At 44.6% G+C, this 144,179-nt stretch overlaps 4 protein-coding genes and 1 long non-coding RNA gene across 5 annotated transcripts in view; 3 read left to right on the top strand and 2 right to left on the bottom strand.

The window, feature by feature from the left end:
* LOC125522993 (aldehyde dehydrogenase family 2 member C4-like) overlaps window positions 1-310 on the bottom strand; it is a 5,675-nt gene extending 5,365 nt beyond the window's left edge. Inside the window, exon 1 of the mRNA XM_048688030.2 lies at window positions 1-310. This exon is cut by the window's left edge and continues 91 nt beyond it. Within this exon, the coding sequence (XP_048543987.2) occupies window positions 1-264 (264 nt within the window). The 5' untranslated portion in view covers window positions 265-310.
* A 90,925-nt stretch (window positions 311-91,235) lies between these two features.
* LOC147960407 (uncharacterized) lies at window positions 91,236-91,595 on the top strand. Its single transcript, XM_087533333.1, has one exon. The coding sequence runs from the start codon at window positions 91,236-91,238 to the stop codon at window positions 91,593-91,595; it is 360 nt and encodes a 119-aa protein (XP_087389459.1).
* Window positions 91,596-100,527: 8,932 nt separating this feature from the next.
* LOC147960406 (uncharacterized) lies at window positions 100,528-101,907 on the top strand. Its single transcript, XM_087533332.1, has 2 exons — window positions 100,528-100,869; window positions 100,924-101,907. Exons 1-2 carry the CDS (start codon window positions 100,528-100,530, stop codon window positions 101,905-101,907), a joined length of 1,326 nt encoding a protein of 441 aa, XP_087389458.1.
* A 14,255-nt stretch (window positions 101,908-116,162) lies between these two features.
* Window positions 116,163-119,641, top strand: LOC147960405 (uncharacterized). The gene is made up of 3 exons (XR_015611742.1): window positions 116,163-116,591; window positions 117,661-117,738; window positions 119,353-119,641. It is a non-coding gene; the product is annotated as an uncharacterized LOC147960405 (long non-coding RNA).
* A 2,545-nt stretch (window positions 119,642-122,186) lies between these two features.
* On the bottom strand, window positions 122,187-129,713 carry LOC125521145 (aldehyde dehydrogenase family 2 member C4). The gene is made up of 9 exons (XM_048686192.2): window positions 129,429-129,713; window positions 124,305-124,447; window positions 123,827-124,210; window positions 123,658-123,747; window positions 123,400-123,573; window positions 123,183-123,320; window positions 122,956-123,093; window positions 122,792-122,853; window positions 122,187-122,704 (listed from the first exon to the last, which is right to left on the bottom strand). The coding sequence occupies exons 1-9, from the start codon at window positions 129,553-129,555 to the stop codon at window positions 122,431-122,433; spliced, it is 1,530 nt and encodes a 509-aa protein (XP_048542149.2). The 5' UTR covers window positions 129,556-129,713; the 3' UTR covers window positions 122,187-122,430.
* Window positions 129,714-144,179: the final 14,466 nt, after the last annotated feature.

Below are 144,179 nucleotides of genomic sequence, written 5' to 3'. Positions count from 1 at the left end.
GCCGTTCTCCGCGGCGCGCGCCTTGCCCCCGTCGCCATTGCGCTCGCTCGCCATGGCCTCTTGCTCTCTTCTCCCAGACCGGTGTCGGCTCTCGCGGAGTGTGATGTACTCCTGTGTGTGGATGTGTGGAGAGTGGAGAGTGGAGTGAGGACAACAGGACGGGGTTCGTGTTTTAATGTTGCGGCTTGGCTGTGACCTGCCCGTTTTGTTAGCTTGTGGGGCGGTGGAGCCGTGGAGGGGTCTCCCGCACGGCGGCCACGCCATCCGCGCGTGTCGAAAAAATTATGCCGGGCCGACACACGTCTCAACTGTTAACGTCTGTAATAATAACCTTCCCGTCACCGCATCTAAATGTGTTTTAATTATTACACATCTAATCTAACTGATTTAATCAAACATAGAGATGAAAAAAGATGTGTTTAGGGCACATCTAGATGTGCTCTAATTATTGCACATCTAAGTGGATGAATCAAGCATAAAGAGAAAAAGAAAAAAGAAAAGAAAATATCCACACGAATCTCAACATAAGATCAATGACATAGGACTTAGATGTGCAATACTTATTGCACATCTAGATGTGCTTTAGCAAAACTGATAAAAAAATAAAAAGTAAAAAGTCACACGAATCTCTGCGTAAGATCAATGACATGTAATTTAGATGTGCGATACTTATGGCATATTTAGATGTGCTTTAGCAAAACTGATATGTTATGTCACGGTAGTTGTTCCTTCACAGTTTTATTTTTGAAACAAGACAAAAGATTTACCATTTCATTGATTAAGAAGGAAGTTTCAAACGAAAGTTGTAAAGCGGCAAAAATGAAAAATCAATAAAAGGTCTACTCTTGCAGCATGACAACACTCATGTGCTTCACACCGGCCACCACCCAAAGAGACACCTCCACTTTGATCTACTGATTAGAACCGTGAAAGGGATGGTCGTGTTTCTAATACCCTGGCATTACACTCCGCCCATATCTCCAATGAGATGAGCATCATCAGGAAGGCCAGCGACTTAGGGGATCCGAGGCGAATCTGAAGATTGTTGTTCCACCATGCTCTCATGGAAGCCATTGTGTGCATGGCCGACGTAGATATGTGATGCATACCAAGCCACAGAAGAATATGGCTCCAAATGTGGGTGGTGTAGCGGCATTGGAAAAGGAGATAAGTGGCTGCTACTTGTGAGCTGCGTTGAGATTTTCTCGAAAAGAAGAGGATGATGCAGTGCAGCAGAGATAAGTATTCACTCAGTTAAGAACCAAGGTTATCAATCCAGTAGGACAACCACGCGAAACCTCGTTTTTGGGGAAAAACTTATAATCTACTCAGCTTCAATTATGGCAGTACAACGAACACCAGAAATAATAAAAAAATACATCGAGATACACAAAAGAGCAAATACTCGCACCCAATGTGATCAAGGGGTTGTCAATCCCCTCGACGGTTATTTGTAAGGATCAAATCTGGTAGTGATTGATAGATAAATAAAAACACAAAAAATGGTAAATAAATTGTGGCAAAGTATTTTTGGATTTTATATATAATAAAAATCGATCTGGGGCCATAGTTTTCACTACAAACTTCTCTCTCGAACAAAAAGCATACGGTGGGTAACCAAATACCGTTGGGCAATTGATAGAAAAGTGCATAGTTATGACGATTTTTTTGACTAACAGTTATGAAGATATTTAAGGCAATGATCATGTATATAGGCATCACATCCGACATAAGTAGAATGATTCCTGCCGGCATCTACTGCTATATCTCCACCCATCGACCGCTATCCAGCATGCATCTAGAGTATTAAATTCATGAAAAACAGAGTAACACCTTAAGCAAAGTGACATGATGTAGACAAAGTAAATCCAACCAATATGAGTAAACCCCGTCGTTTTCCCCTTAATGGAAACAATAGTGTTACGTGTCTTATCCCCTTCTATCACTGAGATATAGAGCACCGCAAGATTGAACCCATTACAAAGCACCTCTCCCATTGCAAGCTAAATCACTCTAATTAGCCAAACCAAATGGATAGATCGGAGAGAAATACAAAGCTATAATAATCATACATAAAATAATTCAAAGAAGACTCGATTAATATTCATGAATAATCTGATCATAAACCCACAATTCATCGAATCCCAACAAACACACCGCAAAAGAAGATTACATCAAATAGATCTCCAAGAACATCGAGGAGAACATTGTATTGAAGATCAAAAAGAGAGAAGAAGCCATCTAGCTACTAGCTATGGACCCATAGGTTTGTGGTAAACTACTCACTCATCATCGGAAAGGCATCAAGGTTGATGTATAATCCCTCCATGACCGATTCCCCCTCCGGCAAGGTGCCAAAAAAGGCCTCCAGATGAGACCGTCGAAGAATAGAAACTTGCAGCGGCAAAAAAAGTATTTTTGGTGGCTATCTACTGGTTTCCCGATTTTAGAGAATTTATAGAGGTGGAATTAGGTCAAACGGAGCCACGAGGGGCCCACAAGGCATCAAGGTGTGTCGTGTTTCCTTGTCGTCTCCTTGTTTTCCTTCGGGTCTCCTCCCGAAACTTATAGGGTCTCTCTTGTCCAGAAAAATATCGTCAAAAAGTTTCGTAGCGTTTGGACTTTGTTTGGTACTGATTTCCTGGAAAGCCAAAAACAGGCAAAAAAACAGCAACTGACACTTGACACTAGGTTAATATGTTACTCCTAAAAATAATATATAATTGCATATAAAACATCCAAGATTGATACTATAATAGCATGGAAAAATCAATCATGTCTTTCAAAACATCTGAGACATCAATACTTAGGCATACCAACAAACAATCATGTCTTTCAAAATAAAAATGTTGAAGAACGCTATCCCTACAAAATCATATAGTCTTATCATGCTCCATCTTCTTAACACAAAGTATAAATCATGCACTACCCCAGTGTCAGCCAAGCAATTAGTTCATGCTTTTTAACGTGCTTCAGCTTTTTCAACCCCCATGCAGTACATGAGCACAAACCATGGATATAGCACTACAAGTGGAATAGAATACTATGGTAGAGATTAATATGGGGAAGACAAAAAAGGAGAAGGGCTCACATCGACACGTCTAATCAACGGCCTATGGAGATGCCCATCAATTGATGTCAATGCGAGGAGTAGGGATTACCATGCAATGGATGCACTAAGAGCTACTTGAAAGTGCAACTATCCCTGTGTGGTTTTGGTAATTCCTAACAACATATAGCTCATTGAGCTAACATTATTCCAAGATTAATATTTCAGGAAAAGCTCAATGAATGGCATGGCATGGATGAGGAAAGTGGATCCCTCAAAATTCTAAGGACAAAAAGTTTGGCTCAAGCTTCAATATTAAGACTCTACATTTTATATTTTAGAGATCCAAGATCACATTGAGTCTATAGGAAAAGCCAATACTATCAAGGAGGGTTGAGGTGTTGCTTAATGGCTTGCTTGCTCAAAGTGCTTAGTGATATGCTCCAAAATCCTCAACTACCTTCCCACATCCACATATGACCTAAACCAAAAGTCAAACTCGGTCCCACCGAGATGAGCGATCGGTCCCACCGAGACTGCAATGTAAACTCTCTGTTTCCCTTCTGTAACATTTCGGTCTCACCGAGATGAGCGAATCGGTCCCACCGAGTTTACCTGACCAACTCTCTGGTTAGCTTATTACCAAAATCGGTCCCACCGAGTTTGTGTAATCGGTCACACCGAGATTACGTTATGCCCTAACCCTAACCATATCGGTCCTACCGAGTTGCATCTCAGTCCCACCGAAAATCCTAACGGTCACTAGGTTTGCTGAATCAGTCCGACCGAGTTTAACCATTCGGTCCCACCGAGTTTGGCAAATTGTGTGTAACGGTTAGATTTTGTGTGGAGGCTATATATACCCCTCCGCCCACTCTTCATTCGTGAAGAGAGCCATCAGAACATACCTACACTTCCAATACACATTTTCTGAGAGAGAACCAGCTATACTTGTGTTGAGGTCAAGATATTCCATTCCAACCATATGAATCTTGATCTCTAGCCTTCCCCAAGCTACTTTCCACTCAAATCTTCTTTCCACCAAATCCAAATCCTGTGAGAGAGAGTTGAGTGTTGGGGAGACTATCATTTGAAGCACAAGAGCAAGGAGTTCATCATCAACACACCATTTGTTACTTTTTGGAGAGTGGTGTCTCCTAGATTGGCTAGGTGTCACTTGGGAGCCTCCGACAAGATTGTGGAGTTGAACCAAGGAGTTTGTAAGGGCAAGGAGATTGCCTACTTTGTGAAGATCTACCGCTAGTGAGGCAAGTCCTTCGTGGGCGACGGCCGTGATGGAATAGACAAGGTTGCTTCTTCGTGGACCCTTCATGGATGGAGCCCTCCGTGGACTCGCGCAACCGTTACCCTCCGTGGGTTGAAGTCTCCATCAACGTGGATGTACGATAGCACCACCTATCGGAACCACGAAAAAAACATCCGTGTCTCCAATTGCGTTTGAATCCTCCAAACCCTTCCCTTTATATTCTTGCAAGTTGCATGCTTGCTTGAATTGTGTGGAGATTGCTTGACTTGTGCTAAGATAGCTAAAATCTGCGAAGAACTAAAATTGGGAAAAGGCTAGATTTTTATTTGGTCAAGTAGTCTAATCACCCCCCCTCTAGACATACTTTCGATCCTACAAGTGGTATCAGAGCTTTGGTCTCCATTTGCTTTGATTTCCATAGCTTTTGGCAGTCATAGCCTTGGTTTCACAACCTAGGAGAGTATGGCGTCTAGCGAGGGAAATTATCACCGTAGAGGTCCTTACTTTGATGGTACTAATTTTGCTAGTTGGAAGAATAAGATGAAAATGCATATTCTTGGACATAACCCCGCCGTTTGGGCTATTGTGTGTATTGGCTTGCAAGGTGAATTCTTTGACGGGAAAGAACCGAACCGTGAAGCCACCGCGGAAGAGTTGAAAATGCTGCAATACAACGCTCAAGCTTGTGATATCCTCTTCAACGGATTGTGCCCCGAAGAATTCAACAAAATCAGCCGTCTTGAGAATGCAAAGGAAATTTGGAATACTTTGATTGATATGCACGAAGGTACCGACTCCGTCAAGGAATCCAAATTGGATGTGCTTCAAAGTCAACTTGACAAGTTCAAAATGAAGGATGGTGAAGGTGTTGCTGAAATGTACTCTAGGCTTGCTCTTATCACAAATGAGATTGCCGGCTTAGGGAGTGAAGAGATGACCGATAGATTCATCATCAAGAAGATCCTAAGAGCCTTGGATGGAAAATATGATACCGTGTGCACATTGATCCAAATGATGCCCAATTACAAAGATCTCAAGCCAACGGAAGTCATCGGAAGAATTGTTGCTCATGAGATGTCACTCAAGGATAAAGAGGAACTTCACAACAAATCAAGTGGTGCTTACAAAGCCTCATGTGAAGCCCCCACATCATCGAGTGAGAAACAAACCTTCAATGAAGAATTGAGCTTAATGGTGAAGAACTTCAACAAGTTCTACAAGAGTAGAAGCAAAGAGAGAAGCTCCAAGTCAAGGTCCTACAATGACAAAAGATCTTCTAGTCGAGAGCGAAACTGCTACAATTATGGAAGGCCTGGACACTATTCCAATGAGTGTATGCCCCCCTACAAGAGAAGAGAATATTCTCCCAAGAGAAGAAGTAGAAGAGAAGAATCACCATCTAGAGAAATAAGGAGTAGAGATGATCGTTATGAACGAAGACCCTCACGGAGAAGCAAGGATTCGGAAAGAAAGGACAAGTCATCAAGGAGCTACACAAAACGAAGACATCAAGCTCATGTTGGTGAATGGGTATCCGGCTCCGACTCCGACAACCACTCCGAGAGAAGCTATCACTCCGACTCCGAATATACTCAAGATGAAGGTGTTGCCGGTCTAGCACTTGTGACAACCAACTCCTATGACATATTTGACTCACCAAATGAAGGAGTTGGAACATGACTTGTTAGGTCCAAATGCCCAAAGGTATCACACCCCGAGTATGTTGATTTCAATAGTGATGAAGATGACTTGTTAGGTGATGATGATTTACTTGTTGACAACTCTAGTGATGAATACTGTGATGAAACGTCAATTAATCATGCTAATCAAGATAGAACGAATGACAATGATAAGGAGAAGATTGAGTCTCTAACTAAAGAACTAAACACTCTTAAGTTAGCTCATGAAACTATCTTAGGAGATCATCGAGAACTTTTAAGGACTCATGAGAAATTACGCTTTGAAAAGCTCAACCTTGAGCAAGAGCATGAGTTCTTAAAAGCCATCAATGATGATCTTCGCAAGAAAAGTTCTTCTTACATTGCCAAGCGTTTACTCTTATCCACTTACATGCCTCAAGTCAAGTTTAGTAACAAGAACAAGAAAGATTCTTCCTCTAGTAGTAACAATAATCATGCTAAATCAAATATTGTTGGTTCTAGTAGTTCTCTTGATTCCACTAATGATTCTCTTAGCCAAGTTACACTTGAGCAAGAAAATAGCTTATTGAAGGGAATTATAGAGAAAGGTGTTTACAAGAGCCTTGCCGGAAGTAAGCAATTCGAGGAAATTGTACGCAAGCAAGGAAGGCACCGGAAGAATCAAGGCGTTGGTTTTGAACGAAAGTTCAATGCCAATGGAGTTGAGTGGGAAGAAGATCAATACCCCAAGACGAAGTTTGTTCCTCAACAAGAGAAGTATGATCCTACTTCTTTCAAAGGGACACAAGCTCAAGATGATCTTCCACCACAAGACCACAAGCAAAAAGGCAAGGACAAGCTCCAAGAGGAAATTGATGCATTTGAAGAAGCTCCTAAGGCCTTGGTCAAGTGGGTTCCCAAGACTACTTCAAGTTCCACTTCATCAAGTACAACTACAACACCGAGGATTCCCATCAAGATGGTGTGGATCCCGAAGAAGAACTAGAGAGTTCTTGAGGGTGACTCCGCCAACATACTTCACTCTTATCATCTTGGCAAGAACAATTGCAATCAACTTCCACATCTTGCACTAGTTCAAGGAGTCACAAACCCTCTTGTTGGTAATACAAGGGACAAGGTAACCTAAAAGCTTTCATAGACATCATCTTGTGTGTGCATCACTCTATGTCAATGGATATCCTTGTTTGTTCCTTGTGGGACTAACCCGTGTAGGTATTGAAAGTGCAACTCACTCAAATGGATAGCTCCAAATGATCTACATCAACATTGAGCATCCACATCTTCAACATCTACATGAAGTCATCATCGACAAAACCCAGGGTTAGTTCATCCCTCTTAGGGGGGATCTCACATCTAGGGGGAGCTTTACTCTAAGAATTGAGCTAAAGCAACTCTAATGGTGTGAACACAACAATGCTTTATGTAAAAGTGGTAACCCCACTTGTGCTTAAACGATGAGTATGACCTATGATCAAATGTTCTCATTTGACTCCTAAGTCAATATACTCATATATAGATGACCTAGTCATCGCAAATTGTTTGATAGATGCTATAATTGGTTGTGCATGCTTTACCACATATCTCAATTGCCATTTTATTGTGTGAGCATGTTGATTGCATATTTCACTCATTCGAGGACATCCACTTGTTGTTTTGATTGATTGTTTTGATGGGGAATGTAGTAATTTCAAAAAAATCCTATGCACACGCAAGATCATGGTGATGCATAGCAACGAGAGGGGAGAGTGTTGTCTACGTACCCTCGTAGACCGGCAATGGAAGTGTTGACACAACGTAGAGGAAGTAGTCGTACGTCTTCCCGATCCGACCGATCCAAGTACCGAACGTACGACACCTCCGAGTTCTGCACACGTTCAACTCGGTGACGTCCCTCGAGTTCCGATCTAGCAAAACGTTGAGGGAGAGTTTCGTCAGCACGACGGCGTGATGACGGTGATGATGTTCTACCGACGCAGGGCTTCGCCTAAGCACCGCTACGATATGACCGAGGTGAATATGGTGGAAGGGGGCACCGCACACGGCTAAGGAACAATCACGAGGATCAACTTGTGTGTCATGGGGTGCCCCCTTGCCTCAGTATATAAAGGAGGGAGAGGGGGAGGTGCGGACGGCCCTATGGGTGCGCCTGGAGGAGTCCTACTCCAATCGGGAGTAGGACTCCCCCCTCTTGCCTTGTTGGAAAAGGAAGGAGGAAGGGAGAAAGAGGAAAGGGGGGTGCCGCCCCCCCTTCCTTGTCCTATTCGGACTAGGGGGAGGGGGCACGTGGCCTGCCCTGGCCGGCCCTCCTCTTCTCCCTTATGGCCCATGTAGGCCCAATAACCCCCCCCCGGGGGGGGGGGGGGCTTCCGGTAACCCCCCGGTACTCTGGTAAAATCCCGATTTCACCCAGAACGTTTCTGATATCCAAATATAGGCTTCCAATATATCAATATTTATGTGTCGACCATTTCGAGACTCCTCGTCATGTCCGTGATCACATCCGGGACTCCAAACAACCTTCGGTACATCAATACACAAAAACCCTAATTACGATCATCACCGAACTTTAAGCGTGCGGACCCTACGGGTTCGAGAACTACGTAGACATGACCGAGACGCATCTCCGGTCAATAACAAATAGCGGAACCTGGATGCTCATATTGGCTCCTACATATTCTACGAAGATCTTTATCGGTCAGACCGCATAACAACATACATTGTTCCCTTTGTCACCGGTATGTTACTTGCCCGAGATTCGATCGTCGGTATCTCAATACCTAGTTCAATCTCGTTACCGGCAAGTCTCTTTACTCGTTCCGTAATACATCATCCTGCAACTAACTTATTAGTTGCAATGCTTGCAAGGCTCGAGTGATGTGCATTACCGAGAGGGCCCAAAGATACCTCTCCGACAATCGGAGTGACAAATCCTAATCTCGAAATACGCCAACCCAACAAGTACCTTCGGAGACACCTGTAGAGCACCTTTATAATCACCCAGTTACATTGTGACGTTTGGTAGCACACAAAGTGTTCCTCCGGTAAACGAGAGTTGCATAATCTCATAGTCATAGGAACATGTATAAGTTATGAAGAAAGCAATAGCAACAAACTAAACGATCAAGTGCTAAGCTAATGGAATGGGTCAAGTCAATCACATCATTCTCCTAATGATGTGATCATGTTAATCAAATGACAACTCATGTCTATGGTTAGGAAACATAACCATCTTTGATTAACGAGCTAGTCAAGTAGAGGCATACTAGTGACTCTCTGTTTTTGTCTATGTATTCACACATGTATTATGTTTCCGGTTAATACAATTCTAGCATGAATAATAAACATTTATCATGATATAAGGAAGTAAATAATAACTTTATTATTGCCTCTAGGGCATATTTCCTTCTGTCTCCCACTTGCACTAGAGTCAATAATCTAGATTACATAGTAATGATTCTAACACCCATGGAGCCTTGATGCTGATCATGTTTTGCTCGTGGAAGAGGCTTAGTCAGCGGGTCTGCAACATTCAGATCCGTATGTATCTTGCAAATTTATATGTCTCCCACTTGGACTAAATCCCGAATGGAATTGAAGCATCTCTTGATGTGTTTGGTTCTCTTGTAAAATCTGGATTCCTTCGCCAAGGCAATTGCACCAGTATTGTCACAAAAGATTTTCATTGGACCCGATGCACTAGGTATGACACCTAGATCGGTTATGAACTCCTTCATCCAGACTCCTTCATTTGCTGCTTCCAAAGCAGCTATGTACTCCGCTTCACATGTAGATCCTGCCACGACGCCTTGTTTAGAACTGCACCAACTAACAGCTCCACCGTTCAGTAAAAACACGTATCCGGTTTGCGATTTAGAATCGTCCGGATCAGTGTCAAAGCTTGCATCAACGTAACCATTTACGATGAGCTCTTTGTCACCTCCATATATGAGAAACATATCCTTAGTCCTTTTCAGGTATTTCAGGATGTTCTTGACCGATGTCCAGTGATCCACTCCTGGATTACTTTGGTACCTCCCTGCTAGACTTATATCAAGGCACACATCAGGTCTGGTACACAGCATTGCATACATGATAGAGCCTATGGCTGAAGCATAGGGAACATCTTTCATTTTCTCTCTATCTTCTGCGGTGGTCGGACATTGAGTCTTACTCAACTTCACACCTTGTAACACAGGCAAGAACCCTTATTTGCTTGATCCATTTTGAACTTCTTCAAAACCTTGTCAAGGTATGTGCTTTGTGAAAGTCCAATTAAGCGTCTTGATCTATCTCTATAGATCTTAATGCCCAATATGTAAGCAGCTTCATCGAGTCAAGTATCCCTTTATGCTATCCAGAAATTCTATATTATTTCCAATCAATAATATGTCATCCACATATAATATCAGAAATGCTACAGAGCTCCCACTCACTTTCTTGTAAATACAGGCTTCTCCAAAAGTCTGTACAAAACCAAATGCTTTGATCACACTATCAAAGCGTTTATTCCAACTCCGAGAGGCTTGCACCAGTTCATAAATGGATCGCTGGAGCTTGCACACTTTGTTAGCTCCCTTTGGATCGACAAAACCTTCTGGTTGCATCATATACAACTCTTCTTCCAGAAATCCATTCAAGAATGCAGTTTTGACATCCATTTGCCAAATTTCATAATCATAAAATGCGGCAATTGCTAACATGATTCGGACAGACTTAAGCATCGCTACGGGTGAGAAGGTCTCATCGTAGTCAATCCCTTGAACTTGTCGAAAACCTTTTGCAACAAGTCGAGCTTTGTAGACAGTAACATTACCGTCAGCGTCAGTCTTCTTCTTGAAGATCCATTTATTCTCAATTGCTTGCTGATCAACGGGCAAGTCAACCAAAGTCCACACTTTGTTCTCATACATGGATCCCATCTCATATTTCATGGCTTCTAGCCATTTTGTGGAATCTGGGCTCACCATCGCTTCTTCATAGTTCGTAGGTTCATCATGATCTAGTAGCATGACTTCCAGAACAGGATTACCGTACCACTCTAGTGCGGATCTTACTCTGGTTAATCTACGAGGTTCGGTAGTAACTTGATCTGAAGTTTCATGATCATTATCATTAGCTTCATCACTAATTGGTGTAGGTGTCACAGAAACTGGTTTCTGTGATGTACTACTTTCCAATAAGGGAGCAAGTACAGTTACCTCATCAAGTTCTACTTTTCTCCCACTCACTTCTTTCGAGAGAAACTCCTTCTCCAGAAAGGATCCATTCTCAGCAATTAATAACTTGCCTTCGGATCTGTGATAGAAAGTGTACCCAACAGTCTCCTTTGGGTATCCTATGAAGACACATTTCTCCGATTTGGGTTCGAGCTTATCAGGTTGAAGCTTTTTCACATAAGCATCGCAGCCCCAAACTTTCAAAAACGACAACTTTGGTTTCTTGCCAAACCACAGTTCATAAGGCGTCATCTCAACGGATTTCGATGGTGTCCTATTTAACGTGAATGCAGCCGTATCTAAAGCATAACCCCAAAACGATAACGGTAAATCAGTAAGAGACATCATAGATCGCACCATATCTAATAAAGTACGATTACGACGTTCGGACACACCATTACGCCGCGGTGTTCCGGGTGGCGTGAGTTGTGAAACTATTCCGCATTGTTTCAAATGTAGACCAAACTCGTAACTCAAATATTCTCCTCCACGATCAGATCGTAGAAACTTTATTTTCTTGTTACGATGATTTTCAGCTTCACTCTGAAATTGTTTGAACTTTTCAAATGTTTCAGACTTATGTTTCATTAAGTAGATATACCCATATCTGCTTAAATCATCTGTGAAGGTGAGAAAATAACGATATCCGCCATGAGCCTCAACATTCATTGGACCACATACATCTGTATGTATGATTTCCAACAAATCCCTTGCTCTCTCCATATTACCGGAGAACTGCATTTTAGTTATCTTACCCATGAGGCACGGTTCGCAAGTACCAAGTGATTCATAATCAAGTAGTTCCAAAAGTCCATCAGTATGGAGTTTCTTCATGCGCTTTACACCAATATGACCTAAATGGCAGTGCCACAAATAAGTTGCACTATCATTATCAACTCTGCATCTTTTGATTTCAACATTATGAATATGTGTATCACTACTATCGAGATTCATCAAAAATAGACCACTCTTCAAGGGTGCATGACCATAAAAGATATTACTCATATAAATAGAACAACCATTATTCTCTGATTTAAATGAATAACCGTCTCGCATCAAACAAGATCCAGATATAATGTTCATGCTCAACGCGGGCACCAAATAACAATTATTTAGGTCTAATACTAATCCCGAAGGTAGATGTAGAGGTAGCGTGCTGACCGCGATCATATCGACTTTGGAACCATTTCCCACGCGCATCATCACCTCGTCCTTAGCCAATCTTCGCTTAATCCGTAGCCCCTGTTTCGAGTTGCAAATGTTAGCAACAGAACCAGTACCAAATACCCAGGTGCTACTATGAGCATTAGTAAGGTACACATCAATAACATGTATATCACATATACCTTTGTTCACTTTGCCATCCTTCTTATCCGCCAAATACTTGGGGCAGTTCCGCTTCCAGTGACTAGTCTGCTTGTAGTAGAAGCACTCAGTCTCAGGCTTAGGTCCAGACTTGGGTTTCTTCTCCTGAGCAGCAACTTGTTTGCTATTCTTCTTGAAGTTCCCTTTCTTCTTCCCTTTGCCCTTTTTCTTGAAACTGGTGGTCTTATTGACCATCAACACTTGATGCTCCTTCTTGATTTCTACCTCCGCGGCTTTTAGCATCGCGAAGAGCTCAGGAATAGTTTTATTCATCCCTTGCATATTATAGTTCATCACGAAGCTTTTGTAGCTTGGTGGCAGTGATTGAAGAACTCTGTCAATGACACTATCAATAGGAAGATTAACCCCCAGTTGAGTCAATTTATTATGATACCCAGACATTTTGAGTATATGTTCACTGACAGAACTATTCTCCTCCATCTTGCAGCTATAGAACGTATTGGAGACTTCATATCTCTCAATCCGGGCATTTGCTTGAAATATTAACTTCAACTCCTGGAACATCTCATATGCTCCATGACGTTCAAAACGTCGTTGAAGACCCGGTTCTAAGCCGTAAAGCATGGCACACTGAACTATCAAGTAGTCATCAACGTTGCTCTGCCAGACGTTCATAACATCTGGTGTCGCTCCTGCAGCAGGCTTGGCACTTAGCGGTGCTTCTAGGACGTAATTCTTCTGTGCATCAATGAGGATAATCCTCAAGTTACGGACCCAGTCCGTGTAATTGCTACCATCATCTTTCAACTTTGCTTTCTCAAGGAACGCATTAAAATTCAACGGAAAAACAACACGAGCCATCTATCTACAATCAAACATAGACAAGCAAGATACTATTAGGTACTAAGTTCATGATAAATTTAAGTTCAATTAATCATATTACTTAAGAACTCCCACTTAGAAAGATATCCCTCTAATCCTCTAAGTGATCACATGATCCAAATCAACTAAACCATGTCCGATGATCACGTGAGATGGAGTAGTATCAATGGTGAACATCAATGTGTTGATCATATCTACTATATGATTCACGCTCGACCTTTCGGTCTCCGTGTTCTGAGGCCATATCTGTTATATGCTAGGCTCGTCAAGTTAAACCTGAGTATTCCGCGTGTGCAATTGTTTTGCACCCGTTGTATTTGAACGTAGAGCCTATCACACCCGATCATCACGTGGTGTCTCAGCACAAAGAACTTTCGCAACGGTGCATACTCAGGGAGAACACTTATACTTTGATAATTTAGTGGGGATCATCTTATAATGCTACCATCAATCAAAGCAAGATAAGATGCATAAAAGATAAACATCACATGCAATCAATATAAGTGATATGATATGGCCATCATCATCTTGTGCTTGTGATCTCCATCTCCTGAAGAACCTTCATGATCACCATCGTCACCGGCGCGGCACCTTGATCACCATCGTAGCATCATTGTCGTCTCGCCAATCTTATGCTTCCACGACTATCACTACCGCTTGGTGATAAAGTAAAGCATTACAGCGCAATTGCATTGCATACAACAAAGCGACAACCATATGGCTCCTGCTAGTTGCTGATAACTCGGTTACAAAACATGATCATCTCATAAAATAAAATTTAGCATCATGTCTTGACCATATCACATCACAACATGCCCTGCAAAAACAAGTTAGACATCCTCTACTTTGTTGTTGCAAGTTTTACGTGGCTGCTACGGGCTTAGCAAGAACCGTTCTTACCTACGCATCAAAACCACAATGATAGTTTGTCAATTTGGTGCTATTTTAACCTTCGCAAGGACCGGGCGTAGCCACACTTGGTTCAACTAAAGTTGGAGAAACTGACACCCGCCAACCACCTGTGTGCAAAGCACGTCGGTAGAACCAGTCTCGCGTAAGCATACGCGTAATGTCGGTCCGGGCCGCTTCATCCAACAATACCGCCGAACCAAAGTATGACATGCTGGTAAGCAGTATGACTTATATCGCCCACAACTCACTTGTGTTCTACTCGTGCACAACATCAACGCATAAAACCTAGGCTCGGATGCCACTGATGGGGAACGTAGTAATTTCAAAAAAATTCCTACGCACACGCAAGATCATGGTGATGCATAGCAACGAGAGGGGAGAGTGTTGTCTACGTACCCTCGTAGACCGGCAACAGAAGTGTTGACACAATGTAGAGGAAGTAGTCGTACGTCTTCCCGATCCGACCGATCCAAGTACCGAACGTACGACACCTCCGAGTTCTGCACACGTTCAACTCGGTGACGTCCCTCGAGTTCCGATCCAGCAAAATGTTGAGGGAGAGTTTCGTCAGCACGACGGCGTGATGACGGTGATGATGTTCTACCGACGCAGGGCTTCGCCTAAGCACTGCTACGATATGACCGATGTGAATATGGTGGAAGGGGGCACCACACACGGCTAAGGAACGATCACGAGGATCAACTTGTGTGTCATGGGGTGCCCCCTTGCCTCAGTATATAAAGGAGGGAGAGGGGGAGGTTCGGCCGGCCCTATGGGTGCGCCTGGAGGAGTCCTACTCCAACCGGGAGTAGGACTCCCCCCTCTTGCCTTGTTGGAAAAGGAAGGAGGAAGGGAGAAAGAGGGAAGGGGGGCGCCCCCCCTTCCTTGTCCTATTCGGACTAGGGGGAGGGGGCGCGCGGCCTGCCCTGGCCGGCCCTCCTCTTCTCCCTTATGGCCCATGTAGGCCCAATAACCCCCCCCCCCCCCGGGGGGGGGGGGGTTCCGGTAACCCCCTGGTACTCTGGTGAAATCCCGATTTCACCCAGAACGTTTCCGATATCGAAATATATGCTTCCAATATATCAATATTTATGTCTCGACCATTTCGAGACTCCTCGTCATGTCCGTGATCACATCCGGGACTCCGAACAACCTTCGGTACATCAAAACACAAAAACCCTAATTACGATCGTCACCGAACTTTAAGCGTGCGGACCCTACGGGTTCGAGAACTATGTAGACATGACCGAGACACGTCTCCGGTCAATAACCAATAGCGGAACCTGGATGCTCATATTGGCTCCTACATATTCTACGAAGATCTTTATCGGTCAGACCGCATAACAACATATGTTGTTCCCTTTGTCATCGGTATGTTACTTGCCCAAGATTCGATTGTCGGTATCTCAATACCTAGTTCAATCTCGTTACCGGCAAGTCTCTTTACTCGTTCCGTAATACATCATCCAGCAACTAAGTTATTAGTTGCAATGCTTGCAAGGCTTGAGTGATGTGCATTACCGAGAGGTCCCAAAGATACCTCTCCGACAATCGGAGTGACAAATCCTAATCTCGAAATACGCCAACCCAACAAGTACCTTCGGAGACACCTGTAGAGCACCTTTATAATCACCCAGTTATGTTGTGACGTTTGGTAGCACACAAAGTGTTCCTCCGGTAAACGGGAGTTGCATAATCTCATAGTCATAGGAACATGTATAAGTTATGAAGAAAGCAATAGCAACAAACTAAACGATCAAGTGCTAAGCTAACGGAATGGGTCAAGTCAATCACATCATTCTCCTAATGATGTGATCCCATTAATCAAATGACAACTCATTTCTATGGTTAGGAAACATAACCATCTTTGATTAACGAGCTAGTCAAGTAGAGGCATACTAGTGACTCTCTGTTTTTGTCTATGTATTCACACATGTATTATGTTTCCGGTTAATACAATTCTAACATGAATAATAAACATTTATCATGATATAAGGAAATAAATAATAACTTTATTATTGCCTCTAGGGCATATTTCCTTCATGTTTTTCTTTTCTTTTGCCAAGTGGATGGACAAGAATGCCTAAGAACTCTCTCTAGCTATCTATGCTTTTCTCGTCTCAAACTCTATTCATGCTACATCACAAAATTTGATCAAGTCAGATTCGAACCACTCTGTGTCAGGAGCACTCGGAGTCCTCGATTCGTCATAGACTTAAACTTCCAAAACTCCTTTGTGCTTTTCGGTCAGACCGATTCCTCCATTTCGGTCATACCGAGATCACTAAGTCGATCTAGGTTTTCAATCTCGGTGCAACAGATTTGAACCTTTCGGTCACACCGAGTTTCAGTAACTGCTTGCAGTTATGAATCTCGGTGCCACCGAGTTGTTCCACTCGGTCACACTGACAGGGTCGGGCTATATATACTCACGGGCAAAATTTTGGAAATTTCTCCGAAACCCCTTCGCCCACGCATAGCTCGCTCTGCCTCCTGGGTCTCCGGATCGTCCTCCTCGTCGCCAGCCGCCTCCTATCGCTGGTCTCTGCCGCCGTCAACGGAATTCTTCCCCTCCGTTGCCGCCGTAGCGAGTTCATCGCCGAACTAGGGTATGGACTCGATCACAGTGCTATCCCCATCGGATTCCTAGCGCATTGTGTTCATTATGATTCTTACCATGATTGAAACGCTTCTATCCAGTCAAAACACTCCGTAGATTAGAGTTGAATTGAAAATTTAGGGTTAGGTTTCCGCCGAAACCATCTCAGACCATCCGAGTTGTGGAACTCGGTACCACCGATTCGGCTCAGGCCATTGCACATGTAATTTTCGGTCTGACCGAGAATTGCAAATCTGTGTGACCAAGTTCAGAACTTTGTGAAACCCTAGCAGTCTCGGTGCCACCGAACTGTGACTCGGTCTGACCGAGTTCACTAGTTTAGGTTCCAACAGCTGCTTCGGTATCACCGAGTTTACAAATCAGTTGATCCGAAATGCTTTCTATGGAAAACTAAAACTAAGTTTTGACTCATTGTTTTGCAAAAACCTCTGCATTTTGTGATGCTCATCCACTCTATCTCATCTATATCTATTCACAGGGTCTGCTGTCAGTGTTTGCAATATGTCTGATCAGAGTGACAGCTAGAACAGGTCAGAGGAGCAGGTTCACCTGAGTGAGGGCACTAGTCCCTCTAGCAGTTCAGATGATGGTAGCAGGAGCACTCCCAGCAACTTGTCCAAAGCTTCCTCCAGAATAAGGAAGAAGAAAACTTCAGAGTCTGAGGATGAAGACTATGTGGCAGTTGAGGATGAGGCCACTTCCAAGAAGAAAGTGGTTAAGAAGGAATATAGCACTGCTGCTGCCACCAAGCCAGGCATGAAGCAAAAGGTTCCTGCAAAGAGAATTCCAATGTCTAAGGCTAGAGCATCTACTCAAGTCCCTTTGGGATCTGAACCCAAACAGGCTGCTGCAGAAGGGAAGAAGAGCAAGGAGAGGATCAAAAAGACCACTGCTAGAGTGCTTGGGAGATCCTCAATCATGAGAGATTCTGAAGAGTAAGAGGAAGAAGAGGTTGTTGCACTAGCACCTAAGGCCCAGAAGCTTATGGGTGATGCTATCAGGACAGGGGCTGCTTCATCAAAGCCCAAAGAAGCACCCAAAGCAGCCTCCAAGCCCAAGAGTGCACCTAAGAGGAATACCAGGAGTATACCAGCTGCTGAGAAGAACAATGCCCCAGTGCCTGAAGTTGCTGATGATGAAGATGATGAAGGACAAGTCCTGAGGAAGCTCAAACCCAAGATTCCAGACCACAATGATGCTCATCCTGTGGCTGAGAACATGAAGATCAGGAGAGACTCAGGACTGAGGAAATGGAGAGAGACAGACCCATATGCTACAAGAAGAAGAACTGTTGTTGATTATAGGTTCCACATAAAGGAACAGCAAGATTTCTATAAGACAGTGCTGCTGGACAAGAAGCCTATAGTGTGTGAAATGAGGTGGGTCGACTGGAAGTATATCAAGGAAAATGAGGAACACTATCCTGGTGTGTTTGACAGCTTCAGTGCTTGTGGAGTTGCAGACTTTGTTGGGCAGAAGCTCACAAAGTGGAATGAGGAACTCATAATGCAATTCTACTCCACATCACACTTCTATCCAGATGGCAAGATCGTATGGATGTCTGAAGGTACAAGGTACCACTCAACTATTGAGGAATGGGCAAATCTGATCAATGCTCCTAAGGAAGAACAAGATGACTTGGATGTCTATGCCAAGAAGAAGATGGATCACAACTCTATGGCAAACATGTACAAGGAGATTCCTGAAGATAATCTTGAGACTCACCAGTTTGGGTCAGTAAAACACTTGCTGTCAGGGCTGCCTACAATCAATTGGATCCTTAGGCACACTCTCTTGCCCAAGTCTGGTGATCACAGAATGATCAGAGGCCATGCAATTAACTTGCTACATATATTTGATGTGCCACAGAAGTTCAAGGTCATGAGCCTTATAGTTGAGACTATCAAGAGGACTGCAGCAGACCAGAAAAGAAGTTGTGGATATGCCCCACAAATCCAGGAGTTGATAAACTCAAAGATGGGCACAGGCACATACCTATTGGATAAGGAACACTTTCCTATCTACCCAGACTTCAAGGATAATCAAGTTGTGATGAATGAGAATGAACCATCATCAGTACAAGCTCAAGAGAAGAAGGAGAAAGCAAAGAAAGAGAAGGCTGCCAAGATGCCAACTCAAGAGGAGGCATCTGAGTACTTTTTGAAAAGCAAGCAGGACCAACTTGGTTATTTGATAGCATCAACTCTGAGGATTGAGAAGGGATTGGCCACCCTAAATCAAAACCAGGAGAGCCTGGAAAGAATTATGGAACAAAAATTCTATGATTTAGATGTCAAATTAACTGAGATTCAGTCAGTTGCGGAGCAGCTACAGGATGACATGCAGGAGAGGAAGGGCAGAACAACCACTGATGCATTTGCCAGCGTGCCTAGAGCTCAGAGATCAACTACAGTGCCAGTAACAGACACCAGAGCCACTTCATCTGCACCAGCTACAGCTTCAGTGCCACCAGCTCCAGCACCTACCCCAACAGCTCCATCTACTTCGACTGAAGCCTTCGTTCTTGGAGTTCTCCGGACACCACCACCTGAAGACCAAGCCTGAGAGATGTTTTAGTGCTATGCATTTTCTATGAACTTTTTGGTAACTTGTTGCCAAAGGGGGAGAAAAATGTATAGATCATAGGCTTCGAGAGAGAGAGAGAGAGTTTGCTTTTGTTCTCTCTTGTCTTCTTGGTTGAACTTTGGTTGCTTTTGATTGCTTGAGATACTATGCTATTATTTGTGAGACATTGATGATCATGTGGTTGATCATAAGCTACACTTATGCTTGTTAGATGATATTATCTTACTTATCCTTATATGATCATTCACTTTGCTTGGTGATGAGTGCATATATTTAATTCTTATCATTTTGAGCGCTCCACCAAGATGTATGTGACATGGAAGAGTAACCCATGATCCTAACTCATTGTGCATTTGCAGTCCAAAGCAAATCTTAAGATATGCACAAATTTAGGGGGAGCTCTTGCTTTTCACATACTTCTCAAAGCGACAATATCTTTCACTCTTATTATCATTTGTCAAAGCTTTGATCTATATGTTGTCATCAATTACCAAAACGGGGGAGATTGAAAGTGCAACTATCCCTAGGTGGTTTTGGTAATTCCTAACAACATATAGCTCATTGAGCTAACATTATTCCAAGATTAATATTTCAGGAAAAGCTCAATGAATGGCATGGCATGGATGAGGAAAGTGGATCCCTCAAAATTCTAAGGACAAAAAGTTTGGCTCAAGCTTCAAGATCAAGACTCTACATTTTATATTTTAGTGATCCAAGATCACATTGAGTCTATAGGAAAAGCCAATACTATCAAGGAGGGATGAGGTGTTGCTTAATGGCTTGCTTGCTCAAAGTGCTTAGTGATATGCTCCAAAATTCTCAACTACCTTCCCACATCCACATATGACCTAAACCAAAAGTCAAACTCGGCCCCACCGATTCTTTCTATCCGGCGCCACCGAGTTTCAAATGTCATAGCCACTGCCACAAACCCTAGGTAAATCGGTCTCACCGATAGGGATCTCGGTCTCACCGAGATGGGATTGTAATCTCTCTATTTCCCTTTGTAACATTTCGGTCTTACCGAGATGAGCGATCGGTCCCACCGAGATTGCAATGTAAACTCTCTGTTTCCCTTTTGTAACATTTCGGTCTCACCGAGATGAGCGAATCGGTCCCACCGAGTTTACCTGACCAACTCTCTGGTTAGCTTATTACAAAAATCGGTCCCACCGAGTTTGTGTAATCGGTCACACCGAGATTATGTTATGCCCTAACCCTAACCATATCGGTCCTACCGAGTTGCATCCCAGTCCCACCGAAAATCCTAACGGTCACTAGGTTTGCTGAATCAGTCCGACCGAGTTTAACCATTCGGTCCCACCGAGTTTGGCAAATTGTGTGTAACGGTTAGATTTTGTGTGGAGTCTATATATACCCCTCCACCCACTCTTCATTCGTGAAGAGAGCCATCAGAACATACCTACACTTCCAATACACATTTTCTGAGAGAGAACCACCTACACTTGTGTTGAGGTCAAGATATTCCATTCCAACCATATGAATCTTGATCTCTAGCCTTCCCCAAGTTGCTTTCCACTCAAATCTTCTTTCCACCAAATCCAAATCCTGTGAGAGAGAGTTGAGTGTTGGGGAGACTATCATTTGAAGCACAAGAGCAAGGAGTTCATCATCAACACACCATTTGTTACTTCTTGGAGAGTGGTGTCTCCTAGATTGGCTAGGTGTCACTTGGGAGCCTCCGACAAGATTGTGGAGTTGAACCAAGGAGTTTGTAAGGGCAAGGAGATTGCCTACTTCGTGAAGATCTACCGCTAGTGAGGCAAGTCCTTCGTGGGCGACGGCCGTGATGGAATAGACAAGGTTGCTTCTTCGTGGACCCTTCGTGGGTGGAGCCCTCTGTGGACTCGCACAACCGTTACCCTCAGTGGGTTGAAGTCTCCATCAACGTGGATGTACGATAGCACCACCTATCGGAACCACAACAAAAACATCCGTGTCTCCAATTGCGTTTGAATACTCCAAACCCTTCCCTTTACATTCTTGCAAGCTGCATGCTTTACTTTCTGCTGCTCATAAACTCTTTTGCATGCTTGCTTGAATTGTGTGGAGATTGCTTGACTTGTGCTAAGATAGCTAAAATCTTCCAAGAACTAAAATTGGGAAATGGCTAGATTTTTATTTGGTCAAGTAGTCTAATCACCCCCCTCTAGACATACTTTCGATCCTACACTACTCCCTCTGTTCCAAAATAGATGACTCAACTTTGTACTAACTTTATATAAAGTTAGTACAAAGTTGAGTCGTCTATTTTGCAACGGAGGGAGTATAAGTGTACGAAAGCTTAAACTGAAAACTAAGTTGGTGGGCATCCAACTTGCTTGCTCTAGAAGACCTCGGGCATTTGAGGAAGCCCATCATCGGAATATACAAGCCAAGTTCTATAATGAAAATATTGAAGGAAATATGCCCTATAGGCAATAATAAAGTTGTTATTTATATTTCCTTATATCATGATAAATGTTTATTATTCTTGCTAGAATGGTATTAACCAGAAACTTAGTACATGTGTGAATACATAGACAAACAGATCCCTAGTATGCCTCTACTTGACTAGCTCGTTAATCAAAGATGGTTAAGTTTCCTGCTCATAGACATGTGTTGTCATTTGATCAACGGGATCACATCATTAGAGAATGATGTGATGGACAAGACCCATCTGTTAGCTCAGCATTATGATCATTTAGTTTTATTGCTATTGCTTTCTTCATGACTTGTACATATTCCTCTAACTATAAGATTATGCAACTCTCGAATGCTGGAGGAACACTTTGTGTGCTATCAAACGTCACAACGTAACTGGGTGATTATAAAGATGCTCTACAGGTGTCTCCGATGGTGTTTGTTGAGTTGGCATAGATCAAAATTAGGATTTGTCACTCCGAGTATCGGAGAGGTATCTATGGGCCCTCTCGGTAATGCACATCACTATAAGCCTTATAAGAAACGTGACTAATGAGTTAGTTACAGGATGATGCATTACGAAACGAGTAAAGAGACTTGCCAGTAACGAGATTGAACTAGGTATGATGATACCAACGATCGAATCTCGGGAAAGTAACATACCGATGAAAAAGGGAATGACGTATGTTGTTATGCGGTTTGACCGATAAAGATCTTCGTAGAATATGTAGGAGCCAATATGAGCATCTAGGTTCTGCTATTGGTTATTGATCGGAGATGTGTCTCGGTCATGTCTACATAGTTCTCGAACCAATAGGGTCCGCACGCTTAATGTTTGATGATGATTTGTATTATGAGTTATGTGATTTGATGACCGAAGTTTGTTCGGAGTCTCGGATGAGATCACGGACATGATGAGGAGTCTCTAAATGGTCAAGAGGTAAAGATTGATATATTGGAAGGTTATATACGGACATCGGAATGGTTCCTATAAGGTTCAGGGATTTTTCGTAGTATCGTGAGGTTACCGGAACCCACCGGGAAAGTTATTGGGCCTAATGGGCCATAGTGGAGGGGAAGAGGCAGGCCACAGGAGGTGGGGCGCGCCCCCCTTGCCCCAATCCGAATTGGACAAGGGGAGGGGCGCGACCCCCCTCTTTCCTTCTCCCTCACCCTCTTTTCCCCTTTCCCCCTCTCCGTTGGAAGGAAAGGGGGGCAAATCCTACTAGGTTTGGAGTCCTAGTAGGACTCCCCCCTTGGCGCACCTCTCCCTTGGCCGGCATCCTCCCCCCTCCTTTATATACGTGGGCAGGGGCACCCCAAAGAACACTAGACAATCTCTTAGCCGTGTGTGGTGCCCACCTCCACAGCTTAACACCTCGGTCATATCGTCGTAGTGCTTAGGCGAAGCCCTACGCCGGTGACTTCATCATCACCGTCGCCATGCCGTCGTGCTGGCAGAAATCTCCCTCGACCCTCTACTTGATCAAGAGCTCGAGGGACGTCATCATGCTGAACGTGTGCTAAACACGGAGGTGCCGTACGTTCGGTACTTGGATCTGTTGGATCATGAAGACGTTCGACTACATCAACCGCATTACTAAAAACTTCCGCTTTCGGTCTACGAGGGTACATGGACACACACTATAGGAATCAGGAACTTTGCCGTCTACCATGGCGGACGGCAAAGGCACGCCTGGCGGACGGCAAGATGGCAAAAGGTCTGACTGAACGAGCTACGGCAAAGGCATCTTTACCGTCTACTGGCGGACGACAAATATGAAATGGTCGATGCCGTCCGCCAGCAGACGACAAAGGACCTGGACAGCAGACGTGTGAGCTACAGGCCATTAGTTTGTTAAAAGCGTGCTTTGCCGTCCGCCGGCGGACGGCAAAGACCTATGCATATTTGCCGTTGGCTGGCGGGCAACAAAGACCTTTGAATATGTGCCGTCCGCCAGCGGATGGCATAGCGGTCCACATGGCAGCACCTGGGGGGCTGGCCTATTTGATTTCTTTGTCGTCCGCTGGCTGATGGCGAAGATGCAATGGTCTTTGTTGTCTACCGGCGGACGGCAAAGCATCCAAATAGGCCAGCCTACTGCCCCAGGTTGCACAGGTAGCTGACACGTGGCATACTTGCCATCTGCTGGTTGATGGGAAAGCTCTTTGTCATCTGCCAGCAGATGGCAAAGAGCCTGTATAGCCCCTGTTTTTCTGTTTTTTTCTTAAATTCATTCAATTTCACATATATATATATATACACACATAGGAAAATACTTTCGACAAGCATACCAACACATATACATACCAAATCATATCCAACACATATACATAGAAAATCAAAAGTCCATATGCAACATATATAGCTAGCCAACATATCCAACAAGAAGCATACAATGGTTTCATCCATACATACATATATAGGTAGCAAGTTTCACATTGTTCATCCTACAAAATCAAAACAAGAAGGAAGCATAAAGAGAAGAGTAGACTCCATCAATGCAAGCTTCCTCATCTAAAGCAAATCTACAAATTAGGAAAGAAGAAAGTTAGAAGAAGAAGAAGAAGACTAGTTAGAAGAAGAAGAAGAAGAAGAAGATTTTTTTTCTTCTCTTTCTTTTTCTCCTCCTCTCCTCTTCTTTATCTTCTTCTTATTCTAACTAACGTAGGAAAATGACATTTTATTTCTAAGCTAGGTAAAAATGCAAAGTGTAGGTCATTTTAGAGCTAAGCTAGGTAAATAGGTCATTTTGGAGCTTAGTAAGGTTATTATGTCATTTTCGAGGAAAATAAGCTAAGTCTATATCATTTTGGAGGTAACAAAGATTATCATGTCATTTTTGACCTAAGTATGCTAAGTATGTCATAAATGAACTGAAGAAGCTAAGTATAGCTCATTTTTATCTAACTTAGATAATTATGCCATTTAGGAGGAAAATAAGCTAAGTATCCATTTGTAAAGCAAAACACTAAAGAAAACTTACCCTCATCACAACAAATGTGATGAAGATCGCAACTAAGGTAACAATTGATCCAACGGCATAATGATACCAAGCCTCATTATCAATGGCATATTTTCTAATCTTCTTAAGCTTTAGGCGCATTGCATCCATCTTCAAGTGCATTGCATTCATCTCCATCTTGTGATCATCGACGACATCGGCAACATACAACTCCAATGTCATCTTCTCTTTTTCAATTCTTTTAATTTTTTCTTTCAAATACTCATTTCATTTTTCAACTAAATTTAACTTCTCGACAAGAGGGTCGGTTTCAAATTCCGGTTTACATAACTCCTAGATTAAAATATCTCTATGTCAACTTGATGGCCATAATTGTCATAAGTGCGAAATGCAACAAATAGTTATGAAAGAGAATTTACCACATCTGAATCATAAAGCGGGCGAGGGCCGATGGGGACGGACATCAAGACCATGTCACTATGTATAACAAACAATCATACAAAGTAAGAAAATTATACATACCAACTATATAAATCATACAATCATATAAATAACTGTATAAATCAAGTACAACATAAAAATTTGAATACCTAATAATAATCTGGATCGTCGGGTTCAATAAATGCTCTGGGATCAATAAATGCATCATCATCATCACTATCGGTAGTGACGTGCTCATCATCATCATTAATAAATGCATCATCATGTGGAAGGCCACCTTTACGTAATCGGTCAAGCATTGACAGGTCATCCGCAGCAGTAACCTCTTCTAGTTCAGGCTCTTCTTGTTCCGGCTCAGGGGTGAAGTCGGGTTTACTGTCGCTATCTACTTCAATGTTCTGGGTAGAGCGGTTCTTGAAATGTTTTTTGGAAAGACGTGTTTCTTGGAAGAATTCTCCTTCATATGTGTATGGGTTAATGTGAGGTTCATAATCCTCTTCATTGGGGGGAGGTGGTCTAACACGTGGCAACACTTCATAAACGACATCCCAACCATTGAGATTTGGATCACTTTGATAGGCCCACGGTAGATAGAAAACTTGGGTTGCCTATTGAGCCATAATATAGACATCAAGAACATCCAAATGGGTGCTTTGTTTGATTTCCACTAGCTCTAAGTGTTCATGAGTCCTTCTAGTCTCCTTCGGCTGGAACCAATAACATTTGAAGACTACGACGTTTGGTGGGTTTGCACCATATAATTGAAGTTCATAAATTGCTTCAACTCTTCCATAATACTTGGTATCTCCTTCGCCGATAGCAGAGACACAACAATTTGTAGACTTTCGGTCGACCATAGATAGCTCTTTGCCATAGGTACGAAAGCGATACCCGTTGATGTCGTATCTGTTAAATGAACGGACCTTAAAGTCAAAACCATTAGCGACTTGTCTCAATTCGGCGTCCATTAACTCTGAATTAGCCTACAAGTTTAATACGAAAGGGATTGTTGCATTAGCCACAAATTAGATGAAGAAATGAAATGGTCTAATGGAAATTACCGTTTGTTTGAACCAAGAGATGAAACCGGGATAGCCGCCTCCATGCTTTGCCAGAAGCTCATACTCTTCGACGAAATCCTTTTGGATCACCGCTCCATACGAGAATTTGGCGACGTATCGACTATATCATATTTATCCGGGAATAAGAGCAGTTCAAAGGAATTAGAAGTTGTGAAACAATGTATCGAGAACTTACTCGATGTACGACCACACTTCTGTTTGGTTGGTGAAGATATAAAACGAAATGATCTGTCATTCTTCGAAATCCAACGTTATGGAATTAGAAGCACCGGCTAGTGCGAGATCCCCTTTGAATAGGCTAAGGTTGGATCCACCCTTGTTAGGTTCATCGACATTGTACCGAGGCTTTGGATTATAATGACAATTTTTGGCTTCGTAATGTGCTTTCACAAAGTTTGCCGCCTCCTCAGTAATGAATGCCTCATCCATCGATGCTTCAATTCTACGTTTATTTTTACATTTTGCTCGTAGCGTCTTCTGCATCCTCTCAGTGGCGTAGCACCAATGATTTTGCACGCCCCCCCAAACTTGCCTTGGTTGGGAGATGCAAAAATCAAGTGCTGCATTGGATTAAAGAAGCCCGGCGAAAAGATCTTCTCTAACTTGCAGATCAACTCCTGCGCCAACTCTTCCATTTCTTCTAGTAGGCTAGGTGATGGTTCTTTTGCACAAAGAACATGGAAGAAATAGCTCAGCTCTGCCAGTACTAGCCATTCATCCTCACGGATGAAGCCATGCAACATCACTGGCATTACCCACTCAATCCATATGTGCCAATCATGACTGTTGAGACCAAATACTTCAATTTATCAAGACTCGCTCCCCTCTTTAGATTCGCTGCATACCCATCGGGGAACATCAACTGTTGTTGCACCCACAAGATAATTTCCCTCGTAGTTGGCCTTCCAAGATTGAACCATGCCTTTGCTTCGTCCAGTTCTGCTTTCCTTTCGGTTATTTCATGTTTTGTAACGGCCTATCACATAGCGCCTCCAGATCGACTCTAGCCTTAGTATTATCCTTTGACTTCTCATCTATGCCGAACAATGTACCCAAAAGTGCCTCGACGATATTCTTCTCAATGTGCATCACGTCGATATTGTGTGGGCAAAGGAGGTCTTTGAAGTAAGGCAGATCCCACAAGCATGTCTTGTGAGTCCAGGTGTGTTTCGAATTATACCCCTTGAAATACCCTAGACGCGCTGGATCTGGCTCGAGAGCATTTAACTGATCTAGCTAGGGTCTCTTGGCCTGTCAACGCAGGTGGTGCAGAGTTTTTGACAACTCTACCTCTGATGAAGTTCTTCTTGTCTTTCCTGAACTTATGGCGAGTATCCAAGAACTGTCTATGCATGTCGAAGCAAGAATACTTGCGACCGGCCTGAAGTCAACAAAACTCAAGAGCTCCCTTGCATGTGGGGCACGGGAACCTTCCATGCACACACCAGCCAACGAATAGCGCATACGCCGGCAAGTCATGCGTCGAGTACATGTACCAGACACACATTATGAAGTTCCGTTTGCTAAAGGAGTCGTATGTCTTGAACCCATTATCCCAGGCTTCTTACAGTTCGTCCTTCAGTGGCTGCATTTAACATGTGAATTGGTTTCAACTTTAACATGAGAAGTTTTATAGGAAAGAATTGTTGTTATGATGCTAGGAAAAGTGATTGAAATTTTCATTGATCATTTACACTTCATAAATTATTTCTTTTATCATTTACCTACTCGAGGACGTGTAGAAATTAAGCTTGGGGATGCTGATACGTCTCCAACGTATCTATAATTTATGAAGTATTAATGCTAATATATTATCATTCTTGGATGTTTTCCAATCATTTATAGCCACTTTATATCATTTTTTGGGACTAACCTATTGACCCAGTGCCTAGTGCCAGTTCCTGTTTTTTGCTTGTTTATTACATCGCAGGAAATCAATATCAAATGGAGTCCAAACACCGCGAAACTTTTTGTGGGGTTTTTATGGACCAGAAGACATCCAATGGGCCAGAGCAGCACCTGGGGGTGCCCCAAGGGGGGCACAACCAACCAGGGAGCGCCTGGTGGCCCAGGCGCGCCCAGGTGGGTTGTGCCCACCTCGGTGGCCTCCCGTACCCCCTCTTCGCCCTATAAATCTTCAAATATTCCAAAAACCCTTGGGGTAACCCTAGATGAGAAGTTCCACCGCCGCAAGCCTCTATAGCCACTGAAAACCAATCTAGACCCGGTTCCGGCACTCCGCAAGAGGGGGAAATCATCACTGGTGGCCATCTTCATCATCCCGGCGACCACCACGATGAGGAGGGACTAGTCCACCCTCGGGGCTGAGGGTTTGTACGAGTAGCTATGTGTTTAATCTCTCTCTCCATCTCTTTCTCGTGTTCTTGGGATGTCACGGTCTTGATGTATCACGGGCTTTGTTAATATAGTCGGATCATATCGTGTTTTCCCCTCTCTATCTTGTTGTGATGAATTGAGTTTTTCCGTTTGAGATTTCGTTGTTATTGATACTTTATGGATTTGAGAGCACTTGATATATGTTTTGCATATGAATATTCGTGGTGACAATGGGGTATCATATTGATTCACTTGATATGGGTTTTGGTACTCAACTAGCGGACTCCCGCGGTGACATTGGGGTAATGTGTGCATAGGGGTTGATGCACGTTCTCGTCTTTTGTTGCTCCGGAGCCGTGGAGGGGTCTCCCGCACGACGGCCATGCCATCTGCGCGTGTCGAAAAAATTATGCCCGGCCGACACACGTCTCAACTGTTAACGTCTGTAATAATAACAACCCCATCACCCGCATCTAATCTAAGTGATTTAATCAAACATATAGATGAAAAAAGTAAAAAGTAAAAAAATCACACAAATCTCTGCGTAAGATCAATGACATGTAATTTAGATGTGCGATACTTATAACATATTTAGATGTGCTTTAGCAAAACTGATATGTTATGTCACGGTGGTTTTTCCTTTCACGGTTTTGTTTTTGAAACAAGACAAAAGATTTGCCATTCATTGTTTCAGACAAAAGCCACAAAGCAGCAATGAAAAATCAATAATAGGTCTACTCTTGCAGCATTACAACACTCATATGCTTCGCAATGGCCACCGTCCAAAGAGACACCTCCGCTTTGATCTACTGATCAGAACCGTGGATGGGATGTCCGTGTTTCAAAAGACCCTGGCATTACACTCTGCCAATATCTCCCTTGAGATGAGCATCATCAGGGAGGCCGGCGCCTTAGGGGATCCAAGGTGAATCTGAAGGTTGCCGTTCCGCCATGCTCTCACGGAAGCCATTGTGTGCCTAGCCGTCGTAGATATGTGACCATGGAAGATTATGGCTCCAAATAAGGGTGGTGTAGCGGCATTGGAAAAGGAGATGGGCGGCCGAATCTTGGTATTGCTTGCAAGGAGGGCAGAAGCCACAGTTTGGCGAGCCGCGACGTATCAGTCGATCTGATGTACAAATCCTGTTTTGAAGGAAAAGTCACGCAAAGAACTTGCACCGTGGCGGGCCCAAACATTCCACACTGAGTGAACGAGATCCGACGAAGTGAGTCCCTCAAACTGAGCCTTGTAGGTTGAGGAATTAGAGTACACCCCATCCTTGGTGAACTTCCAGATGATGGAATCTTCTATGTCATCAATCAAAGAGATCATGGAAATCTTCTCCCAGAGGTTAGAAGACTGACGGACATGGCCAAGCGACAAGCCATTGGAGGTGTCGATGAGAGAAATCCAGCTGTTGTTGGTAAGGGCTTGCTGGATGGAGGAATTCTTCCTGTGGGAAATGGCAAAGGTGCTCGGTGCTAAGTAATGGGGGCACAAGCCGTGTAGCCATGGCGAGTTCCAGAACCTGACTATGCGCCCGTTTCCCACAGTGCCTGTTGTAGCAGCCACAAAAAAATCCGGTCATCTCCGGTGCATGGAGATCCCATGCCTATCCAAGGCTTGCTTTTGTCCACCCATTCGAACCAAACGGAGAGCCTTAGATAATTTGTCTAGATTGAGCACGCCTAGGCCATAAAATTGTTTAGGCTTGCAGATGAGATCCCAATTGATCTTGCATTTTCCTCCCGAAACTTTGTCCATACCCGCCCAATGGTAAGCACACCGGAGGCTGTCAATTGCATTTAGGACCTCCACGTGGATGTCGAAAGCATGAGATGATAAATCACAATGGCCATGAGGACCGCTTTAATGAGAACCACACACCCAACACTGCCAGCGTGTCTTCCCTGCCAAGGGGGAGCTTGCCAGTGACCTTGTCAATGGTTTTTTCTTTGTTTCATAGTGATAGATTTACAATCAAGAGGCAAAAATTTCTCGGTACATGGTGGTCCTCTCTGTAGTCATATAACAATGCTACACTCAGTACGACTATGCATCACTAATCGATCTGCTTGCGATATTGTTCCTTATAGGCTTATGTGGAATAAACTCTCTATTTTTCGTGAATGGTCTGATCTCTCTGCTAGGTGACCATAAGCAAAGGGAGACAAGCCATCACTAGATAAAATCGCGAGCACTTCAGAGGTGTCTCGCTGGACAAGGACCATGCCATTTTAATGCTAGATGGCTAAAGCCATACCCTGCATCATTGCATGGATCTCTGCTTCTAATGCATAGATAAGGCCCTACTTGACTATCTCCAGACCATCCTCACCCCCTCCACACCGATAAGGCATCGTCGAAAAAACCCATACCTGTAGCTAGAACTTAGCATGTTAGAGTCTAGCACACAAACCCTTGGCCAATAGTGCTTGGTTAAAAACTCTCATATCTTTTGAACCCATGTTGTCATTCGATTTTGGTAAGCCTCAATTTGTCCCATCTAAGCCACACCATTTTTTCTCCACGCCCCACCAGTACTTCCGCAGTAAATGTGTTAAACCATCACAAAAAGATGCAAGTAGATAGAACACACTCATTACGCAAGTGGCAATAGCTTAAGCAATAGACTTCATTAGAAACTCCTTACTGTCTGTTGACCTATATTGTTCACTCTAGTCAACTAACCTTTTGCTTAAGATTGCTTGCAAGGTCTCAAACGTACCCTTATCCATTCTCACTTCGGGCACCGGAAGGCCAAAATATCTGGGTTCAAACACTTTTCCCAAAACACTCTTGACTTCCTCGGTCACCCCTCCAAGCAATTGCTTGAAAAAAGGATGAAACGCTTTGAAGGGTTTATAAGTTGACCCATAATGCATGGAAAATAAGATGCCCCCTATCCAGTTTATTATGGTAGCCCAACCTAAAATTTTATTCTATAAGTAGGTGAATTGTTCTAAAAATATACAAAATTCCCATGCGTGCAAAGGGGACAAAAAATGTTTTGAGGTAATCACCATATTTTATCAGCCATTTTATTGCTAATATGACTACATACTAAAAATGGCAATTGAATCAATACTTATTGACTTACAAAAAGTATGCTTTATTTGGTAAGCCAATAAGACGTGGGCTAGTTGAGGAGGACGGTGTTTCGGTGCACAAGGGCATATGCTCTCGTGGATAAATGGTAAAAAATGTAAAAATAGATGAACAAATTTTCTAGGTGTCTGCAAAATTTTGTGGCGATATGACATTAGAGGAGCTTTGGACAAAAAAAGTCAGAGTTTTGAGAAAGGTTCAAAAAATTCAAGATAGAACTATTGATTTTGTTTTTCTTTTTGCTCCCAGGTCGCGCAATGTCATATTGTCATGAAATTTTTCACGCACATAGGAAACCTGTTCGTTTTTATGCCAAAACGTCATATTTGTTTGATTTTCTTGTTATTTTATTTGAATTTACTGTCCACCTAAGAGCAGATGAAGTCGTGATCATTGTTGGGGAACATAGTATTTCAAAAATTTGCATGCGATCATGCAAGATCTATCTAGGAGAAGCATAGCAATGAGCGGGGAGAGTGTGTCCACGTACCCTCGTAGACCGAAAGCGGAAGCGTTAAGTAACGTGGTTGATGTAGTCGAGCGTCTTCGCGATCCAATCAATCAAGTACCGAACGCACGACACCTCCGCGATCTGCACACGTTCAGCTCGGTGACATCCCTCGAACTCTAGATCCAGCTGAGGCCGAGGGAGAGTTTCGTCATCATGACGGCGTGTTGATGATGATGATAAAGTTACCGATGCAGGGCTTCGCCTAAGCACTACGACAATATGACCGAGGTGGAAATCTGTGGAGGGGGGCACCGCACATGGCTAAGAAATCAACTTGTGTGTCTATGGGGTGCCCCCTCCCCCGTATATAAAGGAGTTGAGGAGGGGGCCGGACGGCCTCATGGGGTGCGCCCCAAGGGGGGAATCCTACTCCTACTAGGAGTAGGTTCCCCCTTTCCTAGTCCAACTAGGAGGAGGAAGGAAGGGGAAGAATAGAAGAAGGAAAGGGGGGCCGGCCCCCCTCCCCAATTCGGATTGGGATTGGGGGGCCCCTCCTCTTGGTCGCCTCCTCTCTCTTCCACTAAAGTCCATGAAGGCCCATTAACCCCCCTGGGGGTTCTGGTAACCCCCCGATACTCCGGAAAATGCTCGAACCTATCCGAAACCTTTCCGGTGTCCAAACATAACCTTCCAATATATCAATCTTCATGTTTCGACCATTTCAAGACTCCTCGTCATGTCCGTGATCACATCGGAGACTCCAAACAACCTTAGGTACATCAAATCACATAACTCACAATACATATCGTCATCGAATGTTAAGTGTGCGGACCCTACAGGTTCGAGAACTATGTATACATGACCGAGACTCATCTCCGGTCAATAACCAATAGCGGAACCTGGATGCTCATATTGGTTCCTACATATTCGACGAAGATCTTTATCGGTCAAACCGCATAACAACATACGTTATTACCTTTGTCATCGGTATGTTACTTGCCCGAGATTCGATCGTAGGTATCATCATACCTAGTTCAATCTCGTTATCGGCAAGTCTCTTTACTCGTTCCGTAATGCAACATCCCGCACCTAACTCATTAGTCACATTGCTTGCAAGTCTTATAGTGATGTGCATTACCGAGAGGGCCCGGAGATACCTCTGCGACAATCGGAGTGACAAATCCTAATCTCGATCTATGCCAACTCAACAAACACCATTGGAGACACCTGTAGAGCATCTTTATAATCACCTAGGTACGTTGTGACGTTTGATAGCACACTAAGTTCTCCTTCGGTATTCGGGAGTTGCATAATCTCATAGTCATAGGAACATGTATAAGTTATGGAGAAAGCAATAGCAATAAACTAAACGATCATAGTGCTTAAGCTAACGGATGGGTCATGTCAATCACATCATTCTCTAATGATGTGATCCCGTTCATCAAATGACAACTCATGTCTATGGTTAGGAAACTTAACCATCTTTGATTAACGAGCTAGTCAATGTAGAGGCATACTAGTGACACTCTGTTTGTTTATGTATTCACACATGTACTAAGTTTTCGGTTAATACAATTCTAGCATGAATAATAAACATTTATCATGATATAAGGAAATATAAATAACAACTTTATTGTTGCCTCTAGGGCATATTTCCTCAGTCTCCCACTTGCACTAGAGTCGGTAATCTAGATTACATTGTAATGATTCTAATACCCATGGAGTCTTGGTGTTGATCATGTTTTGATCGTGCTAGAGGCTTAGTCAATGGGTCTGCAACATTCAGATCCTTATGTATCTTGCAAATCTCTATGTCTCCCTCCTTGACTTGATCGCAGATGGAATTGAAGTGTCTCTTGATGTGCTTGGTTCTCTTGTGAAATCTGGATTCCTTTATCAAGGCAATTGCACCAGTATTGTCACAAAAAGATTTTCATTGGACCTGATGCACTAGGTATGACACCTAGATCGGATATGAAATCCTTCATCCAGACTCCTTCATTTGCTGCTTCCGAAGCAGCTATGTACTCCGCTTCACACGTAGATACCTCCATGACGCTTTGCTTAGAACTGCACCAACTGACAGCTCCATCATTCAATAAAAATACGTATCCGGTTTGTGACTTAGAGTCATCCGGATCAGTGTCAAAGCTTGCATCGACGTAACCATTTACGACAAGCTCTTTGTCACCTCAATAAACGAGAAACTTATTGATGACCCACAAGTATAGGGGATCTATCGTATTCCTTTCGATAAGTAAGAGTGTCGAACCCAACAAGGAGCAGAAGGAAATGATAAACAGTTTTCAGCAAGGTATTCTCTGCAAGTACTGAAATAAGTGGTAACAGATAGTTTTGTGATGAGATAATTTGTAACAAGCAACAAATAACAAAAGTAAATAAAGTGCAGCAAGGTGGCCCAATCCTTTTTGTAGCAAAGGACAAGCCTGGACAAACTCTTATATAAGGAAAAGCGCTCCCGAGGACACATGGGAATATCGTCAAGCTAGTTTTCATCACGTTCATATGATTCGCGTTCGGTACTTTGATAATTTGACATGTGGGTGGACCGGTGCTTGGGTGCTGTTCTTACTTGAACAAGCATCCCACTTATGATTAACCTCTATTGCAAGCATCCGCAACTACAACAAAAGTATTAAAGTAAACCTAACCATAGCATGAAACATATGGATCCAAATCAGCCCCTTACGAAGCAACGCATAAACTAGGGTTTAAGCTTCTGTCACTCTAGCAACCCATCATCTACTTATTACTTCCCAATGCCTTCCTCTAGGCCCAAATACTGGTGAAGTGTCATGTAGTCGACGTTCACATAACACCACTAGAGGCTAGACAACATACATCTCATCAAAATATCGAACGAATGCCAAATTCACATGACTACTAATAGCAAGACTTCTCCCTTGTCCTCAGGAACAAACGTAACTACTCATAAAGCATAAACATGTTCATAATCAGAGGGGTATTAATATGCATATAGGATCTGAACATATGATCTTCAACCAATTAAACCAACTAGCATCAACTACAAGCAATAATTAACACTACTAGCAACCTACTAGCACCAATCCCGGACTTGGAGACAAGAATTGGATACAAGAGATGAACTAGGGTTTTGAGATGAGATGGTGTTGATGAAGATGTTGATGGAGATTGCCCTCTCCCGATGAGAGGAGCGTTGGTGATGACGATGGCGATGATTTCCCCCTCCGGGAGGGAGGTTTCCCCGGCAGAACAGCTCTGCCGGAGCTCTAGATTGGATCCGCCAAGGTTCCGCCTCGTGGTGGCGGAGTTTCATCCCGAAAGGTTGCTTGCTATTGTTTTCTCGACGAAAGACTTCATATAGGAGAAGATGGTCATCGGAGAGCCACCAGGGGGCCCACGAGGTAGGGGGTGCGCCCTAGGGGGGCTCCCCCCACCCTTGTGAGAAGGGTGTGGGCCCCCTGGTCTTCATCTTTGGCGAGGATTTTTCATTATTTATTATAAGGTGTTCCGTGGAGTTTCAGGACTTTTGGAGTTGTGCAGAATAGGTCTCTAATATTTGCTCCTTTTCCAGCCCAGAATTCCAGCTGCCGGCATTCTCCCTCATTATGTAAACCTTGTAAAATAAGAGAGAATAGCCATAAGTATTGTGACATAATGTGAAATAACAGCCCATAATGTAATAAATATTGATATAAAAGCATGATGCAAAATGGACATATCAAATTCCCCAAGCTTAGACGTTGCTTGTCCTCAAGCGAAAAGCCGAAATCAAAAAATATGTCCACATGTTTAGAGATGAAGGTGTCGATAAAAATAAAATAAGGACATGAGGGCATCATGATCATTCTTATAACAGCAGCTTATATAATTTTTGTCATATGATATCTAATGCTATAGTAATAATTCAATCACAATATCAAGTATGAATTGTAAACTTCATTGAAAACGAACAAACTACAATCTCGGTCATTGAAGCAATTGCAATTTATCATAACATAGAAAAGAGTCAATGTATAAGAGCTTGTCAACAAGTCCACATACTCAACTATCATATAATCTTTCACATTTGCTGACACTCACGTAATACTTATGGGTGTGGAGTTCTAATCGGACACAGAGAAAGATAGGGGCTTATAGTATTGCCTCCCAACGTTTTACCTCAAGGGTAATGTCAACAGTAATAGTTCATGAAAACCCACATCCAATTAGCCATATATACCGGGATCTTTCCAACATATTGTGCTTGCCAAAGGGTAAAATGTAAAAAAGGAAAGGTGAAGATCACCATGACTCTTGCATAAGGTAGAAGATAATGATAAAAGATAGGCCCTTCGCAGAGGGAAGCAGAGGTTGTCATGCGCTTTTATGGTTGGATGCACAAAATCTTAATGCGAAAGAACGTCACTTTATATTGCCCCTTGTGATATGAACCTTTATTATGTAGTCCGTTGCTTTTATTACTTCCACATCACAAGATCGTATAAAGCTTATTTCTCCCACACCAATCAATCAGACATATTTAGAGAGCAATTTTTATTGCTTTGCACCGATGACAACTTACTTGAAGGATCTTACTCAATCCATAGGTAGGTATGGTGGACTCTCATGGCAAAACTGGTTTAAGGGTATTTGGAAGCACAAGTAGTATCTCTACTTGGTGCTGAGAATTTGGCTAGCATGAGGGGGAAAGGCAAGCTCAACATGTTGGAGGATCCAAGACAATATAATTTATCTCAAATGTAAGAAAACATAACCCATTACGTTGTCTTCCTTGTCCAATGTCAACTCTTTAGCATGTCATATTTTAATGAGTGCTCACAATCATAAAATTTGTCCAAGATAGTATATCTATATGTGAGGACCTCTCTTTCTTTATTACTTCCTATTAATTGAAACGATGACCAAAACTATGCTTGTCAACTCTCAACAACTTTTACTCATCATACTTTTTCTATGTGAGCTCATTACTCTCCATGAGATCCATATGGTCTCTTTGTTTCTTTTTATTTCTTTCTCTTTTCTTTTATTCACTTAGGATCATGGCAAAATAATCAAGCCCTTGACTCAACACTAATATTTATTATATAGCTCACGGACTCGATTACATAGAAGGATAATAAGGCAAAACTCACAACTATATCATGCCATAAACTTTATTCTACTAGATCAAAATACTACTAATAAGATCGAACTAAGGAAAACGGTAAAGATAAAAGTGATGGTGATACGATATCGGGGCACTCCCCCAAGCTTGGCTGTTGCCAAGGGGTGTGCCCATACCCATGTTATTATATCTCCTTGGTTGGTGAAGAAGGTGGAGGTGTTGTTGATGATGGATAGTCGCACATCGAGCGTAGAAGGTCTTCTAACTTGCGGATAATGCCCTTGAGTGGGATGATATGCTCCTTCAACAAAATATTTTCACGTGTGAGATACTTATTTTGTATACGAGCCAACTAAATCATCTTGAAAGCTTTGATTTCTGTAGGGGTAAGATGATTATGATCCAGTTGAAGGGTGTCTTCTATTGCTGGAACTTGGTCCTCCACGGCCTTCTTGATCCCTTCATCCTTGTTGATCTCCATAGGTTCTTCTCTCTTCAGCTCTATCTTCATTAGCTAAGCATCGTTGCCCTCATGGTTGGAGGAGGAGGGAGACGACATAGTGCCTGGCCTTGACAACCATGACAGAAAACAGCTCGAAACAAAGACAGGAGATTTTTGCGTGATACGGGAGTCAAAACCTTTGGGAGAATATATAGTGAATTTTTACCGACCAAAATACATATCGTGCAAGAAAACGGAGTCTGGAAGGCACACGAGGTAGGGGGCGCGCCCAGGGGGTAGGGAGCGCCCTCCACCCTCGTGAGGCCCTCGTGTCCTTCCCGGACTGGTACTTAATTTTCCATTTTTCTAAATATTCCAAAATGGAGAAATATTGCCTTAAAAATTGTTTTGGAGTCGGTTTACTTACCGTACCACATACCTATTCCTTTTCGGAGTCTGAAACGTTCTGGAAAGTGTCCCTTATGTATTCCTTCGGGGTTACGGTTTCAATAATATTGGTTTCAACATTTATGGGATTACCGGAGATATAATGTTTGATTCTTTGACCGTTTACCACCTTAGGATTTGTGCCTTCGAAGTTGTTGATTTTTATGGAACCGGAACGATAGACCTCCTCGATAACATAGGGGCCTTCCCATTTAGAGAGAAGTTTCCCTGCAAAAAATCTTAAACGAGAGTTGTATAGCAATACATAATCACCTACATTAAACTCACGCTTTTGTATCCTTTTGTCATGCCATCTTTTAACCTTTTCTTTAAACAACTTGGCATTTTCATAAGCTTGGGTTCTCCATTCATCAAGTGAGCTAATATCAAATAACCTCTTTTCACCGGCAAGTTTGAAATCATAGTTGAGCTCTTTAATAGCCCAATATGCCTTATGTTCTAGTTCGAGAGGTAAGTGACATGCTTTTCCATATACCATTTTATACGGAGACATACCCATAGGATTTTTATATGCATTTCTATAGGCCCATAATGCATCATCAAGTTTCTTGGACCAATTCTTTCTAGACCTATCGACAGTCTTTTGCAAAATTAATTTGACTTCTCTATTACTCAATTCTACTTGACCACTAGACTGTGGGTGATACGGAGATGCAATTCTATGATTGACGTCATATTTAGCAAGCATTTTATGGAAAGCACCATGAATAAAATGTGAACCACCATCAGTCATTAAATATCTAGGGACTCCAAACCTCGGAAAAATAACTTCTTTAAGCATTTTAATAGAAGTGTTATGATCAGCACTACTAGTTGGAATAGCTTCTACCCACTTAGTAATGTAATCAACAGCAACTAAAATATGTGTATATCCATTAGAGGCAGGAAAAGGTCCCATATAATCAAAGCCCCAAACATCAAAGGGTTCAATAACAAGTGAATAGTTCATAGGCATTTCTTGACGTTGATACGTCTCCAATGTATCTATAATTTTTGATTGCTCCATGCTATATTATCTACTGTTTTGGACTATATTGGGCTTTATTTTCCACTTTTATATTATTTTTGGGACTAACCTATTAACTGGAGGCCCAGCCCAAAATTGCTGTTTTTTGACTATTTCAATGTTTCGGATAAACAGAATATCAAACGGAGTCCAAACGGAATAAAATCTTCGGAAACGTGATTTTCTCACTGAACGTGATCCAGGAGACTTGGACCCTACTGCAAGGGATCAAAGAGGTGGTCACGAGGGTGGGGGGCACGCCCCCCTAGGGCGCTCCCCCTGCCTCGTGGGCCCCTCGGTGCTCCACCGACATACTCCTTCCTCCTATATATACACACGTACCCCCAAATGATTAGAACGGGAGCCAAAAACCTAATTCCACCACCGGAACTTTCTGTATCCACGAGATCCCATCTTGGGGCCTGTTCCGGAGCTCCGCCGGAAGAGGGCCGTCATCATGGAGGGCTTCTATATCATCCTAGCCCCTCTGATGAAGTGTGAGTAGTTTACCTCAGACCTTCGGGTCCATAGTTAGTAGCTAGATGGTTTCTTCTCTCTCTTTGAATCTCAATACAAAGTTCTCCCCCTCTCTTGTGGATATCTATTCGATGTAATCTTCTTTTTGCTGTGTGTTTGTTGAGACCGATGAATTGTGAGTTCATGATCAAGTCTATCTATGAATATTATTTGAATCTTCTATGAATTCTTTTATGCATGATTGGTTATCTTTGCAAGTCTCTTCGAATTATCCGTTTGGTTTGGCCAACTAGATTGGTAGTTCTTGCCATGGGAGAAGTGCTTAGCTTTGGGTTTGATCTTGCAGTGTCCTTACCCAATGACAGAAGGGGCAGAAAGGCAAGTATTGTATCGTTGCCATCGAGGATAACAAGATGGGGTTTATTTCATATTGCATGAATTTATCTCTCTACATCATGTCATCTTGCTTAAGGCGTTACTCTATTTTTAACTTAATACTCTAGATGCATGTTGGATAGCGGTCGATGAGTGGAGTAATAGTAGTAGATGCAGAATCGTTTCGATCTACTTGTCACGGACGTGATGCCTATATACATGATCATGCCTAGATATTCTCATAATTACGCACAATTCTATCAATTGCTCAACAGTAATTTGTTCACCCACCGTAGAATACTTATGCTCTTGAGAGAAGCCACTAGTGAAACCTATGGCCCCCGGGTCTATTCTCATCATATCAATCTCCATCACTTTTATATTGCTTTGCTATTTACTTTGCCTTTACTTTTTAATTTGCATCTTTATATCAAAAATACCAAAAATATTCTATCTATCAGATCTCACTCTCGTAAGTGACCGTGAAGGGATTGACAACCCCTAATCACGTTGGTTGCGAGTAGCTATCGCTTTGTGCAGGTACGAGGGACTTGAGTGTGGGCTCCTACTGGATTGATACCTTGGTTCTCAAAAACTGAGGGAAATACTTACGCTACTCTACTGCATCATCCCTTCCTCTTCGGTGAAAACCAACGCAAGCTCAAGACATAGCAAGAAGGATTTCCGGCGCCGTTGCCGGGGAGTCTATGCAAAAAGTCAATATACCAAGTACCCATCACAATCCCTATCTCTCGCATTACATTATTTGCCATTTGCCTCTCGTTTTCCTTTCCCCCCAATTCACCATTGCCATTTTATTCGCCCTCTCTCTCTATCCTCCCTCTCTGTTTGCGTCTTTTGTCCGCTTGCTTTTTGTTTGCCTGTGTGTTAGATTGCTTGTTTGTCGCTATGGCTCAACTAAGATTTGGTGATCTACACCTTAAAAGGTTAGAGGAGATCGAAAACAATGTTAGGAAGTTTATGGTTTTGCAATTTGAGCATAATAATTTCTTTAGAAACGAGCTTAAAGAACAAAAAAGTTTTATGAGTTATATGAATAAAGAGCTTGATGATATGTCTAAAGAATTTGAGGGTATAAGATCCTAGATTGCTCGTCTAGAGAAGATGACTGCTGAAATTCCGGATATGCAAGCCACCTTAGTCAATAAGATGGCCGCTAAACCCAATACCTATGAAAATCAAGATGAAGATCTAAAAGTTATTGATGTGTCTCCAATTAAATCTTTATTTTGCAATATGAATCTTGATGAAACTGAATATGATCTTCCTTTACCTAGAACGCGTTCTAAAAATTCGGAGTGTTTAGATCTTAATGATGAAATTGATGAAAGTGGGATTGAAAGAAATAAAAATCTAGATGTTGCTAAACCCGCTATATTGGATTTCAAGGAATTTAATTATGAAAATTGCTCTTTGATTGATTGTATTTCCTTGTTGCAATCCGTGCTAAATTCTCCACATGCTTATAGTCGAAATAAAGCCTTCACCGAACATATTGTTGATGCCTTGATGCAATCTTATGAAGAAAAACTTGAGTTGAAAGTTTCTATCCCTAGAAAACTCTATGATGAGTGGGAAACAACTATTAAAATTAAAATTAAAGATCATGAGTTTTATGCTTTGTGTGATTTGGGTGCTAGTGTCTCTACTATTCCCAAGACTTTGTGTGATTTACTAGATATCCGTAATTTTGATGATTGCTCTCTAAACTTGCATCTTGCGGATTCCACTATTAAGAAACCTATGGGAAGAATTAATGATCTTCTTATTGTTGCAAACAGGAATTATGTGCCCGTAGATTTCATTGTTCTTGATATAGATTGCAATCCTTCTTGCCCTATTATTCTTAGTAGACCTTTCCTTAGAACGGTTGGTGCGATTATTGATATGAAGGAAGGGAATATTAGATTTCAATTTCCATTAAAAAAGGGCATGGAACACTTTCCAAGAAAGAAAATAAAATTACCATATGAAACTATCATGAGAGCCACTTATGGATTGCCTACCAAAGATGGCAATACTTAGATCTATTCTTGCTCGTTATGCCTAGCTAGGGGCGTTAAACGATAGCGCTTGTTGGGAGGCAACCCAATTTTATTTTTATTCCTTGCTTTTTGCTCCTGTTTAGTAATAAATAAACTATTTAGCCTCTGTTTTGTTTGTGTTTTTTGTGTTTAATTAGTGTTTGTGCCAAGTAGAACCGTTGGGAAGACTTGGGGAAAGTCTTGTTGAACTTGCTGTAAAAAACAGAAACTTTAGCGCTCAGGAGAACTGCTGTCATTTTTATTTGAAGAGTGCTATTTAGTTAATTATTTTTGCAGATGATTAATAGATAAATTCCTCACGTCCAGAAATTTATTTTAGAATTTTTGGGGTTCCAGATCTTGCGCTAGCTACAGATTACTACAGACTGTTCTGTTTTTGAAAGATTCTGTTTTTCGTGTGTTGTTTGCTTATTTTGATGAATCTATGGCTAGTAAAATAGTTTATAATCCATAGAGAAGTTGGAATACAGTAGGTTTAACACCAATATAAATAAATAATGAGTTCATTACAGTACCTTGAAGTGGTCTTTTGTTTTCTTTCGCTAACGGAGCTCACGAGTTTTCTATTTTGAGTTTTGTGTTGTGAAGTTTTCAAGTTTTGGGTGAATTCTTTTGATGGATCATGGAACAAGGAGTGGCAAGAGCCTAAGCTTGGGGATCCCCATGCCACCCCCAAGATAATCCAAGGACACCAAAAAGTCAAAGCTTGGGGATGCCCCGGAAGGCATCCCCTCTTTCGTCCACTTCCATCGGTAATTTACTTGGAGCTATATTTTTATTCACCAACATGATATGTGTTTTGCTTGGAGCGTCTTGTATTATTTGTGTCTTTGTGTCTTAGTATGCCACAATCATCCTTGCTGTACACACCTTTTGAGAGAGCCATACATGAATTAAAATTTGATAGAATACTCTATGTGCTTCACTTATATCTTTTGAGCTAGATAATTTTGCTCTATGTGCTTCACTTATATCTTTTGAGCTAGATAATTTTGCTCTATGTGCTTCACTTATATCTTTTGAGTGTTATAATTTTGCTCTATGTGCTTCACTTAGATCTTTTAGAGCACGGTGGTGGATATGTTTTAAAGAAACTATTGATCTCTCATGCTTCACTTAAATTATTTTCAGAGTCTCTTAATAGCATGGTAATTTGCTTAATAATAATATGCTTGGTATTCAAGATTTGTGAAACTTTCTTTTGAGTGTGTTGAATACTAAGAAAAGATTGAAGCATGATAATTGTTTTGAGATATGGAGGTGATAATATTAAATTCATGCTAGTTGAGTAGTTGTGAATTTAAAGAATACTTGTGTTAAGGTTTGTGATTCCCGTAGCATGCACGTATGGTGAACCGTTATGTAACGAAGTCGGAGCATGATTTATTTATTGATTGTCTTCCTCATGAGTGGCGGTCGGGGACGAGCGATGGTCTTTTCCTACCAATCTATCCCCCTAGGAGCATGCGCGTAATACTTTGCTTTGATAACTTCTAGATTTTTGCAATAATTATATGAGTTCTTTATGACTAATGTTGAGTCCATGGATTATGCGCACTCTCACCCTTCCACCTTTGCTAGCCTCTCTAATACCGCGCATCTTTCGCCGGTATCATACACCTACCATATACCTTCCTCAAAACAGCCACCATACCTACCTATTATGGCATTTCCATAGCCATTCCGAGATATATTGCCATGCAACTTTCCACCACCTAGTTCATCATGACACATTCATCATTGTCATATTGCTTAGCATGATCATGTAGTTGACATAGTATTTGTGGCAAAGCCACCATTCATAATTTATTCATACTTGTCACTCTTGATTCATTGCATATCCCGGTACACCGCCGGAGGCATCCATATAGAGTCATACTTTGTTTTAGAATCGAGTTGTAATCATTAATTTGTAAATAAATAAAAGTGTGATGATCATCATTCAATAGAGCATTGTCCCAAAAAAAAGGGAGAAAGGCCAAAGAAAAAAAAAGAAGGCCCAAAAAATAAAAAAAATAAAAAGGGGCAATGCTACTATCCTTTTACCACACTTGTGCTTCAAAGTAGCACCGTGATATAGCGAGTCTCATATATTGTGCTTCAAAGTAGCACCATGTTCTTCATATGGAGAGTCTCATATGTTGTCACTTTCATATACTAGTGGGAATTTTACATTATAGAACTTGGCTTGTATATTCCAATAATGGGCTTCCTCAAATTGCCCTAGGTCTCATGAGCAAGCAAGTTGGATGCACACCCACTAGTTTCTTTTGTTGAGCTTTCATACATTTATAGCTCTAGTGCATCCGTTGCATGTCAATCCCTACTCACTCACATTGATATCTATTGCTGGGCATCTCCATAGCCCGTTGATATGCCTAGTTGATGTGAGACTATCTTCCCCTCCTTTTTGTCTTCTCCACAACCACCATTCTATTCCACCTATAGTGTTATATCCATGGCTCACGCTCATGTATTGCGTGAAGATTGAAAAAGTTTTGAAAAAGTTAGAGTATGAAACAATTGCTTGGCTTGTCATCGGGGTTGTGCATGATTTGAATACTTTGTGTGGTGAAGATGGAGCATGGCCAGACTATATGATTTTGTAGGGATAACTTTTTTGGCCATGCAAAAATTAGGACTGTTTGACATGTCCCTGCCAAGGGCAAGCTGGGGAATAGTATTAAAGCAAATATTTCACTCGTTATCGTAATCCACTAGGGAGTTCTGTGGTGTGACGTAGCTTTCTGCCTCCTTGGTTGCTGCATCATGTGTTCGGCAATCATGCTGCTAGACAGGGTTTCCAGAGATTAAGGTCCTGAAAGAGAAAAATAACAAAGCAGGGAGCCCCTAGTGTGGTTTAAGCCGCATCTTGGAGCGTGTCGTAATCATGCCCCTCCCTATCTGTTCCCATGGTATTTTTAATGCATAATTATGTATGCGTGGCACGAGTTTCGCCATTTGGCTTGGGCCGGGGTGGGGGTCGTATTGCTATGCGAGCTTGGAACGTGCCAGGCGGTCCTGTTGCCGATTACTCCTGGCGCGCTTGAAGGTGTTCGGGTCCTTAAATGCTGAACTAGTGGATTGCCTTAAGAGGCTGCTTTGCGCTTCCGCTGCGAGGGCCGCGGTGTGCTCCTCCGTTCGGAGAGAGCGCTCTGTGTTTCCATTAACTGTAATGACCCCCTGAGGTCCTGGCATCTTGAGCTTGAGATATGCATAATGCGGTACCGCATTGAATCTCGCAAATGCGGTTCGCCCGAGCAGTGCATGATAACCACTGCGGAACGAGACTATATCGAAGATTAACTCTTCGCTTCGGAAGTTATCCGGGGATCCGAAGACCACTTCCAGTGTGACTGAGCCTTGATACGTCCCCAACGTATCTATAATTTTTGATTGCTCCATGCTATATTATCTACTGTTTTGGACTATATTGGGCTTTATTTTCCACTTTTATATTATTTTTGGGACTAACCTATTAACCAGAGGCCCAGCCCAGAATTGTTGTTTTTTTTTGCCTATTTTAGTGTTTCAGATAAACGAAATATCAAACGGAGTCCCAACGGAATAAAATCTTCGGGAACATGATTTTCTCACCGAACGTGATCCAGGAGACTTGGACCCTGCTCCAAGGAACAAAAGAGGCGGTCACGAGGGTGGGGGACGCCCCCCCTAGGGCGCGCCCCCTGCCTCATGGGCCCCTCGTTCCTCCTCCGGCGTACTTCTTCCTCCTATATATACACACGTACCCCCAAACGATCAGAACATGAGCCAAAAACCTAATTCCACCACCACAACTTTCTGTATCCACGAGATCCCATCTTGGGGCCTGTTCCAGAACTCCGCCGAAAGAGGTCCGTCATCACGGAGGGCTTCTACATCATCCTAGCCCCTCCGATGAAGTGTGAGTAGTTTACCTCAGACCTTCGGGTCCATAGTTAGTAGCTAGATGGCTTCTTCTCTCTCTTTAAATCTCAATACAAAGTTCTCCCCCTCTCTTGTGGAGATCTATTTGATGTAATCTTCTTTTTGCGGTGTGTTTGTTGAGACCGGTGAATTGTGGGTTTATCATCAAGTCTATCTATGAATAATATTTGAATCTTCTCTGGATTCTTTTATGTATGATTGGTTATCTTTGCAAGTCTCTTCGAATTATCCGTTTGGTTGGGCCAACTAGATTGGTAGTTCTTGCCATGGGAGAAGTGCTTAGCTTTGGGTTCGATCTTGCGGTGTCCTTACCCAGTGACAGAAGGGGTAGCAAGGCACGTATTGTATCGTTGCCATCGAGGATAACAAGATGGGGTTTATTTCATATTGCATGAATTTATCTCTCTACATCATGTCATCTTGCTTAAGGCGTTACTCTGTTTTTAACTTAATACTCTAGATGCATGCTGGATAGCGGTCGATGAGTGGAGTAATAGTAGTAGATGCAGAATCGTTTCGATCTACTTGTCACGGATGTGATGCCTATATACATGATCATGCCTAGATATTCTCATAACTATGCTCAATTCTGTCAATTGCTCAACAGTAATTTGTTCACCGCCGTAAAATACTTATGCTCTTGAGAGAAGCCACTAGTGAAACCTATGGCCCCCGGGTCTATTCTCATCATATCAATCTCCATCACTTTAATCTTGCTTTGCTTTTTTACTTTGCTTTTACTTTTTACTTTGCAGCTTTATACCAAAAATACCAAAAATATTATATCTATCAGATCTCACTCTCGTAAGTGACCGTGAAGGGATTCACAACCCCTAATCGCGTTGGTTGCGAGTAGCTATCGCTTTGTGCAGGTATGAGGGACTTGAGTGTGGGCTCCTACTGGATTGATACCTTGGTTCTCAAAAACTGGGGGAAATACTTACGCTACTTTGCTGCATCATCCCTTCCTCTTCGGGGAAAACCAACGCAAGCTCGAGACGTAGCAAGCCTGTGCAATGGGCCTCTACACCTGGTATGACGCCTTTAAAGGTCATTTTTGTGGGTTTGATCCTTGACGGGTCTATACCCATTTTGCGCACCGTGTCCTGGTAAAGCAGGTACAGGCTACTGCCGCCATCCATAAGGACTCGAGTGAGGTGAAATCCGTCAATAATTGGGTCTAAGACCAGTGCGGCGAATCCGCCATGACGGATACTAGTGGGGTGGTCCCTGCGATCGAAGGTGGTCGGACAGGAGGACCATGGGTTGAACTTTGGGGTGACTGGGTCCAACTCATATACGTCCCTGAGCGCACGCTTCCGCTCCCTCTTGGGGATATCGGTTGCGTATATCATGTTCACCGTCCACACTTGTGGGAGGAACCTCTTCTGTCCTCCAGTATTCGGCTGCCGGGGCTCCTCCTCGTCGTCGCTATGTGGCCCCTTATCTTTGTTTCCGGCAATTAACTTGTCGGCCTGCTTGAACACCCAACAATCCCTATTGGTGTGGTTGGCTGGCTTGTCGGGGGTGCCGTGTATTTGACATGAGCGATCGAGTATACGGTCCAAACTGGACGGGCCTGGAGTGCTTCTTTTGAATGGCTTTTTCCACTGACCAGGTTTAGAGCCTTTGAATATGGCATTGACTGCCGTATCCTCGGTATTGTCGCCGTTAATGCGGCGCTTATGTTTGTTGCGACATGACCTACTACTGCCGTCCTTGGTATCCGAAGTACCATGGTTCTTTGATATGTTTTTACTGCGAGCCAGTCAGCTGTCTTCTCCCGCACAAAAGCGGGTCATGAGTGTCGTGAGGGCTGCCATAGATTTCGGCTTTTCCTGACCAAGGTGTCGGGCTAGCCACTCGTCGCAGATGTTGTGCTTGAAAGCTTCTAGAGCCTCTGCATCCGGACAGTCAACGATTTGATTTTTCTTTGTTAGGAACCATGTCCAGAATTGCCTGGCCGATTCCTCTGGCTGCTGAATTATGTGGCTCAAGTCATCAGCATCTGATGGTCGCACATAAGTCCCCTGAAAGTTGTCGAGGGATGCGGCTTCCAGATCCTCCCAACAGCCAATGGACTTTGCTAGCAAGCTATTGAGCCAATGTCGAGCTGGTCCTTTGAGTTTGAGTGGGAGGTATTTAATGGCGTGTAGATCATCACCGCGTGCCATGTGGATATGCAGGAGGAAATCCTCGATCCATACCACAGGATCTGTTGTGCCATCGTATGATTCTATGTTTACGGGTTTGAAACCCTCTGGGATTTGATGATCCATTACAAGTATAGGGGATCTATCGTAGTCCTTTCGATAAGTAAGAGTGTCGAACCCAACGAGGAGCAGAAGGAAATGATAAACAGTTTTCAGCAAAGTATTCTCTGCAAGTACTGAAATAAGTGGTAACATATAGTTTTGTGATGAGATAATTTGTAACGAGCAACAAATAACAAAAGTAAATAAAGTGCAGAAAGGTGGCCCAATCCTTTTTGTAGCAAAGTACAATCCAGGACAAACTCTTATATAAGGAAAAGCGCTCCCGAGGACACATGGGAATATCGTCAAGCTAGTTTTCATCACGTTCATATGATTCGCGTTCGGTACTTTGATAATTTGACATGTGGGTGGACCGGTGCTTGGGTGCTGTTCTTACTTGAACAAGCATCCCACTTATGATTAACCTCTATTGCAAGCATCTGCAACTACAACAAAAGTATTAAGGTAAACCAAACCATAGCATGAAACATATGGATCCAAATCAGCCCCTTACGAAGCAACGCATAAACTAGGGTTTAAGCTTCTGTCACTCTAGCAACCCATCATCTACTTATTACTTCCCAATGCCTTCCTCTAGGCCCAAATACTGGTGAAGTGTCATGTAGTCGACGTTCACATAACACCACTAGAGGCTAGACAACATACATCTCATCAAAATATCGAACGAATGCCAAATTCACATGACTACTAATAGCAAGACTTCTCCCTTGTCCTCAGGAACAAACGTAACTACTCACAAAGCATAAACATGTTCATAATCAGAGGGGTATTAATATGCATATAGGATATGAACATATGATCTTCCACCAATTAAACCAACTAGCATCAACTACAAGGAGTAATTAACACTACTAGCAACCTACTAGCACCAATCCCGGACTTGGAGACAAGAATTGGATACAAGAGATGAACTAGGGTTTTGAGATGAGATGGTGCTGATGAAGATGTTGATGGAGATTGCCCTCTCCCGATGAGAGGAGCGTTGGTGATGACGATGGCGATGATTTCGCCCTCCGGGAGGGAGGTTTCCCCGGCAGAACAGCTCTGCCGGAGCTCTAGATTGGATCCGCCAAGGTTCCGCCTCGTGGCAGCGGCGTTTCGTCCTGAAAGGCTGCTTGCTATTTTTTTCTTGACGAAAGACTTCATATAGGAGAGATGGTCATCGGAGAGCCACCAGGGGGCCCACGAGGTAGGGGGGCGCCCGCCCCCCACCCTCGTGAGAAGGGTGTGGGCCCCTGGTCTTCATCTTTGGCAAGGATTTTTCATTATTTATTATAAGGTGTTCCATGGAGTTTTGGGACTTTTGGAGTTGTGCTGAATAGGTCTCTAATATTTGCTCCTTTTCCAGCCCAGAATTCCAGCTGCCGGCATTCTCCCTCCTTATGTTAACCTTGTAAAATAAGAGAGAATAGCCATAAGTATTGTGACATAGTGTGAAATAACAGCCCATAATGCAATAAATATTGATATAAAAGCATGATGCAAAATGGACGTATCACATATCCTTAGTCCTTTTTTAGGTATTTCAGGATGTTCTTGACTGCTGTCCAGTGATCCACTCCTGGATTACTTTGGTACCTCCCTGCTAAACTAATAGCAAGGCATACATCAGGTCTTGTACACAACATTACATACATGATAGAACCTATGGCCGAAGCATAGGGAATGACTTTCATTTTCTCTCTATCTTCTGCAGTGGTCGGGCATTGAGTCTGACTCAACTTCAGACCTTGTAACACAGGCAAGAACCCTTTCTTTGCTTGATCCATTTTGAACTTTTTCAAAACTTTATCAAGGTATGTGCTTTGTGAAAGTCCAATTAAGCGGCTTGATCTATCTCTATAGATTTTGATGCCCAATATATAAGCAGCTTCACCGAGGTCTTTCATTGAAAAATTCCAATGAACAACATGTCATCCACATATAATATCAGAAATGCTACAGAGCTCCCACTCACTTTCTTGTATAAATACAGGCTTCTCCAAAAGTCTCTATAAAACCATATGCTTTGATCATACTATCAAAGCGTATATTCCAACTCCGAGATGCTTGCACCAGTCCATAAATGGATCGCTAGAGCTTACACACTTTGTTAGCACCCTTTGGATCGACAAAACCTTCTGGTTGCATCATATACAACTCTTCTTTAAGATATCCATTTAGGAATGCAGTTTTGAGATCCATGTGGCAAATTTCATAATCATAAAATGCGGCAATTGCTAACATGATTCGGACGGACTTAAGCATCGCTAGGGGTGAGAAGGTCTCATCGTAGTCAACTCCTTGAACTTGTCGAAAACCTTTCGCAACAAGTCGAGCTTTTTAGATAGTAACATTACCATCAGCGTCAGTCTTCTTCTTGAAGATCCATTTATTCTCTATGGCTTGCCGATCATCAGGCAAGTCAACCGAAGTCCACACTTTGTTCTCATACATGGATCCCTGATACGTCTCCAACGTATCTATAATTTTTGATTGTTCCATGCTATTATATTATCTGTTTTGGATGTTTAATGGGCTTTAATATACCTTTTTATATTATTTTTGGGACTAACCTATTAACCAAAGGCCCAGTGCAAATTGTTGTTTTTTTGCCTATTTCAGTGTTTCGCAGAAAAGGAATATCAAACGGAATCCTGATACATCTCCAACGTATCTATAATTTTTGATTGCTCCATGCTATATTATCTACTGTTTTGGACATTATTGGGCTTTATTATCCACTTTTATATTATTTTTGGGACTAACCTATTAACCGGAGGCCCAACCCAGAATTGCTGTCTTTTGCCTGTTTTAGGGTTTCGAAGAAAAGGAATATCAAACGGAGTCCAAACGGAATGAAACCTTCGGGAACGTGATTTTCTCAACAAACAAGATCCGGGAGACTTGGACCCTACGTCAAGACACAAGAGAGGAGCCACGAGGTAGGTGGCGAGCCTACCCCCCAGGCGCGCCCTCCACCCTCATGGGCCCCCTGTTGCTCCACCGGCATACTCCTTCCTCCTATATATACCTACGTACCCCCAAATGATCAGACACGGAGCCAAAAACCTAATTCCACCGCCGCAACTTTCTGTATCCACGAGATCCCATCTTGGGGCCTGTTCCGGAGCTCCGCTGGAGGGGGCATCAATCATGGAGGGCTTCTACATCAACACCATAGCCTCTCTGATGAAGTGTGAGTAGTTTACCTCAGACCTACGGGTCCATATTTAGTAGCTAGATGGCTTCTTCTCTCTTTTTGGATCTCAATACAATGTTCTCCCCCTCTCTTGTGGAGATCTATTCGATGTAATCTTCTTTTTACGGTGTGGTCGTTGAGACCGATGAATTGTGGGTTTATGATCATGTCTATCTATGAATAATATTTGAATCTTCTTTGAATTCTTTTATGTATGATTGGTTATCTTTGCAAGTCTCTTCTAATTATCAGTTTGGTTTGGCCTACTAGATTGATCTTTCTTGCAATGAGAGAAGTGCTTAGCTTTGGGTTCTATCTTGCGGTGTCCTTTCCCAGTGACAGTAGGGGCAGCAAGGCACGTATTGTATTGTTGCCATAGAGGATAACAAGATGGGGTTTTATTCATATTGCATGAGTCTATCCCTCTATATCATGTCATCTTGCTTAAGGCATTACTCTGTTTTTAACTTAATACTCTAGATGCATGCTGGGTAGCGGTCGATGAGTAGAGTAATAGTAGTAGATGCAGGCAGGAGTCGGTCTACTTGTCTCGGACGTGATGCCTATATACATGATCATACCTAGATATTCTCATAACAATGCTCAATTCTGTCAATTGCTCAACAGTAATTTGTTCCCGCACCGTAGAATACTTATGTTCTCGAGAGAAGCCACTAGTGAAACCTATGGCCCCCGGGTCTATCTTCATCATATTAATCTCCTACTACTTAGTTATTTCCTTTTGATTTTACTTTTCCTTTATTTTACTTTGCATCTTTATCACAAAATACCAAAAATATTATCTTATCATATCTATCAGATCTCACTCTCATAAGTGGCCTTATAGGGATTGACAACCCCTATTTGCGTTGGTTGTGAGGATTTATTTGTTTTGTGCATGTACGAGGGACTCGCGCATAGCCTCCTACTGGATTGGTACCTTGGTTCCCAAAAACTGAGGGAAATACTTATGCTACTTTGCTGCATCATCCCTTCCTCTTCGGGGAAAACCAACGCAGTGCTCAAGAGGTAGCAAGAAGGATTTCTGGCGTCGTTGCCGGGGAGGTCTACGCAAAAGTTAGCATACCAAGTACCCATCACATACCCTTATCTCCCTCATTACATTACTTGCCATTTTCCTCTCGTTTTCCTCTCCCCCCACTTCACCCTTGCCATTTTATTCTCCCTCTCTCTCTCCCTATCCTCCCTCTCTTTCTCTATTTGCCTCTTTTGCCCGCTTGCTTTTTGTTTGCTTGCCTGTTAGTTGCTTGCTTGTCACGATGGCTCAAGATAATACTAAATTGTGTGACTTCACCAATACCAACAACAATGATTTTATTAGCACTCCAATTACTCCTATTACCGATGCTGAATCTTGTGAAATTAATACTGCTTTGCTGAATCTTGTCATGAAAAATCCGTTTTCCGGCCTTCCTAGTGAAGATGCCGCTACCCATCTAAATAGCTTCGTTGATTTGTGTGATATGCAAAAGAAGAAAGAGGTGGATAATGATATTGTTAAATTGAAGCTATTTCCTTTTTCTCTTAGAGATCGTGCGAAAGCTTGGTTTTCGTCTTTGCCTAAAAATAGTATTGATTCATGGAATAAGTGCAAAGATGCTTTTATCTCTAAGTATTTTCCTCCCGCTAAGATCATCTCTCTTAGAAACAATATTATGAATTTTAAGCAACTTGATCATGAACATGTTGCACAAGCTTGGGAGAGAATGAAATTAATGATACGTAATTGCCCTACTCATGGTTTAAATTTGTGGATGATTATACAATTTTTTTATGCCGGATTGAATTTTGCTTCTAGAAATCTTTTAGATTCGGCCGCGGGAGGCACTTGTATGGAAATCACTTTAGGAGAAGCTACTAAACTCCTAGATAATATTATGGTTAATTATTCTCAATGGCATACTGAAAGATCTGCTAATAAAAAGGTGCATGCGATAGAAGAAATTAATGTTTTGAGTGGAAAGATGGATGAACTTATGAAATTATTTGCTAAAAAGAGTGTTTCTTCTGATCCTAATGATATGCCCTTGTCTACTTTGATTGAGAATAATAATGAATCTATGGATGTGAATTTTGTTGGTAGGAACAATTTTGGTAACAACACGTATAGAGGGAATTTTAATCCTAGGCCTTATCCTAGTAATCCCTCTAATAATTATGTTAATTCCTACAAAAATTCTTATGGAAATTATAATAAGATGCCCTATGATTTTGAATCTAATATTAAAGAATTTATTACTTCGCAAAAGAATTTTAATGCTATGATTGAAGAAAAATTGCTTAAGATTGATGATTTGGCTAGGAACATTGATAGAATTGCTCTTGATGTTGATTCTTTAAAACTCGGATCTATTCCACCTAAGCATGATATCAATGAGTCTCTCAAAGCCATGAGAATTTCCATTGATGAGTGCAAAGAAAGAACCGCTAGGATGCGTGCTAAGAAAGATGCCTTTATAAGAGCGTGTTCTTCTAGTTCCTATGAAACTAAAGATGAAGATCTAAAAGTTATTGATGTGTCCCCTATTAAATCTTTGTTTTTCAATATGAATCTTGATAATGATTGGACTGAATATGATCCACCTTTACCTAGAAGGCGTTCCAAGAATTCAGAATTTGTTGATCTTGATGCTAAATTTGATAAAAGTGGGATTGAAGAAATTAAAACCGTAGATGTTGCTAAACCCACTATTATGGATTTCAAGGAATTTAACTATGAAAATTGCTCTTTGATTGATTGTATTTCCTTGCTGCAATCCGTGCTAAATTCTCCTCACGCTTATGGTCAGAATAAAGTGTTTACTAAACATATCGTTGATGCCTTGATCCAATCTTATGAAGAAAAACTTGAATTGGAAGTTTCTATCCCTAGAAAACTTTATGATGAGTGGGAACCAACTATTAAAATTAAAATTAAAGATCATGAATGTTATGCTTTATGTGATTTGGGTGCTAGTGTTTCCATGATTCCAAAGACTTTGTGTGATTTGTTAGGTTTCCGTGATTTTGATGATTGCTCTCTAAACTTGCACCTTGCGGATTCCACTATTAAAAAACCTATGGGAAGAATTAATGATGTTCTTATTGTTTCAAATAGGAATTATGTGCCTATAGATTTTATTGTTCTTGACATAGATTGCAATCCTTCATGTCCTATTATTCTTGGTAGACCTTTCCTTAGAATGATTGGTGCAATTGTTGATATGAAGGAAGGAAATATTAGATTCCAATTCCCATTAAGGAAAGGCATGGGACACTTTCCTAGAAATAAAATTAAATTACCTTATGAATCTATTATGAGAGCCATTTATGGATTGCCTACCAAAGATGGCAATACCTAGATCTATTCTTGCTTATTATGCCTAGCTAGGGGCGTTAAACGATAGCGCTTGTTAGGAGGCAACCCAATTTTATTTTTATTCCTTGATTTTTTATCCTGTTTAGTAATAAATAATTTATCTAGCCTCTGTTTTGGTTGTGTTTTTTGTGTTTAATTAGTGTTTGTGCCAAGTAGAACCGTTGGGAAGACTTGGGGAAAGTCTTGTTGAACTTGCTGTAAAAAAACAGAAACTTTAGCGCTCACGAGAACTGCTGTCATTTTTATTTGGAAAGTTCTATTTAGTTAATTATTTTTGCAGATGATTAATAGATAAATTCCTCACGTCCAGAAATTTATTCTAGAATTTTTGGGGTTCCAGATCTTGCGCTAGCTACAGATTACTACAGACTGTTCTGTTTTTGAAAGATTCTGTTTTTCGTGTGTTGTTTGCTTATTTTGATGAATCTATGGCTAGTAAAATAGTTTATAAACTGTAGAGAAGTTGGAGTACATTAGGTATAACACCAATATAAATAAAGAATGAGTTCATTACAGTACCTTGAATTGGTCTTTTATTTTCTTTCGCTAACGGAGCTCACGAGATTTTCTACTTTATGTTTTGTGTTGTGAAGTTTTCAAGTTTTAGGTAAAGATTTGATGGGTTATGGAACAAGGAGTGGAAAGAGCCTAAGCTTGGGGATGCCCATCGTACCCCCAAGATAATCTAAGTACACCTAAAAGCCAAAGCTTGGGGATGCCCCGGAAGGCATCCCCTCTTTCGTCTACTTCTATCGGTAACTTTACTTGGAGCTATATTTTTATTCGCCACATGATATGTGTTTTGCTTGGAGCGTCTTGTATGATTTGAGTCTTTGCTTGTTAGTTTACCACAATCATCCTTGCTGTACACACCTTTTGAGAGATCCATACATGATTTGGAATTTGTTAGAATATTCTATGTGCTTCGCTTATATCTTTTGAGTTATATAATTTTGCTCTAGCACTTCACTTATACCTTTTAGAGCACGGCGGTGGATTTGTTTTATAGAAACTATTGATCTCTAATGCTTCACTTAGATTATTTTGAGAATCTTAAATAGCATGGTAATTTGCTTAAAATCCTAATATGCTTGGAATACAAGATTAATAATAAAACTTTCTTATGAGTGTGTTGAATACTATCATAAGTTTGATACTTGATAATTGTTTTGAGATAGAAAGATGGCGATATTAAAGTTGTGCTAGTTGAGTAGTTGTGAATTTGAGAAATACTTGTGTTAAAGTTTGTGATTTCCGTAGCATGCACGTATGGTGAACCGTTACGTGATGAAGTCGGAGCATGATTTATTTATTGATTGTCTTCCTTATGAGTGGCGGTCGGGGACGAGCGATGGTCTTTTCCTACCAATCTATCCCCCTAGGAGCATGCGCGTAATACTTTGCTTTGATAACTTGTAGATTTTTGCAATAAGTATATGAGTTCTTTTTGACTAATGTTGAGTCCATGGATTATACGCACTCTCACCCTTCCACCTTTGCTAGCCTCTCTAATACCGCACACCTTTCGCTGGTATCATACACCCACCATATACCTTCCTCAAAACAGCCACCATACCTACCTATTATGTCATTTCCATAGCCATTCCGAGATATATTTCCATGCAACTTTCCACCGTTCCTTTTATTATGACACACTCCATCATTGTCATATTGCTTAGCATGATCATGTAGTTGACATCGTATTTGTGGCAAAGCCACCCTTCATAATTCTTTCATACATGTCAGTCATGAGTCATTGCATCCTGGTACACCACCGGAGGCATTCATATAGAGTCATATTTTGTTCTAAGTATCAAGGTGTAATTCTTGAGTTGTAAGAAAAATAAAAGTGTGATGATCATCATTATTAGAGCATTGTCCCAGTGAGGAAAGGATGATGGAGATTATGATTCCCCCACAAGTCAGGATGAGACTCGGGACGAAAAATAGAAAAAAGATAAAGAAAAGAGCCATAAAAAGGGAGAAAAGGCCCAAAAAAATATGAGAGAAAAAGAGAGAAGGGACAATGTTACTATCCTTTCACCACACTTGTGCTTCAAAGTAGCACCATGATATTCATAGTAGAGAGTCTCTCATGTTATCACTTTCATATACTAGTGGGAATTTTTCATTATAGAACTTGGCTTGTATATTCCAATGATGGGCTTCCTCAAATTGCCCTAGGTCTTCATGAGCAAGCAAGTTGGATGCACACCCACTTAGTTTCTTTTTGAGCTTTTATATACCTATAGCTCTAGTGCATTTGTTGCATGGCAATCCCTACTCGCTCACATTGATATCTATTGATGGGCATCTCCATAGCCTGTTGATATGCCTAGTTGATGTGAGACTATATTCTCCCTTTTTGTCTTCTCCACAACCACCGTTCTATTCCACCTATAGTGCTATGTCCATGGCTCATGCTCATGTATTGCGTGAAAATTGAAAAAGTTTTGAGAATGTCAAAAGTATGAAACAATTGCTTGGCATGTCATCGGGGTTGTGCATGATTTAAATATTTTGTGTGGTGAAGATGGAGCATAGCCAGACTATACGATTTTGTAGGGATAACTTTCTTTGGCCATGTTATTTTGAGTAGACATAATTGCTTTGTTAGTATGCTTGAAGTATTACTATTTTATGTCAATATGAACTTTTGTCTTGAATCCTTTGGATCTGAATATTCATACCACAATTAAGAAGAATTACATTAAAATTATGCCAAGTAGCACTCCTCATCAAAAATTCTGTTTTTATCATTTACCTACTCAAGGACGAGCAGGAATTAAGCTTGGGGATGCTTGATACGTCTCCAGCGTATCTATAATTTTTGATTGCTCCATGCTATATTATCTACTGTTTTGGACATTATTCGGCTTTATTATCCACTTTTATATTATTTTTGGCACTAACCTATTAACCGGTGGCCCAGCCCAGAATTGCTGTTTTTTTGCTTGTTTTAGGGTTTTGAAGAAAAGGAATATCAAACGGAGTCCAAATAGAATGAAACCTTCGGGGAAATGATTTTCTCAACAAACAAGACCCGGGAGACTTTGACCCTACGTCAAGACACAAAAGAGGAGGCCACGAGGTAGGGGGGCACGCCTACCCCCCCCAGGCGCGCCCTCCACCCTCGTGGGCCCCCTGTTGCTCCACCGACGTACTCCTTCATCCTATATATACCTACGTACCCCCAAACGATCAGATACGGAGCCAAAAACCTAATTCTACTGCCGAAACTTTCTGTATCCATGAGATCCCATCTTGGGGCCTGTTTTGGAGCTCCACCAGAGGGGGCATCGATCACGGAGGGCTTCTACATCAACACCATAGCCTCTTCAATGAAGTGTGAGTAGTTTACCTCAGACCTACGGGTCCATAGTTAGTAGCTAGATGGCTTCTTCTCTCTTTTTGGATCTCAATACAATGTTCTCCCCCTCTCTTATGGAGATCTATTCGATGTAATCTTCTTTTTGCGGTGTGTTTGTTGAGACCGATGAATTGTGGGTTTATGATCAAGTCTATCTATGAATAATATTTGAATCTTCTCTGAATTCTTTTATGTATGATTGGTTATCTTTGCGAGTCTCTTCGAATTATCAGTTTGGTTTGGCCTACTAGATTGATCTTTCTTGCAATGGGAGAAGTGCTTAGCTTTGGGTTCAATGTAACATCCCAAATTTTCAATTTGGAATGTTATACATTAGATCAATATCGCATATCATATTTTATTGCTTTTCTGGTTGATCCTAGAAATTCTACGCAACTCAAGGACCCTCAGAGAGAGTTGGGGATTTCGTTATTTTCATATTTGAGTTTTTCTCAAATTTTGAAAATAGGATCATTTGATTTGATTTATTTTATCTTCAATTATTTCTATTATCAAAATATGAGAGAGGGAATAAAATGACTTTCCAAAAATAAAGAAATATTGAGGATTTAATAAAAGATCAAATAAGGTTTTATTTTAGTTTTATTTGCTATTTTATTTGAATTTAGGAAAAATTGCACGTTTTCAAAAATTGCATTTAGAGCCAAAAAAATGTTCATCTTGTTCTAAATATTTTATTTAGACGGAGAAAATTTGTTTTGGAATTTTTAGATTTTTATTTATTTTTCTAGATTTTTTAGGCGCAGCGAAATTTTTTAAAAAAACCCGCGCCCGACTGGGCCAAGGGCCCAGCCGAACAGGCCGGCCCAGCCAGCCGCCGCCGCCTCCAGCCGGATCGGGACCGGTGTCCCGATCGCCGCCGTCGCCGTGTCCGGGGAGGACACGCCTCCCGAGGCCGACCCCTCCCCCAAGTCGACCTCCCCCGCCCCCTTTATAACCGCCGCCGCCCCCCTGCAACCCCACACCGCCGCCCCGCCGCCGCGCCGCTTGCCGCGCCCGTGCCGCCCGGAGCCACCGCCACGTCGCTTGCCACTTGCCGCGCCGCCCGGAGCCGCCGCCTCGCGCCACCGCCGCCCCGCCGCCGCCGCCGCCGCCGAGGTAGTCGCCTGTCGGCTTTTGAGAAAAAAACTGATTCGGTTTTTTTGAAAACCCTAGTTTCCGTTTTTTTAAATAAATAGATCAGTTTTTTGGTTTATTTATTTAGCGAGCGCCCGTTCCTTCGTTCGTTTTAACGAACATGTTTTTTGTTTAATTTTTGCTGTTCGTCATTTTCCTTTTTCTCGGATTAAATCTGCGGTTTTTCTGGTCGCGATCTTTGATCCGATGTTCGTTCTAGTTTATCTTTTCGCTCATTTATCGGAATCAGGCGATTCAAGCGCCTGGAGTTTCGTCTCGAAACCCTCTTTTTGTTTAAACAACTCAAACAAGTTTTTGCCACTGTAAAAATTGCCTTAGATCCAGAATAGTAAACGAAGCTTGTTTCTTTTGCCGTTTGTCTTTCGTTGCTTCGTTCGTTTTGATTCTTTTTGTCAACCGGAGTTCTTAAGTTGAAATTTCTGGTTAGATCTTTTGTTCGAGTTTTACCTATGCATTAGTTGAGTACTTATTGTGTGCTTGTTTGTTTGCGATAGAGTACCCGGAGTGCGCCGCTTGCTACTTCGAATCGCTAGGTTTCCCGGATCATCAGCAATGCAAGGAACACTTTGATCATACCTCCTACTACCCAGTTTTATTGCATTAGATCAATCCTCACACATTGCATGATTAGGATCAAATTAAATTGTGGGTTTGGGGAGTAGTTGAGGTAGAACCTATTACCTGTTTATTATCAAACCTTTGGGAGTTACTCTATGTTTTCTTATTATTGCTATGCTATGCTAGTAAACGTGGATTGGGTGAGTGTATCCATGACAGATGTGAGCTTTGTTAATTAATGGTTTATTTAAGGTGGCAACCTAAACACACATCTGGGTGGATTGAGGCACCTGGGTATTCCAGCGATTGCCTGTTTTCTTTTGGACCACCACCCAGGCTCAAAGGGATCATGATATTATTCATACTAGAAACTTCCGTGCGCAGCCACAAGCTACTATGGGCTCTAGCATAGTTGACTAAGTCATGCGAACTCTTACAGTGGTAGACTAGCAGATGTAGGGGATGTAGGTTGGTACGGTCTACCCGTACATAAGGTGCTAGCGCTTCTAAAAGACTATGTCTCGGTCATCCGTTTCTCAAACACCATGCAGTGCGAGAAAACCAACGGAGGAGATCGAGTCTTGTGGGGAAAAGTGCGCAAACCTCTGCAAAGTGTATAAACTAATCATGGTTAGCCGTGTCCCCGGTTATGGACATCTTGAGTATCTAGTACCTGGATTATCATGTGAATCTCATCATGTTACTCTAAAGTTAATTGTTGGGTTTTTAATGATGATGCTTCATTGGGATTGAGAATGCTGTCAACCATTCTCAATGTTTAACAACTACCATGATAGTTAAATAAAATTTATTCCTTTATAGTAGGGAAAAATTGGCTTTACACAAAACTATAACCATAGAGCTTTCCACCAGCCATATATGCATATAGAATAGCCATATTCTTGTATTAATCTCTATGTGTTACTTTGCCAGCATATTCCATGTGCTGACCCGTTTCGGACTGCAACGTTAATGTTGCAGACTTTTCAGACGATGATTAAGGTGCCTTAGGTCTTGGTTCTATACTCAGTGATGCCGCTGGAGTTGATGGACTCACTTATCTTCCAAGCCTTCCACTATTATCGTTATTAGATGGCCTTAAGCCATATTTATTGTAATAAGTTCTCTTTTGAGACACTTGTTGTAATAAGTGTGTGATTGCTACTCTGTTATAAATCCTTCAAATACTGTGTGGTGTCAGCATTACTGATCCAGGGATGACACCGAAGCATAGAGATTGGACCGTTTGAGGTCTGGTCGCTACAAGATGGTATCAGAGCACACGCTGACTGTAGGACACGACCACTAAGCTAAAGCCCTAGATCACTACTTACTCTTCTCCTTATGACCTCTCATCTTTTCTACTCTTTTAGGATGGCGGATGCAAGGAACAAGTACATACAACCGGATGAAGATACACCCTTTGGACGTCACTTGAAGGAAGTCACTAGATACCTGAACATAGGAGTACCAAGCTTCACCGAAACCTACAACGCCACATTACCTGAAGAAGAGCGCTGGATGATTCAAGTTCAAGTTCCAGCAAGGACGTTCATGCCAGTCACTGAGCCCATAGAGTTTTCTTTTGATGCACCAACTTGGAGTCTAGGAAAGAGCATGGTAGCTCGCATCGCCATGGGATGCATTGGAGAAGTTTACCGCAATGATCTCAAGGATACTATCTACCAGATTTGTGGGCGCCGAGATGAGCACTGGGAGATGATCAGCACCAGGAAGGATAGATCAATTGCAGCTTTTATCCAGGAGTTAAACCAGCACATTCGATGTCAGGAGAACCAGATGTGCGCAGACATGATACATCTGAAGAAGGCGAGGACAAAAGTCAAGGAACTGGAGGAAGAACTCAAGGCTACACGTGAAGATTATGAGGAGGAAATCGAAGTATTAGTGGAAAAGAATGAAGATCTGATCAAGAAGGTTGGAATATTCATGGGAGACCCTACACCAGTAGAAGAAGACGAAGAAACCAAGGAGATTCGCCCGGAAGACTACATCATCATCGGCGACACCGACTCGGATCCAGATGATAGTGATGATGACTATGTTGATGAAGCTGGAGCAGATATCATGGAGTCTGCAACCGAAGAGTATTTCTAGTAGACCACCCCAACAGTAGTAGTAGTCCACCATGTAAATATAGTAGTCTGAGCACTTTTGCGATAGTTAGATCGATTGTATGCCCTTGTTTGATTGATTGAATGAAGTGAATTGTTTGCTTTTGCCTCATGTGCATATGGGTAGTGTTTTCTCTTTAGACCCCCTCTATTCTTAAATCTCATCTTTTCTAAACCCTCAGATGCCTCCGAGACGTGACCCCGGATTTACCTTCCCACCGGAGCTCACTCAGTTGATCCAGTAGTAGAACACATTGATGCAATTACTAGTCCAGAATCAGAATCAGGGGAACAACAACAACAACAACCCACCACCACCACCACCTGTTTATCACTTAGCCCGTTTTCTTAGGTTGAATCCGCCGGTATTTTCCAGTAGCACCGAGCTGATAGTAGCAGATGATTGGCTCCGCAAGACATCAAGAGAGTTGACCATGGCAGGATGCACAAATGCGGAAAAAGTGAAGTTTGCCGCACATTAGCTGGAAGGACCCGCAGCATCATGGTAGGAGAATTTCACAGCCACTTTCCCTGTCGACACTATCACATGGGACTAGTTTCAGCAAGCTTTCCGTACTGCCCATGTTTCAGTAGGAGCTATGGCCATGAAGAAGCGAGAGTTTCGCAACTTGCGCCAAGGAGGACGGACAGTTGGCCAGTGTGTGGAGGACTTTAGTAAGCTGGCACGTTATGCCCAGATGACGTTGCTACGGATGCAGCTAAGCAGGAGAAGTTTCTGGAAGGACTGAATGATGATTTGAGCATGCAGTTGATGGTAGCAAACTTCAACAACTACCAGTAGTTGGTAGATCGTGCTCTCATGATTGAAGGGAAGCAGCAGCAGATCGAGAACCGCAAGAGGAAGTATGGACAAGGGAAGTACAATTCTGGAGCTCAGCAGAAGCCACGTTTTACCCCTAGACCAGGAGGACATTTCCAGCATACCCATGGAGGAGGTAGCTCGCACAATCACAATGGCCCCAAGACTAGTAATGGGAATGGAGGAAGGAACGGCCAGAACCGCACCAACCCATCAACCCCAGCCAAGAAAGACCTGAGCCAAGTCACTTGTTTTAAGTGCCAGAAGACCGGACATTATGCCAACGAATGTCCTGAATCACAGAATGGAAATGGCAATGGAAGCTCTGGGAAGAAGCCGAACCCTTTCAACAGGGGACAGGTGAACCACGTTAACGTGGAGCAGGTTGAAGAGCAGCCGGATGCAGTAATCGGTAAGTTTTTGGTTAAGTCATTTACTGCACTCGTTCTTTTTGATACTGGTGCATCGCATTCATACATATCAAGGGGATTTGTGGATAAGTATAAACTGCCAACCCAAGCCCTTAGGTCACCCATGTTAGTAACTTCGCCTGGAGCAGAGTATATGGCTAGTCTATGGTGTGATCGGTTACCATTAAGGATTGGTAACTACGTATTTCCCTTAGACCTAATAGTGTTGGAATCTCAAGGATTGGATGTAATATTAGGCATGGATTGGTTGTCAAAGTATGAAGGGAATACCGAATGTGCCAGTAAGTCAATTTTTCTTAGCACCCCAAAAGGAAGAAGGATCAAGTATGTATCACATCATGTGCCAAAAAGGACTCAAGTAAATTGCCTAACAGGAGTGTTGAGGAGGAAGTACCAATAGTGAAGGATATCCCTGATGTATTTCCAGAGGAATTGCCAGGCATGCCACCGGATAGAGATATTGAGTTTTTGATTGAACTTTTGCCAGGCACAGGGCCAATATCAAAGAGACCATATAGGATGCCCGCAAAGGATTTGGTGGAGATTAAGAAGCAGATTAAGGAGTTACTGGATAAGGGTTATATTCTCCCAAGTTCTTCACCTTGGGGATCGCCAGTACTTCTAGTAGAAAAGAAGGATGGATCGTTAAGGATGGTTGTTGATTATCGAGGATTGAATGAAGTAACCATCAAGAACAAGTACCCACTACCAATGATCAATGATCTGTTTGATCGATTGCAAGGAGCTAAGGTATTTTCCTAGATAGATCTGCGATCAAGATACCACCAGTTGAAGATTAGAGAACAAGATATACCTAAGACGGCTTATACCACCAGGTATGGGCTGTATGAGTATACCGTTATGTCATTTGGTCTGACTAACGCACTAGCATATTTCATGAACATGATGAACAAGGTGTTTATGGAGTTTCTGGATAAATTCGTGGTAGTGTTCATTGATGATATCCTGGTTTACTCAAAGAATGAAGAGGAGCATAAGGAGCATTTGCGTTTGGTGCTTGGTAAACTCAGAGAACATCAATTATATGCCAAGTTTAGCAAATGTGAGTTTTGGTTGAAGGAAGTTGGATTTCTCGGACACGTTATATCCGGAGAAGGTATAGCAGTAGATCCCACTAAAGTTGACATCGTGACCAATTGGGAAGCGCCAACAACAGTTGGAGAGATCCGGAGTTTTCTTGGACTCGCAGGATACTACCGGAGATTCATTAAGAATTTCTCAAAGATTGTGAAGCCTATGACGGAGTTGTTGAAAAAGGATACCAAGTTCATATGGACTGAGGAATGTGAGGCCAGTTTCCAGGAATTGAAGAAACGTTTGGTTAGATCACCTGTGTTGGTTTTGCCAGATCAGACCAAGGATTATGAGGTGTATTGCGACGCTTCACGTTGAGGACTTGGAGCAGTGCTTATGCAGGAAGGAAGAGTTGTTTCCTATGCCTCACGACAGCTTAAGCCTCATGAGTTGAATTACGCTATGCATGATTTGGAGTTAGCAGCCGTAGTGCATGCATTGAAAACCTGGAGACACTTTCTCATTGGAAATCATTGTGAGGTGTACACAGATCACAAGAGTTTGAAGTATATCTTCACGTAGAAAGAGTTGAATCTCAGGAAAAGAAGATGGTTGGAGCTCATCAAGGATTATGATATGAGATTACATTATCACCCCGGAAAGGCCAACGTAGTAGCTGACGCGTTGAGCCGTAAAAGCCATGTCAACACCTTAATGATGGGAGATTTACCAAGGGAGTTAGCTGAAAATCTTCGTGAGCTATATTTGGAGATAGTTCCAAGAGGCTATGTAGCAGCATTGGAGATTCAGTCTACTTTTATGGATAAGATCAGAGAAGCTCAAAGGACTGACAAGGAGATTGCCTCTATAAAGGATAAAATAAGCAAAGGAAAAGCTAAGGGATTTCGTGAAGATGAGCACGATACCCTATGGTTTGAAGACCGTGTTTATGTACCAAATGATTCGGAGACCAGGAAGTTAATTCTGCAAGAGGCACATGATTCACCATATTCGATTCACCCAGGAAATACCAAGATGTATTTGGATTTGAAGGATACTTTCTAGTGGACCAGAATGAAGAAGGATATTGCGGAGTATGTAGCAGTTTGTGATGTATGTCAGAGAGTAAAGGCAGAGCATCAGAAGCTAGCAGGATTGCTACAGCCATTGCCGATACCCGAATGGAAGTGGGATAAGTTAGGCATGGATTTTATTACGAGTTTACCCAGAACTCGTTCAGGCTATGACTCAATATGGGTTGTAGTCGATCGTTTGACAAAGGTAGCCCATTTCATTCCAGTGAAGACTACCTATACCAGTGCAAAGTTAGCAAAGATATACATGACCAGAATCGTATGTCTGCATGGAGTTCCAAAGAGCATTGTATCAGATAGAGGAACCCAATTTACCTCAAAGTTCTGGAATTAGTTGCATGAAACTTTGGGTACCAGACTAGAGTTTAGTACAGCTTTCCATCCGCAGGCAGATGGACAGACCGAGAGAGTCAATTAGATTTTGAAGAATATGTTGAGAGTTTGTGCGCTAGATTACGGATCTAGTTGGGACGAGAATTTGCCATATGCAGAGTTCTCTTACAACAACAGTTATCAATCTAGTTTGAAGATGGCCCCTTTCGAAGCCTTGTACGGAAGGAGCTGCAGGACCCCATTGTCTTGGGATGAAGTTGGAGACCGTCAGTTGTTTGGGCCGGATCTGATTAAGGAGTCTGAACAGAAAGTGAAATTGATTCGTGACAGGCTCAAGGTAGCCCAGTCCAGGCAGAAGAGCTACGCAGATTCTAAACGCAAGGAGACAGTTTACAAAGTCGGAGACCGAGTTTATCTTCGAGTATCACCACTTCGAGGAGTTAAGCGCTTTGGAGTTAAGGGAAAGTTAGCGCCACGTTTTGTAGGCCCATACAAAGTTTTGGAACGTATGGGAGAAGTAGCCTACAAGTTGGAATTACCTGAAGGATTATTAGGAGTTCATGATGTGTTCCACGTTTCCTAGTTGAAGATGTGCCACGTAGAGATGGCTGATATACCGCTGAGAGATACAGTGCTGCTGGAAGCAATTCAGTTGGACAGTGATTTGACCTATGATGAGAAACCAATCAAGATTCTAGAGTATGCCAGTCGAGTCACTCGCAGCAAGGTTATCAAGTTTTGCAAAGTTCAGTGGAGCCACCACACAGAGGATGAAGCCACCTGGGAGCGAGAGGAAGAATTGCCCTTAAGGACCCTCGGAGAGAGTTGGGAATTTCGTTATTTTCATATTTGAGTTTTTCTCAAATTTTGAAAATAGGATCATTTGATTTTATTTATTTTATCTTCAATTATTTCTATTATCAAAATATGAGAGAGGGAATAAAATGGCTTTCCCAAAATAAAGAAATATTGAGGATTTAATAAACAATCAAATAAGATTTTATTTTGGTTTTATTTGCTATTTTATTTGAATTTAGGAAAAATTGCACGTTTTCAAAAATTGCATTTAGAGCCAAAAAAATGTTCATCCTGTTCTAAATATTTTATTTAGACGGAGAAAATTTGTTTTGGCATTTTTAGATTTTTATTTATTTTTCTAGATTTTTTTAGGCGCAGCGAAATTGTTAAAAAAAACCGCGCCCGACTGGGCCAAGGGCCCAGCCGAGCAGGTCGGCCCAGCCAGCCGCCGCCGCCTCCAGCCGAATCGGGACCGGAGTCCCGATCGCCGCCGCCGCCGTGTCCGGGGAGGACACGGCTCCCGAGGCCGACCCCTCCCCCAAGTCGACCTCCCCCGCCCCCTTTATAACCGCTGCCACCCCCCGTGCAACCCCACACCGCCTGCCGCCGCCGCGCCGCTTGCCGCGCCCCTGCCGCCCGGAGCCGCTTGCCGCACCCCGCGCCGCCCGGAGCCGCCACCCCGCCGCCTCGCCCCACCGCCGCCGCTGAGGTAGCCGTCGGCCGGTTTTGAGAAAAAAACAGATTCATTTTTTTTAAACCCTAGTTTCCGTTTTTTAATAAATAGATCGGTTTTTTCCGGTTTATTTATTTAGCGAGCGACCGTTCGTCCGTTTGTTTTAACGAACGTGCTTTTCGTTTAGTTTCTGTTAACAAACATTCGTTCGTTAACTGTTCGTCATTTTCCTTTTTCTCGGATTAAATCCGTGGTTTTTCTGATCGCGATCTCTGATCCGATGTTCGTTCCAGTTTATCTTTTCGTTCGTTTATCGGAATCAGGCGATTCAAGCGCCTGGAGTTTCGTCTCGAAACCCTCTTTCCATTTAACCAACTCAAACAAGTTTTTGCCACTGTAAAAATTGCATTAGATCCAAAATAGTAAATGAAGCTTGTTTCTTTTGTCGTTTGTCTTTCGTTGCTTCGTTCATTTTGATTCTTTTTGTCAACCGGAGTTCTTAAGTTGAACTTTCTGGTTAGATCTTTTGTTCGTGTTTTACCTGTGCATTAGTTGAGTACTTATTGTGTGCTTGTTTGTTTGCGATAGAGTACCCGGAGTGCGCCGCTTGCTACTTTGAATCGCTAGGTTTCCCGGATCATCAGCAAGGCAAGTAACACTTTGATCGTACCTTCTACTACCCAGTTTTATTGCATTAGATCAATCCTCACACATTGCATGATTAGGATCAAATTAAATTGTGGGTTTGGGGAGTAGTTGAGATAGAACCTATTACCTGTTTATTATCAAACCTTTGGGAGTTACTCTATGTTTGCTTATTATTGTTATGCTACGCTAGTAGACATGGATTGGGTGAGTGTACCCATGACAGATGTGAGCTTTGTTAATTAATGGTTTATTTAAGGTGGCAACCTAAACACACATCTGGGTGGATTGAGGCACCTGGGTATTCCAGCGATTGCCTGTTTTCTTTTGGACTGCCACCCAGGCTCAAAGGGATCATGAGATTATTCATACTAGAAACTTCCGTGTGCAGCCACAAGCTACTATGGGCTCTAGCATAGTTGACTAAGTCGTGCGAACTCTTACAGTGGTAGACTAGCAGATGTAGGGGATGTAGGTTGGTACGGTCTACCCGTTCATAAGGTGCTAGCGCTTCCGAAAGACTATGTCTCGGTCATCCGTTTCTCAAACACCATTCAATGCGAGAAAACCAACGGAGGAGATCGAGTCTTGTGGGGAAAACTGCGCAAACCTCTGCAGAGTGTATAAACTAATCATGGTTAGCCGTGTCCCCGGTTATGGACATCTTGAGTATCTAGTACCTGGATTATCATGTGAATCTCATCATGTTACTCTAAAGTTAATTGTTGGGTTTTTAATGATGATGCTTAATTGGGATTGAGAATGCTGTCAACCATTCTCAATGTTTACCAACTACCATGATAGTTAAATAAAATTTATTCCTTTGCAGTAGGGAAAAATTGGCTCTACGCAAAACTGTAACCATAGAGCTTTCCACCAGCCATATTCTTGTATTACTCTCTATGTGTTACTTTGCCAGCATATTCCATGTGCTGACCCGTTTCGGGCTGGAACGTTAATGTTGTAGACTTTTTGGACGATGATTAAGGTGCCTTAGGTCGTGGTTCTATACTTAGTGATGCCGCTAGAGTTGATGGACTCACTTATCTTCCAAGCCTTCCGCTGTTACCGTTATTAGATGGCCTTAAGCCATATTTATTGTAATAAGTTCTCTTTTGAGACACTCGTTGTAATAAGTGTGTGATTGCTACTCTGTTATAAATCCTTCAAGTACTGTGTGGTGTCAGCATTGCTGATCCACGGATGACACCGGAGCACAGAGATTGGACCGTTTGAGGTCTGGTCGCTACATTCAATCTTGCGGTGTCCTTTCCCAGTGACAGTAGGGGAAGCAAGGCACGTATTGTATTGTTGCCATCGAGGATTACAAGATGGGGTTTTCTTCATATTGCATGAGTCTATCCCCTACATCATGTCATCTTGCTTAAGGCGTTACTCCGTTTTTAACTTAATACTCTAGATGCATGCTGGATAGCGGTCGATGAGTGGAGTAATAGTAGTAGATGCAGGCAGGAGTCGGTCTACTTGTCTCGGATGTGATGCCTATATACATGATCATACCTAGATATTCTCATCACTATGCTCAATTCTTTCAATTGCTCAACAGTAATTTGTTCACCCACCGTAGAATATTTATGCTCTTGAGAGAAGCCACTAGTGAAACCTATGGCCCCCAGGTCTATCTTCATCATATTAATCTCCTACTACTTAGTTATTTCCTTTTGCTTTTACTTTGCCTTTATTTTACTTTGCATCTTTATCACAAAATACCAAAAATATTATCTTATCATATCTATCAGATCTCACTCTCATAAGTGGCCTTATAGGGATTGACAACCCCTATTTGCATTGGTTGCGAGGATTTATTTGTTTTGTGCATGTACGAGGGACTCGCGCGTAGCCTCCTACTGGATTGATACCTTGGTTCACAAAAACTGAGGGAAATACTTACGCTACTTTGCTGCATCATCCCTTCCTATTCGGGGAAAACCAACGCAGTGCTCAAGAGGTAGCAAATCCAAACGGAATGAAACCTTCGGGAGAGTTATTTTTGGAACAAACATGATCCAGGAGACTTGGAGTGGTCATCAATAAGGAAGTGAGGAGGCCACGAGCAGGAGGGCGCGCCCAGGGGGTAGGCGTGCCCCCCACCCTCATGGGCCCCTCGCACCTCCACCAACGAACTTCTTCCTCCTTTATATACCCATATACCCGAAAACATCCAGGAGCACCACAAAACCCTATTTCCACCGCCGCAACCTTCTGTACCCGTGAGATCCCATCTTGGGGACTTTTCCGGCGCTCCGTCGGAGGGGGGATCGATCATGGGGGGCTTCTACATCAACACCATAGCCTCTTAGATGATGTGTGAGTAGTTTACCACAAACCTTCGGGTCCATAGTTATTAGCTAGATGACTTCTTCTCTCGATTTGGATCTCAATACGAAGTTCTCCTTGATTCTCTTGGGAGATCTATTAGATGTAATTCTTTTTGCGGTGTGTTTGTCGAGATCCGATGAATTGTGGGTTTATGATCAAGATTATCTATGAACAATATTTGAATCTTCTCTAATTTCTTTTATGCATGATTTAATATCTTTGCAAGTCTCTTTGAATTATCAGTTTGGTTTGGCCTACTAGATTGATCTTTCTTGCAATGGGAGAAGTGCTTAGCTTTGGTTCAATCTTGCGGTGTCCTTTCCGAGTGACAACAGGGGCAGCAAGGCAAGTATTGTATTGTTGCCATCGAGGATAAAAAGATGGGGTTTATATCTTATTTCTTGAGTTTATCCCTCTACCTCATGTCATCTTGCCTAATGCGTTACTCTGTTATTATGAACTTAATACTCTAGATGCATGCTGGATAGCGGTCGATGTGTGGAGTAATAGTAGTAGATGCAGAATCATTTCGGTCTACTTGTCGCGGATGTGATGCCTATATACATGATCATGCCTAGATATTCTCATAACTATGTGCTTTTCTATCAATTTCTCGACAGTAATTCGTTCACCACCGTAGAATATGCTATCTTGAGAGAAGCCACTAGTGAAACCTATGGACCCCGGGTCTATCTTCCATCATATTATTTTCCTATCTACTTGCTATTTCCATAGTTGTTTATTTTGCAATCTATACAATAAAAATACCAAAAATATTTATCTTATTATCTCTATCAGATCTCACTTTCGTAAGTGGCCGTGAATGGATTGACAACCCCTTTATCGCGTTGGTTGCAAGGTTCTTGTTTGTTTGTGCAGGTACTAGGCGACTTGTGTGTTACCTCCTACTGGATTGATACCTTGGTTCTCAAAACTGAGGGAAATACTTACGCTACTTTGCTGCATCACCCTTTCCTCTTCAAGGGAAAACCAACGCAAGCTCAAGAGGTAGCAAGAAGGATTTCTAGCGCCGTTGTCGGGGAGGTTTACACCAAGTCAAGTCAAGCTTTGATCTCCCGCCAACATGCGGAGTTCTGGCGCCGATACCAAGTACCCATCACAAATTCTTATCCCTCGCATTACATTATTTGCCATTTGCCTCTCGTTTTCCTCTCCCCCACTTCACCCTTGTCGTTTTATTCGCCCTCTTTTCCGTTCGCCTCTTTTTGCTTGCTTCTTGTGTGCTTGTGTGTTGGATTGTTTGTCACGAGTGACTTTTCCAATACCAACAACAATGATTTTAGGGACAATTGCATTTTTGCCCCTAGTTGGTTCCTACCCACGGGTTTTGCCTTTACTTTTCGAGCTTGCTTACTTTTACCCTTACTTTTTCCATCGAGGTCCCTCGAATGCCCTTTGACCATTTGACCAAAACTTTGAAAATTCATAACTAATTCTTATGAACTCAGAAAAAAACAAATAAGATATCAAAATGTTCAGATAAACATTACCTTTATGTGCATATCATTTGCATTCAGGACGAAAGCACCCTTTAAACTACCTGAGGTAATTAATGTTATTAACATTATTAAAAATAAAAAGGTATAAACAATATTTTTTTTCATGAATAAAAATTACATGCAAACGTAGGTGATGTTTTCTGAACATCCTGATATATTATTTGCATTTTTCAGAGTTCGTATCAATTTTTATGAAGTTTCTAAATAATTGTCAAAGTCGTTAGAACATTCGTAACAAGATGACTCCAATTGCTCCTCTTACTGATGCTGAATCTTGTGAAATTAATACTGCTTTGCTGAATCTTGTCATGAAAGATCCGTTTTCTGGCCTTCCTAGTGAAGATGCCGCTACCCATCTAAACAGCTTTGTTGATTTGTGTGATATGCAAAAGAAGAAAGATTGGATAATGATATTGTTAAATTGAAGCTATTTCCGTTTTCGCTTAGAGATCGTACTAAAACTTGGTTTTCATCTTTTCCTAAAAATAGTATTGATTCATGGAATAAGTGCAAAGATGCTTTTATCTCTAAGTATTTTCCTCCCGCTATCAACTCTCTTAGAAACGATATTATGAATTTTAAACAACTTGATCATGAGCATGTTGCACAAGCTTGGGAGAGAATGAAATTAATGATACATAATTTCCCTACTCATGGATTTCCTTGTTGCAATCCGTGCTAAATTCTCCTCATGCTTATGATCAAAATAAAGCTTTTACCAAACATATTGTTGATGCTTTAATGCAATCTTATGAAGAAAAGCTTGAATTAAATGTTTCTATCCCTAGAAAACTTTGTGATGAGTGGGAACCTACTATTAAAATTAAAATTAAAGATCATGAATGCTATGCTTTATGTGATTTGGGTGCTAGTGTTTCCACGATTCCAAAAACTTTGTGTGATGCATTAGGTTTCCGTGAATTTGATGATTGTTCTTTAAATTTGCATCTTGCGGATTCCACTAGTAAGAAACCTATGGGAAAGATTAATGATGTTCTTATTGTTGCAAATAGGAATTATGTGCCCGTAGATTTCATTATTCTTGATATAGATTGCAATCGTACATGCCCTATTATTCTTCGTAGACCTTTCCTTGGAACGATTGGTGCAATTGTTGATATGAAAGAAGGAAATATTAGATTCCAATTTCCGTTAAGGAAAGGCATGGAACACTTTCCTAGGAAGAAAATTAAATTACCTTATGAATCTATTATGAGAGCTACTTATGGATTGCATACCAAAGATGACAATACCTAGATCTATTCTTGCCTTTATGCCTAGCTAGGGGCGTTAAACGATATCGCTTGTTGGGAGGCAACCCAATTTTATTTTTGTTTTTTGTTCCTATTTAGTAATAAATAATTCATCTATCTTCTGTTATGAGGTGCCAAAGTAGAACCTTTGGGAAGACTTGGGGGAAGTCTTTGCGATCCTGCTGTAAAAAACAGAAACTTTAGCACTCACGAGATTTGCTGCCATTTTTTACTGGAGAGTGCGATTAGGTTGATTCTTTTGCAGATGATTAATAGACAAATTCCTCACGTCCACCTTTAGAATTTTGGGGGTTACAGAAGTATTCGAAACCTACAGATTACTACAGACTGTTCTGTTTTTGACAGATTCTATTTTTCGTGTGTTGTTTGCTTATTTTGATGAATCTATGGCTAGTATCGGGGAGTATGAATCATAGAGAAGTTGGAATACAGTAGGTTTCTTATACTAACGGAGCTGATGAGATTTTCTGTTGAGTTTTGTGTTGTGAAGTGAAGTTTTCAAGTTTTGGGTAAAGATTTGATGGATTTTGGAACAAGAAGTGGCAAGAGCCTAAGCATGGGGATTCCCAAGGCACCCCAAGGTAAAATTCAAGGACAACCAAAAGCCTAAGCTTGGGGATGCCCCGGAAGGCATCCCCTCTTTCGTCTTCTTCCATCAGTAACTTTACTTGAGGCTATATTTTTATTCACCACATGATATGTGTTTTGCTTGGAGCATCTTGTATGATTTGAGTCTTTGCTTTTTAGTTTACCACAATCATCCATGCGGTACACACCTTTTGGAGAGACAAACATGAATCGGAATTTATTAGAATACTCTATGTGCTTCACTTATATCTTTTGAGCAAAATAATTTTGCTCTAGTGCTTCACTTATATCTTTAAGAGCACGGTGGTGGTTTTATTTTATAGAAATTATTGATCTCTCATGCTTCACTTATATTATTTTGAGAGTCCTTTAGAACAGCATGGTAATTTTCTTTGGCTATAAAATTAGTCCTAATATAATAGGCATCCAAGATGGGTATAATAAAAGCTATCATAAAAAGTGCATTGAATACTATGAGAAGTTTGATTCTTTATGATTGTTTTGAGATATGAAGATGGTGTTAGTAGAGTAGTTGTGAATTTGAGAGATACTTGTGTTAAAGTTTGTGATTCCCGTAGCATGCACGTATGGTGAACCGTTATGTGATGAAGTTGGAGCATGATATATTTATTGATTGTCTTCCTTATGAGTGGCGGTCGGGGATGAGCGATGGTCTTTTCCTACCAATCTACCCCCCTAGGAGCATGTGCGTAGTACTTCGTTTCAATAGCTAATAGATTTTTGCAATTAGTATGTGAGTTCTTTATGACTAATGTTGAGTCCATCGATTATATGCACTCTCACCCTTCCACCATTGCTAGCCTCTCTAGTACCGCGCAACTTTCACCGGTACCATAGACCCACCATTTACCTTCCTCAAAACAGCCACCATACCTACCTATATATTATGTAATTTCCATAGCCATTCCGAGATATATTGCCATGCAACTTTCCACCATTCTGTTTATTATGACACGCTCCATCATTGTCATATTGCTTTGCATGATCATGTAGTTGACATCATATTTGTGGCAAAGCCACCATTCATAATTCTTTCATACATGTTACTCATGAGTCATTGCACATCCCGGTACACCGCCGGAGACATTCACATAGAGTCATATTTTGTTCTAAGTATCGAGTTGTAATTTTTGAGTTGTAAGTAAATAAAAGTGTGATGATCATCATTATTAGAGCATTGTCCCATGTGAGGAAATGATGATGGAGACTATGATTTCCCCACAAGTCGGGATGAGACTCCGGATGAAAAAAAGAAAAAAAAAAGAGAAAAAGGCCCAAATAAAAAAATAATGAGAGAAAAAGAGAGAAGGGACAATGTTACTATCCTTTTACCTAGGGATGAAAATGGAGTGGAAACTTTCCGTTTTTCGGAGGAAAAATGGAAACGGAGAGGAAATATGAAAATGGAAACGGAAATTTGCAAAACGGAAGTGGAAATGGAATTTTTTATGCGGAAACGGAAACAAAAACGGAACGGTGTTTTCCGGTGGAACATACATGGAAACGGAACTTTCCATTTCCGTGAATATGGAATTTCTATTTTTACTATAGACCTATAGCTGCTTTGTAGCCCAACCACAAATGAGAACACAGTGACACAATTAGTAGAATAGGTCTAAGGCCCAACTTCTACTACCACATGTACTCAGCTTGACCCTATACGCAATTGTCCGGTACTACTACAATACTACGCTAAGTTGCTAACATAATGATATTATTTTGTAGCCATGTTAACAACTCATTAAATTTGTTTGTTTTTCTGTGTATTTCTCTATGATTCAAGGGGTTTTTAAGTTCTGATCAATGCCTACTTATGTTTCCGTATCCACTTTGTATTCGCTATGTGTCTGTTTCCGGTAGTATCTGTTTCCGTATTCATTTCTAGGGTTTCTGTATTCGTCTCCACTTCTGCAAAAAATGTGAAAACAAATATGATGGCACTCAGTTCCGTCCGTTTCCGCTCCGTTTTCATCCCACACTTGTGCTTCAAAGTAGCACCACGATCTTCATGATGAGAGTCTCCTATGTTGTCACTTTCATATACTAGTGGGAATTTTACATTATAGAACTTGGCTTGTATATTCCAATGATGGAGTTCCTCAAAATGCCCTAGGTCTTCATGAGCAAGCGAGTTGGATGCACACCCACTTAGTTTCCTATGTTGAGCTTTCTTACACTTATAGATCTAGTGCACCCGTTGCATGGCAACCCCTACTCACTCACATTGATATCTATTGATGGGCATCTCCATAGCCCGTTGATACGCCTAGTTGATGTGAGACTATCTTCTCCTTTTTGTCTTCTCCACAACCACCATTCTATTCCACCTATAGTGCTATATCCATGGCTCACGCTCATGTATTGCGTGAAGATTGAAAAAGTTTGAGAACATCAAAAGTATGAAACAATTGCTTGGCTTGTCATCGGGGTTGTGCGGGATTTAAATATGTTGTGTGGTGAAGATAGAGCATAGCCAGACTATATGATTTTGTAGGGATAACTTTCTTTGGCCATGTTATTTTGAGAAGAGATGATTGCTTTGTTAGTATGCTTGAAGTATTATTATTTTTATGTCAAACTTTTGTCATGAATCTTTCGGATCTGAACATTCATGCCACAATAAAGAAAATTACATTGAGAATTATGCTAGGTAGCATTCCACATCAAAAATTCTGTTTTTATCATTTACCTACTCGAGGACGAGTAGGAATTAAGCTTGGGGATTGATACGTCTCCAACGTATCTATAATTTTTTATTGTTCCATGCTATTATATTATCAACCTTGTATGTTTTATATGCATTTATATGCTATTTTATATGATTTTTGGGACTAACCTATTAACCTAGAGCCCTAGTGTCAGTTTCTGTCTTTTCCTTGTTTTTGAGTATCACAGAAAAGGAAAACCAAACGGAGTCTAATTGACCTGAAATTTCACGAAGATCATTTTTGTACTAGAAGAAGCCCACAGAGTACCAGAGATGGGCCAGAAGAGTCCCGAGGCCACCACGAGGGTGGGGGGCGTTCCCTACCCCCTTGGCCGCGCCCCCTACCTCGTGGCCTTCTCGGGGACCCCCCTGACTTGTTCCTGACTCCAACACCTCTTATATAACCCCAAACTTCCAGAAAGAAACCTAGATCAGGAGTTCCGCCGCCACAAGCCTCTATAGCCACCAAAAACGAATCTAGACCCGTCCCGGCACCCTGCCAGAGGGGGAATCCCTCTCCGGTGGCCATCTTCATCATCCTGGCGCTCTCCAAGACGAGGAGGGAGTAGTTCACTCTCGGGGTTGAGGGTATGTACCAATAGCTATGTGTTTGATCTCTCTCTCTCTCTCGTGTTCTTGTTTCTGCATGATCTTTATGTATCGCGAGATTTGCTATTATAGTTGGATCTTATGATGTTTCTCCCGCTCGACTCTCTTGTGATGGAGTGAGTTTTCCCTTCGAAATTATCTTAACGGATTAAGTCTTTAAGGATTTGATAACACTTGATGTATGTCTTGCATGTGCTTATCTGTGGTGACAATGGGATATCACGTGATCCACTTGATGTATGTTTTGGTGATCAACTTGCGAGTTCCGTGACCTCGTGAACTTATGCATAGGGGTTGGCACACGTTTTCGTCTTGACTCTCCGGTAGAAACTTTGGGGCACTCTTTGAAGTTCTTTGTGTTGGTTGAATAGATGAATCCGAGATTGTGTGATGCATAACGTATAATCATACCCATGGATACTTGAGGTGACATTGGAGTATCTAGGTGACATTACGGTTTTGGTTGATTTGTGTCCTAAGGTGTTATTCTATTACGAACTCTATGATATTTTGAACGGAAAGAATAGCTTCGTGTTATTTTACTACGGACTCTTGAATAGATCGATCAGAAAGGATAACTTTGAGGTGGTTTTGTACCCTACAATAATCTCTTCGTTTGTTCTTTGCTATTAGTGACTTTGGAGTGACTCTTTGTTGCATGTTGAGGGATAGTTATATGATCCAATTATGTTATTATTGTTGAGAGAACTTGCACTAGTGAAATTATGAACCCTAGGCCTTGTTTCAACGCATTGCAATACAGTTTTCGCTCACTTTTATCATTAGTTACCTTGCTGTTTTTATATTTTCCGATTACAAAAACATATATCTATCATCCATATTGCACCTGTATCACCATCTCTTTGCCGAACTAGTGCACCTATACAATTTACCAATGTATTGGGTGTGTTGGGGACACAAGAGACTCTTTGTTATTTAGTTGCAGGGTTGTTTGAGAGAGACCAGCTTCATCCTACGCCTCCCATGGATTGATAAGCCTTAGGTCATCCACTTGACGGAAATTTGCTATTGTTCTACAAACCTCTGCACTTGGAGGCCCAACAACGTCTACAAGAAGAAGGTTGTGTAGTAGACATCAGGGATGCTTGATACATATCCAACTTATCTATAGTTTTTTATTGTTCCATGCTATTATATTATCCGTTTTGGATGTTTAATGGGCTTTAATATACCTTTTTATATTATTTTTGGGACTAACCTATTAACCAAAGGCCCAGTGCAAATTGATGTTTTTTTCCTATTTCAGTGTTTCGCAGAAAAGGAATATCAAACGGAATCCAAACGGAATGAAACCTTCGGGAGAGTTATTTTTGGAACAAACGTGATCCAGGAGACTTGGAGTGGACGTCGAGAAAGAAGCGAGGAGGCCACGAGGCAGGAGGGCGCACCCAGGGGGTAGGCGCGCCCCCACCCTCATGGGCCCCTCGCAGCTCCGCCGACGTACTTCTTCCTCCTATATATACCCATATACCCCGATAACATCCAGGAGCACCACGAAACCCTATTTTCATCGCCGCAACCTTCTGTACCCGTGAGATCCCATCTTGGGGCCTTTTTCGGTGCTCCGCCGGAGGGGGAATCAATCACGGAGGGCTTGTCGGGGGGATGGACCCCGGGCAAGCAACGGAACCCGGATCCTTTGAAAAAACAACGGGGCCGGCGTCGTCCCTCAAGACGGCTCGCGCTCGACCGAGTCGCTCAACTCGGCCAAGCCCCCTCAACCCGGCCTAATCCACGAGACTTCTACAACAAGCTAGCCCAGGGCGGCCGAGCCCGGCGCACCAAGACTTACCCGACAAGCCAACGCCCCTTGGCGTGTACTCCAACCCCGCGAAGGGTCAGCGGCCATCCCATCCCAGCCGTACAATGGGACGAGTCGCCACCAACTGATGACCGAAGCCACAGGGTCCTGCCCATGCCTTTGGTCAGTCAGACGAGGCAACAGTGCCCCCACCTACCCGTTGACCAGGCTCGGCATGGCAACAGTGCACCCATCGTCACCCATGACGCCAGCAAGCGGCGACCTGATGGAGCGCCACTGTAGCCAACTCGACTCGGCCACGCCCTGACGATCGACAAGACTGCCAACAGTGCTACCGTACCCGTCGGGCCCCACGCCCGGGGAACCCGGCGAGACCTGGTACCTGGCGGGTCCCAGCATCGGGTCCCCAGGCGCTGACAACCCGACCCCGCGGCCTTGTAACATTACCATTGTTCCCCTAGGGGTTGACCTATAAAACCCCCCAGGAGGCCTCCATGCACCGGGTGAGAAAGCAAGTAGGTGAAGAACGCAGCAGTAGAACACCCACACACAAGGAGAGAGTAGCCCAAGCCTCGGCATGCCTTTATTCCTCCCCAATACATCTCAAGGAGCAATTTTGTACTGTAACACATAAACCACACTCGGAATGACTAGGGGTGTTATCTCTCTGGAGAGCCCCGAACCTGGGTATGTCTTGCGACCCGCGCTCGCTCATGCCAACCTCGCCGCCGGAGCCCACCAGTGCCCTCGAGCCTCCTCCTCTCTTTAGCCATCCCATGGCATCTGTCATGCACCCACCACGACAGTTGGCGCCCACCTTGGGGCAGCTCGAGGTCCTGGCCGGAAGCATGCTTCAGACGGGGTTCTACTCCGACTCTGACGAGCCTGTCACGCTGGCGGACGATGTCATCGATGCGCTCGTCGTCTCCTTCGCTGCACTGTGCATCTCCGATGCACCTGCGACCGACGTGTACCCCAAGGAGGTGCTCAACTTCTCCGACTCCCCCCTTTTCCTTGGCGGCGGTGTTCCCTCCGGGGCAATGGACCTCTGCGTAGAGGTTTTCGTCACCGACACCGGCGCCGCTTCTTTGTCCAGCGCGGCGAGGAAGGCCGCCGAAGCTAGGACCGCAGTGGGTTGGGCCAGCCTGCCTGACCCCCTGCGGGCCACGATGCAGAGCATGTGCATCCCCATCGGCACCGACATCGACACCTCCGACGTCGCCGAGGCCCGAACCCGCCTCAATGAGGATCGCCAGCGTCTGCTGGACCTCACCGAGACGCTAGCTGCCACGCAACGCCGCCTCGACTCTGCTCAACTGGAGCGCAACGCAGCCTATGGCTTCACGCCGGCCGCGCCTGAGCCAAGCCAGGTCGCCGACGTACGGGCCCGGGGAGGCGCGATCGACCGTGCCTTCAGCTCCATCCCTCCCGTCTACGAGACCCCCGTGAAGAACATGCGCGCTGCCCAGGCGGCCGCGGTCGGTCTGGACCAGCTCCGAGCCGAAGAGCTGCAGGACCGCCTCAAGAGGGTGAACAACCTCCTCGCTGCGGCTAACGCGCAGCAGGACCGCCTCAACCAACTCACCAAGCCGGCCGGATCCGGCTCCGCCCGTGTCGCTGGACCCAACGATTTCCAGCACACGGCGTCCTCCCCACCCGGCGAAGCGCACTCCAGCCACACTCGGACCCGGCGCAACCCCGCCCTGACGACCGCCGGCGTTTTGGGCGACGAGCCGACCTCGGAGGCCCGAAGCCGGCTCGACCCCCTACTCCAACCCGCTCAACGTCCGGCAGGAGGAGACCCGCCCCCCTGTGGCGTGGTGACTGACCGGCTGGGCTCGCGCGCCATCGACGACACCGACGCCCGTCATCGCCTCGACCGACTCACCCTCTTTCAGGAGCTAGAGGAAACCGGCCCCGTCGGGCCGACATGCTTCGGACCACGCATCCGAGTTGAGCCATTTACCAAAGGGTTCACGCTCCCCCGCGACACCCCCAAGTACAACGGCACCATGAAGCCGGAGGACTGGCTCACCGACTACGCCACCACCATCGGCATCGCCGGCGGCAACCGCCGCCTTGCCGTGTGCTCCAAGGGTCGACACGCACCTGGTTGAACAGCCTGTCGGAGGGCAGCATCAACGCGTGGGTCGATTTCGAGCAAGCCTTCGTGCGCAACTTCATGGGCACGTACAAGCGACCCGGCCGCCCTATGCAGCTCGCCATGTGCGTGCAGGGACCGGCGGAGACCGGTCGCGAGTACCTCGCACGCTGGACCGAGCTCCGGAACATCTGCGAGGTGATACGTCTCCAACGTATATATAATTTTTGATTGTTCCATACTATTATATATTTTGCTTTGGATGTTTAATGAGCCTATTTATACACTTTTATATTATTATTAAGACAAACCTATTAACCGGAGGCCCAGCCCAAATTGATGTTTTTTGCCTATTTTAGTGTTTCGCAGAAAAAGAATATCAAACAGAGTCCAAAAGGAATGAAACCTTCGGGAGCGTGATTTTTGGAACAAACATGATCCAGAGGACTTGGAGTGGACGTCAAGCAACCAACGAGGAAGCCACGAGGAAGGGGGCACGCCTACCCCCCTAGGCGTGCCCTCCACCCTCATGGGCCCCTCGTGGCTCCACCGACCTACTTCTTCCTCTTATATATACCTACATACCCTGAAAACATCAGAGGGCACCACCAAAACCTAATTCCACTGCCGCAACCTTCTGTACCCGTGAGATCCCATCTTGTGGCCTTTTCCGGCGCTCTACCGGAGGGGGCATTGATCACGGAGGGCTTCTACATCAACACCATAGCCTCTCCGATGATGTGTGAGTAGTTTACCTTAGACCTTCGGGTCCATAGTTATTAGCTAGATGGCTTCTTCTCTCTCTTTGGATCTCAATACAAAGTTCTCCTCGATTCTCTTGGAGATCTATTAGATGTAATCTTCTTTTGCGGTGTGTTTGTTGAGATCCGATGAATTGTGGGTTTATGATCAAGATTATCTATGAACAATATTTGAATCTTCTCTGAATTCTTTTATGTATGATTGGTTATCTTTGCAAGTCTCTTTGAATTATTAGTTTTTTTTTGGCCTACTAGATTGATCTTTCTTGCAATGGGAGAAGTGCTTAGCTTTGGGTTCAATCTTGCAGTGCTCGATCCGAGTGACAGTAGGGGAAACGACACGTATTGTATTGTTGCCATCGAGGATAAAAAGATGGGGTTTATATCATATTGCACGAGTTTATCCCTTTACATCATGTCATCTTGCTTAAAGTGTTACTCCGTTCTTATGAACTTAATACTCTAGATGCATGCTGGATAGCGGTTGATGTGTGGAGTAATAGTAGTAGATGCAGGCAGGAGTCGGTCTACTTGTCGTGTTGGTTATTATTTGGTTGACATGAAGAGATTGACATGTGTGGAGTAAATATTTATCTTATTATTAGTATCTCTATCAGATCTCACTCTTGCAAGTGGCCATGAAGAGATTGACAACCCATTTATCGCGTTGGTTGCGAGGTTCTTATTTGTTTGTGTAGGTACATGGTGACTCGCGCGTGGTCTCCTACTGGATTGATACCTTGGTTCTCAAAAACCGAGGGAAATACTTATGCTGCTTTGCTGCATCACCCTTTCCTCTTCAAGGGAAAACCAACGCGTGCTGAAGAGGTAGCACGAGGGCATCCACAAAGTCCAAGCAATTCAATACTTCATCAACGGGTGCCGGGACGACACCCTTCTCAAGCACAAGCTCTTGCGCTCTGAGCCGGCCACCATGCTGCACTCATGGTGACGGCGGACAAGTACGCCACCGCCGACTCCGCCATGAATATCCAAGTGGCTCTGGATGAGGCCGGCAAAGCAATTTCGGTTCCCCCTCCGAAGCCGACCGGCGAAGGAAGCCGGCAGCAGCACAACCAGAGAAAAACAAGCGCAAGGCCGATCAGCCGACTCAGCGCTATGACAACTGGCTCGTCGCAGCCGCCGAGCAGGTGCCCGCGACCGACCCGGCCGCCAAGCGCCGGTAGACCGGCAAGACGACATGGCAACCCGCCATGAGTTTCGAGGAGATGCTCGACGCTCCTTGCAAGCACCACAGTGGCGCAAGGCCGTCCACGCACACGCTTCAGCAGTGCGCCATCATCATGCCAGATTGAAGTTTGCTTCGAGAAATCTTATAGATTTGGCCATGGGAGGCACTTTTATGGAAATCACTTTAGGAGAAGCTACCAAACTCCTAGATAATATTATGGTTAATTATTCTCAATGGCACACTGAAAGATCTACTAGTAAAAAGGTGCATGCAATTGAAGAGATTAATGTTTTGAGTGGAAAGATGGATGAACTTATGAAATTGTTTGCTAATAAGAGTACTCCTACTGATCCCAATGATATGCCTTTGTCTACTTTAATTGATAATAATAATGAATCTATGGATGTGAATTTTGTTGGTAGGAACAATTTTGGTAACAACGCGTATAGAGGTACTTTTAATTCTAGGCCGTTTCTTAGTAATTCCTCTAATAATTATGGTAATTCCTACAACAATTCTTATGGAAATTATAATAAGATGCCCTCTGATTTTGAATCTAGTATTAAAGAATTTATTAGTTCGCAAAAGAGTTCCAATGCTTTGATTGAAGAAAAATTCCTTAAGATTGATGAGTTGGCTAGGAACGTGGATATAATTTCTCTTGATGTTGATTCTTTGAAAGTTAGATCTATTCCACCTAAGCATGATATCAATGAGTCTCTCAAAGCCATGAGAATTTCCATTGATGAGTGCAAAGAAAGAACCGCTAGGATGCGTGCAAAAAAGGCTTGCTTTGTGAAAGCGTGTTCTTCTAGTTTTCATGATAATAAGGATGAAGATCTAAAAGTGATTGATGTGTCCCCTATTAAATCCTTGTTTTTCAATATGAATCTTGATAATGATGGGACTGGAGATGAGTCAACTTTAGTTAGAAGGCATCCCAAAAATTCGGAGTTTTTAGATCTTGATGCACAAATTGTTAAAAGTGGGATTGAAGAGGTTAAAACTTTAGATGGCAACGAACCCACTATCTTGGATTTCAAGGAATTTAATTATGATAATTGATCTTTGATAGATTGTATTTCCTTGTTGCAATCCGTGCTAAATTCTCCTCATGCTTATAGTCAAAATAAAGCTTTTACTAAACATATCGTTGATGCTTTAATGCAATCTTATGAAGAAAAACTTGAGTTGGAAGTTTCTATCCCTAGAAAACTTTATGATGAGTGGAAACCTACAATTAAAATTAAAATTAAACATCATGAATGCTATGCTTTGTGTGATTTGGGTGCTAGTGTTTCCACGATCCAAAAAACTTTGTGTGATTTGCTAGGTTTCCGTGAATTTGATGATTGTTCTTTAAACTTGCACCTTGCGGATTCCACTATTAAGAAACCTATGGGAAGAATTAATGATGTTCTTATTGTTGCAAATAGGAATTATGTGCCCGTAGATTTCATTGTTCTTGATATAGATTGCAATCCTTCATGTCCTATTATTCTTGGTAGACCTTTCCTTAGAACGATTGGTGCAATCATTGATATGAAGGAAGGGAATATTAGATACAATTTTCGTTAAGGAAAGGCATGGAAAACTTCCCTAGAAAGAAAATTAAATTTCCATATGAATCTATTATGAGAGCCACTTATGGATTGCCTACCAAAGATGGCAATACCTAGATCTATCCTCGCTTTTATGCCTATCTAGGGGCGTTAAACGATAGCGCTTGTTGGGAGGCAACCCAATTTCATTTTTATTCCTTGATTTTTGTTCCTTTTTAGTAATAAATAATTTATTCCTTGATTTTTGTTTTTTTGTGTTTAATTAGTGTTTTTGCCAAGTAGAATCGTTGGGAAGACTTAGGGAAAGTCTTTTTGATCTTGCTGTAAAAAACAGAAACTTTAGCGCTCGCGAGAATTGCTGTCATTTTTTATTAGATAGTGATATTTTGTTAATTATTTTTGAAGATGATTAATAGATAAATTCCTCACGTCCAGATATTTATTTTAGAATTTTTGGGGTTCCAGTAGTTTGCGTTTGATACAGATTACTACAGACTGTTCTGTTTTTGACAGATTCTGTTTTTTGTGTGTTGTTTGCTTATTTTGATAATCTATGGCTAGTAATGGAGTTTATAAACCATATAAAAGTTGTTATACAGTATATTTAACACAAATATAAATAAATAATGAGTTCATTACAGTAGCTTAAATTGGTGTTTTCTTTTCTTTCGCTAACGGAGCTCACGAGATTTTCTGTTAAGTTTTGTGTTGTGAAGTTTTCAAGTTTTGGGTGAAGATTTGATGGATTATGGAACAAGGAGTGGCAAGAGCCTAATCTTGGGGATTCCCAAGACACCCCAAGTTAAAATCCAAGTACACCAAAAAGCCTAATCTTGGGGATGCCCCAGAAGGCATCCCCTCTTTTGTGTTCGTTCATCGGTAACTTTACTTGGAGCTATATTTTTATTCACCACATGATATGTGTTTTGGTTGGAGCGTCTTGTATGATTTGAGTCTTTGCATTTTAGTTTAGCACAATCATCCTTGCTGTACACACCTTTTGAGAGAGACACACATGAATCAGAATTTATTAGAATACTGTATGTGCTTCACTTATATCTTTTGAGCTATATAGTTTTTGTTCTAGTGCTTCACTTATATCTTTTAGAGCACGGTGGTGGTCTTATTGTATAGAAACAATTGATCTCTTATGCTTCATTTATATTATTTTGAGAATCCTTTAGAACAGCGTGGTAATTTGCTTTTAGGCATAATAAAAACTTTCATATAAGTGCATTGAATACTATGAGAAGTTTGATACTTGATAATTGTTTTGAGATATGGAGATGGTGATATTAGAGTCATGCTAGTTGAGTAGTTGTGAATTTGAGAAATACTTGTGTTGAAGTTTGTGATTCCCGTAGCATGCACATATGGTGAACCGTTATGTGATGAAGTCGGAGCATGATTTATTTATTGATTGTCTTCCTTATGAGTGGCGGTCGGGGACGAGCGATGGTATTTTCCTACCAATCTATCCCCCTAGGAGCATGTGCATAGTACTTTGTTTCAATAACTAATAGATTTTTGCAATAAGTATGTGAGTTCTTTATGACTAATGTTGAGTCCATGGATTATACGCACTTTCACCCTTCCACATTTGCTAGCCTCTCTATTACCGCGCACTTTTCGCCGGTATCATACACCCACCATATACCTTCCTCAAAACAGCCACCATACCTACCTATTATGGCATTTACATAGCCATTCCGAGATATATTGCCATGCAACTTTCCACCGTTCCGTTTGTTATGACACGCTTCATCATTGTCATATTGCCATGCATTATCACGTAGTTGACATCGTATTTGTAGCAAAGCCACCGTTCATAATTTTTTTCATACATGTCACTCTTGATTCATTGCATTTCTCGGTACACTTCCGGAGGCATTCACATAGAGTCATATTTTGTTCTAAGTATTGAGTTGTAATTCTCGAGTTGTAAGTAAAAAAGAAGTGTGATGATCATCATTATTAGAGCTTTGTCCCGGTGAGGAAAGGATGATGGAGACTATGATTCCCCCACAAGTCGGGATGAGACTCCGGACGAAAAATAAAAAAGAGGCCAAAAAAAGAAAAGAAAGAAGGCCCAAATAAAAAAATGAGAGAAAAAGAGAGAAGGGACAATGTTACTATCCTTTTTCCACACTTGTGCTTCAAAGTAGCACCATGATGTTTATGATAGAGAGTCTCCTATGTTGTCACTTTCATAAACTAGTGGGAATATTACATTATAGAACTTGGCCTGTATATTCCAATGATGGGCTTCCTCAAATTGCCCTAGGTCTTCGTGAGCAAGCAAGTTGGATGCACACCCACTTAGTTTCTTTTGAGCTTTCATACACTTATTGCTCTAGTGCATCCGTTGCATGGCAATCCCTACTCACCCACATTGATATCTATTGATGGCCATCTCCATAGCCCGTTGATATGCCTAGTTGATGTGAGACTATCTTCTCCTTTTTGTCTTCTCCACAACCACCATTCTATTCCACCTATAGTGCTATGTCCATGGCTCACGCTCATGTATTGCGTGAAAGTTGAAAAAGTTTGAGAACATCAAAAGTATGAAACAATTGCTTGGCTTGTCATCGGGGTTGTGCATGATTTAATATTTTGTGTGATGAAGATAGAGCATAGCTAGACTATATGATTTTGTAGGGATGAATTTCTTTGGCCATGTTATTTTGAGAAGACATGATTGCTTAGTTAGTATGCTTGAAGTATTATTATTTTTATGTCAATATTAAACTTTTATCTTGAATCTTTCGGATCTGAACATTCATGGCACAATAAAGAAAATTACATTGAGAAATATGTTAGGAAGCATTCCACATCAAAAATTCTGTTTTTATCATTTACCTACTCGAGGACGAGCAGGAATTAAGCTTGGGGATGCTTGGTACATCTCCAAAGTATCTATAATTTTTTATTGTTCCATGCTATTATATATTTTATTTTGGATGTTTAATGGGCTTATTTATACACTTTTATATTATTTTTGAGACTAACCTATTAACCGGAGGCCCAACCCAAATTGCTGTTTTTTTGCCTATTTCAGTGTTTCGCAGAAAAAGAATATCAAACGGAGTCCAAACGGAATGAAACCTTCGGGGGCGTGATTTTTGGAACAAACATGATCCAGAGGACTTGGAGTGGACGTCAAGCAACCAACGAGGAAGCCATGAGACAGGGGGCACGCCTACCCCCTTGGGCACGCCCTCCACCCTCATGGGCCCCTCGTGGCTCTACCGACCTACTTCTTCCTCCTATATATGCCTACGTACCCTAAAAACATCAGAGGGCACCACCAAAACCTAATTACACTGCCGCAACCTTCTGTACCCGTGAGATCCCATCTTGGGGCCTTTTCCGGCGCTCCGCCGGAGGGGGCATTGATCATGGAGGGCTTCTACATCAACACCATAGCCTCTCCGATGATGTGTGAGTAGTTTACCTCAGACCTTCGGGTCTATACTTATTATCTAGATGGCTTCTTCTCTCTCTTTGGATCTCAATACAAAGTTCTCCTCGATTCTCTTGGAGATCCATTCGATGTAATCTTCTTTTGCGGTGTGTTTGTCGAGATCCGATGAATTGTGGGTTTATGATCAAGATTATATATGAACAATATTTGAATCTTCTCTGAATTCTTTTATGTATTATTGGTTATCTGTGCAAGTCTCTTCGAATTATCAGTTTGGTTTGGCCTACTAGATTGATCTTTCTTGCAATGTGATAAGTGCTTAGCTTTGGGTTCAATCTTGCGGTGCTCGATCCCAGTGACAGTAGGGGAAATGACGCATATTGTATTGTTGCCATCGAGGATAAAAAGATGGGGTTTATATCATATTGCATGAGTTTATCCCTCTACATCATGTTATCTTGCTTAAAGCGTTACTCCATTCTTATGAACTTAATACTCTAGATGCATGCTGGATAGCGGTCCATGTGTGGAGTAATAGTAGTAGATGCAGGCAGGAGTCGGTCTACTTGTCACGGACATGATGCCTATATACATGATCATACCTAGATATTCTCATAAATATGCTCAATTCTATCAATTGTTCGACAGTAATTTTTTCACCCACCGTCATACTTATGCTATCTTGAGAGAAGCCACTAGTGAAACCTATGGCCCCCGGGTCTATTTTCCATCATACAAGTTTTCAATCTATTTTATTTTGAAATCTTTACTTTCAATTTATATCATAAAAATACTAAAAATATTTATCTTATTATTATTATCTCTATCAGATCTCACTCTTGCAAGTGGCCGTGAAGGGATTGACAACCCCTTTATCGCGTTGGTTGCGAGGTTCTTATTTGTTTGTGTAGGTACGAGGTGACTCGCGCGTGGTCTCCTACTGGATTGATACCTTGGTTCTCAAAAACTAAGGGAAATACTTACGCTGCTTTGCTGCACCACCCTTTCCTCTTTAAGGGAAAACCAACGCATGCTCAAGAGGTAGCACGAGGGCGTCCACGAAGTCCAAGCAATTCAATACTTCGTTAACGTGTGTCGGGACGGCACCCTTCTCAAGCACAAGCTCTTCCGCTCTGAGCCGGCCACCATGACCGTGCTCATGGTGACGGCGGACGAGTACACCACCGCCGACTCCGCCATGAATATGCAGGTGGCTCTAGATGAGGCCGGCAAAGCAAAGCAGGTTCCCCCTCCGAAGCCGGCCGGCGAAGGAAGCCGACAGCAGCACAACCAGCAGAACAACAAGCGCAAGGCCGATCAGCCGGCTCAGTGCTACGACAACCGGCTTGACGCGGCCACCGAGCAGGCGCCCGCGACTGACCCGGTCGCCAAGCGCCGGTAGACCGGCAGGACGACATGGCAACCCGCCATGACTTTCGAGGAGATGCTCGACGCTCCTTGCAAGCACCACAGCGGCACAAGGCCTTCCACGCACACGCTTCATTAGTGCGCCATCACCAAGTGCATCATGAGGGGCGACGTCCTGCCTCCTCCGGCCCCGGCTCCAGGAGCGGGGCAGCCGCCTCCGCCTCCACCACCGCCCCCGGCCGGCGGTGCGATGCACGACGATGCCTACCCATCCCATAATGCAACCTACGTCGTCTTCACCAGCCTCAGTGACGACAAGCGCAGCGAGCGCCTCCTTTGGCAGGAGGTGAACACCGTCATCCCGGCCAAGACGGAGTACATGCATTGGTCCGAGCGCCCAGTCACCTGGACTCGGCAGGACCACCCAGCCATCATGCCGAACCCAGGTGGTTATGCCCACGTCCTTGACCCCACAATCGTCGTGCCTCGGCGCACGTGCAAGTTCTCCCGGGTGCTCATCAACGACGGCAGCAGCATCAACATCCTCTACCGCGACACTATGACCAAGCTCGGCCTCGAGGCCAAGGACTTGGAGCCGACCCGGACGGTTTTCCACAGCATATTTCCCGGCCTCTCCTGCTCCCCGATCGGCCGGATCCGGCTCTACGTCCTGTTCGGCGACTATAGAAACTTTCGACGTGAGCCGATCTGGTTCGAGGTGGTGAACCTGTCCAGCACATATCATGCACTATTGGGCCGGCCCGCGCTCGCCAAGTTCATGGCGGTCCCCCACTATGCCTATCTGAACATAAATATGCCGGGTCCGAACGGCCTCATCACCATAACCGACGACTACCGCAAGTCCGTGGAGTGCGCCCGAGACGGCGCCAAGCTGGCCAAGTCGTTGGTCGTAGCCGAGGAGCGGCGCTAGCTCGACCGGATCGTCGCCCTGGCCCAGGAGATGTCGGCCGCACCCATCCCGGCCGAGGACCCGGCCAATGAGGCCTCGTTCAAGCCCTCCAAGGATACCAAGAAGGTGAAGCTGAACCCCGAAGACCCCGGCTGCAGCAAGTACGTTGTCGTAGACACCCGCCTCGACAGCAAATACGAAGGAGATCTCGTCGACTTCCTCCATGAGAATCGGGATATCTTTGCATGGACCCCAAAAGACATGTCGGGTATCCCGAGGAAGTATGCCGAGCACAAACTTCATGTCCGCAAGGACGCCAAGCCCGTCCGTCAACCCCTATGACATTTTTCCGAAGAGAAGAGAAGGACCATCGATGAAGAGGTCGCCAGACTTTTGGCGGCCGGCTTCATCATGGAAGTATTTCACCCCGAGTGGCTTGCCAACCCGGTCCTCGTTTTGAAGAAGAACAACACCTGGCCCATGTGTATCGACTACACCAGCCTGAACAAGGCCTGCCCCAAAGACCCGTTCGCTCTCCCGCGGATCGACCAAGTCATCGACTCCACCGCCGGGTGTGAGCTCCTGTCCTTTCTGGACGCTTACTCCGGCTATAACCAGATCAAGCTAGACCCGGCCGATGCCTGAAGACGTCCTTCATCACGCCCTTTGGGGCGTATTGCTACATCACCATGTCGTTCGGCTTGAAGAACGCCGGCGCCACTTTCCAGCGCTGCATGCAGAAGTGCCTGCTGTCGCAACTCGGCCGCAATATCCACGTCTACGTGGACGACATCGTGGTGAAGACCAAGCAGCACCTCACACTCCTCGACGATCTGAAGGAGACCTTCGCCAACCTGCGCGAGTACAAGGTCAAGCTCAACCCAGAAAAATGTGTTTTCGGAGTCCCGACCAGAAAGCTACTCGGTTTCCTCGTCTAGGAGCGCGGCATTGAGGCAAACCCGGAGAAAATCAAGTCCATCGAGCGCATGCGCAAGCCGGCCCGGCTGCGCGATGTCCAGAAGTTCACCGGCTTCTTGGCCTTGGTCAGCCAGTTTCTCAGTCGGCTGGGCGAGAGGGCCTTGCCCTCGTATCAACTGATGAAGAAGACGACGTCGTTCGAATGGAACGACCAGGCGGACGAAGCCTTCCGAGACCTCAATCGCATGCTCTCCACCGCACCAGTCCTGGCCGCACCGACCAAGAAGGAGCCGTTGTTGCTCTATATCGCCGCAACCTCGCGGTCGGTCAGCACGGTGATGGTGGTCGAGCGACTAGAGAAGGATAGGGTCCAAGCCGTCCAGCGTCCCGTCTACTACCTAAGGGAGGTGCTCTACGCCTCGAAGTAGAACTACCCGCACTACCAGAAGATGTGTTACGGCGTGTACTTCACCGCCAGGAAACTGAAGCAGTACTTCCAAGAGCATGTCATCACCGTGGTTAGCACGGCCCCTCTCGAGGACATCATTGGGTGCCGGGATGCCTCTGGCCGAGTCACCAAGTGGGCGCTTGAGCTAGCCGGACATACCATCCTCTATGAGCCCCGCACTACAATCAAGTCCCAAGCTTTGTCCGACTTCCTCATCGACTGGACCGAGACCCGGTACCTGCCGCCTAAAGGAAATATGCCCTAGACGCAATAATAAAGTTATTATTTATTTCCTTATATCATGATAAATGTTTATTATTCATGCTAGAACTGTATTAACCGGAAACATAATACATATGTGAATACATAGACAAATAGAGTGTCACTAGTATCCATCTACTTGACTAGCTCGTTGATCAAACATGGTTATGTTTCCTAACCATAGACATGAGTTGTCATTTGATTAACGGGATCACATCATTAGGAGAATGATGTGATTGACTTGACCCATTCCGTTAGCTTAGCACCCGATCATTTAGTATGTTGCTATTGCTTTCTTCATGACTTATACATGTTCCTATGACTATGAGATTATGCAACTCCCGTTTACCGGAGGAACACTTTGTGTGCTACCAAACTTCACAACGTAACTAGGTGATTATAAAGGTGCTCTACAGGTGTCTCCGAAGGTACTTGTTGGGTTGTCTTATTTCGAGATTAGGATTTGTCACTCCGATTGTCGGAGAGGTATCTCTGGGCCCTCTCGGTAATGCACATCACTTAAGCCTTGCAAGCATTGCAACTAATGAGTTAGTTGCGGAATGATGTATTACGGAACGAGTAAAGAGACTTGCTGGTAACGAGATTGAACTAGGTATTGAGATACCGACGATCGAATCTCGGGCAAGTAACATACCGATGACAAAGGGAACAACGTATGTTGTTATGCAGTTTGACCGATAAAGATCTTCATAGAATATGTAGGAGCCAATATGAGCATCCAGGTTCCGCTATTGGTTATTGACCGGAGACGTGTCTCGGTCATGTCTACATAGTTCTCAAACCCGTAGGGTCCGCACGCTTACCGTTTCGATGACAGTTATATTATGAGTTTGTATGTTTTGATGTACCGATGGTTGTTTGGAGTCCCGGATGTGATCACGGACATAACGAGGAGTCTCGAAATGGTCGAGACATGAATATTGATATATTGGAAACCTATGTTTGGATATCGGAAGTGTTCCGGGTGAAATCAGGATTTTACCGGAGTACCGGGAGGTTACCGGAACCCCCGGGAGGTTAATGGGCCATAGTGGGCCTTAGTGGAAGAGAGGAGAGGCGGCCAGGGCAAGGGCTGCGCGCCCCTCCCCCTAGTCCGAATAGGACAAGGAGAGGGGGCGGCGCCCCCCTTTCCTTCTTCTCCTCCACCTCTTTCCCCCCCAAGTCCTAATCCAACTAGGAAAAGGGAGGGAGTCCTACTCCCGGTGGGAGTAGGACTCCTCCTGGCGCGCCCCCTCTCCTGGCCAGCCGCATCCCCCCTTTTCTCCTTTATATACAGGGGCAGGGGGCACCCTAGAGACACAACAATTAATCAGTTGATCTTTTAGCCATGTGCGGTGCCCCCCTCCACCATAGTCCACCTCAATAATACTGTAGCGGTGCTTAGGCGAAGCCCTGTGTCGATAGAACATCATCTTCTTCACCACGCCATCGTGCTGACGAAACTCTCCCTCAACACTCGGCTGGATCGGAGTTCGAGCGACGTCATCGAGCTGAACGTGTGCTGAACTCGGAGGTGTCGTGCGTTCGGTACTTGATCGGTCGGATCGTGAAGACGTACGACTACATCAACCGCGTTGTGCTAACGCTTCCGCTTTCGGTCTACGAGGGTACATGGACAACACTCTCCCCTCTCGTTGTTGTGCATCACCATGATCTTGCGTGTGCGTAGGAATTTTTTTGAAATTACTACGTTCCCCAACAGTGGAATCTGAGCCAGGTTTTATGCGTAGATGTCATATGCACGAATAGAACACAAGTGAGTTGTGGGCGATATAAGTCATACTGCTTACCAGCATGTCATACTTTGGTTCGGCGGTATTGTTGGATGAAGCGGCCCGGACCAACATTACGCGTACGCTTACGCGAGACTGGTTCTACCGACGTGCTTTGCACACAGGTGGCTGGCGGGTGTCAGTTTCTCCAACTTTAGTTGAACCGAGTGTGGCTATGCCCGGTCCTTGAGAAGGTTAAAACATCACTAACTTGACAAACTATCATTGTGCTTTTGAGGCATAGGTAAGAACGGTTCTTGCTCAGCCCGTAGCAGCCACGTAAAACTTGCAACAACAAAGTAGAGGACGTCTAACTTGTTTTTGCAGGGCATGTTGTGATGTGATATGGTCAAGACGTGATGAGATATAAGTTGTTGTATAAGATGATCATGTTTTGTTGAAGTTATCGGCAACTGGCAGAAGCCTTATGGTTGTGTCTTTATTGCATAAGATGCAAGCGCCAAATAATTGCTTTACTTTATCGCTATGCGATAGCAATAGTTGCAAGAGCAATAATTGGTGAGACGACCATGTGACGACACATTGATATAGATCAAGATGATGGAGATCATGGTGTCATGCCGGTGACGATGGAAATCATGACGATGCTTTGGAGATGGATATCAAAGGCACAAGATGATGATGGCCATATCATGTCACATATTTTGATTGCATGTGATGTTTATCTTTTATGCATCTTATCTTGCTTTGATTGATGGTAGCATTATAAGATGATCTCTCACTAATTATCAAGGTACAAGTGTTCTCCATGAGTATGCACCGTTGCGAAAGTTCTTCGTGCTGAGGCACCACGTGATGATCGGGTGTGATAGGCTCTACGTTCAAATACAACGGGTGCAAAACAGTTGCACACACAGAATACTCAGGTTAAACTTGACGAGCCTAGCATATAACAGATATGGCCTCGGAACACTGAGATCGAAAGGTCGAGCATGAATCATATAGTAGATATGATCAACATAGTGATGTTCACCATTGAAACTACTCCATCTCACGTGATGATCGGACATGGTTTAGTTGATATGGATCACGCGATCACTTAGAGAATTAGAGGGATGTCTATCTAAGTGGGAGTTCTTAAGTAATATGATTAATTGAACTTAAATTTATCATGAACTTAGTCCTGGTAGTATTAGCATATCTATGTTGTAGATCAATAGCTCGCGTTTAGCTCCCCTGTTTATTTTTGATATGTTCCTAGAGAAAACTAAGTTGAAAGATGTTAGTAGCAATGATGCGGATTGGATATGTGATCTGAGGTTTATCCTCATTGCTGCACAGAAGAATTATGTCCTTGATGCACCGACAGGTGACAAACTTATTGCAAGAGCGGATGCAGATGTTATGAACGTTTGGCTAGCTCAATATGATGACTACTTGATAGTTTAGTGCACCATGCTTAAACGGCTTAGAATCGGGACTTCAAAGACGTTTTGAACGTCATGGACCATATGAGATGTTCCAGGAGTTGAAGTTAATATTTCAAGAAAATACCTGAGTTGAGAGATATGAAGTCTCCAACAAGTTCTATAGCTAAAAGATGGAGGAGAATAGCTCAAGCAATGAGCATGTGCTCAGATTGTCTAGGTACTACAATCGCTTGAATCAAGTGGGAGTTAATCTTCCAGATAAAATAGTGATTTGACAGAATTCTCTAGTCACCATCACCAAGTTAGTAGAACTTCGTGATGAACTATAATATGCAAGGGATAACGGAAACGGTTCCCAAGCTCTTCATGATGCTGAAATCGACGAAGGTAGAAATCAAGAAAAGCATCAGGTGTTGATGGTAAACAAAACCACTAGTTTCAAGTAAAGGGACAAAGGGAAGAAAGGGGAACTTCAAGAAGAACGGCAAGCAATTTGCTGCTCAAGTGAAAAAACCCAAGTCTGGACCTAAGCCTGAAACTGAGTGCTTCTACTACAAAGGGACTGGTCACTAGAAGCGGAACTACCCCAAGTAATTGACGGATAAGAAGGATGGCAAAGTGAACATAGGTATATTTGATATACATGTTATTGATGTGTACTTTACTAGTGTTTATAGCAACCCCTCAGTATTTGATACTAGTTCAGTTGCTAAGAATAGTAACTCGAAACAGGAGTTGCAGAATGAACAGAGACTAGTTAAGGGTGAAGTGACGATGTGTATTGGAAATGGTTCCAAGATTGATATGATCATCATCGCACACTCCCTATACTTTCGGGATTAGTGTTAAACCTAAAATAAATGTTATTTAGTGTTTGCGTTGAGCATGAATATGATTGGATCATGTTTATTGCAATACGGTTATTCATGTAAGTTAGAGAATAATTGTTGTTCTGTTACATGAATAAAACCTTCTATGGTCATACACCCAATGAAAATGGTTTGTTGGATCTCGATTGTGGTGATACACATTTTCATAATATTGAAGCCAAAAGATGCAAAGTTAATAATGATAGTGCAACTTATTTGTGGCATTGTCGTTTAGGTCATATTGGTATAAAGCGCATGAAGAAACTACATACTGATGGACTTTTTGAACCACTTGATTATGAATCACTTGGTACTTGCGAACCATGTCTCATGGGCAAGATGACTAAGACTCCGTTCTCCGGAACTATGGAGCGAGCAACAAATTTGTTGGAAATCATACATACAGATGTGTGTGGTTCGATAAATATTAAGGCTCGCGACGGGTATCATTATTTTCTTATCTTCACAGATGATTTGAGCAGATATGAGTATATCTACTTGATGAAACACAAGTCTGAAACATTTGAAAAGTTCAAAGAATTTCAAAGTGAAGTGGAGAATCATCGTAACAAAATAAAAATTTCTACGATATGATCGCAGAAGTAAAACATTTGAGTTACCAGTTTGGCCTTCAGTCAAAACAATGTGAAATAGTTTCACTACTCACACCACCTGGACACCACAGTGTAATGGTGTGTCCGAACGTCATAACCGTACTTTATTAGATATGGTGCAATCTATGATGTCTCTTACCAATTTACCACTATCGTTTTGGGGTTATGCATTAGAGACAGCTACATTCACGTTAAATAGGGCACCATCTAAATCTGTTGAGACGACACCGTATGAACTATGGTTTGGCAAGAAACCTAAGCTGTCATTTCTTAAGTTTGAGGTTGCAATGCTTATGTGAAAAAGTTTCAACTTGATAATCTCAAACCCAAACCGGAGAAGTGCGTCTTCATAGGATACCCAAAAAGAAAATGTTGGGTACACCTTCTATCACAGATCCGAAGGCAAGATATTCATTGCTGAGAGTGGATCCTTTCTAGAGAAGGAGTTTCTCTCAAAAGAAGTGAGTGGGAGGAAAGTAGAACTTGATGAGGTAACTGTACCTGCTCCCTTATTGGAAAGTAGTTCATCACAGAAATCTTTTCCTGTGACTACTACACCAATTAGTGAGGAAGCTAATGATGATGATCATGTAATTTTAGATCAAGTTACTACCGAACCTCGTAGGTAAACCAGAGTGAGATCCGCACCAGAGTGGTACGGTAATCCTGTTCTGGAGGTCATGTTACTTGACCATGACAAACCTACGAACTATGAGGAAGCGATGATGAGCCCAGATTTCACGAAATGGCTTGAGGCCATGGAATCTGAGATGAGATCCATGTATAAGAACAAAGTATGGACTTTGATTGACTTGCCCAAAGATCGGCGAGCCATTGAGATTAAATGGATCTTCAAGAGGAAGACGGACGCAGATAGTAGTGTTACTATCTACAAAGCTAGAATTGTCGCAAAAGGTTTTCAACAAGTTCAAGGTGTTTGACTATGATGAGAGTTTCTCACTCGTATCTATGCTTAAGTCTGTCCGAATTATGTTAGCAATTGCCACATTTTATGAAATCTGGCAAATGGATAAACAAAACTACATTCCTTAATGGATTTATTAAAGAAGAGGTGTATATGATGCAACAAGAAAGTTTTGTCAATCCTAAAGGTGCTAACAAAATATGCAAGCTCCAGCGATCCATCTATGGACAGGTGCAAGCATCTCGAAGTTGGAATATATGCTTTGATAAGTTGACCAAAGCATATAGTTTTATATGGACTTGCGGTGAAGCCTGTATTTACAAGAAAGTGAGTGGGAGCACTATAGCATTTCCGATAAGTATATGTGAATGACATATTGTTGATCGGAGATAATGTAGAATTATTCTGCAAAGCATAAAGGAGTGTTTGAAAGGAGTTTTTCAAAGAAAGACCTTGGTGAAGCTGCTTACATATTGAGCATCAAGATCTATAGAGATAGATCAAGACGCTTGATAAGTTTTTCAATGAGTACATACCTTGACAAGATTTTGAAGTAGTTTAAAATGAAACAGTCAAAGAAAGAGTTCTTGCATGTGTTATAAGGTGTGAAACTGAGTAAGACTCAAAGCCCGACCACGGCAGAAGATAGAAAAAGAATGAAAGTCATTCCCTATGCCTTGGCCATAGGTTCTATAAAATATGCCATGTTGTGTACCAGAGCTATTGTATACCCTACACTGATTTTGGCAAGGGAGTACAATAGTGATCTAGGAGTAGATCACTGGACAACGGTCAAAATTATCCTTAGTGGAATAAGGATATGTTTCTCGATTATGGAGGTGACAAAAAAGGTTCGTCGTAAAGGGTTACGTCGATGCAAATTTTGACACTGATCCAGATGACTCTAAATCTCAATCTGGATACATATTGAAAGTGGGAGCAATTAGCTAGAGTAGCTCCGTGCAGAACATTGTTGACATAGAAATTTGCAAAATACTTACGGATCTGAATGTGGCAGACCCATTGACTAAACTTCTCTCACCAGCAAAACATGATCACACCTTAGTACTCTTTGTGTGTTAATCACATAGCGATGTGAACTAGATTATTGACTCTAGTAAACCCTTTGGGTGTTGGTCACATGTCGATGTGAACTATGGGTGTTAATCACATGGTAATGTGAACTATTGGTATTAAATCACATGGCGATGTGAACTAGATTATTGACTCTAGTGCAAGTGGGAGACCGAAGGAAATATGCCCTAGAGGCAATAATAAAGTTATTATTTATTTCCTTATATCATGATAAATGTTTATTATTCATGCTAGAATTGTATTAACCGGAAACATAATACATGTGTGAATACATAGACAAACAGAGTGTCACTAGTATGCCTCTACTTGACTAGCTCGTTGATCAAAGATGGTTATGTTTCCGAACCATAGACATGAGTTGTCATTTGATTAACGGGATCACATCATTAGGAGAATGATGTCATTGACTTGACCCATTCCGTTAGCTTAGCACCCGATCGTTTAGTATGTTGCTATTGCTTTCTTCATGACTTATACATGTTCCTATGACTATGAGATTATGAAACTCCCGGTAATGCTTTCTTCATGACTTATACATGTTCCTATGACTATGAGATTATGAAACTCCCGTTTACCGGAGGAACACTTTGTGTGCTACCAAACGTCACAACGTAACTGGGTGATTATAAAGGTGCTCTACAGGTGTCTCCGAAGGTACTTGGTGGGTTGGCGTATTTCAAGATTAGGATTTGTCACTCCGATTGTCGGAGAGGTATCTCTTGTCCCTCTCGATAATACACATCACTTAAGCCTTGCAAGCATTTCAACTAATGAGTTAGTTGCGGAATGATGTATTACGGAATGAGTAAAGAGACTTGCCGGTAACGAGATTGAACTAGGTATTGAGATACCGACGATCGAATCTCGGGCAAGTAACATACCGATGACAAAGGGAACAACGTATGTTGTTATGCGGTTTGACTGATAAAGATCTTCGTAGAATATGTAGGAGCCAATATGAGCATCCAGGTTCCGCTATTGGTTATTGACCGGAGACGTGTCTCGGTCATGTCTACATAGTTCTCGAACCCATAGGGTCCGCGCGCTTAACATTTCGATGACAGTTATATTATGAGTACCGAAGGTTGTTCGGAGTCCTGGATGTGATCAGGGACATAACGAGGAGTCTCGAAATGGTCGAGACATGAAGATTGATATATTGGAAACCTATGTTTGGATATAGGAAGTGTTTCGGGTGAAATCGGGATTTTACCGGAGTACCGGGAGGTTACTGGAACCCCCCCAGGAGGTTAATGGGCCATAGTGGGCCTTAGTGGAAGAGAGGAGAGGCGGCCAGGGCAAGGGCCGCGCGCCCCTCCCCCCTAGTCCGAATAGGACAAGGAGAGGGAGCGGCGCCCCCCTTTCCTTCTTCTCCTCCACCTCTTTCCCCCCCAAGTCCTAATCCAACTAGGAAAAGGGAGGGAGTCCTACTCCCGGTGGGAGTAGGACTCCTCCTGGCACGCCCCCTCTCCTGGCCGGCCGCACCCCCCCTTTGCTCCTTTATATACGGGGGTAGGGGCACCCTAGAGACACAACAATTGATCAGTTGATCTTTTAGCCGTGTGCGGTGCCCCCCTCCACCATAGTCCACCTCGATAATACTGTAGCGGTGCTTAGGCGAAGCCCTACGTCGGTAGAACATCATCATCGTCACCATGCCGTCATGCTGACGAAACTCTCCCTCAACACTCGGCTGGATCGGAGTTCGAGGGACGTCATCGGGCTGAACGTGTGCTGAACTCGGAGGTACCGTGCGTTCAGTACTTGATCGACCAGATCGTGAAGACGTACGACTACATCAACCGCGTTGTGCTAACGCTTCCGCTTTTGGTCTACGAGGGTACGTGGACAACACTCTCCCCTCTCGTTGTTGTGCATCACCATGATCTTGCGTGTGCGTAGGAATTTTTTTGAAATTACTACGTTCCTCAACACCGCCCCCTCCGGACTCGACGCACTGGCACATGCACTTCGACGGCTCAAAGATGCGACTCGGTCTGGGAGCCAGCATAGTGCTGTCCTCCCCCAAGGGCAACCGGTTCAAGTACGGACTCCATATCCACTTCGCCGCCTCCAACAACGTTGCTGAGTACGAAGCCCTTGTGCACGGCCTCCGGCTTGCCAAGCAGCTCGGCATCCAGTGCATCCTGTGCTTCGGCGACTCGGATCTGGTGGTGCAGCAGTGCTCAGGCGAGTGGGACGCGCACGACTCCAACATGGCGAGCTACTGCTTCCTCGTCCAGAAGTTGTCCGGGTTCCACGTCCCGCGCACGGAGAACGAGGCGGCCGACATGCTCGCCAAGATCGCCTCATCTCGGTAGTCCATCCCATCTGGCATCTCCCTCGAGCATCTGCACAAGCCGTCCGTCAAGACATCTCCGGACTCCGAGTCCATCCATGTGCCGACCGACCTGGCCGCGCCTCAACCCGGCCCGGGGACTGCTCCGACCGACCCGGCCGCGCCTCAACCCGGCCCAAGGACTGCTCCAACCGACCCGGCCGCGCCTCAACCCGGCCCGGGGACTACTCCAACCGACCCGGCCGCGCCTCAACCCGCCCCGGGGGCTGCCGAACTCATCCCGGGGGCTGCCGAACCCGGCTCGGGGGCCGTCGACCCGGAGCCGGAAATAGTGTCCGTCTTCGCTGTGGTGACGGCGCCATCCTGGGCCCTGCCCATCTCGGAGTTCCTGGAGAACGGGGTCTTCCCCATGGACGAGACAGAAACTCGGCAAGTGCAGCGTCGAGCGTCCGCCTACAACATCATCAACAACGAGCTCGTCAAGCGCAGCTCCACCGGCGTGTTCCAACGCTGCGTCGAGCAGGACAAGGGTATTGAGATCCTCCTTGACATACACCAAGGCGAGTGTGGGCACCACGCGGCCTCGCGGTCCCTGGTGGCCAAGACCTTCCGCCATGGTTTCTACTTTCCCACGGCCCTCGAAGATGCAGAGTCACTCATCAACAAGTGCGAGGGATGCCAGCGCTTCAGCAAGCGCAGCCACCGGCCGACGTCAGCACTCCGGACCATCCCAATCGCCTGGCTCTTCGCTGTCTGGGAACTCGACATGGTGGGGCCCATCAAGACCGCCCAAGGCGGCATGACGCATTTGCTGGTGGCGGTGGACAAGTTCACCAAATCGATCGAAGCAAGGCCAATCAAGAAGCTAGATGGCCTGACGGCCGTTCGGTTCATCAAGGACATCGCGGTGCACTACGACATGCCGAACAACATCATCATGGACAACAGCACCAACTTGGCCAAGGGCACGCTCAGGCAGTACTGCTCCGTCTCCGGCATCCGCCTCGACCTGGCTTCTATTGCACATCCGTGGTCCAACGGCTAGGTCGAGCGGGCCAACGGCCTCATCCTATCCGGCATCAAGCTGCGACTCGTCGAGCCACTCGTCTGTTCCCCCGGCAGCTGGCTCGATGAGTTGCCTACTGTCCTCTGGAGTCTCCGCACCATGCCAAACCGGGCGACCGGGTTCACCCCATTCTTCCTTGTCTACGGAGCAGAAGCCGTCATTCTGACCGACGTCGAGTTCGACTCGCCGCGTGTCACTATGTACACGGAAGCCGAAGCTAAAGAAGCTTGCGAAGACGGCGTCGACCTACTTGAAGAAGCATGTCTCCTAGTGCTCAGTCGCTCGGCCATCTACCAGCAAGGCCTAAGGCACTACCATAGCAAGAAAATCAAGCCCCTCGCCTTTCGGGAGGGAGACCTCGTCCTCCGCCTCGTCCAGTAGCAGGCCGGCCAGCACAACCTGTCCTCCCCATGGGAGGGTCCCTTCATCGTCAGCAAGGCCTTGTGTGATCGCAACGCGCACTACCTCATCGATGCCCGCAAGTCAAACAAGCGCAAGAGGGGCACCGCCGGCGAAGAAACAACCGTGCCATGGAATGCGGAGCTCCTCCGTCCGTTTTATAGTTAGCCATATGCATGTATGTATCACTGCCTTTTGTAATCATCTGGAAACTATGGGAGCCCCGAACAATGCTCGGGGCTCCCCTTTTTCGCGACCAAGCTATTGTGTCCCCTACATTTTCGTGCATTACTTTCCTTGTAAGCCAACCTGGCCGCTGGATTGACTCGCTCGACCCGGGGGCTCGGGGGCTGGCCGGCTTGGCCACCCGCCGCTTCCCTTAGCAACTCCTGACGCGTCGGACCGCCGCGGCCTCTCACTTCACCCTAAGCCACAGAACCGGCTTCGTCTGTTGGCTGGCAAGCACATGAGACCAGAGCACTAGCGCGCCTCGAGCACTAAGTCAATAACTGCCGGGTCGTCCAGCCCGGCCCCGCCACTTTAAAAGTCGCCGCACGACCGGCTGCTCGCCAACCCGGCCCCACCGGATTGCCGCCAGCCGGCCCAGTGGGTGTTTCGCTCATGCTCAACGTTTCGAAATGCTAAATATTGCATGTTCCACCCAAAGGACGAACCCCTTGTCACGGACCGGAGCCTCGGCCGTCAGACTCGCGCGCGGGGGGGGGGGGGGGTGAACCCAAAGGAGGAGAAGTCGCGAGAAAAAAAGCTTCAAAGACGAAGAGCAAGAGCGCTGGCATCCATGAGTTTTTTCGCATGCTGCCAGGTTGCTTGACCCGCCCCTGCCACTCCAAGCCGCCAAGCGACCGGTCGCCCGCCAACCCAGCCTTACCGGGTTGCCACCGGCCGACCCAGTGGGTGTTTTCGCTCGCGCTCAACATTACGAAGGCCTAAGTACTACACGCTCCCCTCAAAAGGCCGAACCCTTTGTCACGGAACGGAGCCTCGACCGTCAGACTCGCGGGGGAGAAGCCCAAGAGGGAAGAATGCAGGAAAACGGCTCAAAAAACGAAAAAGCAAATGCACAAACGTCCACAAGGCTCATACATCGTAAATTAAGAAACAGGCGCAAGGCCAGAGTTCATTACACCCAAGTCAACCCCAGTGGGTGGGTGGACCTGCTACCTAACCAAAAAAATTACAAAGTTAAAATTAGGCATCTCCGCCGCCGAGGTGTCGACATCGTCCTCTCCGGCGTCCGCGTCGCGATAGATGCCCGTCTCCTCAGAGCTACCCTTCGGGTCATCCAGAAGAAGGGCGTAGTCCTCGGCGGGCACGACTCCGCCATCCTCCACCCGCTCCGGCTGGAACTCGTCATGGAAGGCGAACCCGGCGATGTAGCTGGCCCGGGCGGTGATCCGTCGGCCTCCGCCTGCAGCTGGCTCTCTGAGCCGGCCCGCTGGCCCATCAATGCATCCAGTGCCAGGTCCGGGTGCCAGGACAGCATGAACCGAAGTGCCATCTCAGCACAAGCTCGGGCGGCAGAAACCCGCCACTCATGAGATGGTCCGGGCCCACCTCCAACTACCTCGCCAGCCGCGTGAAGCTGCTCGGCGCGACGGTGCCCGGCCAGAGGGCCACTATCATCGCCGCACCGGCCTCAGAATGCCGCCCCATCTGCTCACCCATGACTCGCAGACGGGCCTCGGCGGCGGCCACGATCTCTGGGAAGGTCCATGCCACCTGCGGGTCGGTCCCGGAGCCGACGACTCCTTGCGGGTCGCGCTAAAAGCGGACCGCCTCCTCCGCCAGCTAGCGCATCTCCGGGAAGGCCCCTATCGAAGAGAAAAGCAAGCCGGAAGAAAGCCACTGAGGAAGGAAAGCCGGAGTCCCAACCCGGTAACAACAAAACCGAAGGAAAGCACTTACTGGAGAAGGACTCTTCCAGGTGTTGCGCTCAGAGCAACGTACCGCGCCACTCTCGGGAGATGGTGCGGTCACGCTCCTGGAGCTCCTTCTCTAGCTCGGAGACCTTGGCAAGGGCTGCCTTCAGCTCGGCCTCCTTGTCCTCGGCCGCCTTCCCGGCCTCCTCGCGGCGCCGGGCCTCCTCCGTCGCGGCCACTAGCGCCTTCAGGCGCTCCACCTCGGCATGGAGCTGCCCTTGTCATTGGCTAGCTGGTCGCGTTGCTGGTCCGCCTCGGCAAGGGCTTGCTACGCCTCCACGACCTTGGCGGCCTCCGCCTTGAGGCGCTCCACCTCGGCCTCGAGGCGGCCCTTGTCGCCCTCCAGCCGCTCCTGCCGCCAGCTGGCTTCATCAAGCGCCTGCCGGGCTCCCGCCGCCTCCGCACTCGCCCGCTCCACCTCGGGTCCAAGCCGACCGGCATCGGCAATGAGCCGGTCATAGTGGAAGCCGGCCCAGACCAGCCGCGTCCTCCAGGACAGCACCTCAGCTGCAAAAAAGAAGCTCAGAAACAAAGTATTACTTAAGACTCAACCCAACTGCTGCGCAGTTGGCCCGAATCTCGGGGGCTACACCCAGTGGGTGCGCTAGCGCGCCCCCACTAGAAAAGAGCGTGCAAAAAAGGTACCCGCCACGGCGCGGAGCTCCTCCTCCTTGGCGGCAAGCCGCTCCTTGAGACGACGGTGCGTCTCAAGGAGCCGGTTGAAGACGCTAACCCGGTAGGCGTCCAGTTGCTGCAAAAAGAAGCGATCAACACAAAACATCAAGATAAGATTCGACCCAACTGATGCACAGTTGGCCTGAATCTCGGGGGCTACACCGAGTGGGTGCGCTGGCGCGCCCCCACGAAGTAAAGATAATAAAAGGGAAAGAAGAACATAAGAGGAACTTACAAGCACGGCGCGCTCCAGCTCCTGCGTCGCCTCGACCTCGGCCTGGGCGAAGGCCTGGATCCGGTCCGCCCGCCCTCGCTGGCGCCGGGTCATGGCATTCATCGCCGCCTCCTCCTGGGTTGGGGGCCCGAAGAAGATCTCGCCGGCCCCGCTCCGCCCCGGCTGCGACCCGACAGCCCGGCGGCCCTCGAGCTTGAGCACCAGGGCGTGTTCCAACGCCGGCTCCGCGGACCGACCGGCCCGCGGCTCCACCACCAGCGGCGTCTCACTCGCTGGCGCCCGGGCCGTTCTCGCCGGCGTCATCTGCGACACCTCCCCCAAGACGGCGCCTCCACCGCCTCCGCCGGCTCCCGCCCGCTCGACCATGTCGGTCCGTGGCGGGACGCCGTCCCCAGCGACCACGACCTCCCGATCGAGGTCCATTGCGTCGACGCGGCCACCATGGCCGCGCCCCCCTCCAGCGACGGCACAAAGGCCATCTCCACCGCCACCGTTCCCGCCAACATCTCCAGCCACGTCGGCTCCCGCCCACGCCGCCGCGGCTCTAACCCAAGCCCGGGTCGACGCCGCCTCCAGCTCCGCCTCGACCCGGTTCCTGTCCCGCCAGGCCAGGCCTACGGCATCGGACGGGTCCAGACAAAGGTCCGGATCCGCCCGCCCCTCCTCCTCCTCGTCCCGGTCGGCGGTGCCGGACCGGCTCCTCCGGAACGCGGAGCCCTCGGCTGACACCGCGTCCGCCACCGCCACCGCCAGCGAGATCGGCGACCTGAAACACAAGACGAAGTAAATACAAGACAAGCAAAGCTGCTCAACGACTTGGTCCGAGCTAGAAGGAAAGCTTACCCCGTAACCACCGGGACAGCGGGTCTCGCCGCCCTCTCCTACGGCGCGGCGCGCCTCCTCTTGGCGGCCAGCTTCGCTACCTCGGCCGGGTCCGCTACGCGCTTCGCGGCCGGGGCTCACGACGCGACTTTGTCCTTCCCATGCGGTCGCCTCGCCGCCGGCGCTCCCCGAGCCACCCCGGCCCCAACTGCGCTGCCACCTCCTCCACTCGGCGCCACTGTATCAACGGCTCATGTCGGCGCCTCGACCCGGCAACCCGGTAATTCGAATAGAACACAAGAACGCTCAAAGGCTTACCAGCTTGGCGCCCCACGCCAGCGTCGGGTGCCGCCTCCTCCTCCCCGCCGTGGGCCCCGGGCTCCTCCGAGGCAGCGCGCACCACCTACGCCCACGCCCGGTCATAAGGATGCCGGATGGCATTCAGATGCACTTCCCGCGTTGCGTCGGGACGGACAAGAAGATAAGCGCCAGCAAAGTATGAAGACCAAGGACTCACCGCGGGTGCCGAGTTCACGCGACTGTACTGGGCCTTCCCGAACTCCCAGTCGCCTTAGAGATGTCGTTAACCCGGCGCGCGACCAGGTCCGTGCCCAGTCGCGTGCTTGCCTTGCGGTTGGGATCCTGGACGCCGGTCATCTCCCCAATGAGATGGCTGCGCTGCTGCAGCGACGACACTCGACGAATGATGAAGGCAGTGATGAGGTCGGTGCCGGTGAGCCCCTCCCGCTCCTTCATCACCGATATCCGCTCGCACAAGTTGAGCACCTCCTGCGACGGGCGTTTGGGGTAGTACCCCCAGTTCTACTTCTCCTTTGGCGGCAAGTTGACGAAGGGAGGCAGGTTGATGCGATCCGCGCCGAGGTTGCGGACGTAGAAGAAAGAATTCTGCCATTTCTTGGCAGAGTCCTCCAGGAGCATCTTCGGGCAGTCAGCGCCCGACCGTGTCAAGATGACGGCGGCCCCGCGCTCCGACATCTCCCCGGCCCTCGGCCCCTGCTACTTCAAGGAGAAGAAGCGTACCCAGAGATCGATCGAAGGTTCGACCCCCAGGTACCCCTCGCAGAGGGTCACGAAGCCGGATAGCTGCACAATGGCGCCAGCGCCCAGATGATGAGGCTGGTGCCCGAAGAACTCCAGGAAGTCACGGAAGAAGCCGCTCGCAGGAATCCCGAACCTGCGCTTGAAGTGCGGGAGGAAGACGACCCGCTCCATGCCCTCAGGCCGCGGCTCCCGCTTGCCCCGCGGCGGGCGCGCGGCAACCTCCGTCTCCGACGGCAGGCACCTGGTGGCGCGGAGCTGGGCGATGTCCTCAAGGGTGATGGTCGAGCCCATCCACGAGCCCGACGGCAGCACCATCAACGAAGAAGCAAGAGAAGAAGAAGAAGAAGAAGGCAACCGCAAGGCTCTGCTCGAGGCAACGGGTGTCGTAGTGCGCGGCATTCGCAAGCAGCAGCAGAAGGAAGACGAAGGCAGGAGGGCGCAGGTGCGAATGGTTTCCACCGCCCCCTCCTCGCCCCAATTTATAAGCCACGGTTCAAAACATGGGGAAGTGGGACCGTTTGCGCTCGCCTCCCCCACTTCCCCGCAATAACTGCACAAGTACACGCGCAATAACTGCCTCGAGAATGGCAACCAACTCGCGGACGCCGCAATAAATCTGCCCATGAGGGCCGTGGGCGCGCGGCCCTAGGCCACTCTGCACTGCCCTGTCCTATCCGGCGCATGGACTGTCAGGCCCCTCCGGCTCCCGGACGCCACGTGGCGCCCGCGCAAGGCCCGAAAGATTGCCTCCAAAATTCGGCGGACTCCTCGGTTTCCCGCCACAATCAAGATGATGCGATCCGGCTTTCGGAAGCCGGCACACGGTGGGTGTTGCCGGACCCGGCGGCCTCAAGATTCACCTCCATCAAGGGGGAAACTGTGAAGGACCTCCCACCCGAAGACGGCGGACCTTCACAGCTTCGGGGACTACTGTCGAGGGATGGACCCCGGGCAGGCAACGGAACCCGGATCCTTTGAAAAAACAACGGGACTGGCATAGCCGCTCAAGATGGCTCGTGCTCGGCCGAGTCGCTCGACTCGGCCAAGCCCCCTCAACCCGGCCTAATCCGCAAGACTTCTCCAACAAGCTAGCCCAGGGCGGCCGAGCCCGGCGCACCAAGACTTACCCGATAAGCCAACGCCCCTTGGCGTGTACTACAACCCGGCCAAGGGTTAGCGGCCATCCCATCCCATTTGTACGATGGGACGAGTCACCACCAACTGATGACCGAAGCCACAGTGTCCTGCCAATGCCTTTGGTCAGCCGGACGAGGCAATAGTGCCCCCCACCTACCCGCTGACCAGGCTCGGCATGGCAACAGTGCACCCGTCGTCACCCATGACGCCAGCAAGCGGCGACCTCACGGAGCGCCAATGTAGCCGACTTGACTCGGCCACGCCCTGACGATCGACAAGACGGCCAACAGTGCCACCATACCCGCCGGGCCCCGCGCCCGGGGAACCCGGCGAGACCTGGTACCCGGCGGGTCCCAGCACCAGGTCCCCAGACGCTGACAACCTGGCCCCGCGGCCTTGTAACATTACCATTGTACCCCTGGGGGGTTGACCTATAAAACCCCCCAGGAGGCCTCCATGCACGGGTGAGAAAGTAAGTAGGTGAAGAACGCAGCAGGAGAACACCCACACACAGGGAGAGAGCAGCCCAAGCCTCGGCCTGCCTTTCTTCCTCCTCAATACAGCTCAAGGATCAACTCTATACTGTAACACATAAACCACACTCGGCAGGACTAGGGGTGTTATCTCTCCGGAGAGTCCCGAACCTGGGTATGTCTTGCGTCCCACGCTCGCTCATGCCAACTCGCCTCCGGAGCCCACCAGTGCCCTCGAGCCTCCTCCTCTCTTTAGCCATCCCATGGCATCTGCCGTGTGCCCACCACGACAGGGCTTCTACATCAACACCATAGCCTCTCCGATGATGTGTGAGTAGTTTACCACAGACCTTCGGGTCCATAGTTATTAGCTAGATGGCTTCTTCTCTCTCTTTGGATCTCAATACAAAGTTCTCCTCTATTCTCTTGGAGATCTATCCGATGTAATTCTTTTTGCGGTGTGTTTGTCGAGATCCGATGAATTGTGGGTTTATGATCAAGATTATCTATGAACAATATTTGATTCTTATCTGAATTCTTTTATGCATGATTTAATATCTTTGCAAGTATCTTCGAATTATCAGTTTGGTTTGTCCTACTAGAATGATCTTTCTTGCAATGGGAGAAGTGCTTAGCTTTGGGTTCAATCTTGCGGTGTCCTTTCCCAGTGACAGCAGGGGCAGCAAGGCACGTATTGTATTGTTGCCATCGAGGATAAAAAGATGGGGTTTATATCTTATTGCTTGAGTTTATCCCTCTACATCATGTCATCTTGCCTAATGCGTTACTCTGTTCTTATGAACTTAATACTATAGATGCATGCTGGATAGCGGTCGATGTGTGGAGTAATAGTAGTAGATGCAGAATCGTTTCAATCTACTTGTCGCTGACATGATGCCTATATACATGATCATGCCTAGATATTCTCATAACTATGCACTTTTCTATCAATTTCTCGACAGTAATTCGTTCACCCATTGTAGAATATGCTATCTTGAGAGAAGCCACTAGTGAAACCTATGGCCCCCGGGTCTATCTTCCATCATATTATTTTCCTATCTACTTGCTATTTCCATAGTTGTTTATTTTGCAATCTTTATTTTCCAATCTATACAATAAAAATACCAAAAATATTTATCTTATTATCTCTATCAGATCTCACTTTTGTAAGTGACCGTGAAGGGATTGACAACCCCTTTATCGCGTTGGTTGCGAGGTTCTTGTTTGTTCGTGCAGGTACAAGGCGACTTGTGTGTTACCTCCTACTGGATTGATACCTTGGTTCTCAAAACTAAGGGAAATACTTACGCTACTTTGTTGCATCACCCTTTCCTCTTCAAGGGAAAACCAACGCAAGCTCATGAGGTAGCAATCCCATCTCAGATATCATGGCTTCAAGCCATTTTGCGGAATCTGGGCTCATCATTGCTTCCTCATAGTTCGTAGGTTCATCATGGTCAAGTAACATGACTTCCAGAAAAGGATTACCGTACCACTCTGGTGCAGACCTTATTCTGGTGGACCTACGAGGTTCGGTAGTAACTTGATTAGAAGTTTCATGATCATCATCATTAGCTTCCTCACTAATTTGTGTATGAATCACTGGAACTGATTTCTGTGATGAACTACTTTCCAATAAGGGAGGAGGTATAATTACCTCATCAAGTTCTACTTTTCTCCCACTCACTTCTTTCGAGAGAAACTCCTCCTCTAGAAAGGATCCATTCTTAGCAACGAATATCTTGCCTTCGGATCTGTGATAGAAGGTGTACCCAACAGTCTCCTTTGGGTATCCTATGAAGACACATTTCTCCGATTTGGATTCGAGCTTATCAGGTTGAAGATTTTTCACATAAGCATCGCAGCCCCAAACTTTAAGAAACAACAACTTGGGTTTCTTGCCAACCACAGTTCATAAGGTGTCGTCTCAACGGATTTCGATGGTGCCCTATTTAATGTGAATGCAGCCGTCTCTAAAGTATAACCCCAAAACGATAGCGGTAAATCAGTAAGAGACATCATAGATCGCACCATATCTAATAAAGTGTGGTTACGACATGGGGACACACCATTACGTTGTGGTGTTCCAGGTGGCGTGAGTTGCGAAACTATTCTGCATTGTTTCAAATGAAGTCCAAACTCATAACTCAAATATTCACCTCCACGATCAGATCGTAGAAACTTAATTTTCCTGTTACAATGATTTTCCACTTCACTCTGAAATTCTTTGAACTTTTCAAATGTTTCAGACTTATGTTTCATCAAGTAGACATACCCATATCTGCTCAAATCATTTGTGAAGGTCAGAAAATAACGATACCCGCCACAAGCATCAACACTCATCAAACCGCATACATCAGTATGTACTATTTCCAATAAGTCTGCTGCTTGTTCCATTGTTCCGTAGAACGGAGTCTTAGTCATCTTGCCCATGAGGCATGGTTCGCAAGCATCAAGTGATTCCAAAAGTCCATCAGCATAGAGTTTCTTCATGCACTTTACACCAATATGACCTAAACGGCAGTGCCACAAATAAGTTGCACTATCAATATTAAACTTATATCTTTTGGCTTCAATACTTTGAATATGTGTATCACTACTATCAAGATTTAGTAAAAATAGACCACTCATTAAGGGTGCATGACCATAAAATATATTACTCATATAAATAGAACAACCATTATTCTCTGATTTAAATGAATAACCGTCTCGTATCAAACAAGATCCAGATATAATGTTCATCTTAACGCTGGCACCAAATAACAATTATTCAGGTCTAAAACTAATCCTGAAGGTAGATGTGGAGGTAGCGTGCCGACGACGATCACATCGACTTTGGAACCATTTCCTACGCGCATCGTCACCTCGTCCTTAGACAATCTTCGCTTAATCCGTAGCCCCTATTTCGAGTTGCAAATATTAGCAACAGAACCAGTATCAAATACCCAGGTGCTACTACGAGCATTAGTAAGGTACACATCAATAACATGTATATCAAATATAACTTTCACTTTGCCATCCTTCTTATCCGCCAAATACTTGGGGCAGTTCCGCTTCCAGTGACTAGTCCCTTTGCAATAGAAGCACTCGGTCTCAGGCTTAGGTCTAGACTTGGGCTTCTTCACTTGAGCATCGACTTGCTTGCCGTTCTTCTTGAAGTTCCCCTTCTTCCCTTTGCCCTTCTTCTTGAAACTGGTGGTCTTGTTGACCATCAACACTTGATGCTCCTTCTTGATTTCTACGTCCGTAGCCTTTAGCATCGCGAAGAGCTCGGGAATTGTCTTATCCATCCCTTGCATATTATAGTTCATCACGAAGCTTTTGTAGCTTGGTGGCAGTGATTGAAGAACTCTGTCAATGACACTATCAATAGGAAGATTAACCCCCAGTTGAGTCAATTTATTATGATACCCAGACATTTTGAGTATATGTTCACTGGGAGAACTATTCTCCTACATTTTGAAGCTATAGAACTTATTAGAGACATCATATCTCTCAATCCGGGCATTTGCTTGAAATATTAACTTCAATTCCTGGAACATCTCATATGCTCCATGACGTTTAAGACATCGTTGAAGTCCCGGTTCTAAGACGTAAAGCATGGCACACTGAACTATCGAGTAGTCACCAGCTTTGCTCTGCCAAACATTCTTAACGTCATCACTAGCATCTACAGTAGGCCTAGCACCTAGCGGTGTTTCCAGGACGTAATTCTTCTGTGCAGCAATGAGGATAATCCTCAAGTTACGGACCCAGACCGTGTAGTTGCTACCATCATCTTTCAACTTAGCTTTCTCTAGGAACACATTAAAATTCAATGGAACAACAGCACGGGCCATTTATCTACAATAACATAGATATGCAAAATACTATCAGGTACTAAGTTCATGATAAATTAAAGTTCAATTAATCATATTACTTAAGAACTCCCACTTAGATAGACAGCCCTCTAATCATCTAAGTGATCACGTGATCCATATCAACTAAACCATGTCCGATCATCACATGAGATGGAGTAGTTTTCAATGGTGAACATCACTATGTTGATCATATCTACTATATGATTCACGCTCGACCTTTCGGTCTCAGTGTTCCGAGGCCATATCTGCATATGCTAGGCTCGTCAAGTTTAACCCTACTATTCTGCTTGTGCAAAACTGGCTTGCACTCGTTGTATGTGAACGTAGAGCTTATCACACCCGATCATCACGTGGTGTCTCGGCACGACGAACTGTAGCAATGGTGCATACTCAGGGAGAACACTTATACCTTGAAATTTAGTGAGAGATCATCTTATAATGCTACCGCCGTACTAAGCAAAATAACATGCATAAAGGATAAACATCACATGCAATCAATATAAGTGATATGATATGGCCATCATCATCTTGTGCCTTTGATCTCCATTTCCAAAGCACCGTCATGATCACCATTGTCACCGGCTTGACACCTTGATCTCCATCATAGCATCATTGTCGTCTTGCCAACTATTTCTTCTACGACTATCACTGCCGCTTAGTGATGAAGTAAAGCAATTACATGGCGATTGCATTTCATACAATAAAGCGACAATCATATGGCTCCTGCCAGTTGCCGATAACTGTATTACAAAACATGATCATCTCATACAATAATTTATATAATCATGTCTTGACCATATCACATCACAACATGCCCTGCAAAAACAAGTTAGACATCCTCTACTTTGTTGTTGCAAGTTTTACGTGGCTACTACGGGCTTAGCAAGAACCGTTCTTACCTACACATCAAAAACCACAACGCGGTATAGTGATTGCTTTTTGATCTTCAGAAAGAACCCTGTTCATTGAATCCGTTTCAACTAAAGTTGGAGAAACTGACACCCGCTAGCCACCTGTGTGCAAAGCACGTCGGTAGAACTAGTCTCATGAACGTGGTCATGTAATGTCGGTCCGGGCCGCTTCATCCAATAATACCGCCGAATCAAGAAACAACTAGTGACGGCAAGACCTGGCTCGGATGCCACAGTTGGGGAACGTAGTATTTCAAAAATTTGCCAACGATCACGCAAGATCTATCTAGGAGAAGCATAGCAACGAGCGAGGAGAGTGTGTCCACGTACCCTCGTAGACCGAAAGCGGAAGCGTTAAGTAACGCGGTTGATGTAGTCGAACGTCTTCGTGATCCAACCGATCAAGTACCGAGCGCACGGCACCTCCGCGATCTGCACACGTTCAGCTCGGTGATGTCCCTCAAACTCTAGATCCAGCTGAGGCCGAGGGAGAGTTTCGTCAGCACGACAGCTTGTTGATGGTGATGATGAAGTTACCGACGCAGGGCTTCGCCTAAGCACTACGACAATATGACCAAGGTGGGAATCTGTGGAGGGGGCACCGCACATGGCTAAGAAATCAACTTGTGTGTCTATGGGGTGCCCCCTCCCCCGTATATAAAGGAGTGGAGGAGGGGGCCGGCCGACCTCATGGGGTGCGCCCCAAGGGGGGAATCCTACTCCTACTAGGAGTAGGTTCCCCCCTTTCCTAGTCCAACTAGGAGGGGAAAGGAAGGGGAAGAAGAGAAGAAGGAAAGGGGGGGCGGCCACCCCTCCCCAATTCGGATTGGGCTTGGGGGAACACGCCCCTCCTCTTGGCCGCCTCCTCTCTCTTTCACTAAAGCCCATGAAGGCCCATTAACCCCCCGGGGGGTTCCGGTAACGCCCCGATACTCCGGAAAATGCCCAAACCTATCTGAAACCTTTCCAGTGTCCAAACATACCTTCCAATATATCAATCTTCATGTCTCGACCATTTCGAGACTCCTCGTCATGTCCGTGATCACATCCGGGACTCTGAACAACCTTCCGTACATCAAATCACAAAACTCAAAATACATATCGTCATTGAACGTTAAGCATGCGGACCCTACGGGTTCGAGAACTACATAGACATGACCGAGACTCATCTCCGGTCAATAACCAATAGCGGAACCTGGATACTCATATTGGTTCCTACATATTTGATACGTCTCCAACGTATCTATAATTTTTGATTGTTCCATGCTATTATATTATCTGTTTTGGATGTTTAATGGGCTTTAATATGTTGTTTTATATTATTTTTGGGACTAACCTATTAACCGGAGGCCCAGTGCCAGTTTCTGTTTTTTTTGCCTATTTTAGAGTTTGCAGAAAAGGAATACCAAACGGAGTCCAAACGGAATGAAACCTTCGCGATGATCTTTCTTGGACCGAAAGCAATCCAGAAGACTTGGAGTCAAAGTTTGGAACTCCACGAGGAAGCCACGAGACAGGAGGGCGCGCCCCCACCCTCGTGAGCCCCTCGTAGCTCCACCGACGTACTTCTTTCGCTTATATAATCTCTTATACCTTAGAAACACTAGGGAGAGCCACGAAACCACTTTTTCACCGCCGCAACCTTCTGTACCCATGAGATCCCATCTTGGGGCCTTTTTCGGTGATCTGCCGGAGGGGGAATCGATCACGGAGGGCTTCTACATCAACACCATTGCCTCTCCGATGAAGCGTGAGTAGTTTACCACAGACCTTCGGGTCCATATTTATTAGCTAGATGACTTCTTCTCTCTATGTGATTCTCAATACAAAGTTCTCCTCGATGTTCTTGGAGATCTATTCGATGTAATACTCTTTTGCGGTGTGTTTGCCGAGATCTGATGAATTGTGGATTTATGAACAAGATTATATATGAATATTATTTGGTTCTTCTCTGAATTCTTATATGCATGATTTGATATCTTTGCAAGTCTCTTCGAATTATCGGTTTAGTTTGGCCTGCTAGATTGATCTTTTCTTGCAATGGGAGAAGTGCTTAGCTTTGGGTTCAATCTTGCGTGTCATTTCCCAGTGACAGTAGGGCAGCAATGCACGTATTGTATTGTTGCCCTCGAGGATAAAAAATGAGGTTTATATCATATTGCTTGAGTTTATCCCTCTACATCATGTCATCTTGTTTAATGCGTTACTGTAACACCCCAAGAATCATGATACAGTAATCTCCCCCTAATGGTGGCCATGTCATCGTGATTACTATGCAGCTTGCCATATGTCCAAAAATTAAAGCCATTTTCAAATTTAAAATAAAGTCCAATAAATTTTTTCTTCGAGCAGTAAAAGTAAATGTTCACAATATTATATAAATTCCACTGATCATTGTCATCTTCAATCCAACTTTAATTGAGACTCCAAAAATTTCTCTAGCTATTTTTGGATGACCCAACATCACCCTCCATCACTTTTAATTTCAAACCAAAATTCAAATGAATTCAAATGAGGTTCAAACTTTAGTAGCAGAGACATAATTTATTGTGCTATTTTCAGGAGCAGGTTTTATGTTTTATAAAACGTTTTTTTATGAAAACAGAAAACTAAAAGAGAAAAAGCGGAAAGAAAAATAAACCCCTGGGCCCCATGGCCCAAAAGGCCAATGCAGCCCAACAGGACCGACCGGCCCAACCCCTCCCCGAGTCATCTCCCTCTCCTCCCCTGTTCGACCGACCGGGAGGGGCTCCCGCTCGTCCCCGCCGGACCCGGCGCCGTGCCCCGTACGCCACCGACGGGAGGATAAGGCCGCCCCCTGGCGCCTCGGTTCCTCCCTGGCCTCACTCCCGTTCTCATCCACTCCCCCTCTCCCAGGCATTCCCCTCTCTAGTTCTGTCCCACTCCCGAACGCCTCCGTCACCGCTGTTGTCGTCGACCTCACGGCCACGGTTGCCCCCACGCCGAGCTGGGAGGTCCCGCGGATCTTCCGTCGTGTGCTTCGTCTTCCTCGCCCACGAGCTCAAGCCCGGAGCCACCGCATCGGCCGGATCGACACCATCTTCTTCCTCGGTCATCGCCGTTGTTCTTCGTCGATCCGTCGCCTCTGCAGCTCCTAAGACACCAACGGGCCTTCGTGTGCCTCTGTGGTGAGCACCTCCTCCGATTCCCGGCCTTTACTCCATTGATTCATTGCTGTATCGTCATCCCCACGAGCTCAAGCGCCATGGCCGAAACCTCTCATCCACGTGCGCGCCCACGTGCTCCTGGTCGCGCCCTCGCGAGCCACCCACGCCCGCGCCCTTGGGCCTCGCATGCGCCTGCGCTCCTCCTCCCCTGCTACCGCAGCTGTTGCTGCCCTGCGCTGTCGCGGCCGCACACTGCTCTACCTGCTGCTGCTTGCGGCGCTGCTGCTGCCCCGCTACGCCAGCCAGCGTGCACGCGCACCGCGCCCCCGCTCGCCTTCTGCTGATGCTGCCTTGCCGTGCCTGCTGTTGTTCTGCTGTCGCTACTGCTCTTTCCTGCTGCTTCCTCTGCCTGGTACTGCGCTGCTTCTTTTGCCTGTAGTTGCTACTACCGCTAGTGTTGCTTGGCTCCTGCTACGGCTGCTTGCAATCGCTGGTTGCTGCTAGTGGTGGCTATGGCCGTGTGTGCGTAGGTGTGTGTGTGGCCGGGTTAATTAGTTTAGGCTAATTTAGACTACTAAGGTAATCTTTGTTAGGTTAGTTGCTAGCCTATGGCAGGTGGACCCTATTTAGTTAAAGTTAGTTTTTAATTATTTTGTTTACATATAGTCTATGCCATGTGGGCCACGCCTTCGCTTTTGACCAGTCAATTTGACTTAGTCAATTCGGAGTAAACAAATGATGTAATTTTAGAAAACTGTATAAACTTTGAAAATTAATAAAAAATAATTAGTAACTCTGATGAAAAAGTTTTATACATGAAAGTTACTCAGAACGACGAGACGAATCCGAATACACTGTCCGTTCATCCGCCGCACGTCCCTAGCATAGCGAACACGCAACTTTCTCCCTCTGATTCATCTGTCCGAAAACGCGAAACACCGGGGATATTTTCCCGGATGTTTCCCCCCTTCACCGGTATCACCTCATACCGCGTTAGGGCATACCTAACACCGCTACTTGTCATGTCATGCATCGCTATGCATCTGTTTGCATTATATTCATTGTTTCTTCCCCCTCTTCTCTCCGATAGACTACGAGACTGATGTTGCTGCTGGTGCCCCGATCGACTATGCTGTCGACGACGACCCCTCCTTGCCAGAGCAACCAGGCAAGCAAACCCCCCTTGAGCATTCCAATATCGCCCATCTCTTTCCCTCTGTTGCTTGCATTAGAACTGCTACTGCTTTATGTATGATCCTACTCTGATGCATAGCCTGTTTTTGTTACCTGCTTATTGTTACCTTAACTGCTTATCCTAAACTGCTTAGTATAGGTTGGTTAGTGATCCATCAGTGACCCCACCTTGTCCCAGTTGCCTCGCCTTATGTTCAATGACTCGATCAACGTGATCGACGTCCAGGCCCCGACACCGCACATCACCCCCTAGTTGTACGACTCTACAGAGTTACCATCGAGTGCCGAGGGTGGAACCTCTTACATCGCTCCTGATGAGATCTTTGTAGTGTAGCTATACTGTCGAGGTCATCGAGGGTGATTTCCTCCTTAACCAGTTCCGTTACCGCTCTGTCGTGCAACCCCTCAAGTGTGAACCTCGAGGGTGGATCCTCTTACGTTCACCTTGATGATAACATCGAGTGGGATTCACCGGGGGTGATTCCTCGAGTTTTCCCCTTGGTGTTAGACACACAGTTACTATGGTTACTATGACTTTATACTGAGCCATGTTACTAAAGACGGGTCGACCCTGAGGGGTACCCGAGCGAGCTTAATAGCGAGTGATGTGGAGTCGGGTTGACTTGGAAGGTGCCCGTGAGATACTTACGAGGCGTGGCCGGGCATTCTTAGCCCTTGCCTCAAGTACTCGAGACGGGGTGACGTGGTCACGTCGATCGTGAGTCTCTGCTCGTTACCGCGCGTTCCTAATACACTACGATTTGGATATTTGATCCGAGGGGCCTTTGGCCTGATAGCACTAACCATCACGTGGGCATTGTATGGGCGTTCTGCGTCGTATACATCAGTCGAAGCTTAATAGATGTCAGCGACTGAGCGGCGCGTGCCGGGTTGGACTGGTAAGCACCTACCTTTTTGAAGGAGGTAGCTAGGTCTGCTCACCGGCCGCCCACGCAACGTGCAGGAGTTCCCGGGGAGATGGCCTATGACTCCTGGGGGCATAGGTTTAGTCTAGCGTGCTGGCCTCTCTATTAAGCCTAGGGCGGGTTGCGGCGTATTGTTTAGCTGAGGCCGGGCATGACCCAGGAAAGTGTGTCCGGCCAGAGTTAATCGAGCGTGGTGGGTAGGTTGGTGCACCCCTGCAGGGAAAAAAACATCTATCGATAGCCTGTCCTACGATAACGGACACTTGGAGTTGTATCCCGATCGATACAACTAGAACTGAATACTTGAGATGAGACATGATTATGATGAATGGATAGTATGGCTCTGGGATTGCTTTCTCGCAGGGAGTCGAGAAAGGATCTGTGGCCGAGGTTGATAACACTACTGCTACTTTACCTTATGCTACTCTACTCCCTCCTGTTGCTGCTAGATGGTGGGTTCCAGAAGATGCTAGTCTTTGATATGCTAGGCTTTCCCCTTCCCTTCTGGCATTCTGCAGTTTAGTCCACAGATACAACCCCTTTCCCTTGATACAGATGCATACTTAGTTTAGATCTGATGTAAGTCTTGCGAGTACTTTGGATGAGTACTCACGATTGCTTTGCTACTTCTTTTATCCCCCATACCCGATGGTTGCGACCAGATGACGGAGCCCAGGAGCCAGACGACGCCACCGATGACTACTACTACCCGGAGGATGCCTACTACTACATGAAGACCGCCGACGACTAGGAGTAGTTAGGAGGCTCCCAGGCAGGAGGCCTTGCCTTTTTCGATCGTTGTTGCTTTTGTGCTAGCCTTCTTAAGGCAATCTTGTTTAACTCATGTCTGTACTCAGATATTGTTTCTTCCGCTGACTCTTGTGTTTTCGAGCTTATGTATCCGAGCCCTCGAGGCCCCTGGCTTGTAATATAAAGCTTGTATTATTTTAATTTGTGTCTAGAGTTGTGTTGTGATATCTTCACGTGAGTCCTTGATCTTGATCGTACACATTTGGGTGTATGATTAGTGTACGGTCAAAGCGGGGGCGTCACAGTTACCCCGTTCTTATGAACTTAATACTCTAGATGCATGCTGGATAACGGTCGATGTGTGGAGTAATAGTAGTAGATGCAAGGAGTCGGTCTACTGCTACGAGCATAGCAGCAACACGCTTTCTGCGCACACGCTACTGCTAAGCGGGGCCCGCCATGTGGCCAGTTTCGAAATTAGTAGTAGCGACAAATCCTAATCTCGATATATGCCAACTCAACAAACACCATTGAAGACACCTGTAAAGCATCTTCATAATCACCCAATTATGTTGTGATGTTTGATAGCACACTAAGTGTTTCTCCGGTATTTGGGCTTGCATAATCTCATAGTCATGGGAACATGTATAAGTTATGGAGAAAGCAAGAGCAATAAACTAAACGACCATAGTGCTTAAGCTAACGAATGGGTCATGTCAATCACATCATTCTCTAATGCGTTCATCAAATGACAACTCATGTCTATAGTTCGGAAAGTTAACCATCTTTGATTAACGAGCTAGTCAATGTAGAGGCATACTAGTGACACTCTGTTTGTCTATGTATTCACACATGTATTAAGTTTTCGGTTAATACAATTCTAGCATGAATAATAAATATTTATCATGATATAAGAAAATATAAATAACAACCTTATTATTAGGCATATTTTTTTCAATCATGTATGTTTTTTCTTTAGTTGAGGCGGTTCTTTAGAATCGGAAATGAAATAGATGGCAGGACGGAGGACAAAAAACAAAATGAATGATAGATAGAAGCTTACATTTGGGTCGGACCAGAAATACGATATATGGAGTCTAGTATTTTTTTCTTTTGAGCTGTCGAATATAGTCTTTGGCAAAAGGAAAAGGGAAACTCTGGTGTATGCCAACCGGCCTGAGAGGTTTTATTTATTTGGCATCCTATTTAACTGTTAGGTGGAGTTTGCTACTCTAGTTGGCATGTAATGCGCGGACTCTTAAATGGATTAGATATCTTGTCCGTGCATTGTGACGGCTGCACAATATTTTCTAGACAATCATCATTATTTATCAGTCATTTATTGTTAATATGATTGCATACCGAAATGACAATTGAATCTATATCTATATTTATATCCCTAATAATAAAGGGGTTATTGCTTCTGGTGGTACTTCACCGAAATTATCCCCAAATTTGTAAAATATTACCCACTGATGTCATCCATAAGTGATAAAAAAACGTTTCACATGGAGGAATCTCTGCCTGCGCCGGCCCATGCAGTCAGAATCTTCTATACTGCGCTCAGCGCGCCTGTTTGAGCCGGCCCATGTCCGGGTGGCTTATTTTCGTTTTTTATTCTTCATTTTTCTTTTCCGACTATATTTTTTCTATTTTAAATAATTTGGAAGTTCAAAAAAGTTCCAGAAATTAATAAAAAATGAGAATTTTGAAATAAAATGTTCAGTATTTCATATTTGTGGATTAAGAAAATGTTTGTGATTTTTCAAAAATGTTTGCGTTTTAAAAAAATGTTCAAAATTTTGAAAACAAATTTATGGGAAATCATAAAATGTTCATGGTTTTTATAAAATTCTTTATTAAAAAAAGGTTAATGAAATTGAACAAAATTTCATCAATTAAAAAAGTGTTCAAGGATTTAAAAATATCCTAAGAATTAAAAAACTGTTCGTGACTTAAAAATATTTTATTCATTCATAAAATTTTCGCTGGTTCATAAAATGATCCCTGTTCAAGAATTCATCCGATTAACTAGTTAACTTGCCGATTAATCCCTACTCATAGGGTCCCCGAGTAGCCGACCTGGTAAATCGTCCGATTAATTGATTAAATGGCCGATTAACTTGCCGATTAGCCTATTAATCCCGTACTCACCAGCCGACCGAGCAGCTACCAGTTAACGATTTCCTCAACAATGAAAATGATCATGCATTTCAAAAAAAATCTTTAAATAAAAAATGTTTTTAAATTTAAAAAATTGTTCCACCAATTTGCAAAAAATGTTTGTCGATCCTAGAAATGTTTGCCTATTCAAGAAAATTGTTTAGAATTTTTTTCACAATTTTTTAAAATATTCACAGATAGTATGTAATGTTGATGAATTCAAAAAATGTTCATAATTTTAGTAAATATTCAAAAACCTGTAAAACAATTACGAATTTGAAAAATATTCACAATTTCAGATATGTTCACGATTTAAAAAGAATCATTAGTTTCAAAAATTGTTCGCGATTTCTAAAAAATGAGAGTGATAGTGTATCTCGGTGATGCAGCAAAATGTGGCCATGGTCATTGAAAATTATGATCTTTTATCCCGGTGGAACGCACGGGCCGTTTTGCTAGTCAATACTTATTGACTTATAAAAAGTACTCCATATGATTTTATTTTACAGGCCAATAAGACGTGAGCTAGTTCTGGCGGTTGTTTAGGAAAACCAGTAAGAAAAACAATAAATTAAATCAGAAATGGATGATAGAACCTTATGCACTTTTTGCGGGGTAACCTTATGTTTATCCTAAAGCATGATAGAAAGGAAAGGATATACGAATGGCTAATTACTTGCGGGCAACATTACCACAGCATCGACAAACAACATTTGCTCTTTCGTTTGGCACACAAATAAAAAACACGTTGTCTCTGAAGGAACAATGTTTCTCTTTCTTTTGCTGCTTCCCCTCGTAACTAACTGTGCACAGACAAGAGAGGCGAGCTAGAGCCAGGGCGAGTCGTAGATGGGGGTGACGACGGCCTTGACGGCGAGGAACTTGTCGAGCGCGTGCATGCTGGCGTCCTTGCCGAACCCGCTCATCTTGCGGCCCCCGAACGGGCAGTCGGCGTCCATGGCGAAGTAGCAGTTGACCCACACCACCCCGGCGCGGATGGACCGCGTCATCCTGTTGGCCACGTCGATGTCCTTGGTCACCACCCCCGCCGCCAGCCCGTACCTCGTGTCGTTCGCCTTCGCGATCGCCTCCTCCACCGTCCTAGAACCATGGAAAGAAGATTCAATGCCATCACAGATTCAGAGTGCAAATAGTTGTATCTCTGTCGATCGACCGGGATGGGCTTACCTGAACTTCATCAGGCACATGACGGGTCCGAAGATCTCCTCCTTTGCTATGGTCATGTCATCCTGTTCACAGATTCCGCACCACGATGTCAGATATATACTAGATAGAGAGCGAAGTGATCATGGAACGGGATTACAGTGCGTGTTCTGGCGGGGAATTTCGACCTTGACATCGGTGAAAACCGTGGGCTCGATGTAGTAACCTCTCTCACCACAGGGCTTTCCTCCCGTCAGTACGGTGGCCCCTTCTCGCTTGCCATGGTCGATGTAGCTGAGCACCCTCTCGTATTGTTCCTTGTCCACCTGGGCACGAGTAATAGCATCCAAGTTTCAGATTCAATAGAAATCGATCTGTGTCGTACAAGCAGTGGGAATGATCCATTGTTTTTCACCTGAGGCCCTTGATTGACGCGAGGATCGAAAGGGTCCCCGACAACCCAGCTCTCCATGCGCTCCGCCAACTTCTTCACGAATCGGTCGTAGATGCCCTCTTGCAGGTACACACGGCTCGCCGCGACGCAAGCTTCTCCCTGCAACATCAATGAATGATGATCTCAGCTGCTCTAACTCGTATGGCTAGGCTGTCTCTCTAATCAAGATGTTGTTCACCTTGTTGAAGAAGTTGGCGCTGATGGAGAGATCCACGGCCAGGTCCACGTCCGCGTCGTCGAAGATGATGAGGGGAGATTTGCCGCCCAGCTCCAGGGACACCGGCTTCAGGTTGCTCCTCGCCGACGCCTCCATTATCAGCCGCCCAACTGGTGTTGATCCCGTGAAACTCACCTGGACGAGCAAGAAAAGATATAGAGTAACTGAGTAAGTAACTACTTGCTCACGTACTAAATCAGTAGGGTGTTGTGAGATTACCATGTCGACGTCCATGTGAGACGCGATCGCTGCTCCCGCCGTTGGGCCGAGGCCGGGGATCACATTGATCACCCCGTCCGGGACTCCCGCCTGCTCAAGAACAGAGCGCCAAAAGTTCAGAACAAGAGAGACGGTGCGTGTCTCGTGTCAGGTTACCGGTCTGTCTGACCTGCTTGGCCAGGTGAGCGAAGTAGAGCGCGCTGAGCGGGGTCTGCTCGGCCGGCTTGACGACCATGGTGCAACCGGCGGCCAGCGCCGGGGCGACCTTGCAGAAGAACATGATGGCGGGGAAGTTCCAGGGGATGATGAGCCCGGCGACGCCCATGGGCTCGCGCAGGGTGTGCCCCTGGAACTGGCTCGACATCTTGAGCGTCTCGCCGTGGATCTTGTCGGCCGCTCCGGCGAAGTAGCGCAGGGAGCTTGCGGAGCTCCCGATGTCGACCACCCTGGTCACCATGCGCGGCTTGCCGGCGTCCAGGCTCTCCAGCAGGGTCAGCTCCTCCGCGTGCTGCTCCACGAGGTCCGCGTACTTCGTCATGATCCTTCCTCTTTCCTGCGCGCCATTCATTGGTTGCTCTTTTCAGACTGAACTGTAATTCTTTCATTTTTTGTGTATGATGAAGAATTGATAGAGGAAAGAATCCTACGGATCCGGGCATGCGAGGCCATTTGCCATGATCGAAGGCTTCTCTTGCCGCCTTGACCGCCAGGTCCACGTCCTTCTTGTCACCTTCGGCGATGCTGGCGATCACATCCCCGGTGCGCGGATCCCTGGTCTCGAATGTCTTACCTGATCAAGCAGAAAACCAAATAAACAGCCGTGAAGTTCAGATCAGAACGAGAGAAAATCTACGGAATACAAGACCACCATCAGGGACTAGCTATAAAATCAATCTGATTTCCTGTTTCGGAATGGCTTAGAGATTTCTTTCTCTCTGTTGACCGAGCTGCATACCTCAGAATGCACTACTATTATGTTGTACATCTCTAAATACTTGGGTTATTATTGTTAAACTTCATGCACTAGTTAACGCAACCAAAAGTCCGAACTGATGAAAAGGCTAGGCAATTCACATATACATTTTAACACCTTCTCTCACGTGTGACGCGGAAAGTCAACATGTGGACAGACTCAGAGGTATGGCTCAAGAGGACTACGTGGATACAAGGGGGGGGGGGGGGGGAGGAGGGAGGGGACAACAATTTTTAGATAAATCACGAAAGTCAGGACTTGAAATCAAGACCTTGAGCTCTGATACCATGTTAAGCTTCATGTACTAGTCAACGCAACCAAAAGTGTACATGTGGATTGCCTAGCTCTTTCCATCAGTTTGGACTTTTGGTTGCGTTGGTTAGTGCATAAAGGTTAACATGGTATCAGAGTCTAAGGTCTTGTGTTCAAGTCCTGGCTTTCATAGTTTATTCAAAAACTGTTGTTGCCCCCCTCTTATGTCCACGTATAGGCCTTAACAATTATGGTGGCTTTGGCTATTTAAGAATTATATTTTTAATGGCAAAATCTCTTCTATTTTGCAGGTTTTGTACCATTGTATGTATTGGCTTCGTATGTGGTCTATGCTATGTTGAACGGAGTACCAACCACTGTTCGAAGGTTGTGTATGCCGGTAGAGAGATTCTTGCCCAACATGGATGGAAACATAATTTGTTGATCGGTCCTCCACCTCCTTCAACTGGCATAGTGTCACTCCCGTATGACCTTATTGTTGCCAACATGCCATTTTTCTTACTTCTGTGAGACTTGGGACAACAATTTTTAGATAAATCGCGAAAGCCAGGACTTGAAATCAAGACCTTGGGCTCTGATACCATGTTAAGCTTCATGCACTAGCCAACGCAACCAAAAGTGTATATGTGGATTGCCGAGCCCTTTCCATCAGTTCGGACTTTTGGTTGCGTTGGTTAGTGCATAAAGGTTAACATGGTATCAGAGCCTAAGGTCTTGTGTTCAAGTCCTGGCTTTCGTAGTTTATTCAAAAATTGTTGTTGCCCCCCCTCTTATGTCCACATATAGGTCTCTTGCGTCACACGTGAGAAGGGGTGGAAGTGTATATGTGGATTGCCTAGCCCTTTCCATCAGTTCAAACTTTTAGTTGCGTTGGCTAGTGCATGAAGCTTAACAATTATGGTGGCTTTGGCTATTTAAGAATTATATTTTTAATGGCAAAATCTCTTCTATTTTGCAGGTTTTGTACCATTGTATGTATTGGCTTCGTATGTGGTCTACGCTATGTTGAACGGAATATCAACTACTGTTCGAAGGTTGTGTATGCCGGTAGAGAGATTCTTGCCCAACATGGATGGAAACATAATTTGTTGATCGGTCCTCCACCTCCTTCAACTGGCATAGTGTCACTCCCGTATGACCTTATTGTTGCCAACATGCCATTTTTCTTACTTTTGTGAGACTTAGTTTTGGTTGTCTGCATATTTGCTATGCAGAGACCAGGTGTTGTTCATTATGTTTTGTATCTGCTTGTTGCGATTTTTTAAATAAAAATAGGATAAAAAAAGTCAATTTTTTTACAACAATCTTAGAGTGCTTCTTAAAATTATCAGAATATATTAAAAAACATTATTCCGTATGTAGCATGGATAATACAACACTTATTGAAAATGAGAGCAACCCGAAATTTTTTAAAAAGAGAGAAGTGATCATAAGCATTACACAAAAACTATAGACATTGGGTGATTTTAATATTATAAATCATCTATGAGATTTCTTCAAAAGTTATGAGTTAATCTCTTTTCATCGGAAAATATCCAGTAATACCATCCCTCGCATGCATCGATGCTCCTAATTTAGAAAAAAAAATCAAATTTAAACATTTAAAAAAATCTGAAATAATTGTGAGTGTTCATAAGATATGTGTCTACAACCCCTTAAAAATTCAGATCTAAATTTGGAACAAAAAAAGAAACCAAAAAAGATAAATCCAGATGTGAATAGTGTCATTTTTTTACCTTTGTCATCTTTTGGCATATTCATGATGAATTTGGATTGTAATTTTTCAGGGACTTGTAGACACAAATGTTAAGAGCATACATGATTTGGTTCAAAAATCATTGAAATGTTTAAGTTTGAACTTTTCAATTGGGAGCATGAGAGCATGGATGGGTTGGTACCACCTTATACTTTCCCCTCTTTTTTCTAACCTTTTATGTATTTTTTTAGCCGAGACCTCAGAGCAATTGTTCTATGGTATTTTAACCTTTTTTGTATGTATTCCTTGTTTAAAGTTTCCACAAATTTTAGCAACTCAAATGCAATCTTTTGAATTTTAAAAAATCTAAATCTACTTGGCTCTGATTTTTTTTCTAGCAATTTCAATGACATGTTTCCACACTTGTTTCGAATCCATGTTTAAAGTTTACATATAGGAAAAATTGTCGCCATGTCGATATGTGTTGGTGAGAAGCAAAACTCCATGCTACTAAAAGATAAAGATCAAACTGCCTAGTTGAACCCCGGCAAAAGAAGACTTACCTGCTTTAAAATGTAGTGACATGCGGTTAAATAAACTTAGCTAATAGGTAAGGACCCAAAAGTTATATTTTACTTAACTAACAATCAGTTAAACATTCTAGGCGGGAGCTATAGTTGTCCCGTCTTGGAGCTTTAGAAAGTCTCGTTATGTGTCTCTTCGACCCATCCGGCGGTGGTGACGGAGGTACTTAATAATGGTTACTTAGGCTTCTTATGGCTCTACTGGCGCATGGGACACAAGATCCCATGACGAGATCATGTGCAATAAACGACCGGATACCCAATTGTATCATGGCCATGTGATTGAGGACATTAAACATCTACTCCCTTCGTCCCGTAATATAAGAGCGTTTTTGACACTAGTGTAATGTCAAAAACATCATGGCCATGTGATTGAGGACATTAAGCATCTACTCCCGCCGTCCCATAATATAAAAATGTTTTTAGTTCAGTTCCTTGGAAAGGTTGAGATCGAACATTATAGTATGTATCAGAATAGGGGCTCGGGTGTGGCCAGCTTTCATATGTCTTATTATTTGGGATAGCTACATTGTCCTGGCTGGGTATTGAGAAGTATGGGAACACCATGTCCGAGTCAGGCGATGCTAAAGGCAGATGAATAGGCAGGTGTTAACTATTTGTGCCGCCTTCCAGCTGTGGTGGGAAACTATTTGTGCCGCCTTCCAGCTGTGGTGGGAACCGTACGCAATAAGGCACCCTCCGGCTTTGTCTCTGACTTCTTCATTTTTTGCAAGAGAAATTTCTGATATATTTATAATTAATCATGGTAGTATAAAAAGCAATAGAGGTAAAAGAAATTACAAAGGCCATCGAAGGTGGGGCGGACGTGAACGCAGGCATTCGCATGCTTCTAGAAGGTGACAGATGGGCTTGAAAGGGAGCCAGTGACGTGAACGCAAGGGGCAACATTTTTTTTCACTGCTTCAAACTTATTTGTTCTTTTCACTGCTTCAAACTTATTTGTTTTTTTCACTACTTCAAACTTATTTGTTTTCATTATTTCCGAGCAAGGGAGCCAGTGACGTGAACGCAGGCATTCGCTCGCTTCTAGTGACGGACGGGCTTGGAAGGCAACAGTAGGAATATAAGTGGCAAATAAATGGCATCCACAATTCCGTTTAGCTAGTTTTTGCTAGCTTGATAGTTTATTTTCCTCAAATAAACAAAAAAACCTTTTTGAACTATAATATCATAAATAGACTTTAAACGAAATTAAACAAGACCCGGTTGACATCCCTAGGCGACAGGCTCTACGGTCACTCGAATCTGATTTGAAGACGCATCATCGATGGCATCTCACGGGCGCATGCTCCTGCAAACGAGAAACGGCCGTCCCAGACAAGGAAAACGGGACCAGATGACAACGAGAACGAGAGGAAGGAAGAACACGAGGAAGTGTGCCGTGGGGGCTGACAACAAGGACGTCATGAGCCTCTAGACAGAAGAACACATGTGTTGCTCTTGCCATCCCAAGAATTTCATCGGTGCCCCTCTCTCTCTCTGCCCCAAGACATGTGTTGCTCTTGCCATCCCAAGCATAAGAAGGGCTTCCCCCTCTGATTTTCATTTAAGAAACTACATGATTCGCCTAATACTTTCTCCGTCTCATTATAAATGTCTCAATTTCTACTGCAGGGAGATAGACAATGGGCTCCTAGCTACAAGCTCATCAGTGCCATGCATCTCGGCATAGAGATCAGATCGCCTACAAGCTCATCAGCCCCTGCTGTCATAGCTACGTTTTGTCGTACTTTCCGCCCTCTATTTGCAAGACTACTAGAGGACATTTCTTTAGCTGAGCTAAGCACCCCGTCACGCTAGCTAAGCTCGTGGCTTGTTCTCACTTAGTTTACAACAAGCTAGCCATGTTACTTCCGTGGATTCCGCTTAGCACGGTGTGTCTTATCGTAGCTGGTCATGCCATGTTCGCCAAGAACTGTGCGTCGTGAAGAGGGTCAACAACATGTGGCTCCGCGCCAGAACTGACCTCAAATTCCGCCCCCTTTGACGCTTGATGATAGAGTATTCGTTGTTCGGGATTCATAGTTCAGCCAACCACGAGCAAAGCCTGCTCGGTTAGTTCGAACTAAGCTCAGACTCTCAAGGTGAACGGTCCATTTTGAAGGGGCTGCTAGCGAAGTTGTAGTGCAAATACGTATATATTTTCAGCTGCTAAGGCTATGTTGAATGATACTCGTAGATGCGTACGCAAGACAAAGGAGAGAAGAGATGCGGAGGCGCGTACCGGAGACGGCGTCGACGAAGGCCCCGTTGATGAAGAGCTTGGTGTACCTGATCTCCGGCATCTCCATGGACACGCTGCCGCCGTTGCCGTTCTCCGTGCCCCCGTCGCCATTGCGCTCGCTCGCCATGGCCTCCTGCTCTCTTCTCCCAGACCGGTGCCGGCTCTCGCGCAGTGTGATGATGTGTGTGGACTGTCGAGTGGACCGTGTAGTGAGGACAGAGGGGAGGGGGGTGCCCTTCGTTTTTATGGAGAAGAAGAAAAGAAAGTGCCATCCGCGCGCGCGGCAAAACTAGGCCCGGCCGACACACACCTCGCGTAACAGCTCCGTCCGACTGTCCGTCCCCATTGGCGCCGTTGCGAGACCCGTGAGATGTGTGGCGTCCGTCATCGTGGTGCTAGACTACAAACACGATAGATGAGTGCACGTATATATTATCGGGCCTACTCACCAGGAGCCTAACTCTCCAGCGATCAAAGCCATTCGTCCAGCGAGATCTTATTTGGTCTAGCACACTATTTAACTGTTGGGTGGAGCTTCGAATATGGTCGTTGGTATTCGATGTGCGACGAATGCTATTCGCCACTTGGTGAGGAGTCTTGTGATTTAGTGATACTCGGGCTCGTGGACATATTCTTCTATAAGAATCGGACAGCGGCTTCTTTCGCTTCGTTCATAGTTTTTCAATTGTTTATTATAATCGTTGAATATATAATCGTTTAATTGGTCCTGTGCTAGACAGATTTTTTTATGGGTATGTTAGGCAAATCAAGAGTAGGGCTTTGTATTGTAGGAACCTTTGTCACCCGTATTCTTTTCTTCTTGTTCCTTTTTTGCTGAAGGCCGGATGGCTGTATTGATCCAGTTGACAATTCGGTCCTATAGATTATATCTTCTAGGTGGGTTTGGTTACCTGCATTTGGCCCAACCAGGCACGCGCGGGAAGATTTTAGACTGTTTTATTGCCCCATACACTGTTCGGTCTGTATCGCACGAAGTTTAAAGCACCTCCTTGCTAGGCCCAACCGCTACGCCTGAATCGGCAGTTTCTGGAGAGCCAGGCTCGGCCGAAGCAGGGGAGGGGAACGCGACGCTGAGTTCGTGCGACCACGAAGATGGCACGAGCTCGCGCGCGTCTCCGAAAAATGGCCGGGAGGATTTAGGCACACCTCCCGCCGACTCGGTCGCCCCTATTTAGCCCCCTTCTCCCAGCGCCCAAACTCCCGCCACCCTTCTCCCCCCTTTCGAGCTTTCCCGCCGACGCACGTCGGCATTGAGGAGCAGGTAAGCGGCGCCCCTTCACCCGCGGGCGGTCCACGGCGGCGATTCCTGTCCTCAACTTCTTCGACCGTTCCCGCGTACCCCTCGAGCTGCAGCCATAACCTCTGTGAGTTCAATCACCCCCTTCTCTCTGTTCATTGTAACTAGATCTGAAAGCATGTGGTCGTAGGGTTTGATGTGCAAGCATGTGATAGGGTTGATTCGTACGCCATATGTGAGCAGATGATAGATTGTGATGTTGTGGTAGCTATTTGTGGTGGATATGTGCTACCTCTTGAGCTTGCGTTTGTTTTTTCCCCTTGAAGTGGAAAGGGTAATGCAGCAAAGTAGAGTAAGTATTTCCCTCAGTTTTGAGAACCAAGGTATCAATCCAGTAGGAGACCACAAGCAAGCCACCGAATACCTGCACAAACAAACACCAACTTACACCTAACGCGATAAAGGGGTTGTCAATCTCTTCACGGTTATTTGCAATGTGAGATCTAATAGAGATGCGGCATAGTAATGTTTTTGGTATTTTTAGTTTATGGAACGGAAAGTAAAAGATTGCAAAAAAAGTAAATAGAAAACTAAAAGTGTAGATTGGAAACTTATATGATGGAAAATAGACCTAGGGGCCATAGGTTTCACTAGAGGCTTCTCTCAAGAAAGGAATTATTACGGTGGGTGAACAAATTACTGCCGAGCAAATGATAAAAAAGCACAAATTTATGATGATATCTAAGGCAATGATCATGAACATATGCATCACCTCCGTGTCAAGTAGACCGAAATGATTCTGCATCTACAACTATTACTCCACACATCGACCGCTATCCAACATGCATCTAGAGTATTAAGTTCATAAGAACAGAGTAACGCTTTAAGCAAGACGACATGATGTAGAGGAATTAACTCAAGCAATATGATGAAAACCCCATCTTTTTATCCTCGATGGCAACAATACAATACGTGTCGATTCCCCTTCTGTCACTAGGATCGAGCACTGCAAGATTGAATCCAAAGCTAAGCACTTCTTCCATTGCAAGAAAAACCAATCTTGTTGGCCAAACCAAATCGATAGTTCGAAGAGACTTGCAAAGATATAAAATCATGCATACAAGAATTCAGAGGAGATTGAAATAATATTCATAGATAAGCTGATCATAAATCCACAATTCATCGGATCTTGGCAAACACACCGCAAAAGAGTATTACATCGAATAGATCTCCAAGAACATCGAGGAGAACTTTGTATTGAGAATCAAAGAGAGAGAGAGAGAGGAAGCCATCTAGCTACTTGCTATGGACCCGTAGGTCTGTGGTAAACTACTCATGCTTCATCGGAGAGGCAATGATGTTGATGTAGAAGCCCTCCCTGATCAAATCCCCCTCCGGCAGGACGCCGGAAAAGGCCCCAAGATGGGATCTCACGGGTACAGAAGGTTGCGGTGGTGGAAAAGTGGTTTTGTGGCTCCCTGGAAGTTTTTGGGGTATATGAGTATATATATGAGGAATATCTAGGTCAGGAGGTCACCGAGGGGCCCACAAGGTTGGGGGGTGCGGCGTCCTACCCCCTGGGCGCGCCATCCACCCTTGTGGCCACCTCGTGGCTCTTCTCACTTGCACTCCAAGTCTCATGGGTGTCTTCTGGTCTAAGAAAAATCACCGCGAAAGTTTTATTCCATTTGGACTCCATTTGGTATTCCTTTTCTGCGAAACTCTAAGACAAGGAAAAAACAAAAACAACACTGGGCTCTAGGTTAATAGGTTAGTTCCAAAAATCATATAAAATAGTATATTAATGCATATAAAACATCCAAAACAGATAATATAATAGCATGGAACAATAAAAAATTATAGATATGTTGGAGGCGTATCAAGCATCCCCAAGCTTAATTCCTGCTCGTCCTTGAGTAGGTAAATGATAAAAACAGAATTTTTGATGTGGAATGCTACCTAACATATTTATCCATGTAATTCTCTTTATTGTGGCATGAATGTTCAGATCCGTAAGATTCCAAACAAAAGTTTAATATTGACATAAAAACAATAATACTTCAAGCATACTTCAAGCATACTAACAAAATAATTATGTCTTCTCAAAATAACATGGCCAAAGAAAGCTTATCCCTACAAAATCATACAGTCTGGCTATGCTCCATCTTCATCACACAAAATATTCAAATCATGCACAACCATGATGACAAGCCAATCAATTGTTTCATACTTTTAGTGTTCTCAAAATTTTCAACTTTCACGTAATACATGATCGTGAGGCATGGATATAGCACTATAGGTGGAATAGATGGTGGTTGTGGAGAAGACAAAAGAAGAAGATAGTCTCACATCAACTAGGCGTATCAACGGGCTATGGAGATGCCCATCAATAGATATCAATGTGAGTGAGTAAGGATTGCCATGCAACAGATGCATGATGTCCCTTGAAGCTATGTCGGTATCTCCCCCAAGAGTAAGGGATGATGCAGCACAGCGGCGGTAGGTATTTCCCTCATATATGAAACCAAGGTTATCGAATCAGTAGGAGAACCAAGCAACACAACGTAAACAGCCCCTGCACACAGATAACAAATCATCGCAACCCGACGTGTTAAAGGGGTTGTCAATCCCTTTCGGGTAACGGTGCCAAAAATTGGTGCGTGACGGGAGAAAGCTGTAATAGATTGAATAAATAGATCACAAATAAAATAAAGTGCAACAAAGTATTTTTGGGTTTTTGGGTTAATAGATCTGAAAATAAATGCAAGAGAAAAGTAGATCGCAAAGGCAAATATATGAGAAAGAAGACCCGGGGGCCGTAGGTTTCACTAGTGGCTTCTCTCAAGAAAAATAGCAAACAGTGGGTAAACAAATTACTATTGGGAAATTGATAGAACTTCAAATAATTAGGATGATATCCAGGCAATGATCATTAGGCATCACGTCCAAGATTAGTAGACCGACTCATGCCTGCATCTACTACTATTACCCTACACATCGACCGCTATCCAGCAGGCATCTAGTGTATTAAGTTCATGGAGAAACGGAGTAATGCAATAAGAACGATAGCGTGGTGTAGACAAGATCTATCTATGTAGAGATAGACCCCATCGTTTTATCCTTAGTAGCAACGATACATACGTGTCGTTTCCCTTTCTGTCACTAGGATCAAGCACCGTAAGATTGAACCCACTACAAAGCACCTCTTCCCATTGCAAGATAAATAGATCAAGTTGGCCAAACAAAACCCAAATATCAGAGAAGAAATACGAGGCTATAAGCAATCATGCATATAAGAGATCAAAGAAACTCAAGTAACTTTCATGGATATAAAAAGATAGATCTGATCATAAACTCAAAGTTCATCGGATCCTAACAAACACAGCGCAAAAGAGTTACATCATATGGATCTCCAAGAGACCATTGTATTGAGAATCAAGAGACAGATGAAGCCATCTAGCTACTAACTACGGACCCGAAGGTCTACAAAGAACTACTCACGCATTATCGGAGAGGCACCAATGGAGGTGGTGAACCCCATCCGAGATGGTATCTAGATTGGATCTGGTGGTTCTGGACTCTGCGGCGGCTGGATGAATATTTCGTCGACTCCTCTAGGGTTCTTGGATTTTTGGGGTATTTATAGAGCAAAGAGGCGGTCCGGGGGCACCCGAGGTGGGCACAACCCACCAGGGCACGCCTGGGCCTCCTGGCGCGCCCTGGTAGGTTGTGCCCCCCTCAGGGCACCCCCCAGGCGCAGCCAGGGCCCGTTGTGTTCCTTATGGCCCATAAAAAGTCTCCTTAAAGTTTCGGGGCATTTGGACTCCGTCTGATATTGACTTTCTACGATGTAAAAAACATGAAAAAAACAACAACTGGCACTTGGCACTATGTCAATAGGTTAGTACCAAAAAATGATATAAAATGGCTATAAAATGATTATAAAACATCCAAGATTTATAATATAACAGCATGGAACAATAAAAAACTATAGATACGTTGGAGACGTATCAGCATCCCCAAGCTTAACTCCTATCGTCCTCGAGTAGGTAAGTGATAAAAACAGAATTTTTGATGTGGAATGCTGCCTAACATGTCATATCATATTCTTTTCTTTATAGCATGAACATTTGGACTTTTAGTTGTTCAAAGCAATAGTCCAGTTTTGACATGATAATTTAGATACTCAAGCATATCAACAAGCAACCATGTATTTCAAAATATCAACGCTAAAATAAGTTATTCCTAGCCCATCATGCTCAAACATTGATCCATTTATGAAACACATTCGAATATTAGCTACACCCAATACTTAAGTACAATCATATTGCCTCCTAGTTGGTGCTTTTATAACAGAAGATGGAGACTCAAAATAAAAATTGCATAAAGTAAAAGAAAGGCCCTTCGTAGAGGGAAGTAGGGATTTGTAGAGATGCCAGAGCTCAAAGCGAAAACTTAGAGATAAAAACATTTTGGGAGTTGTATCCATCCCACCAACGAAACGACTTAGAGTTCCCAATACTTTCCATGCATAGATATATCTTAGGCGGTTTCCAAACAAAAAATAAAGTTTATTCCTTTTTCCACCATACTTTCACTTTCCATGGCTAACCGTATCCACGGGTGCCCTCCATACCAACACTTTCCAAGGAATTTATTATTTGACAACATAAAGTAAATTCATTTTTTTTCATTTCGGGACTGGGCATCCATAATATCTTTGCCTTACTCTCGTGCAATGACAAGTGAATAAACACTCATCTTGAGAATAACACATCTCGCATAATATTAGCCACCCCTCACCGCTCCACGAGCGAAACAAACACACAAAAGAGAAGTTTATTTTGAAAATTAGAGATGGCACATGCAAATTTTCTTAGAACGGCAAAAGAATGCCGCATATAGGTAGATATAGTGGACTCATGCGGCAAAACTGGGTTAAAGGTTTTTGGATGCACAAGTAGTGATCATACTTAGTGTAAAATGAAGGCTAGAAAAAGATTGGGAAGCGACCAACTAAGAAACGAATAATCTCGTAAGCAAGCATTAAGCATAAATAACACCGAATAATGCACCACAAGTAGGATGTAATTTCATTGCATGACTATTGACTTTCGTACTTTCATCGGGAATCACAAACCTTAACACCAATATTCTTACTAAAGCATAATTACTCACCAACATAACTCACATATCACATCATCATATATCAAAACTATTAGTAAGAATCAAGTTTATTTTGTCCAAGGATCTTCATGAAAGTTTTTATTATATCCTTCTTGGATATCTATCACTTTGGGACTAATTTTCATGTATTGCTTTTGACAAGATCCAACAAATATAATTGAAGATCATGAGCATAATAAAATTTTCTTTCTCTCCAATTAATTTAAGTGAAGCAAGAGAGAATTTCTTGAAAATTTTACTAACTCTCAAATAAATCTAAGTGAAGCAAGAGATCATTTATTCAAAATTACTAAAGCACATCGTGATCAAAAAGATATAAGTGAAGCACTAGAGCAAGTCCATTGCTCATAAAAATTTAAGTGAAGCATAGAGAGCAATTCTAACAAGTCATGAAATAATTTTGGATCTCTCTCAAATAGGTGTGTCCAGCAAGGAATGATGACTTAAAACACAAAATAAAACAAACAAAGACCCATATCATACAAGATGCTCCAAGCAAAACACATATCATGTGATGAATAAAAATATAGTTTCGAGTAAAATACCGATGGTCGTTGGAAGAAAGTGGGGATGCCACTCAGGGGCATCCCCAAGCTTAGTTGGTTGCTCATTTTTGGTTAAATAGCTTGGGATGCCGATTCATCCCCAAGCTTAGGCTCTTCCATCCTTACTTCATCCATCATAAGATAACCCAAAACTTGAAAACTTCAATGACACAAAACTCAACAAAACCTTCGTGAGATCCGTTAGTATAAGAATAATAAATCACTACTATAAGTACTGTATCAAACCAATTCATATTTTGATTTTGTATTATATCTACTGTATTCCAACTTTTCTATGGCAAAAACTCATAAAAGAAAATCATAGAGCCATCAAAATAAGCACACAACATAAAGAAAACAGATTCTGTCAAAACATAAAAGTCTGTAGCAATATGACTATTTCGAATACTTGTGTAAATCCAAAAATTCTGAAAAATTAGGATGACCTGAACAATTTCTATATTGATCTACTGCAAGTGGAATGAATATTTTATCGCTCTCTGGTAAAAAATGAAAATTAATTTCGTGAGCGTAAAAGTTTCTATTTTTTCAGCAAGATCAAACAACTATCACCGAAGAAGATCCTAAAGGCTTTACTTGGCACAAACACTAATTACAACACAAAAAAAACACAATCATAACAGTAGCATAATTGTGCTAACACACAAAAACAGAAAGCAAAAAGCAAAAATAAAATTTATTCATTGGGTTGCCTCCCAACAAGCGCTATAGTTTTATGCCCTTCGCTAGGCATAAAGCAAGGATCTAAATTTTGTCATCTTTGTTCTTAACTTTCTTAGAGGTATTTCCATCATGGGGTTTTGTGAACACAACATAAAACATGAACATAAATATCATAGAGGCTATGTTGGTTTTGAATTAACTACATGCATGAACATGTGCCAAGTCAAGCCACTCGAACATTCAGGGGAGGATACCATATCATCGTACTACATCACAATAATTTTAACACAATGTTGATATCTAAGATAAATTGTTATCTACTCCCAGCTAATTATGCATGGCATGAGAAACTATAATCTCTAATTGTCATTGCAAACATGTTAATCATAATGGGCTGAATCATGGATACTAGGTTAAACATATTTACACAAACAGAACAAGTCGAGTTCATACCAATTTCTCTCGGCCACGACCAGTTCATCGAATATCATCATTATTGCCTTTCACTTGCACGACCGAACGATGTGAAAATAATAATAGTGCAAGAGTGCCGTGGACTAATGTAACACCGCGTTGTAATGATGCTACAGTAATCCCTGAGATCAAGCTAATCATTTTGCTATAACGGTGCTTGGTCACTTTGATAAATATTCCATTCCAAATTCCAGTTGAATTCATTTTCAAATTATGAGTGAAATTCAAAATGCTCAAACATGAAAACTAAAATGTTCATCTTGTGGCCAATAATCACTTGTTAATATTGGTGGTGAACCAACATTTTTGCAAAATGCCTAAGTAGCCTAAAATAGCTAAAACAGAAAAGCTTTAAAAAAGAAGAAAGCAAGGAGAAAAAGGAGAGAGAGAGAGAGAGAGAGAGAGAGAGAGAAGTGCCCCTGCCCCCTGGGGCCAAGCCCACTTGGGACGACCCAACTCCCCCTCACCCAGGCCGGTCCACCTACCTCTCCCCCGGTCGACTTTCTGTTCAAGCGACCATGGGCCCGGTCGCCGCTGGACCACCTCACCGGCTCCGGCGAGGGGATAAGGCCCCGCGCCTCCCCTCTGGCTCCTCGAGTCCTTCCCTACCTACCTCCACCCGCTCCTAGAAGCCCCTCACCCTCTCTGACTGCGCGTTGCCTCCCCCCCTCGTTCCCCATCCTCCTCCGAGCGCCATCGCCGCCGCCCTCCGTCGTTGTCGCGGCCACCGGCGGCCCTGCGCCCGCTGACCCTGTTGGTGAGCTCCGCCGGGGTCGACTCCTTCGACCGGCGCCCTCAGCTGGAGCTCGGAGGCGCTGCAGCACCAGATCCCCTTCGTCCCCATCTCCGGCTGCCGTCGTTCTTCTTCATCTCTGGCGCCACCCTCTGCTGCTACTAATCCTTCCACAGGCCACCTTGAGCCGCTGCGGTGATCTCCATCTCTCCTCCCCTCCTTTCTCCTCCTCTACGAGCTCGGGGCGGCTGGTTCCGTCATGGCCGAGCCCAGCTCCGCCGATGAGCTCGTCGCCGTCACGTGAGCCACTGACATGGATGCCGAGTCCCTTTCTGCGTTTATGACCTCGAGAAGACGCCATAGGAGTAGCGTGCCACCCGTTTTGGCCTTCGCTTCCTCGCGCGCAAGTTCGCCGTGCTTCGGGTCTCCGCCATCCCTATCGCCGGTGACGGCTCCAACAATCCCAGCTCGCGTGGCCACCCGCGTTGGATGCGGCGTTGCTTACCCGTTCGAACGCACCCTCGCGCGCGCGAAACGGCCGCCTGTAGACGTTTTCCGATGAGGCCCGAGTGGCTCCGCCGCGTCCTAGCATCACCGGCGGCGAGGCGCCTGCCTCCGCCGACGTGGCTGGCCAGGCCCCACCCCTGGCTCACTGCTAGTGGGCCCCATGGGCCCCAGTTAACTGGGTTAACCCAGTCAACTGCTGACTGGGCAGCCCAGTGTCACTGACAAGCGGGCCCCACCGCACAATTAAGTTAATTGAAATGTTTTTATAAATAAAAATAATTAGTTAACCTAATTAATCACAGACATGTGGGGCCCTACTGCTAATTATCTCTATTTAATTAAAATAAACCCCCTGTTAGCCCCACTCTCTATGACAGGTGGGACCCACTGGTCAGTTTGACCTGGTCAGCAAGTCTGTTGACTGCTGACATCATCAGCACGTCATGCTGACGTCATATTTTCTTTTTTTTTAATTTAATTAATTCCAGAAAATGTTTAAAAATTTGAAAATTCGTAGAAATTAAACCGTAGCTCGGATGAAAATGTTTTCTATATGAAAGTTTCTCAGAAAAATCCAACGAATACAAATACGCGGTCCTTTCATCAGTCACATGACCCTAGCATGCTGAACATGGAACTGTTCCCCCTCTTCCACCTGTCCGGAATTCGTCTAACGCCGGGAATTCATCCTCGGATGTTTATCCCCTCCGTCTGCAACGTGTAGTACTATGTTAGGACAACCCTAGCTCTGCCTACCATCATGTAATGCTTAGTGATGCATCTGTTTGCTCTGTATTTACTGTTTCTTCCCCCTCTTCTCTCCGGTAGACCCCGAGAACGATGCCGCCCCTGTGATCGACTACGTCGACGACACTTCTTCTTTCAGCAGAGCTTCTAGGCAAGCAAACCCCCTTGAGCATTCCGATATCGCCCATTTCTTTCCCTCTCATGCTTGCATTAGAACTGCTACTGCTTTTTGTATGATCCTACTCTGATGCATAGCCTGTTTTTGTTACCTGCTTTCGTACCTTACCTGCTTATCCTAAACTTCTTAGTATCGGTTGGTTAGAGATCCATCCGTGACCCCCACCTTGTCCCAGTTGCCCCGCTTTATGTTCGATGACTCGATCAACGTGATCGATGTCCAGGCTTCGACACTGCACATCACCCCCCTAGTTGTACGACTCTGCAGAGTTACCATTGAGTGCCGAGGGTGGAACCTCTTACATCACTCCTGATGAGATCTCTATAGTGTAGCTATACGGTCGAGGTCATCGAGGGTGATTTCCTCCTTAACCACTTCCATTACGGCTCTGTCATGCAACCCCTCAAGTGTGAACCTCGAGAGTGGATCCTCTTACGTTCACCTTGATGATAACATCGAGTGGAATTCACCGGGGGTGATTCCTCAGGTTTTCCCCTTGATGTTTGGACACATGGATACTTGGACTTTACAACTGTTACATGGAAAGGCGAGTCGACCCTGAGGGGTACCCACGAGTGATGTGGAGACGGGTTGACCTGGAGGGTGCCCGTGAGATACTTACGAGGCGTGGTCGGGCATTCTTAGCCCTTGCCGCAAGTACTCGAGACGAGGCAACGGGGTCACATCTTTCATGAGTCTCTGCTTGTTACCGCGCGTTCCTAATCCATTATGATTTGGATATTTGATCTGAGGGGCCTCTGGCCTGATAGCACTAACCATCACATGGGCATTGTATGGGCGTTCTGCGTCGTATGCATCAACCGAAGCTTAATAGATGTTAGCGACTGAGCGGCGTGCGCCGGGTTGGACTGCGTAAGCAACTGCCTTGTTTAAGGAGGTAGCTAGGTCTGCTCACCGGCCTCCCTCGCAACGTGTAGGAGTTCCCGGGGCGATGGCCCATGAGGGAGTCCTGGATTAGGGGGTCTCCGGACAGCCGGACTATCTCCATTGGCCGGACTGTTAGACTATGAAGATACAAGATTAAAGACTTCGTCTCATGTCCGGGTGGGACTCTACTTGGCGTGGAAGGCAAGCTGGGCAATACGGATATGGATATCTCCTCCTTTGTAACTGACCTTGTGTAACCCTAACCCTCTCCGGTGTCTATATAAACCGAAGGGTTTAGTCCGTAGGACAACAACCACAACATACAATCATACCATAGGCTAGCTTCTAGGGTTTAGCCTCTCTGATCTCGTGGTAGATCTACTCTTGTATTACCCATATCACCAATATTAATCAAGCAGGACGTAGGGTTTTACCTCCATCAAGAGGGCCCAAACCTGGGTAAAACATTGTGTCCCCTGCCTCCTGTTACCATCCAGCCTAGACGCACAGTTCGGGACCCCCTACCCGAGATCCGCCGGTTTTGACACCGACATTGGTGCTTTCATTGAGAGTTCCTCTGTGTCGTCACCTTTAGGCCCGATGGCTCCTCCGATCATCAACAACGATGCGGTCCAGGGTGAGACCTTTCTCCCCGGACAGATCTTCGTGTTCGGCGGCCTTGCACTGCGGGCTAATTCGCTTGGCCATCTGGAGCAGATTGAAAGCTACGCCCCTGGCCATCAGGTCAGATTTGGAAGTTTGAACTACACGGCCGACATCCGCAGAGACTTGATCTTCGACGGATTCGAGCCACAGCCGGGCGCGCCGCACTGTCATGATGGGTATGACCTAGCTCTGCCGCCGAACAGTACCCCAGAGGCCGTGCCCGCATCAGCGCCGACCCTTAGCTCGGAGCCAACTGCGCCAATTGAGGATGGGTGGCTAGATACCGCCTCAGGGGCTACAGTCTTAACGGCGATTGAGCCGAACACCAGCCTAATCCTCTGCGAAGCCCGTGACTCCAAGGTGCTGGACTCTTTTCCGGACTCCGAACCGTCCGCGCCCCTGCCAATCGAATCCGATTGGGCGCCGATCATGGAATTCACCGTCGCGGATATCTTTCAGCACTCGCCCTTCGGCGACATTCTGAATTCGCTAAGGTCTCTCTCTTTGTCAGGAGAGCCCTGGCCGGACTATGGCCAATAGGATTGGGATGCGGACGACGAAGAAATTCGCCACCCACCCACCACCCACTTCGTAGCCACTGTCGATGATTTAACCGACATGCTCGACTTCGACTCCGAAGACATCGACGGTATGGACGACGATGTAGGAGATGAACATGAACCAACGCCTATAGGGCACTGGAAAGCCACCTCGTCATATGACATATACATGGTGGATACACCCAAAGAAGGCAATGGCGATGAGACAACGGAGGATGACCCCTCCAAGAAGCGACCCAAGCGCCGACATCAGCAGCGCCGCTCTAAGTTCCGCCAAAGCAAAAGTGGTGATACCGGCACAGGAGATAATAAAACTCCGGATAGTGCCGAAGACAACAACAGTCCCCTCCAGCAAGATTTAGAGCAGGAGGATGGAGGAGCCAGCCCTCCTGAGAGAGCGGCAGACGGAGAGGAGGAGGGTGACAATTACATGCCCCATTTCGAAGACGAGGCAAGCCTCGGTGACGATGAATTCGCCGTACCAGAGGATCTCGTCGAACAGGAGCGCTTCAAGCGCCGGCTTATGGCCACGGCAAATAGCCTGAAGAAAAAGCAGCAACAGCTTCAAGCTGATCAAGATCTGCTAGCTGACAGATGGACTAAAGTCCTCGCGGCCGAGGAATATAAACTCGAGCGCCCCTCCAAGAATTACCCAAAGTGCAGGTTACTACCCCGACTGGAGGAAGAAGCGTATGATACGGATGATCGGCCACCTCGTGGCCGCGATAGAGAGGCATTCCAGCCAAAAACTCAGCTTCCACCCCGACGCCATTCAATAAAAAAGGCATGGGGAGATACGCCAGACCTGCGAGACATATTGGAGGACAAAGCAAAGCATGCAAGATCGATCTACGGATCACGAGGGTGCACTACTTTGCGAGATGATAAACGTCATGCCGAATATAGTAAAAGCAAATCCGGCCGGGCCGAACACAGCGGGCAAGACCCATTCGAGCTGCGTCGTGATATAGCCCAATACAGAGGCGCCGCACACCCCTTATGCTTCACAGACGAAGTAATGGAACATCAATTCCCAGAAGGTTTCAAACCTGTAAATATTGAATCATACGACGGCACAATAGATCCCGCAGTATGGATCGAGGATTTCCTCCTCCACATCCACATGGCCCACGGTGATGACTTACACGCCATCAAATACCTCCCACTAAAGCTCAAAGGACCAGTGCGACATTGGCTTAACAGCTTGCCAGCGGACTCCATTAGCTGTTGGGAAGATCTGGAAACCGCATTCCTCGACAACTTTCAGGGAACTTATGTGCGACCACCAGACGCCGATGACTTGAGCCACATAATTCAGCAGCCAGAAGAGTCGGCCAGGCAATTCTGGACTCGGTTCCTTACAAAGAAAAAATCAAATCATCGACTGTCCGGATGCAGAGGCCTTAGCGGCTTTCAAACACAACATCCGAGACGAGTGGCTAGCCCGACACCTTGGTCAGGAAAAGCCAAAATCTATTGCAGCTCTCACGATGCTCATGACCCGCTTTTGTGCGGGAGAAGACAGCTGCCTGGCTCGCAGTAATAACATATCAAAGAACCATGGTACCCCGGATACCAAGGGCGGCAATAGCAGGTCACGTCACAACAAGCATAAACGCCGCATTAACTGCGAAAATACCGAGGATACGGCAGTCAATGCCGGATTCAAAGGCTCTAAACCCGGTCAGCGGAAAAAGCCATTCAAACAAAGTACGCCGGGTCCGTCCAGCTTGGACCATATACTCGATCGCTCGTGTCAAATAAACGGCACCCCGGACAAGCCAGCCAATCACACCAACAGGGATTGTTGGGTGTTCAACCAGGCCGGCAAGTTAATTGCCGAAAACAAGGACAAGGGGCCGCATAGCGATGACGAGGAGGAGCCCCTACAGCCGCACACCGGAGGACAGAAGAGGTTTCCTCCGCAAGTGCGGATGGTGAACATGATATACGCAACCCACATTCCCAAGAGGGAGCGGAAGCATGCACTCAGGGACGTATATGCGTTGGAGCCAGTCGCCCCAAAGTTCAACCCTTGGTCCTCCTGTCCGATCACCTTCGATCGCAGGGACCACCCCACTAGTATCCGTCATGGCGGATTTGCTGCACTGGTCCTAGACCCAATCATTGACGGATTTCACCTCACTCGAGTCCTTATGGATGGCGGCAGCAGCCTGAACCTGCTTTATCAGGACACAGTGTGCAAAATGGGTATAGACCCCTCAAGGATCAAACCCACGAAAACGACCTTTAAAGGCGTCATTCCAGGTCTGGAGGCCCATTGCACAGGCTCAATTACACTAGAAGTGGTCTTCGGATCCCCG

This window comes from Triticum urartu, chromosome 7A, assembly GCF_056163025.1.
Source record: "Triticum urartu cultivar PI428250 chromosome 7A, HENAU_Tu73, whole genome shotgun sequence".
NCBI lineage: Eukaryota > Viridiplantae > Streptophyta > Magnoliopsida > Poales > Poaceae > Triticum > Triticum urartu.
The sequence above is the reverse complement of the archived record's forward strand: the minus strand, read 5'-3'. Positions and strand labels throughout refer to the sequence as shown.

Bases quoted from the DNA above. Each gene is read 5' to 3' on its own strand.
- LOC147960407 (XM_087533333.1), top strand. From the start codon at position 91,236: ATGCGCAAGCCGGCCCGGCTGCGCGATGTCCAGAAGTTCACCGGCTTC.
- LOC147960406 (XM_087533332.1), top strand. From the start codon at position 100,528: ATGCACTTCGACGGCTCAAAGATGCGACTCGGTCTGGGAGCCAGCATA. The intron at 100,870-100,923 runs GCCTCATCTCGG...CATCTGCACAAG, and splicing joins CCGACATGCTCGCCAAGATC to CCGTCCGTCAAGACATCTCC.
- LOC125521145 (XM_048686192.2), bottom strand. From the start codon at position 129,555: ATGGCGAGCGAGCGCAATGGCGACGGGGGCACGGAGAACGGCAACGGC. The intron at 124,211-124,304 runs GTAGGATTCTTT...AATGGCGCGCAG, and splicing joins GGCCTCGCATGCCCGGATCC to GAAAGAGGAAGGATCATGAC. The intron at 123,094-123,182 runs GTGAAAAACAAT...ACTCGTGCCCAG, and splicing joins GCGTCAATCAAGGGCCTCAG to GTGGACAAGGAACAATACGA.